The sequence below is a fragment of the Sparus aurata genome, chromosome 11 (assembly GCF_900880675.1).
Source record: "Sparus aurata chromosome 11, fSpaAur1.1, whole genome shotgun sequence".
Taxonomy (NCBI): Eukaryota; Metazoa; Chordata; class Actinopteri; order Spariformes; family Sparidae; genus Sparus; species Sparus aurata.
In genome coordinates this window covers 29,566,224-29,710,402 of record NC_044197.1, presented here as the reverse complement: position 1 = coordinate 29,710,402, position 144,179 = coordinate 29,566,224, and the positions used below count along the sequence as shown (strand labels likewise).

The window sequence follows — 144,179 nt, the reverse complement described above, 5'->3', positions numbered from 1 at the left end:
TTAACAGCAACAGCATGTCAACATGGCCGAGGCTGGGTGCTGCGAGCGACATATCGAGGATACTGCGGGTACATGTTGGAAACAGACTAATGGGAAGCGATTTGGGGTAGGCCCAAGATATAATTACCGTCCCCACCTCTCCTGTTCAATGAGGCCTGAGGCCTCGTGGGAGAGGCCTATTTCAGTCAGGTAATGGAGAGCCCATGCCCAGGAGCGGATGATCAAATTGTCTGCAGCAATCTGCTTTTTTGCTCTCCTGATTGTCCCTAAAGACATGAAGAGCTGACCCAGGGATTTTTTTTTCCTCCCATCTCTATTAGAGCCAAGCCAGCTTTAGAGGCAAAGCTCTCCCCAGTCACCACAGTTGTTGTACAGTGGCGGTGGTGTGTACCTGTGCTTTTGTGCATGGGAATGAATGCCAAACTTCACCATGATTTATGTGTTGTCACGGTAACAGGGGCATAATGAAGTTGTTCCTTCAAACACATGTTTGGGCTCTCGGGGGCCAAATGATGCTTGGCGAGGGAGGGGAGAACTCATATCACCAAGGAGAGACAGAGAAAGAGAGGGAGAGCGCAAATCCATATGTCATACAAAACATTCATATATTTGCTCTTTGGTTGAGCTCAAGAGAAGTTACCTTATTCACAGCTGACAGAACTCTCTTAGCCTTCATTGGTGTCAACATTAGTCACTATAGACAGCACTTACACGTCACAGAAACACAGGTGCATCCACTTAAGATAACAAGCAGTGAACCCTGCAGACATGCAGTTACATAGCAACCCACCATCATAATGCTTACATCTAAGGAGGGAGTAGAGGCAGGTGTAATGTAGAAAATGTGTAAGGGGTTTATGATTGACAAATACATAAAAGTGGTTCATAGTAAATAAAAACATTCATGACACCACTCTTTAACTCTTTGTCTCTGTCTGTCTCTGTCTGCCCCAGCATCAGGTATCAAGTGTCAAGGCTTTACTGTACAGGACCATCGGCGGTGGGCCCCATTCCACGCTCTCTTTGCTATGATTTATTCCAGACGTCAAAGATGCAGAGCTCCATCTTCCAGGAGAGTCAGCCTCAACAGCGCTCTCTTCTCCCTCCGTGTGGATAGTGTCTTTGGGTTTTGACTGTCCTCTAGGTTTTGTTGCCCCAGTCCTTTTCTTCTCAACACAACACTAAAAGCCTTAACAACGGACTAGATTGCCAGTGACTCCCAAAACGACATACAGCACCTCTCCCCAAACAGCATGACCTTTGCAGCGTACCAGCGACAGGCGTATCAGTCAGTCTACGGTTGCGGTGTCGTTAGGTTTAGTCAAGAAAACTACTTTGTCCACCGCAGCCTTCCTCACTCTTCATACTCACGTGACTTGCTGCTATGATGCAGAGATGGCGTATTTGGTTGAGGTCAAATTACTTCAACGCCTACACCACTTAGCATCTTATGAAGCTGTGGTATACACACTTTATTTTTTTATTAAGCAATCTACAAGTTGTAAAGCTAGAGTTAGACTAGTTTATATATTTGCCCGTAACGACGAGTAAGCAGACGAGTGTCTGGATTTTGATACATTGACGTTTAATGTCCCTGACTATTTCCGTGGTCTCATTTAGCCACTTGTTAGCAACTGCCTTTTTTAAGACGAAAAAAAAAATGCCGTAGAAGAAAACATGGACATCTCTTTACCTTGTGTTAACCACAGACCTTGTCTCAGGCATTTAACCAAAACTCCATTAAAAAAAAAAAAATCTACTGACTTCGAGACAAGGGAACCGGAAGTGCAAAAATGCTAACTCATGTGTAGGTTAGCTATTACCATGGCAACTAGAGGTCCCCACCTAACAGTAAATGTAAATGTGTGTCACAATAAGCTACATGCACAGATGACCCACAGTGTACATGGTCGTTTCTCTGATGAGGCCAGGATGTATTGTATGTCTTGCTGGAGGGTCTTAAGCTAAAGGGTTGCCATATACTGACCGAGAAACATAAAAATAAAATTGCCTTGACAGTAAAAGTTACTTCATGGTTCTCAAACCTCCAGTTGCTTTTATCTTCAAAACTCGTTCAGATGAAAGGACTGTGACAACCTTTGGGGGGAAAATGATATAAGAATGCACGATAGGCATCAGCCGTGCAGCCTGTCAATTAAAAAGTAAACATGTACTGTAGAGATGAACTTTGGCACTGCCAATATGCTACAAGTAACCTCTGTTTATATGACCCTCTGTTCTGAGAAACATCATCGGCTTTCAAACTCCAGTCGCAGTGTGTAACACAGGCTTTCTGTTATGATGTGTGGTCTCCGTGCCCAAGGCGAGATAACCCCCTGATGACATCATCAAGGTCTATTTTCTCAGACTTCAGCTCTCTCCAGGGCCACAGAGGATATTACACTACTGTGTCCAAGCTGTGAGCTGAATGCATCTCTCCACTCCTGCTTCCATCTTATTGTGGACAAACAGCATGCTTTTGCGACAGCAATCAAGGTTTGTAGGAAACGTAATCTTTATTTGAGAAATACACGCTGCTACTTGTAGTCATTTTATCCTTCAGGGTGTACAAAGATCAAGAATAACTGACAGCACAATATATCTGTTACATACTGATTAGGAGGAGAGAATGAGAACAACGATGACTCTTCTGCCCTCCCACAGGGCTGCCTGTTTTAAAGTACTTTACAAGGAAAAAACATAACAAAACAAGATAGAGCCATGTAGATAAATCCATGCCACACAACCATCACATTGTTGGCTATAATTAAACTCTACCATCCCCTGCGGATGGTGAAAGAGACTTCAGTCAGTGAAAACATGTCACGAGCTCCCGGAGGGTTGTTTGTATTGTCAGTGATAGTTTATCAATATCCTGGATCTTAATCTTTCTTCCACTGGCACCGTGGTCCCCGGGTCTTTCTCCATCGACCTTTAACCAACTGGCACTACAACATGACTGAATGACTTCTGGAGCGGGGAGAGCTTGTCTCTGAAGTCCCCGTGGAAATTAACCCCGACGCCAATGTTGTGCTTTCTATATCCGCTTTAATGGCTTTTTAATGAAACCGTAAAAAGGGGGCCCTTTAAATTTAGCAATTACCCGTAAAAACGTTAACATTCAGACGATGAATCATCAAGCATTTTTTGGCATTGTGGTCTCGTAAGATGCCTCTCAGAGACATGAGGTCACCGCTGATTTAAGGCTATACATTACACGTCATAATATAATGTAAAATGAGGATGATTCAGAGTCTTTTATTTGGTGGAAAAACTCCATTAAAGGTTTATCAAATCGGGCGAATCTCAAACAACAGCCATTTGTGCCCCCAGAATATATAATGGCAGCCATTTTGGAGAAGAGCAGCCCTTTGGAGATATTTTATCAAAATCATAAACTCTTTCCCTCGGGGCGAGCTCTCACTTCTTCATGGGGCCCTGACACCAGAGGTTAGCGAGAGGTGAGTGTCTCTCTATCTTCAGCAGATAGAAGAATGGGACTCCCGCGTGTCCCCGCTGGCCCTGAAGGCTATCAGGTTCAGGCATCTATACCTTGAAAATGCTCCCTGTCCAGTGTCCCTTTTCATTCATCATCGACCTTATAATGTCTGGAAGAAATATGCTGCTCTAAGTATCATCTTTCATGGGTGTCACAGGTTGAGTCCCCCATTTGTTCTGAAGCCATATAGTTCCTGTAATTCTTTTTCGAGGGAGCCCCAGCAGGTCCTGGAGTCCGGCACTTAAGGCTGTTTAAACAAAAAGACAACGGGGCATTGGCAGTTTGGGAAATAGAGTCAAATCATCACCTCATCAGGGTGGTTTAGCAAGAGGGCTGTTAATGAATCACATTCAGGTACCTAGTAAAAAATAATGGAATTGCATTAAAAACGTACGTTTTAATCATTGATATCATGGGGTTTTATTCATTTCGTCAAAGAGGAACATTTTCTTCATTTATTAAATTTCTTTTGGCACCGAGACCTTTTCTGATTATTGTCCAAACCCATCTAACAGTTTCATTATCCCCAGAATAAATAAGATGTTGTGCTACAAAATTTAAAACCAACCTGGCCTTGAGAAGATGTGTTAATGGAAAAAAAATGTGCAATTTATGTCAGAAAAGTGATAGAAATAGCGATGAATAAGGAATAAAAGATGTTGATTTATTCAGTTTTGAATGAATTACCTTCAGCTCTGCCTCTGCAGTTCTTACAGCCATTATAAGATTTTTTATTGCTTTGATCACCAGAGATTGATGGTCTTGATTTATACCACCACCCAAAAATTCCTTTCCATAGACAGTGACCCAGATTTGACCTTACACTTTAACGTAATCCAATTTAGACTTTGGACTGTATACTTGCCTAAAAAAATGTATCTATTCATGCACTGCTATGGGAATGTGGCAACAACGCTGTTCTCCCTGGTGAACCACTCCAAATGCTTTCACCACACACTACAAACACTGACAAACCAGAAAGGTGAAGAAAACGCTCTGCCTACATGACAGACTGGTTAACAACTTTTCTGTGCAGGATCAATACTTGGCGTCCTCGCTCTTACAACCAGCTTGGCAAAGTGAATGTGTGAATCCATCATTGAAAAAGCACCAGCACAAGGAAAAAAAAATATTTCTTTGGCCAAAACTGCGCTTCCTATGAAAGCAGCAGTACAAAGAGAATTCCCGGTCACTGATTTTCTCCCGCACAAAATGAACAGATTCTCAAACTACATCATTTGATATCTATCCAAGACACCAAGTCAGAATAAAGCGCACCACATGCTATATCTGAAAATAGTCTAAAACAGTGTCTTATCACATCTACTTTGATTGAACTCTGCTAGTGACTTCAAATCTTTAATAAGGATAAGCCCCAAGTTCCATGACCTAACTCAAGCAAGCAAGCAAAACATGCAAGGTTTAAAAAAGAAAGACATTTTATTTCCAAAGATCACCTTTCTGACAATAACAAGATACTATGTTTAGCAGTTTTAGTTGGAAAGCACACCACGCTAAATGAAATATTGATAACTAGACTTTGCCAAAAAAGCCAAACAGAACACAAGGTAATACCAGTAAAGACAGCCTTCGAAGGCCAGCTGCCTTCATTTCACTCCAGCTCTGCCGAAACGAAAACCTGCAAATGGAATAAAGACAGAGGCACACGTGACTATAACACAGCAACACACACCCCAAGGAGGAAACTCCACAGCAGGAGGAAGAACTTGAATTTCTTTAGCATTGTTCAAAACATCCTCATGCATAAACGACAGAACAAATGGTGAGGCTGGCTCTGAAGGTAGCACAAGCCGTCTTCTATCAGAAGGTCGTTCTTTTGACACTGAACTCCAAATTGCTCCTGATGGCTGTTCCATCGGTCTGTCATTGGCTACGAAATATTGTGGGACGCTTTGGATGAGAAGCACTTCATGCTCCCAATGAGAAGATCACGACCTGCATGCCATCAGTGTATGAATGGTGTGAAAGTGACAAATGTCTAAGTATTTTGAATAGTTGATAGACTTTTGCTGTCACATGTTTAAAGTTGTGAAATGTTTGGTTAGGTTCAGGCACAACATATACTTGGTTAGGTTTAGAAGAAGATCATGGTTTGGGTTAAAATACATGAACTATGTTTGTAAATGTATAAGATATGTTACTTGGTTTTTGAAAAAAAAAAAATGTTGCGAACAAGAGAGCGTTCTTTCATAGTACTTAGGTTTCTTCATGTACATGTATTTGTTTCCTAAACCACATCCTCTCCTTACAAAGAATGTGTGATACCTGATGTCCTCCTTTGCTCCACTCGTAATAGCTACAGCCACTAGGGGTCACCACCTAACAATAAACGCAACTATAGGCTGTACTTAGCTGCTTACACAAATAACCTATATTGCCGTTTTTCTGGTGAGGACAGTCTGGCCTGGTCAGATATGTACGTCATCAACCAACATGAAGATGATACGGTGTTTTCACAAACTAATAACTATGCAAATCAGGTAATGTAGAAATCATATTACTTTATGATTTTGCCCCGGACAATTATATTCGTCCAATCAGAAAAGAGTTATCGTGTCTCACCACAAGAGAGTGAATTAAATCACAGTTCTGTGATCCTGGAGATCAACAAGTTCATCCTTGTCTGCTCATAAACTGTCCAGAATGCACATCTATAGACACACCATCTGAGATTCAGTGGCTGTCTGAGCAGTGATTAATCCATGAACTGGCTAATCATCTGGAAGACGGAGCCTGTGAAGTCTCCTGGTGATACATACATCATTTTAAGAAGTTGTGCTGTTAGCTTCATCACCTCCAGATGCCGTGTCTCGAGTAATGAGTGTTATGTTATGTTGGGAGAAGTTGACTGATGTGATAATTAGCTCAGAAGCTTCAAACTGCAGCCTCGGTTGATACATCAAAGTGTCATCCAGCCGACTGGCCAAAAGTTCTCCAAGAATAGGACCAAATATCACCTCAGATGTGTCAGATAATAAATTAGCAGCCTCCCTCCTCCCATAAATCTGTTGACATGACAACGGTGTCACAGGGTTGCTCATCTCCCTAATTTGTCTCTCTGTAGTGCATTAGTATTTAAATCTTCTTTTTAATAATCATTTGTCAGACAGATACAATCTTATTAAAGAAAAACAATCATTCTCACTGTTATAAAGCTGTGCAGCTGGCATCATCAAATACAGTTTCTACCTGCCATATCATGAGTGAATGATACTTCAGAGTTCAGTTTCTCAACTTGAGAAGGAAAGCTCCTTTCTCCTAGCATTTTCAATCCGTTAGGTATATCAAGGGTCCTTCAGCATTCTCAACTATGTCTTTTTTAATGTGTATCTCTATGTGTTCCAGTTGATATCTTCTGCTCCTTTTTTTAAATCCCTTTAAAACAGAAGTATGTTCATTGTCGAAATTCTTAGAGGCAGGGTAAAGAGATAGTTAGAGGTGTCGAGACATACTGGAGGCAAGGATACACGTGAAATAATGAATCTTCTTTTGTTCTTTTCATGCTGACGTGTATAAATCTAGACAGTTTCTTTTCTACATGCTGTATTAAGTGAGGCTGACTGCTTGAGAGACATAACACGAAGTGCAGGAAAAATAATTAGAAATGCATTTGATTTTCCAAATGCAGGCCTGGGAAAAAAAACAAACAGACATTTAATTTGTTTTTAAACCACTTGTAATGGTAATTTTCAACTATAACTGCGATATGGCATTAAGAACACATGAGGGTTTTTCTCCCATCTTTATGTTGTTTATGCAACTGTGGAGCTTATGTGTTCTCAAACATATCACATTGGAAATTATCAAGGGTATTTAGAGCCTTGGCTGGGTTTTGAATAGTTGCTGATGTTTGCCTGTAAAGCCTGTTGAGACAGTGTATTTGATGTCGCCCTATTCAAATAATCCTAACATGACTTAACTTGACTTTTATTTCCTATATATACAATCACCCTGATGTCCCTTGTCTATGAAATGTGCCAAACAAATTAAGGTTGACATGATGCAATTTCAAGACTCTGTTGTGGACTTGCCTTTCTGTAATCTTTGAAAATTGCATCAGCAAAGCATCCGAAGTACTGTTTGTAACTTAATTATACCAAAGAGGCACAGTGGTACTGTCACCTCACAGCGAGAAGGTCTTGGATTTTATTCCCTCCCTTAGAGACATTTACATGCTGGACCCTTCTTCTTCCACAGTAGGTTACAAAAAAACATGCAAGTGGATTGGAAAATCTAAAATGCCCAGAGGTGTGAATTGAATTAAGCCCAGTGATGACATAGAAACCCATACAGTGTGTTACCTTCCCCTGCCTTCCATAAAATGTACTATATAATTCACCCTCTATGACCCTGGAGTGGAAGGGGGTCATAAAGTAATGATTTACTGAAAAGAGTAAGATCTGATGAAAGTGTGATAATGCTACAATAGGTTTACCGTCACTGTGATAAGATTAACTTTTGCTCTCTCAACCGGGCCAGATTATTGTGCATGGGATAGTGGTCAACTTTTGTGGAGGCCTTAATGCCACAGTTTTCCTGTTTGTTAATTGGTTTGTGGTAATGTAATTATGTAAAAAGCTGTTTGGAAATATCAACTTGTATAACCCCGAAGCTGGTCTTAAAGGCATATATGCAGGAACTTTTTGGCTGTTGTGTAGAAACATGCCATTCAAAGGTGGAGAAAGGTGATTGCTGAGTCTTCCAAGGTCTTCAAATACCGATGCTTTAGGATGGCGAGGAACCAAAATGCTGGAGTGTTGAGGACGAGTTCAGGGGTCTCGCATCCGGAAGAAATACGCTGCTCTGTACTCTGGTGGTACGGCAGGGAATACCTCTGTATCTTTTGACCAGATGGCCACAGCGTTGTTTTTCTTTAGTGGCCGTTGGGCTCACTTCTATAACTGATGCTCTGAAAATGGATACCGTTGATGTCCTGGGTGGTGTTAATCACCAACATGAGAGCCTCCTCTCCTGAGTCATGCACAAATCATGCCAGTTTGTGATTAATCCAGTGAGAATCATTTCCATTGCTGCTCATTAAAAGCAACACAATCTCACTCCCAGCTCATCAGATTCAGCAGCCTGGTCAGCGGCCTTAAGCTTCAAACTATAATATCAACCATTCTAGCGTCAGTTTTGCATATGAAAGACTCCATTACTCAAGTTAGCAAAACCAAACAATGTCCAGTTAGACTTTCAAAGTAAAGTTTGATGACAGACAGTTCACATTATATGACTATTGGACTTTTATTAATATTGTCAAAGGGTTATGTTGGGTTTGGTTTAGGCACCAAAATTACCTGGTTAGGCGCTGGAAAAGATCCTACTTTAGGTTAAACTATTGACGTCCAGTCAGTAAGTGATGTCACTTACATCCCTTTTTTCTATATAGAACCCAGTGAATCTTTCTTTATGTCTATGCATTGCATAGAACACCAAGCTGGTTGAAGTTGACACGGGAATTGAGCCTTCATAAGTCAATTTAAAATGTAGAACCTCGTCTGCATTGATATTTGTCTACCTTGGAATGGGACTCAAAAATCAGATCTCTTTCATTAGCATTGGTGATGCCCAGAAACATCCAAAATGCAACAATATGCTAAGAAAAATAAGAAAATTCAAGCAAAGGGCAGATATCTGCAGATACAGACACCACTACCCACTTCTAGTGGTTCATGAATTATGACTCAGATGATATACATAATTTCTCAAGGAAAATCCTGAATGCTATACCTTTAAGGTGACATCTGCATTATTACAGTGTTGAGGGCTCATCTTATAGAGGGACAAGCTGTCATTTCAGTTTATATTGTGGCTACATGCTACGACCCAAATACATTTGCGTTAAATTTAATTACCAGAAAGTAATTTACAACCAGCAATCCTGGGGGCAGTAATATTCCAATGTAAGAGTGCTGGTTGGTCTCTAGAGCTTCAGGCAAACTATAATGAAGCTGCCATGTGTAGTCTGCTGTGTCTGTTGTACTTGATGACTACCCGAAGGTGCTATGGTATACACACAATGCACAGAAATTGGAAGGAATAAGATTCAATAGGGGCTCGCGGCTTTTTCCACCCCGGACCACATACATTTACAAACACACTCATATTCAAGTCTAGAGGGCCATTTGCAATATTCATTATATAAAACTGGAGTAAACATGAGGGAAGTCAGACAGGCGTAGTAAGAACATACCATTGAGGACCTTCTTACTATTGCTGCTAACTAAGATGCTGACCGTGGCTATCACAAAGCTGTCAATAAAGTAAAGTGATTCAGTCTCAATTTTCCTGGCTTGTAATATTAGTTCTAACAAGTCTGAACGTAAAACTGTCCAAACATTAGTCATCAACTTTTACTTTGATATGGGGAATTGACACTGCAGTTATGGAGCAACAAAATCCTTCATTTTGTGTTGTTTTGTTTTTTTGGTGGATGGTCTAATATTCACTCTCTTTTTGCTCTGTTTCTGGTCTTTATCAACCCCTGAGGGAAATATGTCACTCCTTATAGCTGCTAAATGTTCCACTACCGGGTAGTGTACGGTGGCTTTTAAGAGCTTTCTAGCTGAAAACAGCCGCCTGCTGTGTCTGACAACAACACTATGGGAGCATTGAGACTGAACCATAACAGTGGAGCTGTGGGAAAGATTGCTAAACAATGAGTGGAACCTCACTGTAAAGCTTCCGTGAAGGCGAGGGGAGCGGCAGATTTGGGTCACAGGCCAACTCCCTGTGCGTCAACACACCCGGAGACATCTCTCAGATTGTCACACTGTTTTTCATTGTAATTGTATACATTACATTTAAATCTATTTGCCTGTATGCCTTTATTCTGTTTTCAATGTTTACGCTGATGTGGAACTAAGTGTCTGGAATTGTTACATTGGATTGATATCGAATTATTTGCAAATGTAAATGAGAGGTAACAGCAAGCTTATTTAGGCTAGCTTACATTTTTATGATACATCCAAAGCCAAAGGGCAAGTGCCAGGCTTTGAAGGTAATGTTAGATGCTGGCCATACTATGTTATCACAACATCATGCGATCCACTGGGGCCCAAAATGACTTTTTCCCATAAACTTACATTGTTTAAAACAGCAACTGGATTACAATAAATTCTTTTGAGCTTCACAACCCCAGAAACAACTCAATTCACTATCGTAATGTGATCTCTTATTATTTGGAAATTAGAGAAGTGCTGCATAACTAGAATTTCCCGCTTCGGGACTAAAAAAAAAAAAAAAAATAAATCAGATTATCCCTATTCAAATCAGCCAGGTCAGCTAATATCATTAGCTTGAATATTGTTATATTGTCATTGTTTTTACCTACAGCTAACCTTTGGATGGTTATGAAAAGATTAGGTCACCAAAAAATGATCTCTTAAGTGATGCAGGGGCTCCAAATGCTTTTGGCATTTCATTGGGTAATGTGCCAGGCAAGGCGTTCCGCTGGGTTGAGTTGACTGTCAAACTCATTTATTCAGAAGATGTCTGAAAAAATTCTTAATTTATTCAGTTGTCCACATTTCCATATCAGGATGACATTACTATAGTCTACTCCCTGATGGATTAGTACTATATGCATCAATTCGAAATACTGCTTGTATGCTAAATGGTCCATTTGGCCATGGTGTAATGCCTTTTTCAAAACTGGTCTGGGGGGGGGGGATGCTTAAATTACAGGTCAATACAGCAAGACATATTGTCACTGATGGAGTGCATGATTTGTAGGGGACAATGTGTTTACTTCTGCCTTGTTTATATTTAGAAAAGCAAAATTATTATGTGTTGACATACTGTGATGAACAGCCACTTAAAGAACGTCAGTTGCTGGTTAGATATCTTTGGCACAGAAACCTTGTGCAAACTTACCATACTTAGAAAAATATCAATCACACTGTCGAGAAAGTCCTTTCTGCTGTTGCAAGCCTCTGTTGAGTCGGGTGTCTGTCACAAAACAAAGGCAAAGGCAGGATACAGGATGCAGTATTTTTCATTTTTTTCATTATGATTTTTTTTTTTAAATCTAATTATTAAATCATCTTAATATTTATTGGAAAACATCCACAACGTGTTAAATGTTGCATGGGAGCATGATTGTCTGCAATCCAGCTGCATCATGTCAATAGTCGAAGGCACCTCCGGCTAGAATGACTAATGACTTCCTTCATTATCTTTGCATGCTAAAACTCTGAGGCTTCCCAACAGATCAATGACCACAAGTACCTTTAAATGTCAAGACATTATGAATTTAAATCAAATAACCGTTCTAATCTATATACAATATCCATTATTTAATGATGACATTTATATTCAAATGTGTATCATCCAATACATTGCATCGATATGATGTAAACTATTATGCATTCAGGATTGATTTGATGACACATTTGATACTGCATGCAATAATGATGCTCTGGGTTTCCCAAATCATCAAAAACTGATGCTGTGGAATGTGGGACAGGTCGATCACCATTCCAAAGTGTACGTTTTTGACAAGTTGGGAATGAGACTCAAAAATCTGCTTTTCTCACAAATAGCACCTTTAAATGCAGATGATGGGTGAAAGCTCCATCTCTAAATCTCGACATGACTAAATCTGTGTAACCTACATCCAGTTACCTTATATAACACCTAACTTTATGGTGGAAATGCAATGATTTTACAAGGAATTCACAGCACCTTTATAATGAAATCAAAATGTCAGGGCTTTTAACCTCCCGCCATACTGGAAACCACATCGCGCAACTCCACAGCACTGCTGAAACACACACAGGTATATTAAATCACAGACCAGCCAAAATAACAGTCCAAATGAAACAGAAGTGTCAATATTACATTATTTAATTGACACCCTGCAGCCAATCACGGTTGAGTATTCACCCAGACCAGGGCCAAACTGAACCTAAGGGTTAGGGTTAGCCCTATCTTCTATTTGACAGAACATTGTTTTTTATATAGACAATGACGTGTTAAAGCGAAACTCTCGCCAAAAAGCAACCGAGGCTTTATTTGGGATTGAATATGAGTCAAACCTTCGTGTGAAAGCATAATTACGACGAAAGAGGCACTTTTAAGATTTACCGTAGTTACGGTTTTGGGCACGTCAATTTTGAACGGGAGTGCATGGGGAAAGACATGCTAGCATCAAAATCGCTATTTTTAGAACACTAAGAAGGCTCGACACAACATGAAACTTTGCTCGTAGCATCACCAGGGTCTCTACTCATGAACAAGAGCATTGAGAACATTGTTTGTGTACACAGAGTTTATGAAAAAGAAGGTTTTTGAACTACTCACGTTAGCTGCTGCACCTCCTGCGCGTTGCCGTCATGGCAGGCAAAAAGTGTCGATCCCTGAGTGCGACCTGACAGGCACGCTTGAGGCGCGGTTCACCATTACTCTCCTGCCTGTCAGGTCGCACTCGGGGATCAACACTTTTTGTCTGGCATGACGGCAACGCGCAGGAGTCCAGCAGCTAACGTGAGTAGTTCAAAAACCTTCTTTTTCATAAACTCTGTGTACACAAACAATGTTCTCAATGCTCTTGTTCATGAGTAGAGACCTTAGTGATGCTACGAGCAGAGTTTCATGTTGTGTCGAGCCTTTTTAGTGTTCTAAAAATTTTGATGCTAGCATGTCTTGCCCCATGCACTCCTGTTCAAAATTAACGTGCCCAAAACCGAAACTACGGTAAATCTTAAAAGTGCCTCTTTCGTCGTAATTATGCTTTCACACGAAGGTTTGACTCATATTCAATCCCAAATAAAGCCTCGGTTGCTTTTTGGCGAGAGTTTCGCTTTAAAGAAAGACAAAGTATAGGTGTAATGAATAACATTAATGAAGGATCCATTCAAATTTACTTGTAATCCATGCAAGTGAGCAAGCAGTCAGTAGCTATATATACCCTGAAACTGGACCACTCAAGTGCAATAAGTCACACTTGTGCTATTCTTGTCACAAATTGTCAAAATGTCTGCCATGGAAAAGGTGCACACACAGAAAACTGATAAAATGCCTCTTACAAAAAGTGATATCTTGAGAATCGCCTCTCAGCTTGCGCATAAGTAAGATGGCAATTAGCAAATTCAAGTAGACACCCTTAGTTTATTTGAAATACTTGTGAGTGATACTTTAGAAAAACACTCAACCCTGATAATGGTCTTGAGAAAGCCCACAGAGTATCATTAGCACTGATTTGCATCAAGAGTGCTCAAACACAAGAGGAAACATGCTGCAAATTAGTTTCATGCTTCAGATTTCACCATGAACGCATCCAGTGGGCTCGAAGATGAGCCTGCTCAAACACTCGAGTGGAGACGGGAACGCAGAATGAATGTCTGCACTCACTCATTAATTCCCAGGCTTTTTCTTTAATACACAGCACAAGACAGGCGCAAACACATTCCAGCACTTCACCTATGTCAGCATTTTTCTTTTGTTCCTAATGCGTTCAGCCATTCTCTTAAAAAAAAATGTTTTAGAGTAAGGCTGGCTTTTGCTTACCTCTAGCTCACATGCTGACAGGGTTTTTGCATGTGTATCCTCTGGAGGCAGATCTCTCTAGCTGGGAGGTGTTTTACAGGCTTTACAAGAGAACAGCTCTACCCTCCAGGGACTCTCGAACAGACACAAATCACTTTGACATGTCTTTCTTCTTCTCTTTTTCATACAGGATGCAGACGTTTGGCGGAATGGCCAGCGCTGCGCATAACATCCTAGATTGCCACATAATGTAATGACATTGAGAATAAATAGTCACAGGTAAACATTATGCCGTCAGTCAAAATAAGATCAAATGTACAGATTTGACCGTGACAGCGAATTCATAGTGAGTTTCAATTAATTTGATATAGCCTGCACATTAAACGCTGCAATTGTATAGTTTTGGAATCCCTTGGGTCCGCATTAGTTCAGTTTTTGTGTCGCCGGAGACTTCCAATTCCAATACAGCAAATCCGGCACAAAATGCTTCTTGATCACATCAGTGCAGGCAGAGCAGTAAAATGGAATCCTTTTCATGGTTTGAACCAACAAGCGGGAGATTAATGGAAAGAGACCAAGCTGTGAGGAGAGCCGAACACACAGCTGAGTGCTTTTATGTGCTAAAGGGTTGCTTAGTCCAATGGCGTTTTTCATATTACCCCTCTCTTCCTGACTGAGTTTTAACTTAAAGGGTTACTGAACTGTCAGAACAAACCTTTCAGGAAATATTACATTTGCAATAATTCAGGTCCACTCGTAGGCAGAGAACACACCCAAGTAGGTGAAGAGATTGACGGAAAACACTGTCTCCATCTGGTGTTTGAGCCAGCTGTTTGGCTGTTACCATACAAGCCTGAGATAAGAAACACATCTGTGATGTTTCAGAAATAATTGGAAATCATGTTCATCACAAAAGATAATAATAAACTTTATTTCTACAGCAGCTTCCCAAACTGGAGCTACAAAGTGCTTCATACAACACCATCCAGTGAAAGCAGCAAATCATTAAGAAAAATAAGACCAAATCAACCACAAAGCATCACAGCTGAACGTAGTCAAAACGGGGACTTTAATAATCGTTCAAACATGGAGAGACAAAGTCAAACATAGAGGAACCATATTACAGTATTTCATGACATTATAAAAATATAATTCAAATAGCACTCTGCTCAAGTGTGTTTTTAAAACCGCTTTCAACCAGGCTCTGACTCATCTGACTAATCTGATGTTGAGGGTGGGTTTGTTCCACTGCGTTAGAGCTAAAACAATAAAGGCTTTGTTTTGAGCTTGGATCGTGGAACTTTTGACAGCATAAAATCTTAAATGGCAAACGTTTCCTTCTTCATGGGTAGACTCTAAACAGAAGAAAGTCGTGTTCTTCATGATTCATATAGTCCCCCAAAACCTAAGAGTACATGATTTGTGTGATAAGTTCTTTAAGAGCATGTGGTTGCATTTTTATGCCAAGACCTGAATTGGAAAATAAAGACAATCCTTTTTTAAATTTTTTATTTATATATGAATGCTAAGCATTACAGTGTCGGTTCACCCAAATCACAAAAAACGAAACAAACAAAAAACACTATTCCTCCGGCACCTGGTGTATGCAGATGGGAGCCAGAGCTATCAGAGATCCAAAATATTCAAACAGCTAAAGAAACATAGGTGACCAATTTTGCTGTAAGCCCTATTTATGAAGGGTTAGAGCTGGTGAAAGAAGTCAGATTAATTTGCATTTATGCCACTGTAGCAAAAGATTAGCAGGAAATCCGTGTCGATGACACAAAGATTTTGACTTTAAAGAGTAAATCTGGTGATTCAAAATATATTTCTTATTGTCAGCAAATCCCATAAGAAGATCAAAACTAACAATGACATGATCCTGCTAACAAATATTGTCTGTCTAGCCAAAGCCTCTGTGCATAACAGAGCCTTGTTGTCCAAAAACTATTAAAAACACACCAGTGATCCACAGTGTAGCACTGGGGTACATGTTGCTTCAAACACACACACTGTAGTGTTTCGGAGTTAATCCTACATGATATCATCCCTTGTCGGAAACAGTCAGTGGAGCACCGAATATGGATTTATGACACTGATGACAAGGGCACCAACCTTTGTTAAAAGGTCCAATGTGCACGTGGGATAAGACGTTAGTGGACTTTTTTATGTCTGCAGAGTGCAGGCTTCAGAGTGCCACAGACAAGGTGAAAAAAGGGAAATGTATTGAGTATCATAAAAATGCAACACAGTATCAGGAACCTTGTCTTAAACTGGTCCACCGTGTCATTGTCACATTTTGCCCACACCACCTGTGAACACATGGTCTCATGCTGCAGTCACGTGCTCCACGGGTGGTCCCACTTGTTTGGAAGTCACGCCTCTGTCTTCAGCGTGCTCATGCTGCGTCAAGTCGGAAAGAAGGAGCAACGTGGCTGATGTCTTGCACTTGAATGCTCAGAGCATTTAAACAACACATTGTCTGCTGTTTCCGGAGTTTGAGTGACAAGGAAGAGTGAAGGAAAGGGATCATGAGAGCCAGGAAAATATTTCACAAATATGCATGTTGCCATCAACCCGACATTTACTTTTTCTGCCATGTTTCAGTGACATATGATGTAAACTCAGCAACTTGCGTACCAATATTTTCTTTGACATTTAGAGGTGACGGGGCATCCACGTCAATTATCATCTATAGTTTTTTTATTTCCAGTTATCATCATACCCTTTTCTAGTTAGCAATAATTAATAGAAATTAACTGAATAGTTACACTCTCCAAATAAGAAGGCATCACAGCTACCCATTAAGGTTAGGAAAAGATCATAATTTGGCTTAAAAACCTGGGGACTGGGTCTCAAACCCTGGTTGCCTGGTTGGACATGAACGAACCACCAGACCAGCCCTGACCTCTTCCCAACATGAACCTTTTGGCTTTTTATACTATGCTCATCCTTTGCTCCTGTCATTACAGTACCCCTGTTGGCACTTTGACACACGCATGGACTTTTCGCGCCGAGCTGAGGCAAACTGTCTGGGAATATGATCACCACCACCTATCCTTAAAAACGCTTTAGATGGAACAGTTGGACAAACTAGGAGACAGTGGAAATGACTGTCACTTCAGTCTGGTTTTGATTAAACTTACTCTTTGGGATCATTTAACAGCTACTGAATTCAGTGATTGTGGAAGTTAAGCAGGCGGGTGAACTAGCTAATCAAGCTACTTTGGCTTCAGGCATGCGTGTTGACTTTTAACCGTGAAGGTCATCTATGCTAATATGCAACTTTCAGGACTAATATAGTAACACCACTACACTGCATTCAATCCTTAATTGGTATTCATATTTGTGTAGCTGCAAAGAATACTCAGTGTTTTCCCACTTCTGAAGTTCAAGTGGTTACAAGGTTTAGGCCTCTGAAGAATGTTTTATGGACCCATGAGAACTCCAAGGCTCTTTGGTTGGCCTATTGTTTTTTTACTTTATTTTATTTCCCTGGACTGCAGTAGATAAGTGATCTGTGAAAGCATCTTGACTAATTTACTCTGAGCGGAGCGTGTGGTCAGAGGTGAACATTACACAGACAAATGCACCATTGCTCTTTTATTCTGCTTGATCTTTCACAACTTCCGCCCTGGTTGCTGATTATGCAAAGTTGAACCAATGTATGAGGCCGTCTGTGCAGCAAAGCTGATATGAGTTCAGCAGTTTTGAAGGGAGGGATACTACACAGCAAACCTGGCGAGTATAAACACATCACTATCTAATATGTTTGAACAATGAAGATATCATTTTTTACTTTGATGTCGCTGTTGACATTCTCTGCCTCTGCTCCCTGATAGACTTGAATTACCATCTAACTGCTTTCTACCATTTGCATACTGTATGAGCTCCATTTTGAATGACTTGCCTTCGTGTCAGAAACTAAAATGCTATTGCCTTCAGATCAGTTTCATCAGCCGTGAAGTGGATGACCCTGATGAAGTATGATGCTTCATCAACTAGAAAAGCAAAATGAATTACGTTTCTTCAATTTAGGCCCTTTCCAGGATTTTTTCATCAGAAGATGCACAACAACACAGCAAATAAGCGCAGACATGCTGTCAGAGCTTTCATTTTCTTGTCATCTCCGATCCCCTGCAGGGAGCTCAGGAGGATCCGCGGCAATAAATGACTTTTTTTGTCATTTGGACGAGGGCGCTGATGAATTTATGTTGCTCATAGAGTTGACAAATGTGTCTCCACGTGCCTTAGTTGCTTCAGCCTATTAGTTGTGATATGAGAAAATAAAGTGTAATACCACAGTGAAGGCAAAGCCCAGCATTGTATGTCACAGCAGTTTAAATTGGCTGCAGTGTGGGCAGTTGTTTAGAGAGTGTTGTCTTGGATGGTTACTGTTTGATTCAGGTAGAGGTTGCCGTCATGAACGGTGCACACATCGCTGTGATTTACTTTACTCAAGTATCTCCATCTTGTGCCAACTAACTTAAATGTCCAGGGGAATCATTTGGCAGAATTCAAATACAATATGTATAGTTATGTTTCCATTTGTGTATGAAACCAAAAATATTACATATTATTGCTTTTGTTACCTTAGAATGAGCCTTGATCTACAGAAGGAGTGAGTCCTCTTCCACAGAGTCTGCCCTGTTGCACTGCTGTTTTTTTTTGTTTTTTTTTTTGTTTTTTTTCCATGAGTCCAGAATATATTAGAACATGTTTTCAGTATCAAACACTCTCCCCATATAGGCTGAAAATATGTCTGTGATGAAGGCTGTTGCTGCAGTCAGGATTCACTGCAGTTACAATAGATGTCATCGGTGACCCAGTTTCACAATGAATAGTATCAATATGTCTATTTAAACTTCTGAAAGCGCTCCTCCACTGCCTGTCTGTATACTATCCAAACATTCATGTTTCTGCCAAAATACAACTAAATACACAGCGTCTATTTGTCGAAGTCTGATGTTTATCTTTGTCGCACACTATACATCGGTTGCAAGAGGCAACTGTCACCTCACGGTATCTTGAAATCCCGCTCCGTGATGGTGATGGGAGTTGTGGCTTTTTGAAGAGAGACATCCCGCCAATGTCATTTCATTTCGCATGTGTGGCCCAGCTTTAGCAGCACTGAATTATTGAGATAACCAACTCTACCAACGGGTGACACGATATCCATCTGCTTGGTCAGTGAATTGGCTTTATCCACTGTATGAAATGTTGTATTTCAATAAAGTTGCCCTGCCTTGAAAGCAATTCATGTAACACTTACATTTCTCACTGTTTACATGAAGGACATTGGTTTTAAGGCAGGTGGTGAACTTTGGGCACAATCGTTAAAAAAGTATGACTCAGTGCCCTTCAATTGTACCAATGAGCTATTGAAAACAATCTGATTGGTCATGAATGTGACATTGTTCCTGTGCAGGGTGTGTTATGTGTGGGTTTCTTCAAGGTTAGATTAATCATCCTGTCAGTGCTCTTGACCAAGACTCTTGCTTAGAACTGGATTTGGCTGTTAAATACTATCTTAATACTTAGCATGTGTTACATTGCTAGTTATGGAGTCATGTTATGTGGGGTCAAGGTGAAGTCTGAGCAATGAGTCTTGAGTCTTTTGGGGAAGATGGCAAGTTTTTCTGCTGTCCTGATATTGGTCGGGAGTTCATTTCACCACTGAGGCGTCAGAACAGAGAAGAGTCCCGATTTCGCTCAGCGAGCTTTGTTTGCTCTCAGCGATGGCATTACCAGCCGGCCAGCTGATGTAGTAGAGTGAAGTGATATTGCTGGGGCGTGTGGTCTGACTTCAGTTGCCAAGCTTTTGTTTGCCTGCTGCCTGAAGCTGGGCAAGTAGCATACAGTGGGTTTACCGGGGAAAACAGCTGCCTACTTTTAATGTTCCAGCTAACTGAGGGAAAAAGAAAATCACGTTATTATTCTCTAGTGTTTTGTCACTAAAAGTGACCTCTTTCACATTTCATGAAACACAATTTGATCCACAGCACTTGTGAAAGTACTGATTCATGCAGCTTTAAGCACATTCTGAATGCAGTGTTTTAACATGCAATGAACAATTTTTTACGTTGTACTTCGACTTCTATGAAATATCTTATGGCTGCTTTCACCACTGACTACTCTGTGTGAAAACCTGCTATTAAACCTGATACTATGACTGAATGTATCCTGTGAAAATAACTAAATGTGATGTTTTGAACTCAAAAACTGGTAACAGCACTTCAGCTCTTTTAAAGCTGCCATACTCTTGACAGAAAAGTAAAAAAGCTATAATGTATTTTTTTTTCCCTTTCTTCACTCCCATTTATCAAGACACCTCCTCATCTGTCTCCCAAATAATGGTCCTCTCAGTTTGTTCTCTGTCTGAAATGAGAAATTGACTTATTGTTGGCAAACACTTTCTCAGAAAGCAATTAAGTTTTTTTTCTTTTTTTCTTTTTTTTCTCCAAGCTTACCCTCCTATTTCCTACTCAGCTTTAAACACATAAAACCCTTGCTTTAAAGGGAGACGATAGAGCACACTGGTGTTCGAAGTGGTCTCCTCTGCCCCAGTTAAATGTAACAGATCTATTACTCCAGCTAATAAATAAAAGAAATAATCAGACAAGGACTCATATAGATTCCATAATTAATGCAAGTAGGAGAACTGGAAACTAGAAAATTAAAGAACACATTCACATAACATTCCACAGATGTTCAAATGGCATGTTTAAGTTTTCTGTGTGTTAATAAGACCCCATAGGACCAATTCTGCGGTGAGAGAGCCTCTTGATCAGCTCATGTACGGTAAATCATAATGAAAATGGTAAACACTGTTTATAGCCTGCATTTGACAGCCATTAAATATGTCTTGCACTTTGTTTATCTGTCCTCTGTTTCTTTACCTAGTCTACTTAATTCCTAGAAGGGAACACATGGTTGGAAGCATGAAAAAGTACAGATATTCAATTAATATTACTTAAGTCAAATTTGAGGTACTTTATTTCACTTCTCTCCTACATACCTTTGTAAACTAAAGAAGCATAGTATATAACTAGATTGTTTCAATATTTGCTGGATATATATATATATATATGTGTGTGTATATATATATATATATATATATATATATATATATATATATTTATCACTATATATAATATATATATATATATATATATATATATATATATATATATATATATATATATATTTATATATATTTATATATATTTCAAGACTGTTATAGATCAACCTGACCTACAGTACATTAAGTGCTTAAAGATATAATATGCAACATTTTGCAATTAAAATGCCTAAAAACGACTAGATCTTTGTAAAAGATGTGTACCTATGTTACCCCAAATGTTTCCAATCACGCTCAAACCAGGAGAAATCTGTCATTTTACCCAAGGTTTCAAAGGCACGTTTCATTTGGTCGCCTGTTGCTATGACTTCATGGGGAAAGATCGAATGATAAATCAGATAGTGAAAATGGAAAGTCCACTACGTGACTAAACATGTCTGCTCATGTGCCATGTGTCACGTAGCATGAAAATGTTTTGAGGTTGTGCTCCTTGCTGCCTGATGAAGTCGTACAGTATATTCACTATTCAGATATTTCTGGTTCTCTACCAACTCCTGAGGGAAATATCCATGGAAAACTGAGCAGGGAGTGTAATACATAGCCTGGGAAGGGACAAAAAAAAGAAAAAAAAAAAGAAATGGAAGGTGGATAATGAAAAAAGGAAAATGTAGATGAACTTTTGTGAGATCTCGCAAATCATTTTCATTTAGGACGATGTCACGGGCTCAGTTAGGTTTAGGAATGAGTTGGCTTGTGAATTTACAGTTTCAGTAAGGCATAGAGGCTGTATTAATTGTAGCATGTGTGTAGATTCTCTTGTGGTTGGTTTGTACAACAAACACCCAGCGGTGTTCTTTTTTCAACCTTTTTTTTACTCTCTACGTCTCTTCCTGGGCCCCTCCGTGATAGAGGCTTTTTAGTGCTTTTTAGCTGAGAACAGCTTCCTGCTGTGACTGAAAATCACTGCTTGCAAGTGGTGAGTGAATTACAGGAATGTTGCAGGCCTTAAAACCAAATATTGAGCTGAAGCACGACAGCTATCTGTAGAGCTGAGGGGAAATGGGAAGTTATCCGAGTCATTGCTAATATAAAAATATAGAGGCGCAGTTTTAAGTGAAATATACATGTAATATGAATAAGACATTAATGGTAGAAGCCTGCAGTATGTGCAATTTGAACAAAATCAAAGCAAATTAACAGCACAGGAAAAGGTCCTAATTGGAAGAAAGTAAGCAAGGTGAGAGTGAGGATCTGACTGGAATATCTGTGACATACATTTAAGGTAGAAATGCATTCAAATGTCATCTTTATATTCCTGAGGCAGAGGTACCGAAGCACTGTACAGAACTGTGGCTCTGCATGAATGTGTTTAGAAATAGTGAGCATGTTTTATTCATACAGTATACCACATTTTCTCAATGTGATGCTGGAGAAAAAAGTACATACTGCAGACTAAATAAATTCATACCCTCAAGCCTGATGATGATGTCAGTAATGTTAATTTACTGGCATATGATTTTGACTGAGGCAAGATGTTGAATTTTTTAAATTAATCTAAATTGATGTTTACCTCAGCGGTTGGCCATCACCCAGAAGCATCTGTCTCGGAATGGACACAGAATTACCATCCCTATCTCTGTATCTGCTGTTGGTTTTGCTGAATGTTTTACAAGACGTGTAAATACTAGCTATGTTCACTGGCAATGTTTTTTTGTTTTTTTTCTGTATGCAGGAAGTTCCTATACTGCCAAAAAAGCTGTGCTGGGGAGGTCAGAGTCCGGTTTGCTTATAAAGACCTGGACATGACATGGAAGACAATGGTTTGCATCCTGCATTCAACATGTTGATGGCTGTACACCACCAAAACACCATTATTTTGGTTTAATAAGTTATCATACCTAAAGTAGCAAAACTAATTCTAAAACAACCGAGAACCCTATCAGCCAGACTTCTGCTTTTGGTCATGGTTTAAAGAAAACAATGTTGACGGTCTGTAAGACATAATACTATAATATAGGGCTGTCAAATGATTAATTTTTTTAGTCGCGATTAATCGGATTTTGTCCATAGTTAACTCGCGATTAATCGCAAATTAATCGCAATTTTTTTGGCACATTTGTTTTCTGTTCCATATGTACCTTAATGTATTTTTTTCATGTTCTTAATACTTTTAACAACATAAGAAAGGGAAAATATGCTTGCTTTATGAAAATGTTTATTCAACACTTCAAATCATGCAGGAAAATAAAAGGCTCAAAAAATATCCCCTTACCCTAAATGGGATCAAAACATGGTGATGTCTGCTTTTGGCGACGGGGGCGGTGGGCTCTCTGCATCTGCCGTGTGTTTGGCTTGCAAATGATATTTGAGACTCGACGTACTTCAATGATAACTCATTTCATGTCGACAGCACGTGCAGATAACTTTTGTCCTATTGACGGAACCATCTGGCAGTGAAGTGAATTTGCTGTTCATAAGGCCTTTCTCCATGTCCTTTCACTTTCACTTTTCAGTCCACCGTGTTTTTCCCGAACGCCAACCCTGCTTCTTCTTCTTCTGATTCCCTTTCGTATTCTTCTGCCACCCTCTGGATCAAAACTACAGGTGCCATCGACGGCTGTAAATCAAACAATGCGCGTTTCTTTGTTTTTTAAATACCGAGCGTTAATCGCGCATTAAAAAAATTGACGGCATTAAGAGGATGTGCATTAACACGTTATTAACGCGTTAACTTTGACAGCCCTACTATAATGCAACCATTAGCATCTGGGGTCAAATAACGATGCTTTCTTTCTTCCTTCCTACAGTGTCCAGACAATGTGTGAATTAAGTCAATGAAAAGTTTCCAGTCTGTGCAAAGAGATGCACATTTGCTCAGGTTTGACATGAGGTAAAACAGCAATTTGAAAATGGTTGAACTTGAGTGAAAATTGCTCACTGATTCCAGAGCTTTATGTGTCCAGCCTAGACTCATTGCCAGGGCTTCAAATACAGCTGATTTGTCAAGTCCTTTGTCTCTCACACAGATGCAGAAAGCCCGTTCCTGTCTGTAAGAGATGAACCTGGTTTTACTCTAACTCCAATATAAACCCATTCTTAGCAATGCTAAACCAGAGCAAATGTTCCAGCCAGGCCCCTGATCTCTGTGGCTTAAAAATAAAAATAAAAAATCAAATATAATTGCCTAATGATGAAAATAGCCCCAGAGGTATTTTATGTGGTTGCATATCGAACGGCCAGCAGCCACAAATGCAACATTGTCACCAGCGCAAATTGCGCAGAAGCTGACCTGGCTTTCCTTGTGGCATATGTCTATAAATTGGCATAGTCAGAATAATTGTTGCAAATTCTACATTAGTGTTATTCTTTCCTCCTCTATGCATCACTGATATTACCAGAGCCCGTCTAGCCTACTGTAGTACCATTGCAGCGTTTATAATAGTTAGTTATTATGGATATATGGAGGTTATTTGGAAAAAAAAAGTCGCAGCCAGAGCAAGAAGATGTGGAGAGTGAGACATCATCTCCCCCAACCCCTAAGGAGGAGCAGGGATAGCTTGCTTGCACAGATTCAGCAGTCCCGCCGTGAATTCAACCTCTATATAGTCACCTTGACACCAGGTAGGCGCATGTGTTAATTATTAAAATTTTAATTTCTAATTTTGCCCGCTGTGGTAAATCAAATCTGATTGGGTTTCCTTTCCTTCTCAAACTACGCTGAAATTGCATCTCTGACAGCCCAATTTTATAAATTTTCCAGGGGGAGAAATCCTCGTATCTCCGTTAAAAAAAGACTCTTCCTGCCGGCAGTGACGCTGGTAACGTGTTACTCTAATCTGACCACTTTTTTCAGTAACTCATTAATATTTCCAAACCAGTAATTCGATTAAAGTTACTTATTCAAGTCACTGTGCGTTACTGTTATTTTTGTCATTTTCCTTAATAAAAATGTGTATTTTTGCTTTCTTCTTGCTTTTTGGGTCAAGTCACGTTTTCAGCAAGGGAGGGAGGAGAGAGATGCGTGTTTTCTAGCTGGAAATACGGTCATTATTTTGAGTTCGTGTCAGCTAAAGATGAGAATATTAAGGTTCGTTGTACACTCCGTGCTGGCTGTACTTTTTAAAGGATTAATGAGTAATCAGATTACTTTTTCAAGGTAACTGAGGCTAAAGCCCCAGATGTTTGTGTTTTTCGCTCCTAGTGACGCCCCTGGTTCCAGCTGATGTAGCATGCAGAGCGCCAAAATCATTTCTTTCTAAACATGACCAAAGTGCCATATTACGTTTACCACGCCTATTTCTGGGATGTTCTGGGCGAATTTAATCCCACGCTGTGGAGCCTTCCTGCTTTCTATAGCTCCCTCTGTAAAAGTTGACCAGAATCTTGCTCCTGAATTTAGCCTTCATATGCTTCTGTAGGAAGTAGAGCCTTTTCTGTGCTTTTTTTGATGATGTGCAATGGCCAGAATAGGTTCTTGGTAATAATTTCAAGGAACCTATAACCGTTCACCTGCTCCACCCCGGCTCCACTGATGTAGACATTGTGCAAATTAGTTGTTAATGAACAGATTTTTAGCGAACGGGGTCATTGACGCATGACAATTATTCTGAGTCGAGAGCAGACAATGTCAGGAACTTATTTTATATTTGAACTCTCCCCCCTTTCCCCTCTCTTTCTGTCTCTTCCTTCATCACAGTCTAGCTTCTCTGTAATGCTGCTGGCAGTAATGTGGACTGTCAATGAAAAATATAAAATTGTTGGAGGCCATTATTACAAGTCATTAGTTAAAGGTGGGTGGACTGTGCAGTCTCATGAAATCATCTGTGCTGCTCTTCAAGTCATTCTCCTTGCCGGGGAATGGGTCACCGCTGCACAATGAGTGATTGCCTCTCAAGACAACTGTGCTCTCATATGAATTAGTATGAATAGGCAAGAGAGTTACTACTTGGACTGTAGCAGTGGGAAGAAGTGGAAAAAGCTGTGAAATGGGTCACTTAGAGAGAACAATATTATACTCAATTTTGATATGGTGCAATAAGAAAAATGCATTAAAGTGGCTCTTACTCTCAAGTTAAAATGAAGGTGCTCTTTAAACTGCTTAATAGAAAAGATCATTCATAACAAAATGGTACTGTACTACGGATTTTTTGACTGGGCAGATTAATTTTAAAATATGTTAGATAATTCAATGTCTCCCAATCACAGTTCAGTACCAGCAGACATCAGACATTGTGGTCGCTCCTAGCTAGCTAACGTTGCTCCTCCTCACTGACTGGAAGTAAATTACTGTTGTGCATGGATCCAGTTGTTGTCTGTGTTGTCGGAGCACAGCAGGACAACATTGGTGGTTTTTAAAGTTTTTTATTTATTTATTTTTTAGTCATCGGATTTTTGGATTTTAAGTTTTTAAAGAAAAGCCCGGTGAGCCGCCATGTCAACACTGGACGTTGCCGACTCACCTGGAGAGATGGAACAAACGCTGAACAAGGCATTCAAAAAGATTGCTGACCTTCTCGTGGACATTGAACGGATGTCGAACGAGCTGCAGAAGAAGGATTCCCTGCTGACCACCCTCAGGTCCCGTTTCCCGGCGTTGACCAGCTGGCTGGAGACTTCACAGGCCGGTGAGTTAGCACCACTGAACACCACCTCTGCACTCGGGCACACAGTTCTCTGGGAGCCGTCCTCCTCCGGTCGGCGGCCCGCTTGCTCCACTCCAAATAGGGGGACCCCCTGGACCGAAGTGGTCGTCCGCGGGCGGACGAGGGCTCCGAGCGGGATTCATGGCGGGGCTACTTCTACCCCGAGCCTACAGCTCTCCAACAAGTACATGGCTCTGTCCGTGAGTGAGAAGCCGGCGGCTCGGGACCCGCACCAGGAAACACCACCTGTTCCTGTGGCCACAGACACCATGCCCCCGTTAATGGACACCACAGCCTTTCCTCCACTCACGGCTAGCTGTCCCCCAGCAGGTGGATGTCCATCACGGGGCGGTCCGCCTCCGCCGTCCCGCTCCTTATCCCAGCGCAAGCGGCTCGTCAGGGACGCGGTGCGCTGGCACTCCTCCCGTTCTCCCCACCAGGCGAGGGATCACACCCGGGGCCCTGGTGTGGGTGGCGGGGTGGTTGAGCCGGCTTACTCCCCTGAAGCCCGAGAGGACGCTCCCACAACCCTGGTCATCGGGGACTCAATTGTGAGGCAAGTCCGCATGAAGGGGGCGTTCACCATGTCGTTTCCCGGAGCCACCGTTTCGGACATAACGGGGAAAATACCCGACATCCTGAGCTCGCATCCGCAGACAAAAAGGATTATCATCCACGCAGGTGCAAATGACATCGCCAAGCAACAGTCCGAACTTTTAAAGCGAGACTTCTCCCACCTTTTTAACATCGTCTCACAGTCCCAGGTGGCTGTTTTTATCTCCGGCCCCACCCCCACCTGCGGCAGAGGGATAGGCAGCTTCAGCAGGCTGCTCAGCCTCAACACCTGGCTCTCCTCTGCCTGCAACTCACACCACGTTGGCTTCGTTAATAACTTTGATGTCTTCTGGGAGAGGCGACATCTTTTTGGGCCAGACGGGCTTCACCTGAACAGGGCAGGTACCCGCATGCTGTCAGCCAACCTGACACACGGTGTACAGCATGCTAACGTTCCCAAACTCACACCAGCTGCTCTGCACAACACTGATTGATGTCCCCCAGGTCCTTGCTCCTATTCATTCAGTTCCACCTCTGATCACCGTATCCACAACACCGGACTTGGACCTCATAGTCTCACCAACATTTCACCCATCCCCGTAATCATTACACTCCATCAGCACATCAGACACCGCCATACCCATTCTGTGAACGTTAATAACCTCAGACCACTCCCAGAACAATCCCCAGTCAACAAGCCACCTGTCACCATCAACATGGCACTTTTTAATGTTCGCTCTCTTTTAAATAGAACTTTTTTAATGAATGATGTGATTTTAGATAATAAGTTAGACTGTCTTCTTTTAACTGAGACATGGCTTGGCACTGACACACCCGCTGTTCTCACTGAGGCTTCCCCGCCAAATTTTAATTTTTTATTTTCAACTAGAGAGGGTAGACGAGGGGGTGGGACGGCATCCATTACCCACGACTCCCCAACCTCAAATGGAGTGTTTTTTAACAGTTACATGTCATTTGAGCACCATGCCTTTACTTTTAGCAGCCCTCCGATTCTCTGCATCAACGTATATAGACCACCCCATCACTCTACTTCTTTTATCAGTGAATTTTCTGACCTGTTATCAATTATCCATACCTCTTATAGCAGGATTTTAATAACTGGTGATTTTAATATACACATTGATGTTACCTCGGACCCGTTATCCAGAGAGTTTTTAAATCTTTTGAATTGTCTTGATTTTAAGCAGCACGTCACGCAGCCGACTCACAACAGAGGACACACCCTGGACCTGGTCATAACCCATGGCCTGTCCATCGGTGTGTCCTCTGTTGCCGACCTGGCTGTGTCTGACCACTACTGTGTATTTTTTAACATCACCAGTTTTAACCAAGGGGAGGCCCCGGTGAGAACAGTGAGGAGGCGCTATATAACTTCTGAAGTGGCTGCAAATTTCATGGGGATTTTACAGAGCACTCCTGCTGAAATTTTACCTGCACCTTGTAATTTTATCGTTGATAATTTTAACAGTATACTGAAGTCAACTCTTGACTCAGTAGCTCCACTTTTAACAAAAACAATAAAAAGAAAACCTACACCCCCGTGGAGAAAAAACAATGAAATCAATGAACTGAAAAGAAAATGCAGGAGTGCAGAGAGAAGATGGAGGAAAAATAAACTGACAGTTCATTACGAGATTTTACGTCAACAACTCAAAAGCTACAATAACGCAGTCAGAAAGGCACAAATTTCCCATTTCTCACAACTCATCACCAACCATAAAAATAACCCCCGACTCCTCTTCTCCACTTTTAATATTTTAACGGCTTCTAACTCTAATAAAGTTTTTAAGACACCCACAGACGATCTTTGCGAGAACTTTGCAGACCACTTCAGAACCAAAATCAAGGACATCAGATCCTGCCTCTTATCCCATCAAGTTTTATCTGTTAACGCATCTGAACTGTTGTCCTTGCCTGAGGAAACACTGGAGAGTTTTGCCCTGGTTGATGCAAGGACACTTGATCGAGTATTCTCCCAAGTAAACCCAACAACCTGCCCTTTAGACCCAATTCCCACATCACTCTTAAAATCATTTTATGGATTCTTTGAGGAACAGTTTTTAAACATCATGAACTGCTCTCTTCAGACGGGTGTCTTTCCCACCGCCTTCAAAATGGCAGTGGTGAAGCCCCTTCTTAAGAAGAGCAACTCAGACCCCAACGTTTTTGACAACTACCGACCTGTATCCAACTTACCGTTTTTAAGTAAAATTTTAGAAAAACTGGTTTTTAACCAAGTTAATGACTTTTTGAACAGAAATAACATCTTAGAGAAACATCAGTCTGGTTTTAGGAGAAACCACAGTACCGAGACAGCACTTGTAAAGATTTTAAATGACATCAGATGGAATTTAGATAACAAAAAGCTCACAGTGTTGGTTCTACTGGATCTAAGCGCTGCTTTTGATACAGTAGACCATCACATTTTATTAAACAGACTCAGCCATCTGGTCGGCCTCTCTGGTACTGTCCTCAACTGGTTTTGTTCCTATCTCACAGATCGATGCTTTTATGTAAGTATGGATACATGCTCCTCAGGAACCCATGAAATTGGATGTGGGGTTCCCCAAGGGTCAATTTTAGGTCCACTTCTTTTTAATCTTTACATGCTTCCTCTTGGGGATGTCATCAGGAGACACGGCATCAGCTTCCATAGTTACGCTGATGACACACAACTGTACACTGCCGTGTCTCCTGATGAAACAGATCAAATTGATGCCCTTCTTAACTGCATTGTAGACATCAAGTCATGGATGGCAGTGAATTTCCTACAGCTCAACCAGGACAAAACTGAGGTTTTAGTTATAGGTCCTGAAGGCCAGAGAGAGAAACTTTCTCCAAAACTACAACACTTTAAACCAACACAATCAGTAAAAAATCTGGGTGTGATTTTTGATTCTGAGCTGAATTTTATTCCACATATCAGAAATATGACAAAAATAGGTTTTTATCATCTTAAGAACATAGCCAGAGTCCGCCCGTTTCTCTCCCAGGCCAGTACGGAGGTGCTAATGCATGCTTTTATTTCCTGTCGCTTAGATTATTGTAATGCCCTGCTCTCTGGTCTTCCCAAAAAGAGTACTCTAAATCTCCAATTATTACAAAACTCAGCCGCACGAGTGCTGACAAGGACCAGAGGGCGGGAGCACATTACACCAGTTTTAGAGTCACTGCATTGGCTCCCCGTGCGCTTCAGGATCGATTTTAAGGTTCTTTTACTGGTTTTTAAATGTCTTAACGGCATTGCGCCCTCCTACTTATTTGACCTGCTTTTACCATATCAACCCTCGCGGACCCTGAGGTCCTCCGGCTCTGGCCTTTTATCCCTACCAAAACCAAGAACTAAAACCCATGGTGAGGCGGCATTTAGCCACTATGGCCCCCGCTTGTGGAACAGCCTGCCGGAGAACCTCAGGTCTGCAGAGACTGTTGATATTTTTAAGGGAAGGTTAAAGACACACCTTTTTAATCAGGCTTTTAACTAATATTTTAAATTCTTATTCCATTCTTACGTGGTTCTATCGTATTTTATGTTGTTGTTCCTATCTTGTTTTTTGTTTTTTTGTTTTTTTGTTTTTTTTTAACTATTTTCATCTTAAATAATTTTTTATTTTTTTAATTTTCATTATTTATCTTCGATTCTATTTTATTTTATTTATTATTATCTTATGCATTTTATCCTTTTAACTGTTCACTTCATTAAATTATCTTTTGTCAGGGTTTTTATCCTATCTTATGTTTTTAGTTTTTAAGGGTTAACTCCAGAGTTTCCTCAGGGGGGTCCTCCACACTGGGAGCTGTGTCTGGGATGCTGCTGGGGGTGCTGTCCCTGGGTCCCTTTGGCCCAGCCAGTCGTTGTCTGTCAGGGTCAGAGGGCCTGGGCACTGGTGCCCCCCGTGGCACAGCCTGTGACTCCTCCCAGTGTGGACGGCCCCAAAGGTGGCGTTTCCTCAATCCTCAGTGCCTTGCCATGTCTCCCTATTTCCTGTAGTAAGAGTGTGTGTGTGTGTGTGTGTGTGTGTGTGTGTGTGTGTGTGTGTGTATGTGTGTGTACGTATGTGTGCATGTATATAGTACGGAGGGTGGGAGGGAGGGGCTTTCTTTATTATTGTTTTATGTTTCCTGTGTAAAGCACTTTGTGCTACATACTCATGTATGAAAAGTGCTTTATAAATAAAGTTGATTGATTGATTGAGTTGATTGAACAAAACTTGGGTGAACTGATTTGTAACTCGTATCTCATTATGGCAGTGGTAACTTTGTTGGTCCCACTTTTTTTCTCAAATTTAAAACCATTTTTTTCCTAAAATGGTGATGTTGTCAGTTTTGAGAAAGGTAGAAAACTGATGTACTCCAAACAGCATCCATGTCCAGAAGCATGCTGCATGAGCAGAATTGGTCATTGATGTGATGGAGCATCCCTTTCATCCCGTTTAACCCCCTCCCTCCAGCGATGTGAAGCACATCGGGGAATTAATTGTTTCCTTCCTGTTCACTCTTGCAACACTGATAATGATGTTCAAGGACAAAACAAGTGCTTTTTCAACCTGAAGTCCATTTACTTAAAATGCCCCGCGCTTCTACGATGCGCTCATCTCCTCTGATATATGGGACATGGGTATGGAAGATTTTAAATGCCTGACTGATAACACATCAAAAACAAAGACATTTAAATGTACTGCCATTTGATTTTAATGTTTGAATTTGTCATAATGAAATGAAAAATGTTTTAAATCGAGTCACATACCTGAAATAAAGACTGTGTTTTAGGAGAAACACACTTCATCAACGCCAAAATGGAAAACATTAACTGTCCAATCAGAGCTTTGGTGCGTTGCTGCGCTGTGAGTGTACATCTGGTTACATTTTTAAGTGATTTGTTGCTTTTTGAGATGAAGCTGTAGGGGGCTGTACAAACAGACACTCCTCTCAGAAGAATTCTCAGTGGGCCTAAGTGTTGACAGTTAATTAGCGGATAGCTAGGAACCGTTAGCTTGTCCCCTTCTAGTTAACCAGCTATTTACTGTAAACTAATGATGTCCATGTAAGGTTCACAGCTAGAAGCTGGACAAACAATGAGCTTGTCAGGTCTAAATGGCTTCCTTTCTTTGACCTTCATTGTGTCATTTGCATTCACATTGCAGTTAGAAAACTTGACCTGAGATTTGGGAAACAGAGTCTATCATATACTTTTGTGTTTGAAAAGCTAAACTACTGAATAAAGTGCTCTTCTTATCCAATTAAATAAGGCATTTAAGAATGGGGAGGCAATTCAGGTTTGTAAACTCAATGAAAGTTAACATTTTATGACACATTTTATTTTCAGCCTGTTGTAACATTAGTTAAATGGCATTGCACTAATTAGAGTCATTTCTGATTTGTTGGACCATGGCGATATCGCTAAAAATAGGTGTACCAGGGAACAATTCATGCGGATTGCTAAACAAGCCAAAAGTTTAGCTGGATAAGCTGCCACGTGTAGGTACAAACAAATGTGGGCATGCTCATAATGATGCTAATAATGCCACAGCTATGGTACGTAAGTGACATCAAAGGTAAACCAAAAAAATCTGTAGGTCTTTATGATTCGGTAAATGTTTACCACTGACAACATAGTTTAATCATTTAAGTATTCTCTTCATTTCCTCTTCCAAGTCAGTTTGACAAGACAATGATGCACTTATCATAATGGATAGAGTGAGTCACCCAAGTTGCATAAACAGAACCACACTGTTAAGTCAGACTTATACAGTCTGTCCTCATCAGAAAACCAACCATATAGGTTGACTTTGATAACAGCTTATTACAACCCATATTTAAGTAGGATAAAGTCAGTCTGGGATAGACAGTTGGGTGAAACATGAATATGACTTTTACCCAGAAGACCGAAGGACTGAAAGCAAAAGGCACGTTATTTTAACTGACTAAGGTATTTTAGTCACGTCAGGCACACAACATAACATATTATAGGTGGTACATTTGTCTCTGAAGTAACAGTTTTAGCCAAACCTCAAGGTTTTCCTGAAAGTACTTTTATTGGCTAAGCTAAGTTACGAGTATGTGTTGGACTTCTGATTATTTTGGCTGTGATGATACACAACTAACTTTAGAGGTGTTTACTTCCATCTTGCAGCAATGCTGACACATCAGAACAAAAACTTCTTCTAGCTCAACCTCCTTTACAGTTGACGTTACGTTGTCATGTCTTGAAATGCTATTTCTCATAGCAACCTGTGAGGTCCATTGTCCACAAGGCAATCAGCTTGAGGTTCACAGGTCTGATAACCACTGAAAGAGTGGCACCTAAACTCTATTAACCCTGCTCTGTATGCTGTCCTTGTTGTGTGTCAGCAGGTAGAGATATGCTGCTGATGAACGTCTGGAAAAAACTTGAAATCAGGTGAGTTTAATGCACGTGGACTGTGACCCTGACAGGGGAGATAATAGAAGTGCTTTGTTTGATTGCATTGTCCTTGTCAGTTGTATTCAGTCACGCTTAAGGATCTCAAGGTCACATGATTGGAGATTGTATGAAATCATGAGTCCTGAGGGTCAATTAGACCATTAAACTTTGTTGAGGCTGCAATACATGAGGAGAGGAAAGCAGCTTTCGCCCGTTTTATTCACAGGGTGATAAAAACACAGATGAGACATTAACAATTTAACGACTTAATAAATGGCTGGAATGGTAGGAAAAACAAAGAAGTGGCTGCTTTGAGGTTCATTAAGTACAATGACAAACAGGTGTGTTTTTAGCTTTGATTTAGAAATAATTCACTGAAACAAGTCTTATATCCGTTGTACATTGGGTGCAAATTTGTGCAGCATTGAAGCTAAAAGCAAATTCCCCATATTGTGATTTAATTTTGGGAACAACAAGTAAGAAGTGATGGCTGGTCATAACCCCAAAATGTAATCATTTATTGAATTATATATTTTTTACATTGTTTCATTTGTGGTTGATAATTAAGTAGCTGCAATCCATTTTCTGATAAACAGCAGGGTTGTTAGAACTTGCGATGTGCTCAACCTTTTCAGGGGGAGGTCAGACAATAACTGGCGGCCAACAATGGCCCAAGAGCTGTGGGATGTTCAGACCCAATAATGTATTTCTCATCTCATCTTGTTTTGAAAGACAAGCAGTCTGACAACAGCAATGACATGCTGAATACTTCGGTTGCCAGGATCGCTGATATTCCTACTCCGGGAAGTCTTTCTCTGGCCCCTCTTGCCTGATCTCCTTTGCATCTCATACACACGATGGAAGCCCCAACCCCATATTGGATTCAATGTGTGCTCATACCAGCAGTGAAGGTTACAAGGCTCAGTCCCCATAGCAGTAATATACCATTTATCAGAGCTATAGTTACCATGGACACAGTGCATTCTCTTTCATTTAGTCTATTTGAAGAGGAGACAAAGTGTCATAAATACATGGTAAAAAAGAACCTATGTGTTGATTATATATATGATACATAGAGCCCCTAGCTGGGATTGTAATAAGATTTTTCAACCAACACTCAAAAACGGTATAAATCCATCTCCGTAGCATAGACAATATTTGTGCCTTTGCTTTCTGCTGAGGCAATCAATGTTGGTAGTGGACATCAATTGTGACATTCATCATCGTCCAATATGGATGTAAGTAGGAGGGATACTGGGCCTGAAAGGCCACAAGCACAAGCTTATTCGGTCGGGGTTCAATATGTAGTCTGACAAGCCATTGCTGTACAATGATGATATAATCTGACGTGGTGACCACATGGAAAGACATGAATGTTATGCAGTCGAACGTAGTACTTGCCGCAACAGCGTCAGCTGATAATGTTGTCAATTCTTGGCACAGCGTGTGTGTGTGTCATCGTGGCAGAAGGTGTTCCTGGAGACACCTTTTCTAGCGTGAACTAACATAGAAGCAATTTTGAGTCATTTGCCAGGTGTTTATATCTCTGTCTGCCTGCCTGCCTGCCTGCCTGCCTGCGGACTGACAACCATGTATACATCATGCAGTCATGACACTTTGCAGGTGTGCAGCTGAGACCAAAATCGAGGGCAAGTTCGTAGCTGGATGTAGTCTCAGTATAAATCACTACATTATTACATGGGTATTAATCGGTCAGAACGTGAAGATGTTGCAGCTGGTGTGATCCCATTGCAAGATGTTCTCTACTTATTTAATCTTTATTGATTTTTTTAAAGCTCCTGTTGCTAAGATGTAGTACTGGCGCTTTGGGTTTCCCAACTCGTCAAATACTGATGCTTTGGGATTGTATGTTGCGCCAGCCGTGATTCAAAAGCATCAGCGTTTGACGAGTTGGAAATGAGACTCAAAGTCAACAACCTTACTAATGGGAGTTTTAACAGGGATAATACATATAGGCATAGTTACACTGAGATCAAATGCAACCAATATAATATAGAACTTCTAGCCGAGGCTTATTTGCATTCCTTGTCTCTGGTTAGGTTTTAAGGGATAAAGCACATGATACATAATTCTTTGTTAGGTCTTCAGGGATTCTCTGAATGATCCGCAGCTGTGAAAACTTTTAAAAGAACACCGGAGAAAGCAAAAAGTAGCGCTGATCAAAACATTCTGAGTCCATGAACAAGCTGGGTACCACAGTTAGCACGGAGAGACCATTTTGCATGCATGTGTTGTTGTCACTTGTAATGTAAGCCTGTCTCCCCGCAAATTAAGACAAATCATAAATATTCAGTGTCAACTTGTCTCAACAAATGCTAAACAAAAACACTTAAAGTCACCACAGCAGGATGTAAATCCTTCCTTCTTAAAGTATTCATTTAAAGACTCATAAATTCAGCATTTAGTCAGACGAAAGCATCCAGCCAGCGGATCACGCTGTGCGGTGAGGTGGGGGCGGGGGGCTGAAGGCTGCACGCCGACAGCTTGTCATTCTTTCTTTCTTTCCTAATTGTGGTTTACTGACTGATATGTATAATAGGCATCGCCTTTTCTGTCTTACTTTTGTTTTTCAAGGAGGGGAAGCAGTACCATGGATGTAGCTCTGTAAATCAACTGACGCCAGTGAAAAGCTGTTCAAAGACTCACGGGAACGAAGAGAATGTAATATCTAGGTAACCTCAAGTTACAAACTCCATGAAAAAATGCTTTAACTAAAAGATACCATTATATTCTTAACTTCGCAATCAAACAGACGAAGGTGCTCATACTCGTGTTGTTTAATATGTCAGTGTGGTAATGTAAGCAGGATTTTATTATAATTAACAAGCAACAAGGAGGTTTTAAATAGTGGATGGGGTATGGGGATTGGAGTTCTCACATCTTCCAGGGTGCCCCTCCGGCAAAACCGAAAACAAGAAGGCTGCACAGGCAAAAAAAAAAACAAAACAGTGTATGATCATCGCTTTTTAAGAAACTGATCGTTTTGATGATTAGTCAGGCAGATTTAGAGGATCTGTGAATACGCCTGAGAGGGAGCGAAGCACTGCAGTGACAGATGGCTGCCTGCCTTTTGCCGCCAGGCAACGTTTTAAATTGTTTACAATGAAAAGTGCTAAAGGTTGATTTGATATGAGTAGGAATTCAGGCTTCAATGAGGTTTATTTGAACCCTGTTTTCACATGTGATGCAGGAACAGAGGAGAGAGCGGGATTTGGCCGTAGGCCTGATTTCCTTCTGTCATCATCTCTGGTGTCTGAACTCCGCTTCTGTGCAACCTCCACCTTGTGCCTCACCTCAGGGCCTCAGCAACAACACAGGCGAAAGTATAAATATAAATAATTGCAGCCTTTAGCACATCTGTCGTAAAACCCTTTGGGATTGAATCAGTGCAAGTCTGATTGAAATAAGTTGATTTCCAAAGGCGCACACTCGAGGTAGCATTTTTTCCTTTTCCTCACGGAGTATGAAGGTGAAGGGGGGAAATATTCTTCAAACGCTGTTGCTGAATGTGTCAGTATTTGAGAGTCAGCACAGCAGTAGTCTCTCGGAGTGGGAAATAATTGGCTGCGCTGTGCAAAGGCATACACGTCAGTCTTCCTCTGTGCAGCCATGGATGTGATAATGCCGATGAATTGTGCATCTTTTAACACTGGCACTGTTTAGATTCCCCCTTAATGGAAATCCACAGTCAAAGGGTCACTTTTTCTACTTTTTCACACTGCGGCTCTTGAACTCTTCCCTTTAATCAATGCCTGCCATTGTTGTGTGTGTGTGTGTGTGCCTCCTGATGGTTGCTCACTGTGGTGATTTGCACTTCTGCTATTAACATTTCTATTATGATAATTAGCCCTGGTTTAATGCCTCTGAGAGGACTTCAAAGGACAATGCCAGAAGTGCAGCTGAAATGGGAAATGACAGGTTGCAGTATTTTTGATCCCAGTTGGTGAATCGCCCTTTTTCAGACTTTTCCTCACTCGCTTCCTCTGAAGTCGTTTCACGCCTCCATGCTGTTTCTTACTTTAGGGGAGATAAAAATTCTTTTAATACAAGCAGAACAGGAAATGCATGAGTTTGAGAGTAATGTGTAGGTTCTGTATAACTTCTCATTTTGCTTTAATAGAGACAAAAGACAGATGTGCTGTACAGCCAACATTATTTTTCCAAAATCTAACTTTTTTCTCTTCACAGTGGTTTGAAATATGAGTTGAACCAGCCTCCCTCTTCCTGGCAAATTGTCAGTGAACACTATCCTTAATATCCACCTACACATTAATAACACAAATTACAATAACCAGGGGTACTGAACCATAATGAAGATATGGCCCCATAGGCTTCAATGAGAGCAGAATTTATTATTTTTCAACATAGGTCCCATCGCTCCTCAGTGACACTTTCTGCACCTAAAAGTGCCCGGTGGCTTTCCACAGCTTGTCAGATTGTCATATATGGAAAGTACCCGAAGCAGCAGCAGGACAGGAAGGCACTAATAAGGTGACAAAATACAGAGCCAAGCATTTTCTAGGGGGAAAACGCTGCCACCGTGATTTCATATAGAAAAGAAAATTAATGTGCCGCACTACTCCAATCCTGAATCTTATCTGTCCCCTCAGAATTTTTCAATAGTTATTGCCACCAAAACTGTTGGATTTCTCCAGGCTTTTAAGTCGGGGGGGGGGTGAAAAAGCGGTGTGATGTATGCTCTATTTGCAGCTAATGCATAATGATTGAGAAAAATGCTGGCACAGTGACATTCATCTTTTCTTGACCAGTGGGTTTTTGCATTAATTCATTTCAGGAAAATTGATGGGAGAATTAGGATGCTCAGCTTCACAGAGAACTAAGTAGTCACTGCTGATAAAGAATATTTGTTGAGGCACACGGTCATTGTGACTGTAATTGAAACTCATACGCTCGGTTTAAAACATACAAACAAACCATAACAAACGTCTATAAGCAGCTTCAAAGTCTAAATACTCCCAGCCAATGTTAAAGCTGAAGTTATAAATGGAAATTTTTAATTGCTGCATCTTGATAGCTGATGTCAATTAAGAAGCCCGGAGGGACTCGATTGTTTTGAAAAGTGTTCATCGGAACAAAACTGACGCATGCGGGCCAACGGATAGAAGTTGCACATCTTTTTTTTTTTCCCCCCTCTCTCTTGTCGTGTGCCGCTCCATTGTGCTAATGAACCTGTTTTCTCTCCTAGCTCCTCATCCACAGGAGAATCAGTTCTAAAACTGCACCCTCTCATCGGCGCTTCACGGACTTCAACCCGCAGCTGTCAGCTTGATTCACAACAGTCACCTGCGTGGCTGAGAAAACCGAAAAGCTGCACATAGGTGTATGTTTCAGAGGAACCCCGATAACAAACGTGCTATACATAGTGAGGCTTAAGGGAAAACTTCTCTAAAGGCTATCTGAAACACCTGCACAGCCTATTGCACCATCCATTAGATATAAGCAAGTCTCAGATGGCCTATTCTCAATTGGACGAGATCATTAGTTTTGCTTGAGCCCCTATCACTACATAGACTTAACTCTCCTCTCACAAGGGACTTCCACCTGCAGTCCTGTGCATTGTTTCTCCCCCTGTGCCTCCTCCGCTTTTCACATTTCCTCTCCCTGTGATGCCATGATCATCCTTTACTTCACAGCTGCGGTCTCTCTCTTCATCTCCATCCTGCATCCTGTCTTCTTTTCAGGAACTCTTATCTTTTAAGTTTCCTCATCCTAAGTTATGTTTTCCCATATTTTCATGCTCGGTTCGCTAACAACTTTCCGTTCCTGCTTCCTCTCCTCCTCTCAGTCCGCATTCACTCTGCCCATTTGTTCTCCTCTCTATCATCTCTGCCTCCCCCTTCTCTCTGCTCCTTTTCAAACGCATCTACTATTTTCTCCTGTCCTCTCCGCCTTGCTAAACAGAGCCCCACATTATCCCCCTCCTGCTTCTATCAGGGGTAGCTGGGCTGTCAGCCCCAAGCCTTAGTTAATCACTCAGGCAGCCAGGCAGTCGGGCAGCTCGCTGCTAGCTCCCTGGACACTAATAGCAAGACAAGCAGAGAGCGTGAGCAGGGAAGGGGGGCGGGGTGGACTCATTAGGAATACAGGTATTTAAGGAAATGGTCCATTTGAAATCAAAAGATAATTTGTCTCCTGCCCGAGTATAGGCTTCTTGTGACACAGGCTCAAGTTACATTGGGTTACCTACAATTGTGAAGTGGTTCGGTTGTGCTGCTGGCTAATACCAGGCCGAGCTGTTGACGTTATCAATTTGAGGCTTGATAAATACTTCTTGTGTTCGGATGGCATATTTTATCCCCAAAAGAGAGGCTGGCTTTGCTACCCGAAGGTGTTTTTTATGCTGACTCCATGTTGCTGCCATGCCGATGGGGCCGGACTCGATAAAGCTGAAATATGACCTCCATTTGCACAATGACATTACTTCAAATAAAAAAATAAATAAAACAAGGTTGCTGTCAGGCCGCTGAGGTGATCAATGCTTTTCAACAAATCCCTCATTGCCCATTTTATGTTTGCATGACAAAATCAATACTAGTGCGAATAAAAAATTCATACCTAACAGGCAAATGAAACTAAGTGGTAAATTAACAAACTTTCCGTCAGATAGGACACGGTCGATACACAGCTTCTTGTCTTACTTTTGTATGGAACCATTCTTTATTTTTCGAAGGCTGGACAAACCATCACTTGAAGTGAGTTATATTGAAAGGTGTTAGACTATGTACCTTTCTGAGAGGAGAAATAACACAATTTCCACTTACAAATGAAAAGTTGAATACACAGCCAGTAAAAAAACAGCTTTGTTCTAGTCAATATACTCAGGGGTTTGACACTACAGTGCAACTCTGGCCATGTTCAGACCGACAGTAGCCTCATTTGCAGAATTTGAATGAGGCCTGTCCATAGTCTGAGTTGGGGTGATACCACAGAGGCCACTGAAAAAAAAAAACTTTGAACCTGGCTCAACTTTTGTCGAGCTGTGGCGTGATTTGTATAGAGCCAAGGCACTGAATAAGCTGGTCAAATATTCTGCTTATAAAAGACAGAAAGATAAAAAAAAATTGCTGCCATGATTTTGAATCAGCCTTCTAATCCATGGATGTTATTTTATGTCTCACAAATTCCTCACAGCCACACTCATGCTTTGTTTTAACACAGGGCTGTTTTAAAAGGCCCATCTTGTCTGGTTAAATCAGTAGCTTATGGTGATCATTAGTTAGTTACACAACAGTTGCAGCTGCTGCACCAAAGCTGGGTGCCTTGGCGCAGCAGCACTTCCGCAACACACCGCGTTTCTCAAACCATAAGAGCTGCTCAGTTGCTAAAACCCATGCGGGGCGGCTCTTAGGCTGCGACATCTCATTTGAATATCTACCCTACCAACTTTCGATGGTACTTTTCTGTGCCTACAATGGTGACCACAGGTAACGGGAAACAGGGTTTGATTCCAGAGAGGGAACCTGAAATGGCTACCACGTCCAAGGAAGGCAGCAGGCGCACAAATTACCCACTCTCGACTCAGGAAGGTAGTGACAAAAAATAACAACACTGGACTCTTTCGAGGCCCTGTAACTGGTATGAGTCAAGCAGCCGTTAAAGAAAAGCTACAAATGGCTACTCTGAAATGCTGGTCTACCACTCTGACTCAGAGCGATTGATACAGTTGATAGGGTAGTACAGTCAGTACAGTTGTTAGGGTGCAAGACCCACCAACTTCTACCATGAGTGTCTCGTCCACTGCCCACTGTGTTACCTGGTAAATAAGCTGAGGAGGTTGCCCCTGCCCCTCATGGCTGGAAGAGATAAGGACGGGGTATGCCTGTGACCACTGCCCCTTCTCCACAACAGGGGGCTTGTCCAATCACAAATGGACCAAACATGCTGATAGTTACACCAAGGATGATCAAAATGGAAGTGAGGCAAACAGAGACTGAAATGGGAAGCAGCTGAGATCGCCTCCCTTAAAGGCTAAAATTGCAACAGCTTACACCATAAGTCCTCTTGAATGCAGTGGCGCACCTCCAAAGATTCTCCTGTAGGCAGTTATGGGAGAAGTGTAACTCGACTATCACAGACATGGTGGATGAGTCCCCCGCCAACACACTCCTCCTCACCAGCAGAGATATTCTGATGTAGTCATTTTGGTGTAGTATCCAGAGTCGAATTTGGCCCAAGAATACCTTTTCCCATTCATCATCGCTGCAACAAGAAGTCGTAAAATGTATAAAATACAACTTTAGAGAATTACAAACACTCCAAGATGACTTTGCATTATCTTAATTTGAGTCATTAGCAAGCAAGCACCTGATTATATAGCACATTTCTAGAACAGATGTCATAAAGTCAAGAAAAAACATAAAACAGACAATATAGGAGACACGGATAAAGTTGGGTTCAATAGAAATAAAAAAAAACCTAAGCCATAACAGTATATTATTTTTTTGTGCAGTTCATGCATGCTGGGAGTGAGCCAGGGGAGGATACTTATTTTCATGCTCTATGGGGCCAAAAGCATTGACGCCTGAAGAACTTTTTCAGCAATCTGGCCTAGTGAGCAACTGTCATTGGAATGAATGTGGTGTCATCTTGGAGCATAATGCCTTTATACATTCATGTTGAGGTCCCTTTCCATGCTCTGTCAGTCAGGTGACCAAATGCTGACGTCTTTAAAAGCAGCAGACCCAAGAGTCTTGGGAGACAGAGAGGAGAGAAAAGTGTGGCCTCAATTTTGTCATTGCCACTTGTGGCCATTGTGGGCGCTGTTCGGTTACTTAGTCTAGCTTTAAGGGTATATACAGGTGCAGACATACTGAATAAAACCACAAACTATTCTAAAAAAATAAAAAAAGTCTGACTTGTTATGTTGTTATGCAACACAGATGTTCCTGCTCTTATGTCCACCAGATGCACTCAGAAAAACGGTCCATTATCAATAAACATGAAGGAAGAACACATGCCACACAAAAAGAAATGGAAATGCAGTGGGCGCAGAGGAGGTGGACCTGTCACCATGTTGACATCCCTGCTATTAGAGGAACATTCTCAGGTGCGGTGGCTGGCAGTCTCCAGTGTTTACCGGGGAGCATCATTAGCCCGGCGTCTCACAGCCTTAAAATGTCATATATCCACAGTAATGAACTCGGAGAGCGCGCGCTATTCCCAAACTTCCCTGCTGCAGCGCCCACATTAATCCAAAAGCTCAAACTCTGCAACTCGAGTCCCTCTACTCATTAACAGTGGCAGATATCAAGATAGGAATAATGAGGAAGTGCCCGCAAGTCAGGACATATATTAAAGAAGTAGAGGGGGGGGGGGATAGAGAGAGAGAGAGAGAGAGAGAGAGAGAGAGAGAGAGAGAGAAGGGAGGAATAAATCCTGTCATAAATGAGAAAATACCCCTGAGAAATGGTCTGGGCTTGTATGACAAACAGCATGCATTCATATTGTTTGGAGACGGTGACAGCCTGTTCTTCTACTGCCAGAAACATAATCAGAACAATGTACAAATCATGTGTAGTCCAACAAAAAAGTTTGATAAATACTGCCTTCATGCAGAACAAGTGTTTGTTAAGCATGTTCAGAACCTTCAGCTGTGGCGGCTGCATGGTTTTATTTACTCGGGTACTATAGCCTACTTAAAGGAGAACTTCGGCCGTTTTTTAACCCATATCCCTGTCGATCGAGGTTACCGAGTGCTGTCACTAGCAAAAATAACGAGAACATTTGGCACAACATTTACTGAGTTTCAGAACGGCAGCTAAAGCAAACCTTTGGGGAGCAGACATAACCAAAAGTGAAACTTAAAGCGAAACTCTCGCCAAAAAGCAACCGAGGCTTTATTTGGGATTGAATATGAGTCAAACCTTAGTGTGAAAGCATAATTACGACGAAAGAGGCACTTTTAAGATTTACCGTAGTTTCGGTTTTGGGCACGTTAATTTTGAACGGGAGTGCATGGGGCAAGACATGCTAGCATCAAAATCGCTATTTTTAGAACACTAAAAAGGCTCGACACAACATGAAACTTTGCTCGTAGCATCACTAGGGTCTCTACTCATGAACAAGAGCATTGAGAACATTGTTTGTGTACACAGAGTTTATGAAAAAGAAGGTTTTTGAATTACTCACGTTAGCTGCTGCACCTCCTGTGCGTTGCCGTCATGGCAAGCAAAAAGTGTCGATCCCCGAGTGCGACCTGACAGGCACGCTTGAGGCGCGGTTCACCATTACTCTCCTGCCTGTCAGGTCGCACTCGGGGATCAACACTTTTTGTCTGGCATGACGGCAATGCGCAGGAGGTGCAGCAGCTAACGTGAGTTGTTCAAAAACCTTCTTTTTCATAAACTCTGTGTACACAAACAATGTTCTCAATGCTCTTGTTCATGAGTAGAGACCTTAGTGATGCTACGAGCAAAGTTTCATGTTGTGTCGCGCCTTCTTAGTGTTCTAAAAATAGCGATTTTGATGCTAGCATGTCTTTCCCCATGCACTCCCGTTCAAAATTAACATGCCCAAAACCGAAACTACGGTAAATCTTAAAAGTGCCTCTTTCGTCGTAATTATGCTTTCACACGAAGGTTTGACTCATATTCAATCCCAAATAAAGCCTCGGTTGCTTTTTGGCGAGAGTTTTCGCTTTAAGGATGTCTGCCCCCATAGGTTCCCTCTAGCTGCCATCCTGATATCTGGTCAATATTGTGCAAAAAATTCACGTTGTTTTTCCTACTGACAGCACTCGGCAACATCGATCAACAGGGATATGAGTTAAAAACTGCAGAAGTTCTCCTTTAAAAAAATTTCTAGGGTATAGTTTTTAGGGGTATTGTAGTAATAAAACAACCATTGTAAATAGATAGTGGTCAGTTTGAAATAACCATAGTTTGTAAATAGTAACTAATGATAACTGATATAAAACTGTTATAAAGATAAAAGTAAGTAATGAAGGGTAATAAACTGTGAAACATACTACTGGCCACCAGCTGATTGAAATGTGCATCTACTGATTAAAGCAACTGTAGTGTGATGATGTGTGTGAACCAAAGTGTGAACCAAATGTACAACACTTTTATTGTTCTTTTAAAAATGCAGTGCCAAGAGGGATCAGATATGATGGGATATATCAAGAAGGGGACTTGGTTATCAAAAAGCCTGAAGGACAGAGTTTCTAAGAGCTAATGATGTAGCTAGAGGAAAAGCACCTGTTTTTTAAGCAAGGCGAAGAACAACTGGTGTACGTGCAGCTATGCACGGAGTCGAAGATACTGAAGTCACGCACGCCAAGCTGCGTGCACGTGCTGAAGGAGGAACGGGGATTTTCCACAGAAAAATACCAGTAGCAGCAGAAATGAAGAAGAGTAGGGATTGGTTTAGGCCATGAAGCCTGGGAAGACACTCCCAGTTTTTGGGTTTAAAAAGAGGATGCTCGATGCTTTTAACCTCGGGTCAGTTAATTTTTTCACAGATTTTGTGTGTGTCTGATCTCTTGCTTTGTGTGCCGGCAAATAAAGTTCTACTGCACTCAGCCTTGAAGACTCCTGGTGACTTTTTTGATCTTTGAAATCTGTTCGACCAACCAAGAAAAGTGAAGTAGATTCACGGCAGTATCTATCAGAAGAAATGGACCAAGATTTATACAAATAAATATTTATGAAAACAATTGTTTTCGTCATTGTATCTACGCTTGAGTTAAGAACTGCTGTGTGGGAGTGCCGTTGAGCTCAGTTGGTAGAGCGCGCGTCCAATGTGCTGAGGCTCTGCAGCAGACCCGGGTTCGACTCCCGGCCTGGGTCCCTTTGCTGTGTGTCATTCCCCCTCTCTCTCCCCCTGTTTCCTGTCATATCTTCAGCTGTACTATAATAATAAAGCCATAAAAGGTCAAAAAAATACTTAAAAAGAAAAAGAACTGCTGTGTATTCATTACCTTCAAATAAGCTTCTTCTATCTATACACCCCAGCCCAGTCACCTGAAGCAAAACGCTGGCATTGTACATTCAGGAAACAATGGATGTGTTCAGATGTTCTATGTTATATCTATCATAACAACATGTGTCCTATCATGTTTACATTACATGAGCTGGATTTTCATGTCACATCATGGGGAAAGTGTCGGTCTGACAGCGAGTTGAGAACGCTGTCTTGCGAAAGACGAAGGTCAAGACTTCGATATTAAGATCGGATATTAAGATCGGATATTAAAATCGGATATTAAGATCGGATATCGGCCCCGATATTGACAAAACAGCTAGATCGGGGATCGGAAAAATGAACAGATCCACGGGCCGATCCAGTTTTTTTTTCTCCGTCGCAGCACATCCTACATTATTTGTCAGTGTGTCGCATGCTGGACGAGCACTAGTTGTTGTTTGACCAACTCTTTATTAGTTTATTCTCAGGTTCAGCTGCTATGTTTTATTTTGTATTCCTGTTTGCAGGACGTTGCACTTACTCACGTCACATTTCTCCACTGATTAGCTAGTAGCCCCGCCATCAGCTGTTAGCCTAGCAACGCTAACTTTCAAACCGACGTACTCAATACTCTGTGGGCTGTCCATCATTGCTCTGTTGGTCGTCCCTCCACCACAACCTCAGGGTCATTCACCGCCGGGCTGCTTTGTCTCCTCCTCTGCTGCTGCGGTCTCCCCGGCTCGCAGCGATGTTGGATGGTTGCTACTTCGCCGTTGCTGGCGGGGTCTTCAAGTACAGGAGCACCTGGACCTCTGCTGTCACTTCACCCCAGGCTTCATTGCTTGGATTGGATCTCTTGGTCTCCTGCGTCGCCCCCGCTGTGTGCACGGAGCCTCCAGACGCTAGTTTGTGCACGGACGGTGCTACTGACTTCGGTGCTAGTGTTGCCTCCATACTGACTGACAGGCGCTCCATTCATTCTTTGTTTTGTTTGTTCCACTTTGTTAAGTGTCTTTGGGTACCCTGACAGGCGCTATGTAAATTAAATGTATTATTATTATTATTATTATTATTATTATTATTATTATTAATGTTACACATGTTTACACTGTTTGGTATATGTTTGATTATTTTGTCTTAGTTAGGAAAGTAATGTTTATTTAGGAAAGTCTGGTGCCTTTAGCCTCTTCCACATGGTATAAGGTGGACGGTATATAGTTTATTATTAATTCAACAATGGTATCAGATCGGTATCGGGTATCGACAGATACACAAAGTCCAGGCATCGGTATCGGTATCGGGACTGAAAAAGTCGGATCGGTGCATCCCTAGTCAAGACAACATTTCAACATTTGTTGACATGAAACTACCAGATACTTTTTAAGTGACACTAGGACATTTTCCAACCGTGTTAGAACCAGGTAAGTCAAAAGATCTAGATTCCAAGCCCTGATCAAGTGGTTTTGAGAGCGTAAGCACAGTGATGTCACAACATAAAACTGAAGCTAAAGAAATGTGCAGTTTCAACATATCTGTGGTTAGAAAATAACACACTTTTCCTGTCTGTGATGAATGTGTTGTATAGACAGGAGCAAGATGTGAGAGGGGCAAGAGAGAATGTCATGTTGCTTGAGGTGTCAGAGAGCCACAGGTGGGAACACATCCCTTGCATCGGAAGATACAGAAATGTAGATAAGATGACACTTGCTGTCCCATCTGTTGCATCGAAGAGTCACTGACCTGGGAAGGACAGGATACACCCAAACATCAAAGAGTCATTGTTATGTAAAGAACATGTTTTATGACTGTTGTAAATGAAGGTAACCTCCTCTCTGATTCTGTACTTAAGTGGGTAACATTTTAGAGTTCGAGAGAGAACGCTTTTGACTTCTCTCCACGCTGCGTGTTATTAAAGAGATCTGATTCATATGCTGAAGTCTGAAGTTCTTCAGAGACTTAGCAACTCTCTCTCTCACAAACAAGAATTTCCACCACAGTTTGTAGAAAAGTACTGTTAGGTCTAAATGTCAATATTACTGGACACAAATTTAGTCCTAAAACACAGCGATGTAAGAGATCAGACAAAGGCAGTGTACTGTTAGCTGTAGCTAAGTGTGATCTAGAAGCGGAGCAGGCAGTGATCAGTAGTTGAGCCAGGCAGGCAGTGGCTGATGAGGTGGTAAGCAGAAACCTTCAGCAGACCAGAGATAAACAAGGCATGGAGCAGAGCAGGCGGGCTAGGAGGACCGGAGATGATGAACATGAGGTACGGGTAAACACAGAATCTGTCGGCAACACCAAAGAGTAAGTAGGCGGCTGCAAAGTAACATTGAGTACACAGAACAATCTGGCAAAGAGTGGAGTGCAGGACCGGGGTTTATATGCTGCAGGCTGTTGAGTGCGGTTGAGCAGCAGGTGTGTAGGTGAGCTGACCGCCACACCTCCGGGCTGAGAAACACACACACACACACACACACACACATGCACAAACACACACACTAACAGGAACAGGAACAGAGACAGTGGACAAACAAGAAACCTGCATGGAGGGGGAAATATAGGCATGAGGGAGAGAACCTGCCTAACAATAACACAGTACATTGCCATCCTTTAATCTGGCGATTGGGTTCTGCATCACCGAGGTGCTACAGCAGCAGATCCAAAAGCTGGCTCACCAACATTTTATGTTTATAGTGTTTTCAGTAGCTGTCGTAAAGGAAGGTGGCTTCAATTCAGAGGCAAGTATTGTACTTTTTACTTAACTCCATTTATGTGATAACTTTAATAAGTCACTGTGCATATTTTTTTTACAAGTTCAAAATGAATCGACACATTACTTATTATTATTAAAAGTTAAGAGAAGCCTTTATTGATCCTAAAGTAGAAACAAGCTTGGTAGCTAATTATCAAAATATATGCCACTTTAACCATATTATATATCTATCTATCCATCTATCCATCTATCTATCTATCTCTATCTCTCTCTCTCTCTATATATATATATATATATATATATATATATATATAATATAAATACACATATATACATATATACATCCACACACAGAGCATTTTGGGGGTGAAAAACAAATTTGCTAACCAGCATAGCTTTCACCAAATGATTTTGTTGTATTTTTTTCTTCCCTGGGTAAAAATCTGCTTGCTTAATGAGAATCACTGACCATCCACTTCCCCTCCAAGTGTATGCGAGGGCAATTAACAACTTCACATCATGAATTAGCCAGCTGGCTAACGCTGGCACATTTGCAGAAATGTTGATTAATGTGTGTTGTCCTTATAAATAAATGAAATGAATAATTTCCTCAGGATTTCCAAGTGTCATCGGCTGCTCAAACCGATTCCTATTACAAATCCATCCATCCATCAACGGCTGAGATCAATATGAAATCTTGCTAAAGCATTGCTGTGCAGGTATTGACTGGATATTATTTTCTATTTCAGAGCATCATTGTTTTGCAACTCATTACACTTCTCCACTGTCAGGATAATGTGTCATGGTGCTCAACTGGAAAAAACTGGTGTCCATCTGTGGCTCAAAGATTTATCACGAGTCTGCCTCGCTCAAGAAATTAAAACAGTCACATTTTAGACTTTTAAATTCCATTTTGACCAAGCAAAATTGTAAATGTATTAAAGTTCACCCACATCAATACAGCAGAGTTTAATGTCCTTCTTCCCTCTGGCTAAGGAATGAAACTCATCGAAGCTCCGGGCTTTTTTAACTTTCGAAGTTCAGGAAATCTAATAAATAGAAAGACTGCCAGTGCCCCATAGGAAGTTATTACTGGCATGCCTTCAGAAATTACTGTAGTTACAACAGTGCTCTGACATTTTTTCAATGCTCCACATCGAAACTTGCGTCAAACTCTCATGCCGATGCCATGCTGTTCTACTTGTTTACAGGAAGTTTCAGTTAGCTATGACTCAGCAGGACTTCTGACACATTCTGAATGAGCCCCATTCAGGTCTTAAATTCACTGCATGAGTGGGCTCAGGTGTGCTGCCAGTCTGTGTATGGGAGCTGATATATTTGCCAGTAATTTGTTTTTTATTGCATGACTACATACCTGAAACTAGATTGGTACTTTGGGGATTGTTTTTGATTGGCTGCCCCACCACTGTCTGTGTTCATGACCGTTGGGTAAAAAGAGGGCATGGCAATGAGAATGACATACTGTGAATAACTTCAAAACAAATTCACAGACTTGCAAAACATTATCTGGAAAGTTTGGCCATGAGCCAATGGGCAGCTGATTAACTATTCATTACAGTTTTCCAAAAGGCATCATATTCTCACAACCCACTCATGAAGGATATGGCAGCTTGGAGGCCTTAAGCAAAAAACTACAATTCTCTACCTACCTCTCTAGCATCAGTTTTGGGCGTGAAGGGCTGAAGTTGGCAGTAATACATATACAACATCCAGTTTGACTTTCCAAATTGCTGAAAAAATATTACAGTTTTTGGTCTGTTAACATTGTGAAATGGTTACAGTTAGGTTAGGTTTAGGCACAAAAACTACAAGGTTAAGTTTAGGGAAAAGATCATGCTTTGGGTTAAAATAACTATATTCAGTTATTTCATTTACATTAATTAACTTACGCATAATTACTTATTATGGCTATTTTTTACAATCTACTTTATAACATGTTCCCATTGGTGGAAAAAGGCACCACACTAACCAATCACAAAATTCTATAGCAAAACACGTGATTTGGTTGTGAGGAGCAGGCGGAAGTTGTGGGAGGAACAGCGGCAAAGATTGACAGCGGCAATGACGGTGGCAGAGAGCGATAGAGATCGATAGTTTTGAGAGTTGAGAGATTTGTGACATTTAGCGTGTTTGGAGTGTATAGTTAGTGTGTTCTATAGTGTTTAGTGTAGTGTGTTTAGTGTGTAGTGGAGTCGTTTTTTTGTTTTGTGAGTCAAAACAATGAGGGGACTACTGAATGTGAAGCAGGCAGGAAGCAGCTGAGGAGCCCTGAGCCTGAGGCATTGCCTGCATTTAAATGTATATAGTTACATATAACTTTGTAAATTTCAAAAACCTATGCACAATTGTTGCAGACAACAATTTGTATTTGTATTCTAAGTAATAAAATTGGTTCGTTAAACATATTTGTGGTTTTCACAGTAAAAAATCTAACTTTTTCCTACTCGGATTTTTATATTTTTTTGTGATTTAGATCCATTGTGTTAATACAGTATGTCAAAATGAAAAAATCACTGTACAGTCACACATGTGAGGTTGTGCTGAAAATAATGACACCAAACAAGGCAAGGTAAATAGTTTTTAAGGTGAAATATAATGGTAAAATCAAAAGTAGTCAAAAATGGCGAATTATACCCCAGACTCCTAAGGGTTAACTTCTGGTCACACAAGGATGCAAACTGCAGTATCCAGGGGAGATATTCCTGTGTATGACCCATCCAACCACCCAAAATGCCTAGAAGGGTGCATTGAGTGACATGACACTAGAGGGGTAACTACAGGGTAAACCTTACCAGGCTGACCAGGCTGCCATGTTTGATGTATTAGTGGTGAGGACAGGCAACAAAAGCGGGTATGTCAGGAATGGCTGTTGGAGTTGCCTATAACAAAAAGGTGTGTAACTGTCTTTGTTAAAAGACACACACACATGGACATGTTTGTCACATCCCTTTTAATAAGTCTTATACCACTTGTTATAGACTCTTGTGGGAGGCATCATTGAACCCAGCAGGGTGCATTTTTCATTGCTCCATTTGTTGGTTCATCAGTTCATGGGTCCACAAAGCTCCGTCTGCCCTACTGTGACCACACTTTTTTATGTAGAAATTTGCGAAGGAGGTGAGTGGTTTTAAGGTTGTGTGCACAAACCCAGGGATGCCTACGCATCTCTAATTGCAGCTTTTGCGAAAAATGTGCTCGTTGTGTAAGAAATAGTTGGGTCGGCTCTTTGTGAAGACCTTTGATGATCTGAAAACTGAAAAGCTTAGGTGCAAGATATTTGATCATAAAGTGAGTTGGATGTATAACAGTGAAATCTGAGTAAAATCTTAAAAGTTACAATTTGTAATTTAGTTTAATACATTCAAAAATGACCTTAAATCATCAAGACTTTCCTTTGATTTTGCATTACATCATAGACATTATATCTTGTGTTGCAGGATTATTTATTGAAGTTAGCATTCTAACCAACTAGCCACTAGCCATAACGTACCCCAAGAGGTGATAGTCCAATAGTAAACAACACCAACACACCCCTGGAGCTCCAAGAGCCAGGCACAGTCAGCTGATACAACAGCTAGTTGCACTTACTAGCTAACAGCACTTAGCAGCAGTACGTGGTTACTTGGCGGATATGCTGCCCCCTATTTGTTGGGACTATAAATTCCTACATATTGCACCTTTAATCTTCTTCACAAAAATAAAAGGTGATGATATCATCTTTGCCTTCCTCAACTTACCTCTTTCTTAAGGCTGGTTGAGATGAATATTATCCTGTGGCTTTCTATTGAGCAGATTTGGTAAAAACATGTCACGTCATCTACAGAGAACATGGGAAGAAGTCTGGCGTGTCTGCACACAAAGCCTGTTTGGGTTTCGGTTCGTGTCGAATTGATTGTGAATGACAGAAACTATTTATGCAGACCATTTTTACATCCAATCTGGACTTCAATCAGCTTATCTCCCAGCCGCTCCTCACTCTGACAAGTTGTTCCTCTTATCTGCTCAACACTCATTCTCCTGTGTCTCATGTGGCTGGAGCTCCAGGACAGCACTCATCACTTAGCTTGGTTTGATCACAGTGTTGGATCATTGTGATTTGCAGGAGAAATGCATACCCAAAAGTGGCTTCAGGTAAAAGTAAAACAAACTGCACAGAGTTATTTGCTTTCGAGACATACTCAAATTGCTGATATACACCGATATTAACCACAGCCCTCATTTGTTGCCCTGACACTGTGTGAGTCTGTGAACGTGAGCAGAGTGCACTTGGCATGTTATTTTACCTGGAGCAATGAGCAGCTTTTTGGAAAGTCACAATGTCTGTGCTCCCTCTTACTCCAAGATTGCTGCATCCCACGAGCAGATGCCCCACAATGCAATTGCGAGTCAGGCAGCGTCCACCACATTACTCACTCCATTAACTGCAGTCAGACTGAAAGAAACATAGAATTTTCGTCATGCTTTATACAAAAATACAAGTGTTTAGTCACAATGATGGACAATGGTGGTGGAGGATAGAGTGTGGAGGCAGAGAGGAATCAGGAAATAGGAAATAAGGGTCTGGAGAGAGGAATAAATACTGATTAGGTCTCATCGGGAGCAGAAATTGCCTCTGTGACATTTCCATGTTCTGGTTTGTGCAGATGGTTTTATATTTAGATGTTACTCTTTTTAAATGCCAGAACATCAGCTACTGTATGTCACTCTGATTTGCCATAGTTAGACTGAGAAAATTGCAAGATTTAAAGAGATAAATAACACAAAGTAAACAAGTAAGGCTTGTTGATTTGTTCTTTCTTTCTTCGGGAAGAGATTATTTTACTGCACAAAAATGAAGCAAAACGACAAGCAAATGCTTTCTGCATAATAGGAGTGCTTGAACTTAATTGCCTATGATGGCCGATTAATTTTTCACCAAAAGAATCCAACATTTAACACATTCGCCTTTTCATCTACCGATTGTGAATGAGAGTGAATGAATAGAAATATTTTTCTTCTAGCATTTTAAAAAAGTTGCATTATTTACTGTGAAGCTAGTGATTAGATCAAAACTTTCAGTTTTTAAAGACCCAAACCTCAGAACACGATGCAGCCTTTCACTACAGCCTAGAACTGCAACCTATAGCGTCACAGAGTCAAGCTATACTGGGGCATCAGCCTTGATTGCTCTCTGGCCTGGAGTGGGGCTGCAGACCCACATGCAGGGCGGCAGTGGGCAGGTGCAGGAAAAGGCCCTGATAATTGGCTGGCAAGTGCGTCCAGGCCTCCGGTGGGGCTGGGCTGTGACTCCTGAGGAAGACACACAAAATGAGCTACTGCATAAAAAATTGAGGTTGGCAACCTCCATGCACGTCTGGGCGATTTTTCAAATGAGCATTTCTCGGCCCCAGAGGAAACCATGGCGCTCCTGCTATCATAAGCAATTGGAATAGAAATGGACACAAAATACTTTTTCACTGGCATGCATAAGTATATTGGGCAAGAGGGCAAACTGTGATGTTCAAAGGGTGGCGGATGAGAGAGCAGGAACAAAAAGAGACATGTGTTTTATTTTCTAAAGAAATGAGGTTAGCATATTTTTGTTACTGTAGTTTTTTTTCTGTTAAGCCTCTCATTTCCTTTTCCTGTTCTATGAGGAATGAAGAGAGATCAGAGGATGGGCTTTGAGTCCTAATAAGAACTATGAGGACTGAGTGGTGCATCCTGCTGCCACTGACAGAGCTTTGAAAGCCCAGAGCAGAAATAGCTCAATTTTCACATCAGAGCTTCCAAACCTCTTTTAAAAGTTTTGATGAATGTTACTTTAGACAAGTGTGTTATCAGCTTTCTTTAATCCAAAGCAGCTATAATGATGCAAGGGTCTGCATTGTTTTTCAGTTGCATACACTGCTTATTACTTAAAGATGCAGTGAAATGGCACAGCAAGGTTTTTATTCTCCAACTTGCCAAATATGACAAATATAAGAGAGACAAAATGTGAGTGTAATTTCAGCCGGGATTTGATTAAATTCTTCCAAAATTTGATTCGCTCAAATGTGGGTGTCAAAGCGAGCGGCATCTCTGGAGAACGACACTTTCACCCACACCTGGCTCAGTACATAAGGGGGTGGAAACAAAGAGAGAGGTAATTACAAGAAACTTCTAGACGGAAACTGCAGTAATTGCAAATGAATTAAAGTCTTTGACAAAAGTTTTTTTTTTTTTTTGTTATCTGATAAATCTAAACAAATAGTTCCAACCCATGACAATGCTCCATTTAATGATGTGTGGATCAAAACAGAAATAGAGATTTTTCAGATCCCCAACGTTTCCGTTCTAGCATCGAGTCTTATATAAAAAGATCGAAATCTAAAAGCACAAAAGAAATCATCAAGAGGGACACAGTTAAAAAGTAACAATGCTATAACCAGGAACTACTCTCAATAATGCCTGGATGACAGGAACTACCTGTCAGAATGATCAGGTTTTGCAGAAGCAGTTTGAAGAAGAGAAGAAGAAAGAGACAGACCCAAATCACTAAGTTCTTCAGCACTCGCTGTTGCTGAGGGGGGGGAAATGATTTTCCTCTGTCTGGGCTTCAGATTATGTGTGGACGTTTAAATAAAGGCATTTCCCTGTATTATTAAAAATACAAACGTACATTTCATTAAGCTTTTGTACAAAGTATCATATTGGTATGAGTGACACTAGCCTGAATTTGATATTGTATTTCATCGGAAAGGAAATCACTTTCTAGCTTCACTCATGACTTGGCTATTGGCTACTGGGCAGAGTGAGCTGGATGAACCACATCTCATACAATGGTGAATAATGTAGGCCCTCATGTATGATTCATCAAAGGTATTTAACTAAAAGAGAAAGGAGAGGAATCATGTCAATGGTCCACTGAAATGCTTGTGTTGGACATGATTGCTTCCTTGCTTTAGCTCTGTTTTGGTCTCCACCAAAGAGTAGGGAAAAATCTCGCTCTCACAGGCTAAATGTTTCGGACCCAACAGCCAACAGTTAGCTCAAAGACATAATAAAGCTATCATGTGGCTGAACACACGGCCGATTTTAGTTCATTGTTTACCTTCCATTTTTAGTCCAAGGATGCAAGGACACCGAGGTCATGTCCTCGGTATTTTTTCTCACTGGAAAAAAAAAAGAAGGTGATAACTGCCGACAAATAACTTTATTTTGTACGGAAACCACCTGCTCCTCTGTCTGATCATCACCATGGGTTACAGAGTGAATTATCCTGTCGTAAATATACCATCTTTGGTCATTGCACTGGTTTGTGGGTAAAAAAAAAAAACAAAAAAAAAAAACTCTTGTTACACCATTCCTGTTCGGCTCCCAGACCATGGTGAAGAAGCGCAGGTGAGATGTTTCCTCCAGGGCCGAAGTTTATTATTACCTTCGGGGTGAACCCTTTCACTACATGTCGTTGGTCGGTAAATAATGCCAGGGAGCTTTGCTGTCTTTTGAGGTGCCGTCACGTTTATTCACAGCTAACTGCAGCATATGTACATTTTATTCCTGTCGTTACTACTGCTACTTCTTTCTCTCTCATTCATTCACTGTCTGCCGTACACATGCTCCCTCACTCTCGCTCACCCACTCACACCTCACGCACACCTCACGCACTGCCCTATTCATGAAAGAGCTACGCCACTCTCACGACACTGTTAAAAGAACTTCTGGACAAGCTGTACTTCAGCAGTAAGGATTTGTAGTCCGAAGTATTCTCTACTTCCTAAGACAGACATCGCAAAATTGGTAACTGGAATAAACTGGCCAGGTTGCTTGTATTTTAATAAACCATACGATTTCAAACTTCAGATTTCAACACAGTGTCTGTTGATGTAAATACAAAGCAGGCCAACAACGAAGCACCAATTATTACATGTAACGATACTTTTAATTTAACTGCAACTTCACGCCAGGTAGTGCCATCCAAGTTAGTGATCAACCATCACAAATGATAACATAACTAGCTAATGTTAACTGCCTACAAATGGTCGTTTCAGAGGTAGTGATGCTGCTGTCTTGACAAGAGCCCATCTTTGGGTGGCCATTGAAAGCAGAGGGAAGATAAATCATGTTGACTGATGTTAGCTAGCTAATTTATAAACCATGCTTGCTCATTTTCTGCAGTTATGCTGTTCTTTGACTGCTAGTGCTGCTGCTGCTACTACTTCAGTGATTTCTGTACTAGATGTTTTAATAGCCTATACTAATTATAGGCTATTAAACATAATTTTAAACATAGTTTTAAACATACTCGTCAAGACTTCGGCAAGCAAACAGAGTTTCTTCTGGAACTCTAAAACTATTTTTGATAATGTTAATCCTAACAGAGGCCAGGCCAGTAATACAATGTTACCCAGCACTGTTAAAGTTACTTTATCAACTCAGCTGAGTTGTTGTGTGTTGACTTTCTTTAGCACAACAAACCCTGCTCCCCTTTGGGAAGAAGATAGTAAGGCAAGAAGAGGACGAGAGGGGGAGAAAGGGAAAGAAAGGTGAATGAGAAGACCAGGTACTGCCCCAGGATAGGATTATCAATGTCCCAAACACACTGATGTTAAACAAACAATACTGTCCTCTGATCTAATTCAGTCATAATCATAATTATTCAATCTTAATGTAACTTAACTTAACATATCTAGTAGTATCTAATAGTGAAATTGTATGACGTACATTTAGCTTGTGTTCATGTACTGTTTGTGTTTGAGTTTGCATTATTTGGTATTTGAGTTATTTAAGTGTGTCTTAAAGTTGATATTAAGGAGGTGTATATTATTTTACTTAATTCCTTCTTGGCAGGAGAGACAAGTGGAATCTTGTCTTGCATTATGCCCTGTTACATCTAGGCTAGATAATCTTTGAAACTTTGCTTATGTTAGGACATTTATGTTCATTGGAATCAGTGTACTGTCAATAATCAACAATCATACAATTTCAGTTAGTCTACATGCATGGCGACTGACTGCCTGCCCCCATCTACTGGCTCTGACTGCCTTCATATCTCCACATCTGTACTGTATTCTGCTGTCCCTGCCCTCTCGAAGGTTGGTCAACACACACTCACACAGTGTCAGTTACAAATACACATTTCCTTATGGACCCGCCCGCTGAAACTTTGCTTATGTTCGGACCTCCGCAATTATGACCTCAGTATTTCTAAAATCCTGGTTACGGCCCTTTACATTTTTGACTGTCTAGTCAAGCCTAGCCTAGTTGCTAACTTTGTCTGCTGTCCGTGCTGGGCACTTGCATTCAAGCACGGTTTTATCATGTTACCTAAACACTGGAAATAAGGTTGCTGAGAGGAGAGCTTGCTGGCCAATACCTAAATCTTTTAGCTTAAAGCTCTGTACAGCTGAAAACTCTCAGCGGGTCGATTACTGCGAGCGACGCCTTTCACCTCAGTGAAGCTTTGAAGGCAACCAGCAGGACATGGTAAACACAGCTGTAACTGGGTCCACGGCTAGATTAAGGGTAATCTTTCTACTCCATTATCTCAAGTATCTTATTCACTTCGGGGCTAAATGGTAATCTGATGATTTGAGGGGAAAAAAAAAATAAGCCTGCCTCAGATCCAGTTTGCGTGTCACGCCTGAGCAGAACTTGGCAGAGATGATTGAGGGACACATTTGCATTTGGCCGACCAAATCACTATTTTTATAGACCCCTCTCGCTATTACATATTCTCAGTGTTAATGTTACTTTCAGATGGAATTAGTTCTTTATGTGCTCCGATGCTTGTAGTCCATTAATTTAGTTTTATTGCCGCTAAATTAGATTCACTTACCCCCTCTGGCAAGGAAGGAGAATGTGCATAAAAATAACTTACACCGCAAACATTTGTTCTCAAAATATTCAGCTCAAGTACGCTGCAGGTAGGCCACATGAATGTTAAATAACCTTCAAAACTCCTTCATGTTTCAGACGTTTATCATGATATGAACTGAATTACTCTCTCGGCTTGTCATTTGAGTTCTTCTAAAAGTCACAGGCTGCCTCCGCCAAGTGGGGACATGTCTCACCACCTACTTTACGTTTCTGAGGGAACGTTTTCTCTGAGGATCTGGCATTGAGCTGATGATAATACTGTCACCTTCAGCCCACCACATTCTCTGCAGACGGTGCTCTTTCACTTTCATCCTTTAACGTTATATTTTAGTGCCACTATTATGGCGTTATGAGTTTGCATGAGTGTTTTCTTTCCGCTGGAGAAAGGGCTGTGACTCTCGGGGTCACTTTGGGAATTGTGTCTGATTGCAGCTTGTGTGGTGAACTATGAAGTACATTTTCAAAGAGCCGTACAGATTGCTCTGTGGGGAACTGCGGCTAGGACTAAACTGAAGAGAAACAACACAACGCAGAACAATGAAAGCACAGGAGCACATATGATTGTGGATATATTTAAGGTCTCAAATCACAGAACATCGGGGGGAGGGGGGGGCTGCTGCTACTCGAGAGTTGTATGTCAAACATCCTCTGACGTGAAAAGAAAAAGATGGTTTAATTCTTTTCATTTCTGATACAATTAACTGATAATGTCAATTACTGTTGTAAGCGATGAGTATTTGGACCCAGAAGTAGAACAAACACTACCTCTAATAATGTCTGGCATTACACTGATAAAGTAAAAAACAGGATTTATTTTAAAGATGAATCAGGATGAGTGGGTTGCAGTGATGAGTGAAAGACGAGATTTGGACTTGGAGCACAGGAGACATTCAGTTAGTGTCACGATGAGAGCAGGGAAGCTGGACCCAATTGCATGAGACCGCAGGCAGAAATGTCAATCGTTGAGGTTTATTATGGACCAGCAGCTGGGACAGGCAAATACAGGCAGGATCAGGGAAACATAACAACAGGATGTCATGTTCGACAGGTGACTCAACCGCGACGGAACAAAAGACTGGACTTAAATACAAACTAAACTAACGAGGGGATGAGGTGCAGGTAGAGGGAGGCGGAGAAACACAGCTGAGGGGTAATGCAAGGGAGTAGGTTTGATTTTGAGATTGGTGGGGACACAAAAGTGCTCCAAGGCAGCACTCCTGAAAGTTGACCTTTTTTTTACATTAGCGATCATAATTTCACGTCATGCAGATGTTATAGATTAAAGCAACTAATGAAAGACAAGGAGACAACTTCGAAGAGTTTTAAAGCCACATGGGTGAAGCATTGCTATTCAGATCGTCATCACACTAACATTTGTCACAGTGCTGAATCTCATGACTAACATATCCATCATAAATCTTAACCTCACCTGTGAATTTCCAGCCTCTCTTTCAGCTTCTCCTCCTCTATCTCCTCCAGCTTCTCCTCCTCTATCTCCTCCAGCCTCTCTTCCTCTACCTTCTCTGACCTCTCCTCCACCTCCTCCAGCCTCTCTTCCTTCATCTGCTCCAGCCTCTCCTTCTCTACCTCCTCCTGCCTCTCTTCCTCTACCTTCTCTGGCCTCTCCTCCATCTCCTCCAGCCTCTCTTCCTTCATCTGCTCCAGCCTCTCCTTCTCTACCTCCTCCTGCCTCTCTTCCTCTACCTTCTCTGGCCTCTCCTCCTCCATCTCCTTCAGCCTCTCTGCTGTCTGTCACCTTACAAAAATATGTTGATGCATGACATATGAACAGATACATTAGGGATACAATGATCATAGAGCTTGATGGTACAGTTATTGCCTGAGCAAAAAGGCTTTTACTAAATATTAATATGAACTAATATTAATTAATTATATTTTATAATTATAAAATCACATGATCATCTAGAATGTGAGGTTTTATTGAATTTCCACCACAAAGTTTCTTCATTTGTGTTTTTAAACCGTTGCTCACTTCTACACAAATACATGAAAATAAGAATTAAAAATCACTTTAAAAAAAGTGTATCTCTTTGGCATTAAATATTCTCATTTATTCAATATCTGTTTTGTTGAGCCTCTACCTATACACCCTTGAAGTAACTTACACTTTGACTCCTTAAGAAGTCTCTTATATCCAGTTTTCTTTTCTTTGACATTCTTCAAATCCTATACATCACACACGCGCACACACACGTACACGCACGCAAACAGACACAAACACAAATGACACCACTGATATTAAAATCCGTCTAGCTGACGTGATCCAGGAAGAACAAATGCCGAACATGTTGACAACTTACACTCGCAGTTGCAGATAACATGCACTGCCTCTCGTCCAGTCCAACTAGCAGGTTGCATGTAGCTTTTACAAGCAGAAGGAGTGACAGCGGGGACAGCCAATCACATGTAAGTTATCGAGAAACCGACAGCCGATCAGGGAGCGATATTTAGGTTAGAGGCGGGACTTCTAGCAGAGACCGACATTTAACCCTTTGTGTGCCATAATCGAATGGTAAAAACACCAGGAACAGGAACAGAGAAGGGGCTGGAAAAAAAAACACTGGGAAGATGGAAGGCTTATGAAGGGGATGCAGTGCAGGTGCACACACAGTGAAACTAAATTGATAGGAGTATGACAGGAGACCGCTAATGCCGTGACCGATTCAGTAAATACCTATGTTGTGATGAGCGGCTCTGTTCGTGCCGTTCAATCTGTTGTTGCAGTTTTTAAACGCTCAGTGTGGAGTTATCTTGCATACAAACACAACTTTTGACTTCTCTAAATCCAGCATTATATCCATTTTCACAGCCTGTATTATGCCTCTTCTTTCCTAGCATTTAGTTGCAGGTCTTGGCACAGCCGCCTGACGACCAGTGATTTAGTGTCAAACTAATGGCAGGAAGCTGTAATAGGTAAATAAAAGAGAAACCTACTCCAGTCATCTTGTCCTCCAACTTTTCAAAATTCAGGACAAAAGATACATTTAAATTATTTTTGTTGAAGATTTCTGTGTTTGCGCTCGCGAATTGAATGAAACTGATGAATTCTAAAGATGAAGGCCTTCAAACATAATGCAGGCCTTGACAACAACCTGAACCACATTTTCTCTTTTGCTTACAATGAAATGCCCATTAATTTGTATGAAAAGTTTCAGATTTCTGTTTCCATCTGAAGGCTGAGATCAATGTGTCAAGCTGTGAGCAGATGAAGGTGGAGCCACATACCAGAAACAGCAGGCAGGCAAAAGGTTTATTCAAAACAGACCTCAGGGACAGGATAAGTGAACAGCAGGATCAGGCAAACACAACAGACGACTCGACAAACTCAATTGAACTAATGACTACACAAACTGAACTAATGAAGGGATGTGGCACAGGTGGACAGAGGCGGAGAAACACGGGCGAGGGGAACGAGTGGAGGAACCAAGGGTGCAGGGAAGGAGACGGAAGAACACCGGGAACACGGCTGGGCTGACAGAGGTGACTTGATGCAGGTGTGGAGGGAACTGGGGGAGGAGCACAGGATGGAAACAGCACACAGAGGAAACAGAGCACGAGACACCACACACACAAAAAGGAACATGTTAAACACAAAACTGAGGGCACGTTGGCACGAGGCAGATAAAAACGCCACGCCATTCAGTCACGTCCCAAATATCACACGGCTGAGCATCTGATGATCGGTATGTCATAAATGTTAGGGATCACCAAAGCAGCAAAAAGTCAAAGAAAATCTTAACATTGTAAATTCTTTGTGGCAAGATATAAAGTGGGAAAAAGATCATTTTCCTTGATAAAAGATGACTGCAGACTCTCTAATGAGAATTCCTTTGCTTTGGTTACCACGGACACTGAGCTTAATGCCCCATTAACCAACAGTATGTCCCGAACTGGTCATGACATTTTTATTTTTCTCTGCTTGTGTAGGGTGGATTATGAGGTTGCCTTAGCATGAAGAAATTCAAGCTTTCCTCACCGTTTCCACTTGGACCTGTGGTTTGATAAAAACATCCCACTTTTGTCGTGAATCCATACAACAATGTCGGCTTCACTGTGTCTCATGCAAAGAGCAAAACATTCCAAACTGACGTCACTTCTGATTGCTGTAACGCATGGAGAATTTCAAACCAAATCACTAAGCAGAATAATTATAACAAAAGCAGAGCGACAGACACTGTGGTGCATGATGGGGCTTACACTTTTTTCCAGTCGATGTTGAAGGGGAAATTCCCTGCTGGTAGGGTGCAATTGCAATATTAGTATGCTGCAGCGGTTTTAGCTCTGATATGAGAAAAGAAATGAACAAAACATTAATGCTTTAGAGCTATAACCAGCAAAACTGTATGGTTTCCAAGCAACTGCCAACATTGCAGTTTGTCAGTGCTATAGCTAACACACCACAGTGTTCATTCTAAAATGAACTAATTAGTCATGCATGGTTCCATTTTATATAGTCTCTTGGTCAGGGTTAACATCAGATAATTGAGACTTTATTGTCCCTGTGGGACAATTTGTCTTGGACACAACAATGTTTTCAGAATAAAGGCACCACAGTTCAATATAGACAAATACATAATACATTATTCAATCAGTTGCACAAAAGATGCATCCATTACTCTGTACAACTCTGTGTTTTGAAATGTATATGTTGAGATATTGGGACATTTACTTGGAAAATACTGTGAAATACCAAGTCAGTTCAATTAACATGCATTGTTGGGTTTATATCTGATCTTTATGCTGATTTTTCATTCAACCTTTGTTCCCATCACCCACCTGGTCGAGGCAGACGACTGCCCAACATTGAGTCCGGTCCTGCTCCAGGGATTGTGCTGTCGAAAGGCAGTTTTTTCTCGCTGCTGTCACCAAGTGCTTCACGGGGGAAATGCTGGGTCTCTGTACATAAATTAATCAAGGATTTGGTTTAGACCTGATCAATTTGGAAAGTGTCATGAGATGACTGTAGTTATGACTTGCTGATATTCAAATAAATATCCTATAGAGTGCTGATGTCTTGCCCCACCAGTCGGGCTCATGGGACCGTATTTTAAGTAGTTCATGGGGAGAGACAGATATATTGTTGATCCCGTTTGAATTGTGCCATTTAAATGCAATGTCAAGAATAGTCAGTGTTGCCACAGTTACCTTGAAAAAAGTAATCTGATTACTGATAAAAAAGTATCTTAGTTACTTTACTGATTACTTGTTTTTAAAAGTAAATAAGTTAGATTACAAGTTACTTTATTAGTTACATTCAGCAGCTGTCGACAACACCCCCGCCGCCTCAACATTAAAATGACAACCGGTTTTGCCAATACTCCTACTTATTGGAAGTACAATTTAAACAGTAACAACAAGCACGGCATTGCTAGAAGTAGGATCTTGTTTATAATGGCACCAAACAAGGGTGAGTCAAATGTGTTTAAAGCCCCTGTACAGACTTTTCATTTAGTGTTGATTTTGTTCTTGATTTTGATTTTGTGTTGATTGAGTTCTCTCTAAGTAATTGAATCATGCCTTGACCTGGACAAATGAGAATTACACAGACATACATCTAAGTTCAGTAAGCCTACAACCAAAAGTTTAGATAACTCGGTAGTAGAACTGTTTAGTTTAGTTGTCAACTTACCTTAGTAATATTTTATTGTCAGTGCAATAACCCCTCCTCCTTGAACCGGCACCTTATCGTGGTGGAGGGGTTTGAGCACCCGAATGATTCTAGGAGCTATGTTGTCCGGGGCTTAATGCCCCTGGTAGGGTCTCCCAAGGCAAACAGGTCCTAGGTGACGGGTCAGACTAAGATCGGTTCACTCGCCCCTGATGAATAAAACAAGACCAAGGACGTGCACGTCGCCCGGATCGGCGTCACCGGGGCCCCACCCTGGAGCCAGGCCTGGGGTTGGGGCTCGCAGGCGAGCGCCTGGTGGCCGGGTCTCTGCCCACGGGACCCGGCCGGGGCGCAGCCCGAACGAGCAACGTGGGCCCGCCCTCCCGTGGGCTCACCACTCGCGGGAGGGTTCAGACGGGGCCGGTGCAGAGGGATATGGGTGGCGGTCGTGGGCGGGGGCCCCGGCGGCCCAATCCCCGGATGGTGACTCTAGCCATGGGGACATGGAATGTCACCTCACTGGGGGGGAAAGAGCCTGAGCTGGTGCGGGAGGTTGAGCGGTACCGGCTAGAAATAGTCGGGCTCACCTCCACGCACAGCCTGGGCTCTGGAACCCAACTCCTTGAGAGAGGCTGGACTCTCTTCTACTCTGGAGTTGCCCGCGGCGAGAGGCGGCGAGCTGGTGTGGGCTTGCTTATAGCCCCCCAGCTCAGCCGCCATGTGTTGGAGTTCTCCCCGGTGAACGAGAGGGTCGTTTCCCTGCGCCTTCGGGTCGGGGATAGGGCTCTCACCGTTGTCTCGGCTTATGGGCCGAACAGCGGTGCAGAGTACCCGGCCTTCTTGGAGTCCCTGGGAGGGGTACTGGAGAGTGCTCCAACCGGGGACTCCGTCGTTCTCCTGGGGGACTTCAACGCCCACGTGGTCGATGACAGTGTTACCTGGAGGGGTGTGATTGGGAGGAACGGCCTCCCCGATCTGAACCCGAGTGGTGCTTTGTTACTGGACTTCTGTGCTAGTCACAGTTTGTCCATAACGAACACCATGTTCAAGCATAAGGGTGTCCATATGTGCACGTGGCACCAGGACACCCTAGGCCGGAGATCAATGATCGACTTTGTGGTCGTGTCATCTGACCTCCGGCCGTATGTCTTGGACACTCGGGTGAAGAGAGGGGCTGAGCTGTCAACTGATCACCACCTGGTGGTGAGTTGGATCCGCTGGCGGGGGAGGAAGCTGGACAGACCTGGCAGACCCAAACGTATTGTGAGGGTCTGCTGGGAACGTCTGGCAGAACCCTCTGCCAGGGAGATCTTTAACTCCCACCTCCGGGAGAGCTTTGACCAGATCCCGAGGGAGGCTGGGGACATTGAGTCCGAATGGACCATGTTCTCCACCTCCATTGTTGACGCGGCTGTCCGGAGCTGTGGCCGTAAGGTCTCCGGTGCCTGTCGCGGCGGCAATCCCCGAACCCGGTGGTGGACCCCGGAAGTAAGGGTTGCTGTCAAGCTGAAGAAGGAGTCCTACCGGGCCTGGCTGGCCCGGTAGGACTCCTGAGGCAGCTGACGGGTACCGGCAGGCCAAGCGTGCGGCAGCACGGGCAGTCTCGGAAGCAAAAACTCGGGTCTGGGAAGAGTTCGGGGAGGCCATGGAGGAGGACTACCGGTCGGCCTCGAAGAAATTCTGGCAAACCATCCGGCGCCTCAGGAGGGGGAAGCAGTCCTCCACCAACACTGTTTACAGTGGAGGTGGGGAGCTGTTGACCTCGACTGGGGACATCGTCGGGCGGTGGAAGGAATACTTCGAGGATCTCCTCAATCCCGCTGACACGCCTTCCATAGAGGAAGCAGAGGCTGGGGACTCAGAGGTTGACCCATCCATCACCCAAGCCGAAGTCACTGAGGTAGTCCGTAAGCTCCTCAGTGGCAAAGCACCGGGGGTGGATGAGATCCGCCCTGAGTACCTCAAGTCTCTGGATGTTGTGGGGCTGTCTTGGCTGACACGTCTCTGCAGCATCGCGTGGCAGTCGGGGACAGTGCCTCTGGACTGGCAGACCGGGGTGGTGGTCCCCCTATTTAAAAAGGGGGACCGGAGGGTGTGTTCCAACTATCGGGGGATCACACTCCTCAGCCTCCCCGGGAAAGTCCATTCTAGGGTACTGGAGAGGAGAATTCGGCCGATAGTCGAACCTCGGATCCAGGAGGAACAATGCGGTTTCCGTCCTGGCCGTGGAACACTGGACCAGCTCTATACCCTCCGCAGGGTGCTCGAGGGTTCATGGGAGTTTGCCCAACCAGTCCACATGTGTTTTGTGGACTTGGAGAAGGCATTCGACCGTGTCCCTCGTGGCATACTGTGGGGGGTGCTCCGGGAGTACGGGGTCGGGGGCCCTCTGTTAAGGGCCGTACGGTCCCTGTACTGCCGGAGCAGGAGCTTGGTTCGCATTGCTGGCAGTAAGTCAGACCTGTTCCCAGTATATGTTGGACTCCGGCAGGGCTGCCCTTTGTCACCGGTTCTGTTCATTACTTTTATGGACAGAATTTCTAGGCGCAGCCACGGGCCGGAGGGGATCTGGTTCGGGAGCCAATGGATCTCATCTCTGCTTTTCGCGGATGATGTGGTCTTGTTGGCTCCTTCGAGCCGGGACCTCCAGCATGTCCTGGGGCGGTTTGCAGCCGAGTGCGAAGCGGCTGGGATGAGAATCAGCACCTCCAAATCCGAGGCCATGGTTCTCGACCGGAAAAAGGTGGCCTGCTCCCTCCAGGTGGGAGGAGAGTTCCTGCCTCAAGTGGAGGAGTTTAAGTATCTTGGGGTCTTGTTCACGAGTGAGGGAAGGATGGAGCGTGAGATTGACAGACGGATCGGTGCAGCGGCCGCAGTAATGCGGTCTTTGTATCGGTCCGTCGTGGTGAAGAGAGAGCTGAGCCGAAATGAGTTTCCTCCGCAGGGTGGCAGGGCGCTCCCTTAGAGATAGGGTGAAGAGCTCTGTCACCCGGGAGGAGCTCAGAGTAGAGCCGCTGCTCCTCCACATCGAGAGGAGCCAGCTGAGGTGGCTCGGGCATCTGTTTCGGATGCCCCCGGGACGCCTCCCTCGGGAGGTGTTCCTGGCATGTCCCTCCGGGAGGAGACCCCGAGGAAGACCCAGGACACGCTGGTGTGACTATGTCGCCCAGCTGGCCTGGGAACGCCTTGGGGTCCTCCCGGAAGAGCTGGAGGCAGTATCCGGGGAGAGGGAGGTCTGGGTGTCCCTGCTCAGGCAGCTGCCCCCGCGACCCGGCCCCGGATAAGCGGATGAAAATGGATGGATGGATGGAGTGCAATAACCCAGCATTGGAAAAAACCGCAGTAGCATTGCCAACATAATATCTTACGTTGTAAGCTAACTGTATTACCGTGATGTCTGTGACATAGGCTAAACATGCAAAGACTGCACTATTGTCACTGTGTGTAATGCTGCTGTTGCACTGCAATTTCCCAGCTATAAATATTACCCACGGTCAGGCCCTTATTAACCCCATTTGGTGCCCCTGGGCACTATACCTCAAATGCCCCCCCCCCCCCCCCCCCCCCCCCCCAACGCCCGCCAATGTAATAATGTCTGCAAAACGTAACAAATCACAAATGTAGCAAAAATAACTATTACTAACTATAACTATAATAATAACTATCATTAACTATTATGTTTGTGGGGAGGTGAACATCTGCATTGTAATAACTTCCCACAAATGTAATAATACAATGAATTGTTGTACAATTGTTTTTTTGCCTATAAACCTACTAATACTACTGACTGTGGGTGCAAAATCCAGCTGCTGACTCTCCACTCCACTATCACACAACGGATCATATCTCTCTCTCTATCTCTCTCTCTCTCTCTCTCTCTCACACTCAATATTTTTTGTGGCATATAAATATCTAGTTTAAACAGATTTATTTATTTGCATAAGCAAAATGCTTCTTGTTAATGAGGATCATTTCTCTCACACACCACTGTCCACATGCTGCGCATCACTACCTGCGTGAATGTGTTACATCCAAATGAGTCAGAAGCAGCAGCCCGTTCCTAGACGTGGTCTTACATGAAGAAAATTAATTTTGGGCTGTTTTGGGTTTATATGTGTTTCAGAATTAATCTCAGCTTTAATATATAGACCCTAGTCAACATCCAAATGATAACACCTGTAACACCTGTTATTTAACAGAGCTGAATCGAGTTTATTGACAGAGGAGACAGATTGTGGTTGACAGAGGGAGGTAGAAAGCTTGAAAAAAAATAATTTCCCAGAGGAAAACATCACCTGACATTTAAATTTAAATTCCCATTGGCAATACAAATCTGAAGAAATCTGGATGTATTGTTAATTTGTAAATACAACACTTATCAGTCTATAGGCAAGAATCGAAAGGTTTATTAATTAAATTTTATTCAAATTCGCTTTATTGGCATGAATGCCACAACAACAATATTGCAAAAGCACCAAGAACCACGAAAAGACTACCCAGCACTCCAACGGCCAAGATTCAAATTTATATGTGCAATAACTTTGTTGAATGAAAAAATGCAATACTGCTGTTACATGACTTTTCCTGAAGGTGTCTGTATTTTAATTTAAAACAGTTTTTTATATGAATTACACAAAAGAAAAATGTTTTACCTATTTCGGCCATAAGCGGTCATATTGACCGCACATCATTTCGCAGGGTTTCCTATTTTCATTGTCTCTCTTCTCTACCTTTGTTAGTGGTCTCCAGCTGTGTTTCTTTGTGAATTTACTTGTAAATGAATTATTATATAGTTGTATTATTTAGCCTGGTTGAAACCATGGGCAAACAAAAACCCCTCCGTGAAACAGAAGGCAAGCTGTTCAACACTGAAGTGTGGTGATGCGACTCTGACTGTGTAGCAGGGAAATCAGAGGAAGAATGTCTACATCCTGAGCACCTGCACAGGTGTGGGCACCTTTAGTGGGGCGAAGGCAAAACCAGAGTCCGTGATGTACTACAACAACACCAAGTACGGTGTGGACGTCCCAGACCAGATGGCGAGGACACTCCGTCAAAGGCGGTACGGCCGGTGACAGTCTTCTATAACATCCTCGACCGGGCTGGGATCAATGCCCACATCTTCAAGGAACACCAGCAGCAGGAGAGCCCAGAAGAAAGTCCTGCAGCAGCTGGCAGAGGAGCTGAGGGCAGAATACATGGAGAGGAAAGTGGCCGTGGCAGTTGGCACAAGGTGGGCAGCAGCGGAACCAACCACCGCAGCAGCAGCAGGCACGGAGACAGAGGCAGTGCCGGTCCGAAAGAGCTGCAAACGGAACAAAACGCCAGACACTTGACACGCCACAAGCCCGTGTGCCGTAACTGTGCAGTAGCACTGAGGGCTCTCCCCCGCTGGTAGTACCGTCTCCACAGTTAGCTTCAGCTTCGTCAGCACTGCACCTGCTGCTAGTGACCGCAGTTCTTCCTCCTCATGTTCTCGCTGCTTTGTGGACCAGCTCAACTCTGACCGATTGGGGGTGGGTGGGGGGATGGGGTCATGTAATCTTGATTTATTGTATATTGTTGTTATTTTTATGAAATTGATATTCATAAACGAGTAATGTATGGTCTTTCAACAATTTCCAGTGAATAATATAAACATTTACGTAAAAGATTTTTAAAGCTTTTATCATGAGGTGCCCCCCCACTGGCTGTCAATGGTTGGTGCCCAGCAAAGTCACAGTGATTGTGATGGATGTTTTGTTCTAAGTAAGAAACTGAATCATTTATAATGACAGAGGATATTACCAACGCATCGTTGCAGGTCGGCTGGGCTGATACACACAGCTGAAATGGATGCGTGATCTAAGACGTTTCTTTGTCGTTTTTACGAGTGTAGTATCAAGAGCTAATCTAGTGGTAACGTTAGCCAGCTTTGTTGTAACAGTATAAATTCATGTATTGCTGTAAACTACGTCCCGCAATACATTTCATAAATGAAATAAAATTTACATACCATGTCCAGGAGGAATCGGGCAAATTCTGGATCCGACTTGAATCCCTTCAAGCCCCGCAACTCTCTCCATCTCTCGAAGGAATCGCCAATGTTTATCCGTGTTTAGCCCTAGCCCGATCGGATTCCCTCTCGGCCTTTCGTTGGTCTTCGGTTCAAATTATTTTTCTTTTCATTGTCTCATTATCAGCCATGACAAAAGTTTTAGCTCGGTTAGCACTGGCTAGCGTAGCAACAAAACAGATACGCTGAGTGTCGTCAGTTCCGGTCTGACTGCCGTAAATCGTTTCGTCAGTGGTCCGACCCGACCAATGCCTTTCAGAGGTATAGAATTAGACTACTTAGAAAAAGCGTATCTTCACACTGATGGGCTCATTTGCTGTTGTAGGTAACAGAGACACATCAGCAGAAACCAGAGACTTTTGCATATCCAGTTAAAAACTCCGTACAGGGGCTTTAAGTGCAGCGCATCTCTCTCATCCCTCCATTGTTCATTGTGTAGCTGCGTGGTGTTACACCTGAGTGTGCTCATGCAGAAAAATGTGACTTGTCGCATAGAGGACATCCCTCCCCGAGACGCAAAGAAGAAAGCAAAAATATATATTCTTACTAAGGAAAATGACAAAAATAATAGTAATGCATAGTGACTTGAATAAGTAACTTTAATCTGATAACTGGTTTGGAAATATTAACGCATTAGATTACTCGTTACTAAAAAAAAGTGGTCAGATTAGAGTTACTGGCATCACTGAGAATAGTAGAGTGCAATTTAAAATGATAATATAAATAAACCTGAGAATTTAAATAACTTTATAGGAAAGCCCTTTGAGGAGAGAGGAGACTTCTGTATGTCTGTGAAGTATTTTGGGTACATTTCCATCTAAAGAACATCTACACTGATCCAGTTGTGTCATCAGAGGGAGGAGCATTTCGAATGGGCTCCTTCCCATCAAAAAGTCCCGAGTTTTGTGATTTTGCAGCACTTGTACTTTTAATTAATGACAAATCAGCAGTGTTGGGAATAACAGCGTTACAATAAACTGCGTTAATAACGACATTACTTTTTTCAGTAACGGGTAATCTAATCAATTACTATTTCAATCGTTACAACAGCATTACCGTTACCGTTACCGACTACTAAGTGTGGCACGTTACAAACTGAAGCTGATCATTGAAGCTGTTGTCATCCGACTCGGCTCTCAGCCACCGGAGCTGCAAAGCTGTTTTATTTTGCTTGGCGAGGGAGGAGGGAGGGGCGGGATAACCGCATAAGCGATGGTGATTGGCTCTCTAAGGTAGAGTGAGAGTTTGTAAGCCAATCAGAGGCAGTGTTCAGTTTACACAAAAACCACACACGCACACAGCAGCCTTGCACACACAAACTAGCAGAGGTGAGCTGCAGCAAGGGCGAGTCCGGAGGGAAAGTTGGCGTTTTCAAAGTGGAAGTACAGACACTAATCTCCTTTGTCTACGTCCGTTGTAAGCAACTCTAATCTGATGAATCATCTCTCAGCAGCACACGCTTCTACAAAACTAGTGGCCAAAAACACCGTTGTTGACACTGTTGATGATGACAGCAGGCCAGGTGTGGCTAACGTGAGCTCAGCTAACAAAGAAGGACACGGAGCTGTCCGAGCAGCTACAGATGGATTTTTCTGCTCCAGCTTCCCAAAAACTTGACACAGACTGAACTGAATGCAATGGTAGGCAGGTATGTTGTTGAGAACATGCTCCTATTATCAACGGCTGACTCAGACTCCTTCAGAGCACTAACTGGCAAAAATATCGGGGAGAACAGGTGCCGGTCCGCCATGCAGAGGACATTTTCTAAATACATGGATGCCGAGTACGCTAAAATGAATGCCGAGCTCAAAAGGGGGAACAATAAAAAGTAACGCAATAGTTACGTTTCCTGGTAACTAGTTACTTTTATAGTGGAGTAATTCTGTTACTAACTCTGTTACTTTTTGGAAAAAGTAACTAGTAACTATAACTGATTACTTTTTTAAAGTAATGTGCCCAACACTGCAAATCAATCTCAAGTCTCAAGGTTGGTGTTGACAGAAGTTGCAGCTCTGACACAAAAACACTTGGTTAGGGTTGGGAAAAGATCAAGTTGGGGCATAACAGTCATATTTTGTTCGGCACAAATACAGCTGGAGCTGTTCCGATTTCACAGTGATAAAAGAGAAATAAACTTCAACAAAGCATGATTAAAACCATAAAATGAAAAAGATGGTAAGTAAAAAGTAAACATATGATGGTCGTCAATTTAAAAGATACATTTCTAAGTCAAGAACATTTGCAGTTTGTCATAAAGTTAACTACCATGTAGTTTTGTGTTACACCACTCAGTGAACTACACCTTCTCACTCAACATGTCACCAACACCAAGTATTAACACAGATGAAATTCAAAATATATCTGCTCATATCGACAACTGCAGTTATGTGAAAGGATCGACCATCAGTCCTGTGAGCCAGCTAACACATCTACAATGTTTCACCTACGAGATGAAGAGACAATGCCACTAACACGACTGTTGGCTGTGTAGTCTTTTAATCATGCATTTTCACAGTTGTATTTTGTATTTCAAATGTATTATTTATATTTATTGGATTTTATGACGACCTACGACTTTCTCAAGTTGAAAAAAATATCTTTTGAATTGTCAAGCATATGTGTAATTCATGGCACAATTCAAACGGGATCAAAACATTATTTGCCTCTCCTCATTCAGTTACCATACAGACTTCTTTCTGAAATAAGGTCCCTGAGGAAAACTGGAAGGGATGTGATTTTTGCTGGGTCCCACTGTCTTATTTCCGTGAGTCCTATGTTCCCAGGATCCTGTTTTTCCTGGGTCTTATGTTTCCCGGACCCTGGAAAAAACCCATATTCCTATTGTCTTATGTTTCTTGCTTCAATATTCTGTTCACACACATTAACCATCCTATTGTGTTCTGTTCAAAACCCCAATCATAACCCTGTGAACGTGTGAACTGGGGGACATAGGACCTGTGGCCCGTAGGAATCATTCCTTTCAGGCCAGCTAATGCAATCTCTAAAAACCTGTGGCGAGACAAATCTTTCAAATTCTGCTTGTAATTCCGACTTGATCCGTCTTTTCATTCCGCATTTCCAGCCGAAAGGAGCGATTTGCATTTTTCTGACATTCCTGGCAGAAAGCATCATTGCTGTCTAAACGTGTGATGGGGAATACTCCCGGCAATTTGAGTCTCTGAACCTGCGTTTCCACATCGACTGCTTTCATCATAAGAAATGGTTCAACATCAAGAGGTGTGAGAGAAAGGCTGCGTGTGGAGCAGTCAGGGCTGCCTGCTATACGTGTATTGCACAGGGCTCTTGGGGGATCTGGAGTGAGATGCTTTTATTTCACAGGAGTAAGACATAAACCCCCGCAAATTACACCAGACTACAAACCAGTGGGAGAACCAACCGAGATAACGGGCTTTGATGCCGTGTCTCCCCCACTGCCTCCAGCAGCCATCCATCAGCACAAATCCAAGGGCCAGAAATTCTCTTCCTGTTGCCGGATGGAGAATTGTATGCAAGACTACATATCTTAAAAATCAGCCAAAGATGATCAGTTGTAGCACAAACTGCTAGACATGCTGTATATGAAATCCTCTATAAGTTCCTATCACATCAAAAAAGGGAATGGATATCCCAATAATTTTATTTTATTTTTTTTGTGGGAGGGGGGTTCCTGACTTCTACAATTCTATCCGAGGAAAACTACTGCAAAGTTTTACTCAAGAAATCTTGTTTTTCTGTGAAATGTGCTTTCAGAAAAGTATGCTAAAAAGTGTCATTTTAGAGATGAAAGCGAGTGGAAAAGCTCTTAATAGTATTCACCAGCTGCTGAATTTTGCATTTCTATTCCAACATGAAATTAGCTCGAATGCAGCCGTCTGAACTGATGCATTTGCACCTCCTCCCTCGCATTTTAATATATTTTTCCGACATGTTTCTCAGAATTGTTTTGTAATGACTTGGTTTATATAATTAAATAAATATATTATATTTGTTAAATATGTAGCATCTTAAACAACAGGTTTTTGGATATGCAAAACTCATTGGCTGGATTAGCGATAAACCCATCCAATGTGTCAAACCTTTAGAAAAACATGAAAAATGTAAATTATCTAGAAATAACATTCATGTATTATCAAATACATCCGGAGGCGATCCTATTTATGCTATCGCCAAAAATGAAGCAGATAAAAGCAACAAAATAATAAGTCCTGTCTATACTGTACTTAGTCTGAAAGTGTTGCACAGTTGCTCTATTTTGTGTTTGTAGAAGTGGGAATATGAGATCGTGGAAAAGTATTTTGGCACACTGAGTTCTGACACTGAGGTCGGCAAAATCTATGACTCTTTAAACTTTGACCTGATTTATCTTCAACAAAGAGCCACATTCGTAACATTACGGTCACATGAACTGTCGCTATTTCTTTCCATTACAGTTATTTCCATCAGTGACTTAATAAAAGGCTAATTTGTAATCGTCCATTGTTAGTTTCGTATTCTCTCGGACAGACAGTTTCCGTCCTTGGCCGAGGATGTGTTGTGACGCCGCAGACTCCTCCACCACTGTTCACTCTTAAGTGGACTGAATGTCTCTGTAGTCTCTTCCAACATATCCAGCAGAATGAGGCGTATTCTTTCCAGCTGTTCAAGTCATGTCACTTTAAGGAGTCTCCTTCAAAATTCATTATGCAGATCTCCCAGTTCATCCATTATGTAGGGATATTTTAACCACGTGTTTTTGAACCATGACTGGTAAAAAATAAGTTGTCATTTCAATGCATCTGAAACATATACATATCATCCCGGTAAAAATATATATCTGATTAAATATTAAGAGACATGAGTTGTGATATGAGCCAATAACAAAGAAGAAACGGAGAACATTGGGACACCCCTATTAATTCTTGAACAATTCGTCATTTGTTTTGCAGAGTACTGCTTCATTTTCTTCATTCTTGTTCTGCACAGAAGGCGTATTTGGTTGGATGGTGGGTGGACAGACATCCTGAACACTTGAGTTCAAATCCTGATTCTCGCTCAAACCGCACAGTATTCATATCAAAGTCTGCACTTAGTAACATTTCCCTCAACTCGCATACATTTCTAATTAATAAATAACTGAAACTACTTATTCACTTCTGTATCTTCCATCGATACTTAGAGAGTGTGGGCAGCCGCGTTTCATACTTGTTGACGACAAAGGCAAGTCAACTACTGTCGGCTTTTTTTCACAGCAGACGTTATGACATGTCATAGCAGAAAAGGCACAGGTTTAATTATAATAATTATAATAACAAAAGCTCAGTTCTATTCAAGTGCCAGAGACGCGAGTGACAGTGAGCCTGCATAATACCAGGAGAGTGATAGGAAGAGCTTCTAAACGGCCTGTACTTTTGAGGAGCTGCTCCAGGTAACCTTTTTCGGCCAGCTTTGATTGACTGAAAAATCCGGACTTGTCAAATCTTCGACATCCGAGTGAAGCTTACTCGCTTATCAACGGACAAAGAAGACAAAGAGCTTTTCCACGCCAGCGTGCCATGTTAGAGCCGGTAAAACACAGGTAATAATTATAATTAGTATATAAGTATTCATACGTATTAAAAGTATTATTATATTAGTATTATAAATAAGTGTTTTGGATGTTCACCAAAATGTAATGGACTCTTTAACTTTTTAACGTCTGCTGAGGAAAGAACAGCATCGCATGAAAAACAGAAGTACACCATCTATAGACCACACATAAAAATGTATTTTATTTAGTGTATTAACAAATTGTATTATACATTTTATAGACAGTGTTTTTTGTAACTTTTGTTTCACAAACAACAGCATTTATAAAAATAAAAGCACATGTAACATATATTGTGATCGTGGTGTCATGTTTTCTCGGCAAATCTGAACTCATACAGCATCTATTTGTTCACCGTTTGTTGAGCTTTTGTCATTTCTTACAAAAATGTGTAATAGAGTTTAAAAACAGGGAAGAGTCTACTGTCGTATGGAGAGCTAAAAACAATGAGGTGCCCATTATGTATGTCCCTGGTTCAAAGGGGAGGACTAGATGATACACATGATAGTAAAGAATCCATTTATGTTCATTTTTGCGCCCACCAAAAAAAAAAAAAAAGTGATGAGAAAGGTACAAACAAAACCACATGCTGGTGTTGAAATGTTTATATTTGTGAGATGATTACATTGCTCGGGTAATACTTCATCAGCAAAAGCTTTTTGTTCATGTATGTATGAGTGACTTTGATCTGTGCAACCTACAGACGTCAGCACGTTGGCAACATGTCGGCGGTGGCAGAGTTCTAAATTGATCTTATTAACTGTCAAAGTCATTATTGTCATCAGGAGAGGAAACAAAGCTATGAGGCAAGTCTGGTGAAATCCTCCCTAATTCTACAATGTTGTACAAATTTATACGAAAAGCTGACATGAGAATCCCAAATGCACTCTTGAGATCCATGACGGCGATGAAAATGTCCCCCAAATGTCCCTTGCGCGGCTCCAGAATTGCTCTTAACCATCATCAGGCCTGTGTGATAACTGCTCCGCCATCTGTGCACCTGGCCGCCTGCCCACTTATTAGCTACATAATTTGGTTGTTTCGTATTCCATCGAGTTGGGCTGCTTGGCACTGAAAGTCTGCAGCGCTGCCTGGATCCTGGCAACGTCTGTGGTGGACAGTTTGAGCCGGTGCCGCAGCAGACAGGAGAAGAGGTCCAGAGGCTGCGCTCCTGGCGGGGAAAGCCTGTTGACCCGATCCCGGATCTCCAGCAGCTGCAGCAGGGCCGAGTCCTGCGATCCCTGAGTATATGGGTAGTCTAGCTGTAAAATCAGGTCCTGGATCGCTTCCGGGTCGAAGTGCATACTATAGCCGTATACCTGGATGCTGTTGATCTTCATGTAGCCTAGGTTCCGTCCCGGTTCCAGGTACTCCATGGGTTCATAATATACAGTTCCATTTCCATTACTTGAGGGCCCTCTGATGCGGCTCCTTAGGTAAAAGTGGACTGTCTCAAAAAATGTTTTCCACTTGTTTCCCAAAGTCAAAGTCCAGTTATAACAGTCATAGGGAAGGTCTAATTTAGTCCTCTCCCAGTCTGGGTAAATGTTCTGGTCTATGGGCATGATCCAACTCTCCGAGTGGCTCCCCCCGAACGGATTGATGTAGACAGACAGCATGGGGTCCAGAGTGCTGTTCTTGGTAAGGCAGATCTGTAGAGACATCCCCAGGAGCATGTGGACATGATTTGACTTGTATTTGTTACTCTTCAGCGTCAGCAGCATCCTCTTCCTCCATGACGGGTCGAACCAGTTATTCAGCCTGACGTCGTTGCTGACGAAGATCCCGTGGATGCTGATGCGGTTGTCACGTTTCTGCAGAAGGTAGCGCAACTCCATGTCCTGCAGGTCCGTCTCGAAGCCAATGTAGTGGTCAGTGGAGTCGGGCACCTCGTTGCGGCACACGCCCTGACTCAGCATGTAACCCTGGTTGCAGGTGGCGCAGCGCGAGCGGTTCTCGTAAGAGCAGGAGGCGCAGGAGGTGCCCTCGCCCACCGTGCAAGGGATCACGCCCTGGCAGGGTGGGTGCTCGTAGGGGCAGGAGCAGCTCCTGGTCTCCTCCAGGTAGGAGCCGATGTGGTTGTTCTCGCTGCAGTACATGATGGAGAGGATGTAGTTAAGCCAGTAGCTGAAAGGCCTGAAACAGAGACAGAACAGGACGTAAGATCCATGTAGTTATAAATAAATCTCATAAATTTTATTAGAAATAGGATTACAATCTTGACCACACAGAAGCTACTTCTTTATCTGAAAATTAAGAGATATAGTCTGATAGATAAAATACATATGACTAAATATTGAAGGTAAAGACCCAATAAAAACATAAATTATACATCTTTTCAAGGTTTTTATCCTGTGCCCTTTGTGTTGTTTTTTTTAGTTATCTGTATATTGGTCTTGTAGGAATATAATAATATACAGAATATTGATTGAGTATTGATATTAAAATCCCCCTCTTTTCTCTTCCTGTAGAACTAGAACACATTTTTTTGATGACACATCCTGCACTCAAATCTACCAAATGTGATTCAGGGTGGCCAACGAAATCCTGCAATGTGTTTTTAATGTCAGTGGCAAGAAAGAAAAACGAGGCAGAGGTCTAATATTTCCCTCATCCGCTTCCTGATCGAACAATGGGGAGCGAGGGCGGCGTGGCTAAAGGTCAGCCCTTCTCCGCGGCTCTGCACCGCTTCACATTCTCCAGAGAGTCGCGCCTGCCAAGCAGGGCCCACGTCTGAGTGCTCCATTCAAAACCCTCAACATTTTCATCAGCTCCGTCTAGGAATTAAAACCCAGTCCACATTTTGGTTTCACAAATGTGTTTTGCTCTAAAAAAAAGTTACCCTTGACAAGATAAAAGTGTAAAGTCAGTACATTTATAACTAAGGAGTTTCTCTTTTAGTTTGAACACTGAAAGGCGAGATCATCTGCTCCATCAGGTGTTTGACAAAGGTACAGTAAGCTAACAGCAAACAACTTTAATCAGATTCTGATAATTGTTACAACACAGTCTCAACCAGTTTAAACCAGTGAGAAAAGCAGAGACATTTCTCAAGTTTAATAACCCTCCACTCCAAATTTGGTAAACTATAGTGTTTCATGTAAAAACCCGTCCTGGTGAAGAACATCTGTCATCTGGGCCTTTAGAAACAATATTTAACATCATAAATGTCACAGCGGAATATTTCACATGAAAAGGGCTTTTTCATGCATGATTCAGTCCCGTGTAGAGAAATGATTTAGAGCCAGTGACTATGACTATATAAATAACAATTACTGGATGTTTTATTTATTCTAAGACAAAAGCTCTAATGGTAAATCAAGATTCCTGAGATATTTTGTGAAAGAGAAACAGATGGACCGCATGACAGGAATATAATGTCATAAATCAGTCTTTGACTTCCTTTGTTTCACATCTGTCACACTTCTGAATTCACTTTTGTTCTTGAGCAGAGTTTGCAGTTTTGTTATTGTGCTTGCGTGCAGCTGCTAAATTAATTTAGTGGAAACAATGGTGCATGTATAAGTAATTTACATTCAAAGCATATTTTTTGAAAGAACGAACGGCATTTGTCCAAACAGTTGTTCGGCTAAATAATAGCTGGGCTGCTACCGTGTGTGCGGCACAGGGAATTTAAACTTCATGATGAATATTAGATCAAAGCTATTAAAAGTCTGCCAGGTTTCTTTCCATAACTTCACGAACCAGGTTTGGAGCAAATATACGAGGCATATTTCAACATTTCAAAACAAGTGTCTGCCTCAGTGCATTATCTGGAGGACCATTTCCCATTTCTACACTGGGATAAATTCTAAGGCAGTGTTTTTCGCTGACTTTCTCTTACCGAATGTTTGATGAGACACGTTGATGAATGTTGAATGCATGTGATTGTGCACAGCACCGTCGCCAAAGGAGACCAGATGAAAGTCATTTGTAATAAATCTAACTGAACTGGAGAAGCTGAAACTTTAACTGAGAAAGACTGACTGTGCATTTGAAACGCTCTGATTTGAAAACTGCTGCATATTCAGCGCAGGAGAGGTTCTGCATTTTTCAGAAAGTAATCTGATAGAACCATGTTTGATCTATTACAATGCATTCAAAAAGCAATTTTTGTTTGATTATAAATTGAAAAGAGACACGTTTTTAGACTGTAATCGGGGCTCTTGGCAATGATCATCACAAGAGTGGCATAGAGAGGACAAAGTTAGTGTGATGATAATGTTAAAATTGCAAAAAGTGCACAGGTCACTTTTTTCAAGGCAGTTGCTCATTGTTTGGTGAATATATTGCAATGGAATAGGGTGAGTAAAACAACAATTTATTTATTTATATATAAGCGTGAAACTAAGTTGATTACTCACATGAATCATTTTTTTGTATAACAAGTTTAAAGTTGTTCTTATGTTTGAATATGCAGACATTATCTGATTAAATATTTGCACATTTAAATTGCAGAACAGAAGGTTTAACATAGGCTAAAGCCAGGTTCAAAATGAATAGTTTCATTTTGTTGAAATATTAGAGTCAAAGGTTAATCTGTTTTTTACCACTCCATAAATCTGAAAATGCTGTTAACACAGATTAACAACATCTATTTCTATCATGTTTTAGAAATAAAATTGTATGTAAATCACACTGTGAATATATGAACAGGATCAACTGTGGATTGTAATTGCTGCTTGGTATTGTATGGTTTTTCTGTATGGACTGTCTTGTCTGATGTGTACGATACTGTGAAAAGGAATTTCCCTTTAGGAAGTCTGAGTCTAAGGAAGGAATACGAACACACTCTCCTTTAAAAACCCCCAGAATACAGATCGGAAATAAAACTGTGCAGTTTGGTCAATGGAAGTGCTACTGAAATGGAGATTTCTGGCTGAGATGCCAAGAAAAAAAAAAGAAAAAAAGGAGAAGTGACCTTTTAAAAAGATATGAATTGCAAGATTTAATGCAAAAATGGTGATGAGGGTAAAAGTTTCAACTAGATATAACCATGAAACTTCCACTTACATTAAAGCAACAGTATTTAACTTTTTACCTTGAAATAACAATTTGTGCTTTAAAATCATGTTGATGGCACAGTGTCTTGTCATAGGGTAAATGGTGTCTCCCCCCTATGCACTTCAACATACAAGTTTCCAACACATAACACTGGAATGACGTCATTAGTTTTATTTGTAGCACCCACATTACGTATCAATTGTTATGCACCTCGGATTTGCATTTGCAACAAATGGTGTTGCGCTCGGAAGCCGTGGGGGGCACTAAATTGCACAAAATGTCAATTTCTACATTATGTTGCTTTATGACATCTATATTTTGCATATGAGTATGAGGCAATCTAACTTGAATGAGCTAACTCACATTAATGTCCAGAACAGAGACATGAACTGAAATAATCACCTGGACATTTTCTTTGCACAGAAGAAGAAAGCAAAATAGACCAAAATCTTAGAAACAAAATCACTTTGCGCTGCCTTTGTTGAGCAGTGAAAGTAGAAATACTGAGGTAAATAAGTATATAAAACATGCACAAGGCAAAGTACACTCTAAATGGGAACAAAAAAAGAGTCTAGTACTTTAACAGATTGTTTTTTTCTTTGCAATAAGTGCATCTGAAGGCTACAGAACATTTTAGCTGCAGTGTTTGTCCACTTCAAGTCAGCTTAAATCTGAGAGCTTGAAAACAGCGAGTCACTCTAATTCAATCTCCCAACATTACAGCGAGCGCACAATAGTTGAGAAAAAGACATTTTCTAGCACCATTAAATTTAAAATCTGGTCGCAGTTTGTCAAAACACAGTCGATGTAACGCGTTAACGGTTTGAGCAGCACAAACTCTCCTCCGAAACTCATCAGAGTCACTTGTGCATATCTCACCTCCAGAGAGGAGGCTGTGCACAGCGAGACAGAGGAAGCTGTCCCGCCTTCACGAAGCGCATTGTATCAGCAGGACATGTAAACTGTCATGGAGACGCAGTGTGCAGCACGGGCCGAAGAGAAGCTGGGTGTTCACTCTGCAATCTGTTCATTGTCTGTCAGCTCATTTCACACACATCAGTGCCACACACAAACTTTCTCCTTCCGCCACAGATTCAATTTTCACTAGTGAGCTTACCGTCTCACTCCACTGAAGACGCGGTACATTTTTTCCATTACAAGCGATATATATTTACTCTGCGAACCACAAAAAAAAAAAAAAAAAATCACTGCTGTTCTGACACCTTGTGCTCTCAGATGGCGTGGCTCAAAAACCGAGGAAAATATTCTGTCCTCATCTTCAAAGGCTGGACTAGAAAGTTACAATAGAAACTGCAAAATGGATTCGCAACGTTAAGTCACAAAAGCATATTTTTCCCGTGTAACTGACAAAGACCGTGATCAAAGACGGCCAGCGTGTGAATAATGGCTGCAAACCCAAATGCACATTTCTTCTACAGAGAAGGCAAAAAAAAAAGTTCTCCATGAACTAGGTCGCTACACACGATGAAATATGGAAATACACTCTTGAATACAGTAAATCAATGTATTTTTTTGTGTGTAAAGCGAGAAGAAAAAATATTGCAGCTAGTTAAAGTTGGTCAAAAATGTATTTTGTGGCAGATTTCTAGAAATATAATAATGATATCCCGCAGTTAAATGACTTTGATATAGAGTCAAATGCAATATTTCAATCGAGGCAGGGAAGGCGTCTCTTATTCTAAGTGCTTTCCTTTCAACCCTGTTAATATGAAGTGACAGACTCTTCTTAGATCCTTCAAGAGCAACAGGTTATATCACAGCAGGATCCCAATGATCCAGTTTAAGTATTTACTTTCATCAGTCCCACTATATCTCATTAATGCATTTACTGCCCTCCCTGAGTTTGCTCCACATACTGAAGCATTGGAAAAATATTACATATTAAATCCGGTGCATGTGCGGACGTGACTTGTTTTCAGTTCATCTCCACATACCCGACGAACCACTTATCATTTCACCGTCTGATTCTTTTTGTGTTCTGCTGTTGTACTTGGTGAGCGCTCAGAAACAAAGAGGGAGGTTCACTGAGCCGGTTGCAAATTGCAGTCAGGGCTGAACATCCGTTGCGTCAATGCAGTTTCTTTATTTAGCTTTGTTTTAACAAAGACGACAGATGTAAATGCGGCCAGCCTCCAGTTCACCTGCTTGCATAGACTGCTGCTAAGTAGTGTCTGAGGCTAGACTATTGTGTCGGAAGAGACGCCGCGTGCTTCGTTCTTCAAAAGGTAGGCCATATGTATGTGTAGCTTTTCCCAGGTGAAAGAGGGGGCCAACTTTTTAACTGATGGTTCGTATGATATCCTTGGCAATGAGCTAAACAAACAAAAAAGTGCATTTCCGCTTGTTTGGAGGACATAGTTCTACTGTGCTGACACTCCTGCCGATCTACCGAGCTGCTTCTCGCCTAGTACCAGCATTGCTCCTTCAAATTAAAAGCACCAGCCGTACCTAAGATATCAGACCCTGTGACACACCCTTAAGAAAAATGGTGGGTAAACAGCCTGATGTGAACTCAACAAAGAGATCAGTGATTGACTTATGAGTAGTCAATGTGTGTAGGTGGTTAACCTGCTAAAAGTCCTTTGACTAGATTCTTGTTCTGTAGCGAGTCTGTGACTGTCTTCGTAACTATGACCCATTCAGCTAACTACGTATTATTGCATTATTATTCTACATGTGCAGTAATCATTGTGAGCCACAGTGGATCGTTTAAGTGACATTTCAAGGCAGGAGACACTGACATACCCTCCATGTCAGAAACCACCAGAGAAACAAACAAACAAACACATATGTGTGCCATATATCTCTTTTGCTCTTCCTCTATTATTAATACTATTATTATTACTATATTATCAATATTTTCATTATTAACATGAATATGACTGTGCTAACTATTACTATTATTATGCTCACCTTGTTGATTGTGTTTATTAATATTATTAATATGACTGAATATTATGATTATGATTGTTATTACTGACAATGCTATCATTGCTATTATTACCATGTCATATATATCATATCTCTTCATTTTTTTCTTCAGTTTTATTATTATTATTGCTATTATTGCTATTATTATTATTATTATTATTATTATTATAATAATAATAATAATAATAATTATATATATATATATATATATATATATATATATATATATATATATATATATATATATATATATATATATATATATATATATATATTCTAACAATAATCATGACAATGACATTTGTATGATAAATTAAAGAGAAAGGGCGGGGTCGGACTGGATTGGTTGAAGGTGGAGGTGGGCGGGGGCTTCCTGTCTGGTTCTCTTGGGGCAGGGCAGTACCTCGGTGGGGGCGGGTGGGGCTGGGTAGTTGGGTCCTACCTCACATCCCCTCTCTTTCAAAACAAATAATCAAACAAAACAAACAAACAACCCACTCCTCAGCGGGCAGACTTCCTCCCAAGGGTCTGGAAGTTGCCCAGACCAGGAATTGGCAAAGGAGTTTAGATTTGTAACGGGCCAGCAGCTACCTTTGGGTTCAGCAGCGGCCCAAGGTACAATCTAAACAAATACATAAATAAATAAATAAAAAGAACAACAACAACAAATAAGACGATACAAAAAAAGGGGGGCGGGGGGGCCTTTTCACTACCGCCTCGCCTGTCTCCCGCTGGGGCTACCAACTGGGCTACTTGGGACCAGCTAGGGGGCAACTTCGCTTGCCTTCCTGATATCCCGGTCCAACTTCACCCCTCACTGCAATATATTATCATCGATGTAATATAATTTGTTTATTATTATCCCAACAATTAATCTTATGATAGTCATTGTCATGATATATTGCTTGCATTAGGTTATGTTCACATATGTTATGTTCACATATATATTATGTCATTATCCTGTATTACAGCATGATATATTACATTACAGATTTGCCCTGTATTACATTATCATACTTCACATTATCTCTTCAGACTATATTAGGTTAAATCATACTGCATTTCTTATTATAATATCTCATATTACACTATACTGTCTTATCTTATCTCAAATTATCTAATTACAATATATAAGGTTGAATTATATGACACTGTACTATGTAAATATATCTCATATCATGTTGCATACTATTACTACTTATTTAACTTATTATTATTTTTTTTTTCCTTCAATTTTACTTTCCTCCTCCTTCTCTATTCTTATTTATACTTTATTTACTTATTTATTTTTTTGGTATCATCTATCTATGCCATATTACATATGTTTATATTACCATACTATCTCAGCCACTTGCACGCATGCACACTCACTCACACACAGACACGCACACACACACCTATATTACCTCTATACATATCATAATAACCTTATGTTGTTTTCTGTTGTTATCTGTACTGTATGTCCACTATCTGTATTTGTTGATCCTTGTGGTGTGATGTACTTGTCCCCCTTGTCGCCTTGTCTTTCACCTAATTTCACCAATAAAAAATAAATACATAAAAAAAAGGAAACCACCAGAGAATTGGAGGATGGTGAGGCTGACATGCATAACATGTGCCGCGGCCTGTTTATACGTGGCACTACAGGCTGCCCTACGTGTTCTTGCAGGCCCAGTTAAATATGCAACAGAATTCTATACAGTATGTGTAGTATAGTGTTCCTTGGCCTGGAAAAATGTTGAAGACCCCTGGACAAGCTTACCTGTGTAAACAGACAATATCACAGCCTACTTAGTGAGTATTTCTGGCTCTTTCACCCATATTGCACCAGGCTGGATCTGCAGTGAGCCATTAAGACTCAGTAGGAGGGCCGGGGGAGACGTGCAGGAAAAACATAACGGTAAAGTTGCGTGATAGATAACAGGGTGTTATATTGCCGATCTTTTGTCTTGAGTCTTAGCAAACTGCATCTTTCTCTCTCTCTCTCTCAGGATGTAGACTCTCTTGTGCGTCTGATAAAAACCTCACAGCAGATTTTTACTATTCCTTTTCCTCAATGTTGAATTTCAGATGCGGTGTCCTCTGTAGCGTTGGTCAGTCTACGGTGATAAATCTAGTGTAACAGTTAGTTGTATTACCATTCCCTCCTCCTATATTTTGCGCCTCTAAACAAGAAAACCCTTAAAATACATATTGCATGAGACCAAACTCGCATTTTTCATCAGTGCCGCTTTTCTTCCATACCGTTGGCGGATAAAAATCTCAGTGTAGTCTATTAGTGAAGAAGGAGAATTCTAATTTGGCATTTTAGCACCTTTAAAAGGGCTGTAAATCCTTTAATATCCCATCAAAGTGTGGAGCAACTCTGTAGCTACTGTGCTGTGTGCTGAAACTTCAGCATCTGCTTGTTGAACAGGCAGAGAAGAGAACTTTCTTTAACAGTTCTGGAGTTAACGGTACCTCTCCTGCATGTATGTATGGGGTGATGTATTTTTTGGGTGACTGGTAAAATTCCAGTATAAAGAATAACGGGCTGTTTGAACGAACAGGGATTATGCTCCCTTATTTAACAGGAAGTGAAGGTGGGCGAGTGGAGACTGTAGCTGCAGCAAAAAAAAAAAAAAAAAAAAAGAATCACATTGGAGAAGATGAATATTTGGTTTCTCACCTGAAACAGCTCCTAAAATAAACCTGGCCGTGTCAGCTGTACTGACTTAATCACATTTCTTTTTCATAAGCTCAGAGTCTGCACACTTTATGACTGATTTTTTTATTTTTTTATTTTATTTTTTTGAAAAACACAAAAATAGACGATGTTGATGATCTGCTGAGGAGACGAGGAAAAGTTTTTTGGTTGTTTTTCTCTATGATGTCATCACGGGCTAGTTAGCCAACAGGAGTATCTCACAAACTTAGTGTATTCTTAAAAAAAAAAAAAAAAAAAAACACTGCAAAGTTTAATTTCACAGGAGGATAGCTCTGATTCCCTGGATGTAAGGAGACCTCGGCTGGGAGTGCAGCCAAGTCATCAGGTGTGACACTATAGCTCACTTCAGAAGGACCTCGGTTGAATATCAAAGCGCTAATGTATTGCGTGCATTATTAGCATAATGCCTAGTTGGGGGGATAACAAAGCGCTGCGCACACAGTGGGCTGAAGAAAATAAATGAGCGCTGCCGTTCACGGCTTGCTTGAAAGGACTTGTGATGTGGCTGCAGGCTTAGGAATTTCTGTTCATTTTCACTCACACACACACACACACACACTCTGTTCATTTTCACACACACACACACACACACACACACACACACACTTCCACACCCGTAGCAACAGAAAGGTCAGCAAGAATACTTATCAGCCTCTCACCTCTCCCTCAGCATAATGATTTTGGGCTGAGTTCGACACCTCTTGCTGAGGGTGAAGAGCTTGTTGACGATGCGTCGCGCTTTGCTCAGGAGCTGCTGGGTGTTGAGCTCCAGCTGTTTGTAGCGCTGGTGAACGGTCGGCTCCATTTTCCAGAAGTACTGAATGGCAGACGTGTTCAGGGCGTAGAACGTGGGAAGCCTCCGGACGAAGTTCTGAAACTCATCTGAAAGTCAGAGAGAGAGACAATATGAGCGATGAGACACTTTTTTTTTTTTTTCCTCCAACACAGGCCAAACTAACTCTCAATTTACTCAGGCCAAATGAGAGAATCACTTTGCTGGGGCCACATGGGCTCAGGAGCCGCAGGGCAAACTGGAAGTGATATTGTTTGACACATATGCTAATGCCGAGGAGCAGAGCAGGGTATGAGTATTGGGAGTTTTTTTTTTTTTTTTTTTTTTTCCCCCAGTAATGAACAGCCAACAGATTTTCCAGGGCTAAAACTCCGGGTCTGTCTGTAAGGAAACGGTACTGACAGTGAGCACAGAGGATAATGTCCTCAGAGCTGCTGTCTGCCTGTCTGTCTGTCTGTGTCACACACAATGCACAGCAAACAGAATAATTTTCTAAAGTGTTCAATAACAATACCACCAGCATTGTTATCATGATTGGTTGTATGGAAAACCAATGCAAGTGCAACACTGATGATAAAATGTCGCCTGGATTTGTAATTAGTTAACGCTATCTTGATAATAAAGCATCTGATTAGAAAACCAATTGTGTCAATGGCCTCCCTGGTGATTATGCGAGGTGTATTACAAAAATTAATACTTTGATTAAACAGCTTGTAATGAAATATATTAAAAGGGGTATTTGGGGGTAGCTTTCCCTTGGCCTACATTTTTTTAAATGAGAGACGTTCTCCTGAGGAGAGAGGCTACATGCTGCAGCTTCCATCAGTCAAGATATTGCCTTTTTACACATTCATTTGTATAACATTTTAAATGGACTTTCACAAATAACTCTCTTGTTAGTATTTATTTGCCTGACACACAAATTCCTATAAATGGAAAGACCAAAACCAATTTTGCGTCCCTCCTGTAGCCTGCCTGTGGCAATCATTTTTTTTAAGACAGGCTCATTAATGGGACTGTTGCCGAGGGGGTGGCATCGGGCCGCTTTTTTTTTTTTCTTTTTTGGTCCCGATACACCGCACGTCACCCAGTTGCTGTCTGATATAACTATCTTTACCTTATCCTAATGCAACCTGGGATATTAATAGATCCAATCTCATACACCCCCTGCCCTAAGCACTTAGCCCTAACCCTCTGCTTTGCGTGCTCATGCCAAGGGGAAGGAGTCTCCCAATACCTGTAGACATAGAGGGCAAAGAATTGGGGCTGCATGGTGTTACAAACGAGGCAGACTTGAAAACAAGGGTTATGAGAACATTGTTGTTCCACTGATACTACTTTTCTTCATAACAAGCATAACACAGTCGCTACTAGTTTGATGTTTCAGTAGCTATCTAGCTTGTTATTGCTTTTTTGGGCACATTTTGACGTAAATGAAGCAGTTTTCTTTTATATTTGTTGACTTGAAGTTGTGAACGAATTGTTAGAATCCACGCCTTTCCATCCGCGTCAGATAAGTGGTAAATGGCACTGTTTCAATACGAGGGTTAAAACAGTTACGCAAACGAGTTCATCACAGCTGAAGACGGCATTGTATAAACGTCTAGTCACATCCCTTGACTCTGACTGTCACATCTGTCTCTTCTTTTTTTCCTGTCTTTGGCACAATTGAAACATCAACACCCCCCCCCCCCCCCCGAAAAACAAAAATTGAAACAGAATGTTACAAACAAACTCTGGCTGTTGGTAACATGGTGTTTTTTAAAAGTGCCTCATCAGGATGGTAGCTAATGAAAATAAACAGTTATATCTTTTTTAGCTGTGTTTAATGTGCAGTATGTAACTTTTGTAAATTGTCTTGGTTTATCTAAATGTTAGGGGAAGATATCATTATAACAGTAACTAAACCCGTTCATAGTGCGGAGTATCCTGTGGAAAATGGGAACTGAAAGTCGCTGCTGAACACCACTATTATTTCATCACCAACAACAACGATACCTCATCCCTGGAAACCAACTCTCTACCCACCATTATTATCTTGTCATCCGCTGAACCCAGGAGGGTAACAGCGCTTCAAAAATAGCAGACACTGTCAGATTTGGAGGAGCACCAGTAAAGACACTTTCTGGGCATGAAAATAACATTTTCAGGGGGCGAGATGATGCGCGTCAGGAGATTTTTTTCACTTGCTATATGAGAGTGATGCGATTAATACGTTATGTGTCTTATTAGTTGGGTTAATTTTGAGCAAATAGTATTTTCTTTTACGGAAAATGCTGAATATTGAAATACATTATGACCAAATCCCCATAGTGTACCCTCTCGTCAAGGGGTCTTTGCCTATTTCACTGTACTAATATGTCCATTATTCTATTATTTGTCTCACTGAAAACATAATCAGGCATTAGCCTTAAGCAGTAAAGAAAGTTACTATATCCAGCAATGGAGTGGAAGGTTTCCTAATTAAAGAATTTCACACTCGGTGGAAGGTCAGTGCAGGTCATGTCGGCCATCAGCTGACTGTGGAAACCTCATTTAACACTCCGTCATGATTATTAATCCCTCTGCTCTGCTGCTGGTATTAGTTGTTCTCCATTAGATCAAAAATACAAGTGGATCCCCAGGGGTTTCAAGGGAACCGTATTTTTTCTTTACTTAATACAGGACTGCAACTGCGGCTCCCAGGGCACCTTGCTGCTTAAGTTATTGCCAACTGAGTGCTAATCAAGTTGCCCTTAGTGCAGAAGCATGTAGCCAGTAATAACACCAGCAAGGTGCACAAAGAACAGCTTAAGGCAAGGCTTTGAAATGACTGAAACTCACGGTTTCAGTCATGATGGAGGACACAGAAACAGAGCTATGTTGGAACATTTAGTGTAATACACGACACACTGAGGGCGCAGCTATGAGATAAATGTCAAGGTGGTCACTAGACAGTGTTCCATCAATGACATCACCTTGCAAAAAGCTTGTCTGAAAGCACGCGCAATCGTTTTTTGGTTAAAATAGGAAGGAAGGGAGGTATTAAATTACATGTTACATCACAGGCTGGTAACAGGTCACAGTAACTGTGGTTTGTGTCTGGGAGTGACAGACTTCATTTGACTGAATCACTGCTGACCCAGTCACATTACTGTAAATGCTGCCCTTTCATTTCCAGCACTGTGAGATTGGCACAGTGCAAATTTTGTACACAGACAGGCTCAACAAAAGGTAGCTGTTTGAATGCTAAAGAAAAAGGTTGAGGCGTTCTGACAACGTGCACTGTGAGATGACAAATCTGTCAGCCAGTAGAGATTTTTCAGTGCCATTTCTGCTGAGCAATGCCTTTAATATCTCCTGCTGTATTAGTCCATTGTGGAACATGTTACCGATCAATAGGCAGGCCTGCCTCTATGGTGGCAGAATTGGATTAACTGGATTTTTTTCATCAATTTGATGAACATTATTTGTAAAACATTTAATTGTGCAGATTGTCCAACAAATATTGTAGCTATAAACAGTTCCTGAGAGAAATCTGAAGAACACCACTATATCTAATGATATTGAAAAATGAAAATAGAATACCTTCATCTACATGGTACGCCGTTTCACTGGCAATATGTGTCACTGCATCAGCTGCAACTTAGTCATGTCAACTAGTAAAGGTGTAATTTGCAATATTTATTACGTATATTTCTCAAATGGCTTCAGTAAGCCTAAGAGCTAAGTGGCCTTATTCGCTGACTGAAGTCTCCCTGAAAGATCAAGGATTTATTTTTTGACCAAACAAGAAGTGGGCATGGAAAGACAAACCAATGTTAATGTTGAGTTTGAAAATACGTTTTTTTTACAATGAGTTATAAGTAGGTAGAAGAGAGAATCTTAAAATCCGATGGTGTATTGGTGAATTTTTCTTTCTGGTGGGGAAAATAGATGTAAAAATGTTTCCTTCTTTTGACATGATGTGAGTTTATTTAGTTCATTAATTAGAGTAAGAAGCGAACTTGCACCTAGCATACATCATTCTGCTGAAAGATAACACCAAAAAAACATCAGCTATTTCTGTGAAATAGTACATATATGTCTTTTTAAACTAAAGGTCTTGCACATTGGGATAAAAGGATTAAAGTGCTTTATGTTAACGTCTTGTTGACCGAATTGTATTTACACATATAGGCCATGACTGGATGTAACATTAAGACACCAAATTCATCGCATTTGTGTCATCAGGCATGGCATGCAATGATCCACTCCTGTTGTTTCTCTTATAATCCTTCAAGATGCTGCTTTGCTGCCACATGGATTGGATTGTCCCTTGTCTTCTGTGCCCATGGGCTCCTCAAGCAGTTGGGTCTAATTTGCTGTCGGTATGGAAAAAAAAAGACAACACTGACCTGACTCCTCAAAGTCTTGGTTTGCCATTTTCCAGGAATCTCGGATTTTCAGCAAACTGGCTTCCATAGCCCTCAGATCCACCTCGGGGCAATTACACTGCGGGTAGTCCACGGCGCACTGGCACCAGCAGTCATTGTCCCTGCACACAAACTGGCCCTCCTCATTACAGCCGATGTAGCTGAGAGCTGCCTGCACAAACCTGGCCCTCAGGTACTCTGGCAGTATGGCCTGAAGACCTACAGCGAGGACAAAAACAAGACAAAAACACAAGCATGTCACACGGATGTATGAAGAGGGAGCAGTAAGTACTTTAGTTATTGCAGAAAATGTGTTTATGGCAGTTGTTTGTCAGATCTGTAACTGAAAGGCAGAAATCATTTCCTCTGTTTGTTTGTTTTTTTTTTTGACACAGTGACATATGCTTGGCGTCACATGCAATATGCTAAGATTCACTTAAAGTTTTATTTTTACTGCACAGTTCTGCTACTTTTGTTCTGAATCATTACTGTCTGGGATTCACTTCAGAACTCTGCAAGCATGCGCGGCAAAAAAATAAAAGGAAAAAAGAAGAAGAGTGATTGAAGCTAAATTCGTTCTGACACTCTCGTGCTGCAGTTATAAGCTTGCCAGAGAACAGATACTGTGACAATTCCATCAGAAAATTGGGGGAGTTCAATTATGGATGGCCAACCTTGCAAATGAATCTTGTTTTCGGGGCTCTGAACCAAAACGGAGCTGACAGAATCGAGGTTGTCATAGTTACTGCATCCGAGAGGGCCCGTCCTTGTTTCGGTCACCTAAAGGGAGAAAAACAGGCATGTTATGATAATCCATACTACGAAAGAAACCCACTAATGGCATTAAATATACACACAGATTGAAAGATGAGAAAGAGGAATGAAAGAGGGGAACAGGGTGCACATGACTAAATGTCACCCAGTATGACATTAAAAACACCCTTTGCCTTTGCTATCTGCACCACTGAGAAACACAATATACATTAGGCATTATTTAGGACACTGCATTGTGTAAATCAGAACAGGACAATGACTTTGTGAGCTATGGGCCTGACATTGAGTTGTGATAATGTCCCCTGGAATAAAGCATAATGAGTTGGTTCCAGTGTCATCTGTCAAATGTATCTCTACATTGCATTTACCCATTACAGTGCCCACCGGCACCCGTAACATGCTAAAACCCATTGTGATGCTAGTGTAAGCACGTCCTATTCAATTATACACACACCTGAGGATTTATGTAATTGCTTGGTGCAAAGGTTTACATGGAGTATGTAATATTGTTACAGGACTGCACAGGCTCAAACGTGACGAGAGGCTTGGCAACAAAACAATCGCTGTCAAGAGTGGGTTCACCCTTTGGGGCTTGAAGGGCTCAGATTTAGCGCTGCACTCCTACGACTTGTCAAACTCACAAGGGACCGTATGAAAGCGAATAAAGCAGAACTACATTTACTGCCTTTTTAAAATGTATTCCAGCATATATTCTAAACCTGATAGTGAACCCATTCAGTCCAATGAGAACTGTTCACCTGGTGCACACACCGAAACTGTTCGTAGCTTCGCTTCTTTTTACATTGTGATGACATCATAGACTTTTTTAAATGCCTAGAACGCTAAGTTCAAAGTGTCCTGTCATCAGTTTTACAGGCATCTTTTTCACACTGGTGCTTTATAGGGAAAATGCTAGTATCAAGTATCCTTAGTAGACCCTAGTATCAAGATCTACAATATATTCATATTTCCCAAACTTTATTTTTCCTTTGTTAATGCTTACACTATATTACCCACAATGCAACTCTAACTGCCCAGAATTTGGGTGAGTAATACAACCTTTGTCAGGGCCAAATTGTGTAATTATGTCACCTGCTGCACTGGGGCCCGAAATACTTTTTTTTTTTTTTTTTTTGAGTGTCACACGCCCGCGAAATGACTCGCTTCTCTGTCACTTTTTCGCGCATGTAGATATTTGGTAATCTTGTTGCACCTGTGTCACAGTTCTAGCAGAACTACACACAACTATGGGATTCTCAATGTCAGTAGGTGTAATTACTTCAGCTATGATTGTTTAATGTTTTCACATGCAGTTCACACGAGCGCTGTGGCAATTTTCTGATGATGTTTTTCAATGATGTTTCTGCTCGCCAGTTGTAAAGCCTCCAAGAGAGAACTGAAGGCTGAAGGATATGAAATCACTGCAGCCCGAGAAACGAAAACACATTTGGTTAGCATGAGTTTCTCTTGTCCCAGGAGAACCCTTCTACAATCTAGGAAACGGTTCAGTGACATGAAATGAGGCGCCAAACAAGTTGGCAGAATTTGTTCGTATGGCGCGGAGAGGGGGTCATCGTCCAGGCAGTCTACAGAGGATATAACCATCCTATTTATTCACATGCCATGCGTCAACATGGCATTTTTGAATATCTGACAATCTGTCGCACAAACGCTATGCCTACATAATTAGCAATGAAAACATTCCCCTGTTCAAACATTTATCTCCGAGGCACGCCAGACAGCTTAAATTGACAAAAAGTACTGGAAGGAAAATGTGCATGTGAGTGGTCTGTGATGAGTGGGCGTGTTGGAAGCAGCAGCTGGAGGCAGAGAGGGCACATGGTTTTACACACCTATTCTGAGTCAGGTTAATTGACTCAGAAAAGGTTAAAGTGTGTAGGAGTAGGAGAAGAGGAAAATCACATGGATTTACGCACATACAGGGAACTCTGTCCAGCCTCCTCCCTGCTCATATTTGAGAAGTGAGAGTTTATTTGATGAAAAAGTGTGTGCATGCAGAGGGCCTGTCGACTGTTACGCGACTGCTTGTGTTTGCAAGGATTGTCAAAAAAAGCTGTTCTGTGCCTGAATAAACAGTCGGGGCGGTAAACATCACCGTGTCCTGGTGTCTCTGCTGGAGAGCGAAGTGAAATAACTTTGGAATACGCTTAATAAATTCATGAATAACAGCTTCTGTTATTTGTACTCTGAGCTTTCACCTGGTCTGTGACCGAAGTCCAAATTGCCAAAGCAATAGTAAAAGCCATTTTTCAAGGGGAAGTGGAATTTGAGCACCCAGTCACCGATGCTCACGTAACATCGCTGAATGACAGCAAACCTAACAGAGTGTGGGCAACTAGATACTGTTCCTTTTATTGCTCGCTTGTATTTACTTATGAAGTAGAATGATCCTGTCTCCTTAATAAAAGGAGTGATTATCTGGGAACCGTGAAGCTTTTTGTAGCGGATCAGACAGATAACTGATCCACAGCTCCACTCAGGCTGTTTATTTCGGTTTACTAGTTGGGCAATCTGTTAAAACTCACTGCTAATTCTCTGCTGGATTAAGTCCAACAAATCTTCCACATTCACATTAATTCTAAATGTAAAGGATGTAATGCAATATAAAGGTTGACTGAATACAACAACACAAAGACAGCAACTATTTCTACAGAGACTGCTTCAATTTCCGGCAACCATTACTCCGTACTCTGCCGTCTACACTCATCAGACTGATGTATAACTGTGAGCAAGCACATGAAGCAGGCAAGACCATACTGGTCATACTCTTGAACATTAAATAAGATGAATATGCAGCCAAACTCAAGCTGCGCAGTCCTTTAAAACATAGTCATTACTGATAAAAAGGCAGGAAAGTTTCCCATCATGTTCATTTGAAGGACCCCGGCGTTTTAAAGCACGGACTAGTGGTCTGGGTTCGCACATGGGCTCCCTGTCGTGCCAAATCCCCTGATTGCTCTCACAGCACCATTCAATGCCATAGCTGGAGAGTAAAACATTTCAAGGGCTTGTTTCTCACTGGGCTGTGTTCAATACTTGTATGTGCAGTGGTTTTCACGCAGGCTTTGCCCACTCACAATAGACACTGAGTGCACCTAAAATCACACGACTTCATATAATGACATGAAAACATTTGGTGGAGAGACTCTCTTGAAGAAAACACTTTTTTTTTTTTTTTTTTCTTCCTGCCGCTGGTTTTATGATTCTTTGTTTGATTAGAAACTGAAAGCAGCAAATGTCAGCTCACATCCAAGGCAAGAGTGCCAAAAAGTAACCCTGGTGGCTGGATGGAAAACCTGCAGAAGAAAATGGAACCAACAGCAGGATCACGATCAGGGAAACTGAACTGAACAAAACACTGGACTTAAAGACAAACTAAACTAGCGAACGGGTGGGTTGCAGGTGCATAGAGGCGGAGAAACACATTTGAGGGTTACGGGTAGAAAAAACACTAGAAACAGCACTGGGATAATGGAGGAGATGCATCACAGGTGCAGAGGGAAACCACATTGGGAAGGAGCACAGGAAAACATGAGGGAAACAGAGCAAAAGCCACCGCATAAACCCAGATAACACATAAAATGTAAGTGAAATGACAGAACCACGGCAGAGGTTGCAAGTAGTTTTTGTCCCGAACTTGTGCCTTGCTGACAAAGCTGCCATATTTGACGAGCTTGAGAGCGAGAACGTGTTGGAAACGCAGCTAAATTAACCTTGCTTTCATTTTTACAGACTGCCACAGTGTTGAAAACAAACCGCATGAGCATAATGAAAATAAACTCTTTAAGCTGTGTATAAACCTGGTAGCGAGAAACAAAAGTCGAGTCAAAACAGAAATGCCTTCTGTAACTGGCATGTAAAAAAATCAAGAACGATGCTACATTATCCAAGGCTCCAAGACACAACACCAGAGATGCACTGATGATACACAGACACACAAAACAACTCCTCTCCTTTGAACTCACGGTTAGATCGTTCACAATCTCAGCTCAATCATCCTTGACAAAAGTCTGATTTAGAGCATGCGTATATCCAGACTCCACGGGCAGCAAAGATAAACTGCCAACCTGAAGGGAAATCCATCTCCTGGCTGTCACTCGCGAATTATTGCAAAACACCATGACGGTGTCTTCTTTTAATATTTTCCCAAAGGTCCAATAAAAGTAACAACGTCTCCTTGCCAGATTAATGACAGCAACTCCAGCCAGGAGGTAAACGGAGACTTTTTGCCGCTGTGGGCAGAAAAGTTGTTTTTCTTTTGACATCTACTTTTGACAACTACAAGGTCAATAAGGAAACTAAATAGAGAGTGACGTGACGATGAAAAGAAGCTGGGAGCTCTTTACACCCAGCGTCTCCTTCAGTCTCCGGCTAATTAATAATTATCTGAGCTACTGTTTTCCAATTTACATTGACTCAAATAAAGTCCTTTGAATGAGATATCATCACATTAGACAGGACAGTCGGGAGGTACAGAGAGTGTGGGAGAGAGTAGCCGACTATTCCATTCTTCTTTTTTATTATTGATGCGTTAACACAATTAATTAAAATCCGAACAGGCTCCGTAGGGACTCGCAGATTAATTTCCAACACGGACAGATGTCCAACTTAAAGGGGAAAATTGACCAAATGCAAATCTAAAGATGGCTTTTCTATGCATAGCAATGAGACCATCTGCAAAAAGAACCCAGTGGAGCAGAGCTCTGTGCACTGTCAGCCTTCTCTATTAGAAATCGACCCCAAAAAGAAAAATAAATCCTTTTTGTGTATTTCACTACATCTGAGACCTCACGGGGCGATGTTTGCTAAAAGCGAGAACATAGTAGTGATTCCAAAAATGTGATATGCAAATGACATGGATCGGTTGGAGGGGGAATTATTAATGTGCCATAATTGAGTACAAGATAATTTGCGCTGACTGTGTTGGAATAACGAACAGCTGCATTAAATGGAACATTTAATTGCACTTTAAGGCTTTCCTAGAATAAGCAGTTTGTGATACTTACACATGCTGTGGACGTGACTTGTTTATCTTAGCAACATGAATTTCAGCGTGCCCCGCAGGCCTGCCTTTTTTGATGTCTTTGTTGCCTTCTAAATGCTCCATTAGAATTTATTAATCCTCCATCTTGCTTGCGTGGAGTCGTGAAAATGTCTTTAACATATCTTCAGGGCTTACTGATCTGTTTAAAATGAATATCTCTATAGCAACAAGAATGCACTTCTTATTGCAATGTGACAAATCACAATCATAGGGAATCTATATTGATGTTTGGTGATATGTACTGTATCAAACTGTTGTGCATTACACTGGACAAACAGCAGTGTTGTGGGCTGTATTGCAAGAGTTTCGGTGCAGAATTCTGATCCTACAAAAGCTAATGCATGGTTCAGTTTCTGTTTCTTTTTTCTGTTTTCTTTCCTTTTTCAAGTCGTTTTCTGCGGTGCTGCATATGTCTGTCTTCTGCCACTCACTTGCACAGAATCCTTGAACCAGCAACCCTGTAAGCTGGTAGGTAATACAAGGTTTAATCACAGTGAGAATGTTCATAAACAGCCATATTTGCATGGGACTAATATTACCTTCTCTGCTGTATTACAATGCCGATTCCAAAAAAGTTGAGATGCTTGTAGTTGTGCTCGCTTAACACATTGCAGGCATCAAATTTGTATTGAGTATCAAAAAGATGTGTATCAGTAATAGCATCACATTAAACATTAGTTGTAAAGGCTTTCAGATTTTTTTCAAAACAATCTAATCAATTCCATCCTTTGTTTTTTAATCAGGGTTTAATTGTGGAGGTCTTCTGTGATTTTAAATCCAGTGCCAAAAACAATTCCACTGCAAATTTCATACCATTCTTCAGCCAACACAGACGTCATGTCAAAGTATTTGTGTTATGTTAACAAAAAAAAAGGACCCAAATGCATGAATCTCAGCTGGCAAGTGACAAAAAGTGAGCTTTATTAAAAAAAAAATAAAAAAAAAAAGATGTTTAAAACAAACCAAACGTAAGCAATGAAAGGGCAGGCAACTAAAAGCAAGAATCCTAAAAACATCAGAACAAACCAGGATGACACGTAGAACACGAGTAGCAAATGAAGGTGAAACACGAGGTGCAAGAACTTGACGGGAAAAAGACAAAGACAGGAAGTGAAAAGCAAAGCATGACACAAGGAGGGTGGACTTTCAAAATAAACCAGGACATTACTTAAACAAATCCCCAAACCATGACAATAAGTACCTTGCATCTCTAATTTGGGGACAGACTTTGTAAAAAATATCTGTTTTCAGTTGAGAGCTGTGTATATACTGACATCTAAAAGTATTGACGGAGGAAGTTAGGAGCAACAAAAGGTTTTCAACTTCAAGTACAACCACAAAGCTCTTTTGCCTGATCTAAATGGGCTGCAAACATGTATCTGTGCTTGTAACACATGTGGGAGGTAGGCAAAACAACTCCAAACTATATTATTAATGTGGCTGTGGAGGAACAGATGCTTTGCTTCAAAAATGTTGATCTTACACGGAGAGCCTTGGCTTCATATTCTGTAGATAATGTCAGTAAATTTGAGTAAAATACAGACTTTGCATATTCTGTCTGAATGTGCTACATGCAATTCAGATGAGGGGGGTAACATTTATACATCACATGAGGTCCCTTGGTAATATGAGTCCCATGCGAATTGGGCTTAGGCCTATAAAAAATTGCACCACATCAAGGAAAAGGGAGAGCAAGTTAACTGAGCAAGTCAATTATAGATGGGTGCCAAATTATTATGAAGTTTCTCAGTTAGGTGTTTGATCATCGTGAGCTGTTATATCAGCTCCAGTGCTCCTGGGAGGGATACATTCACTGCTCTATTAGAGTTCCAGCGATTTTCTCTCATTTAGTGTTTTGATGATGAAAGCACTATCTAACACATGCATGACTTTGGTCTCACACAGTGGCTCACCCAAGTTGACATCTGGGTGACTGTGAATGCCATGGAATATATGATTCACATCAGTCACTGAGCTCTCGTGCTCTGTGTGGAAGCATCCGAATGTGTTAGGTGTCTCCACTCCTTTTTTCGGGTTTCTCCTCTAATTGTCACTAGCCTGTATATTCAAGCACCAAGCATTCCCAAGTGAGCCCTGAGGGCATCCTTTTTAGCTCTGCATCATACTCTGTCTGTGAAAATGCAGCTCTGACTGCTGCCAGAGACATCGTTCAGGGAAACATTGCTGCTCAGAAAGTTGACACAGTTCCACTCCCAGCGACACAGCACACAAGTGCGGTGGTTCAGGAAGTGTTGTTTCGACTTTGCGAGCCAGAGCCAGTGAATCTGGCATTGTAGCCGGATTGAACGCTGCACAGCTGCTAGTTTTACCCAGGTTTGTACAAGGGAGGGGGAGAGATTGTTGGGCACAGTGTTCCCACTAGATTATAGGTTATGCACGCACGCACACACACACACACACACACACAAACACACACCCCTTAGTTTCTTTCAAGTTCAAGTATGTTGTATTTGCAAAGGGAATGTGAAATTGTGGTGTTGTTGCAAAAGATGACAGAGATGACAGAGCAAATCAAGAAAAAAGGATGTTGAAAAACAGGAACTTACATAAAATAAATGTTCATCAATGAAGCAGATATGTAAAATGAGTCATAAAAAGGATGAACTAAGGCTAAGCAGAAAGTACCCGCTATGCATGATTTCACTCAGAAGCTTTAAATGAATATTCAGAGCTAATAAATTGAATTAAAAGAACACGATAAAATGAAATTACAGATACAATACCTGTATTATCTTAATCAGATTATGGCCTGTCTTGCACACTATTTAGATTGATTATAGCCGCTGTGTTATTGGTGTGAGGCCTCCGCAGGGCAGCGCAGCACTTAGCCTGTTAACATGGTCCACTGATAGAGACAGCTCTGGGGCACATCCATTATTTAAAAAATGTAAGGCTTTAATATCATTGTAAAACCAGTTAGGTGAGAGCATTTTACTGATGAAGATTCATCACCGCTGTGAATCCCTCATATGAATAATTCCACAAAAACAGCATAAAATGTCACTTAGTGGGGCTTGTGTTGTCACATTGAGCAACAATAGACTTTAAATGGCTGCACTCTCTGCTTTCAGGAGAGAAACTACGAGACTGCATTAATGTTTCATGAAAATCATCTCTCATTTCGAAATTGCCTCATTCGCTGCACCTTCAAGAATTGTCACTCGCTTAATCACCACGCCGTAGAAGATGTGAAAATCCACATTTGCATCTGGGATACGTTTATGCCTGTTTATTCAGTCTTTGAGGATTTCAATGCACATTTTAAGACCACTTTGTTGCACTGGCTTACACTCTAATGTCAACCAGCGAGGGATAAGCTTATAAACTACGAGCAAGAAAAAGGGGAGAAGGAGGAAAATAGCATCAGAATGAGATTATTGCATGCCCTCAAAAAGAAAGAAAAGTGGCTTTGAGCCACAGGGGAGCGGAGGGGAACCTTTGGTAGGGAAAGTGGCATATAATACTGTATGTGGTGTTATGTTCACTGAGTCACAGAGTCCCTTTTGAAAGAAACTAAGCTATTTCCTTTTACAGAAAGTCACTTGAAAGGGGGCCAAGAGAGAAGATTAAAGAGAAATAGCTGGATAAAGTGAAATTCTTAAAGATCTTGACATTGGACCTCAGATGTGAGTCTATAGCCAGGAGCCATCTTTCGTGAAGTTTAAAGCTTTAAGGTTATCTGACTGCGTGTCCACCGATCATTACTGGCTCATATTCCAAGCTAGCAGTGTACTCTTGGCCACATAGGGGTAGGATTTGGGACATATTGCATACACAGTTGAACTTGAGTGATGTCATCCACGCTGTAGTAGGGCACGTGGCCGTGTGCTGGATGACCCAGCTCCGGTCACGTTCGGCATGATGTATGAGGCCCGCATCAGGAAATGAAAGACTCAAGCACTAGTAATTGGCCATACTGCAGTTGTGGTGTACTGTGTTGTTGGACTTGGGCGGTGGTGCTGACCTTGAGCTATATTTCTTGGCTCAGACTTGGCTAAGACTTTGCCAGACTCAGTCCAGAGTTCTATCCACGCTCCTATTAGTCCAAACTAAAGCTGTACTTCATGGCCAAGACTCTGCCTGCTGAGTTGATGTTGGTCCCTGTGTGGACCTGTACAGTCTTGCCAGCTGGGTTTGATCAGTGGTTTCTATAAAGGATGATCCGGGTTGCCGATCAGATGATGCACCGCTAAAATGCCATCGCTTCAGACTAAATGTATCTCGTTGTTCTCCTGCCGGGGGTGATAGAATCATGTTTGGGACAAACAGATGGTTGCTTGGTAAATGGGAAACTGAATGGAGCTCTAACTACAATGAAGTGCTTCTTCAGATGCTGTTGTTATTGTTAATACCACTGTCTGGCTACTTAGCACAAGCACTATGAAACATCTGAAGACCATCTATCCTCTCAGTCACAGCTTGCTAACAAGACCTCACAACTGTGCTGCGCTGGTTAAACCAAGAGGTCACTGCAACATATGTATTGAAGCAGGAGAGTAAGTTAGCTGTTAGCAGTTCATAGCCAGTGAGCAGCAAAGCTCTGCAGTGTGTTTGTCTAGGGGAGCTAATAGCTTAACAACTGTCATAGGTTTGGATCAAACCTACTTCTTGAAATTAAGAAAAAAATACATATATCTGTTTATCTACTCAACATTTTAATGGTGCGATTATTACGTCACTCATTACGCAAAACTCCAGTTAATAATAATCGATGGTCAGTGATCGGCATCGGCTGATAATCCTTCCAGCAATCAGCACACCCTGAATTTATATACACCACGCAATGATCTATCGAATGCCTCTTCCCCTGTAAGGAAACCTATAGATCTTGTAAAGGTTAAATGGGTGGAGAACATTGTGAAAAGACAAAAAGAAGAACATTTATGTTCCTTTTGAATAATGAAGATCTGCCCCCTATGAATTATTCATCCGTGCTCGTGATAACAAAGTGCTTTGTTTTTTATTTGGTTTTGTTTTGTTTATCCTGCCATCAAACCTGCCCCCAAACTCAGGCAGCCGTGTCCCCTGCAAACCATTCCTCAGCAGCCATTATCTGATTTCTCTAGCTCAAATCTTACTTGTGTTCTCTCCCACTCCGACAAATGAAGCGTAACGCCGCATGACTGACTGAACACTCAAGGCTCCGCGCAGCAAATTGGGTCAAACATTCCTTATCACTTCTCCTCCCTGTCAATGATATTCTCCTCCCAACTTTAGTTTAATGAATCTTCAATACAGAGGAGCCTGGGCTCCAAATCAAAGCTAAGCACACTGATTGATGCAGCATTTCCTGTGTACCTGCTGCACCTTGATCCTGGGCTAAAACGGCCTGCTAAATAAGGCTGGTCTGTCTCGTCCTCGTCTTGTCTGCGCTGTCGCAATATGACACCTAAACTTATACCACGAAATGTTTGACAAATGACAGACACTCTCAAAGGAAATTACTGAAATGGAAGGGCTGATTCATCACACTATGTAACAGCAAAGCCATTTTTTTCCACACTCCTATCATATTTTTCCCGTCTTTGATTATTTTACAGTGCTGCTGTGCTCAGTCCTCCAGTCCTCCAGGCCAGGCGTTTCTACCATTTAAAATATGTTATCTCTTGAAACCAGGGGAGCAGTGCTCTTCTTAGAGGCAGCCTTGTTTTGGCATTCGTCTTCATTGGGGTGAGGTAAAAAAAAAAAACAACCCATGTTCAGAATTAAAGGCTGCTGACGCTGTGAATATTTTACATCAGTCACCTGAAAATGCCTCACAAACAAATGTACCCCGGAGGGCTCCTTCTCTATTCATCTCAATCAGAGGGGTTTTTAGCAGCACTTTGGTTCAGTGGTGGCTGCCAAATCAGCTCAACGTCCACTTGCCAATTCACTTTAGAGAATGTACAGTTTTATCTCTGATGGACTGTATAGTGGGGCATCGCTAAGGACAAGTCAATGAAAAATGGGCTGCGGCACAGAAAAAGGCAAGCAATTTAGTTTTTTAGCTGCAGCTACACAGTCAGAATGGAGGAAATAGACCATGATGTTTCTGCTTTTCTAGCGGAGTTCTCTTGCCAAATGCTTAATGCTTGTTTCCACTCTGATATAAGATGTGACACCGCCCTTCACAACAGACTGATAACTCGAAACAATCTAGGCATGTGCATTTTAAGAAGACTGACAGTTTGTATCACAGTGTATTATACCTCATGCATGGTGAAAGAGCATTCCTGTGGGTCAAATATGAGTATGACTGTATGTCAATGAAGAGTCTTCATTTAATTCTGCTTCTTTGCTCAAATCCCGAATGTAAACTTGAGAAATTGACAATCCGATCATAGAAGGGCGCTTTAAAACACGTGTTTGAACATTTTTCTCGTTTTTTTCACATTTTATTTACAGCCTGAAAATCAAAGCGACCCCGTAAACAATCTTACCAAATGTAGCTGTAAAAGAGGTCATTTGGTCAGCTTGGTCAGCAACACGTGGCCAAGTAAGATCAACATTTTGTAAGCTTAGCATGAAATCAGAGGGTTTATTTTTATTTTTTCAATCAGTTTATTTGGCAAATGGCAAAAATACCAGACTCGTTGGCTCCAGCTTTTCCCAGTGTGAGAGCATTTTTTGTCTTCTGTTTATATATTACTGCTACATGCTTTGTTGGTCACAGAAAACAAGCTATTGGAATGCATCAGCCTCAGCTCTGTCAAATTGTGGATGCTTTCACAGTTTGCTGACATTCGGTGGACCAAATGCTGATAAATGCGAGTCTTCTGGTTGAAAACTGGGTGATAACTAGTCTAAACGTGCAAGATGTCTTTTCGCGGTCTTTTTCGACTGGCTGAAATGCAGTTACGACATCAATGTGTGACAAAACACAAACTTGTGCACTCATTTTTGAATGTTTGTTCAGTTGAAGTTTGAAAGAGAGACAATATTTAGTAGTATGAAGTCATTTCTCCAAAGTCATATTGCAGCAGGTAGGCGGTAGGTGGACGATACACGGACATGATTTCAACACATTTAAAATGTAACTTATATGGAACTCTGTAGGCCACGAGCTGCCACGGAGAAGCTTCTCAGACACTGTGATGGGAACAGTTCTATAGATTAATGTAAAATAAGACATTGTGCTTACTGGTTTACAGCACATGTACAAGTACGTAGGCGTTATAGCTTGGACCTTTCCAAAGATGGACTTTTGGGGTGAGATGCACAGGTTGAAGAAATAAATATGCGGCTGGATGCCACCAAACTACAACGGAGCGTTTATGGCTCAGAAGGTAGAGTGGTCATCCACCAGTCAGAAGGTTGGTGGTTAGGATTCTTGACCCCTGCAGTGAAATGATATTCAAAATAGTTCAAAATAATGTCTCAAGTGCAGGATTTGCACTACAGACATTTTTCATAATAAAAGTAATTTTGTAATCCGATGGAGACACCGCATTGGGATTTCCCAGCGAAATATAGTCAGAATGTGAACATTTCAATCAACGTCTTCAAAAAAACTTTCATTTGAGAGCCAGTTTTCAACATATTTTCACCGGCAACCATTTCATTTCCAGAAAGGGGGGGTTTGATGTTTTGGTTTTTCACACTACAAGACGTTATAATTCTACAAGGAATTGAAACCGGTTCCTTAAAGTAATTTCCTTAAGCTATTGTAATTCTGTGACCTTCCTCAAGTCACATGATGACACCGAGCCTGATTGCTGAGGAAGTGATGTTCTGAATGTAAAGACAGAACTCTCATGTTTGAAAGGTATTTCATCATCATTGCGGCCTCATTATGTTCTCTGTCAGATTCTATATCATGTCATGTCATCTAACCTCCGCTCTACATGTTGTGAATGCAGTTCAAAAAATACCTAAATATATTCATACTTCAGGAAACATCAGCATGCTTTAGTGCTCCTTTTAAAGCAGCAATTTTTACCAGGCGCATCAGTAAAACGACAACAAGCAAATGTGTCGCACCACAGCTTTAAACACAGCTGAATTCATAAAAAGGCTCTCTCTTCTCCGTATCGGATGTGTCTGGGTGTGGTACATCCAGGAACAGAACCACCGCTGCAGAGGCAGGTGGAACCACAGCAGACACACGAGTCAAACAGACTGAGGAAGCTGACATCGCCTCAGATGAGGGTTTTTGCAGGTTGCTGATATTACCCACACTGCATAACTTCATTCTGTTGGTTTTTTTTTACGAGCGTGTAAACACGTTAAAGCCACGCGAGGAAACAGATTCCTCTGCAAGCACGGGGAATTCAGTGTGCGGTGCGAAGGGCAAACTCGGCCGATTCAATTCATTTTTCCTGATAAGAACTGACAGAGTGATGAATGAACACCCCCCGAAGGTATTACGGAGTAAAAGATGCAAGGTGATATTTACATCATAAGCATATCTTGATATGCATAGCACACTGCTCCATATATGAGCCTGTGAATACACACATGAGAGGACAAGGAGGGATGGGGATGTAAACACTGCCGCTGGCTTCATCTCCTCTCTTGCTCGAGCTCTCATTCACTCACTTAGCGTGCATGTGTACACCTTTTCACCGATCAAAGCAAAGCAGCATATAAAAAGAAGAAATGTATATTTTTAATCAATCACGTACATAGAGACAGTAAGTTTTTTGCATATAAATTATGTTTCTTTTTCAAAAAGGAATATTTAAATTTCATAAAGTCTTAGCAACGCGAACAAAGTGCGTGACATGGCAACCCGGGGTGCCGCAAGATAGGCCAAGGGCAATGCAAGATTTATTTCCATTTTTTTTTTTTTTTTTTTCTTTCTTTACTGCATATTTCCTGTTTTGTATAAATAATGCTTCATCACATGAATAAAACTTCAAGTATCAAAATGCAACAGTAACATTAAAATAACATGAATGCTGTTAATTAATGCAGTTATGCTGCAGCTAAGACTGGTGACGACAGCTCACTCAACGTTACCCAACGTCATAGTGAAAAAACACACTTTGAAGGAAGGATTTGTCACGGTAAAAAGAGCACAGTGAAACGCCAACATATCTCAGTCCTCAACATTGAGGCTATGTTAAAGAGACCAAAACAGCTAAAAACAGTGGAAGCTACTTGGCTTGTGAACTAGCTGCAACGCACCAGAATGGAGATAAGAGAAGCTTTAAAACGACATGTATATGTTTACATTCAACTGACAAAGCCTTCCATCCTCCACGTGAATTATGACTCATATCTGTGGAAAACAAAGGGAAGTAGTCTGCAGAGGGCGGAGGTCTTGGTGCATGGATTGGTCAACAGAACATTCAACTTAAACTTGGGGGACCACTGTTTGTCCCTGACAGTCTATGCTGGTTTCTTTAGACCATGATGGCAGTCACTCCATAATATTATAAAGTGATAATTATTGCAGCAACGATGACGAAGACCCCCTAAAACTGTTATTAGTTTTTGTGCCTGAACTTTACTAAGCCTTAATTAAGTGTCAGATAAGGAGACAGTTTTGAAACAGTGATCTTTAATGGTTTTGAAACACACCGACATAAGTGGCCATCCTGTAGACCTTGAAGAGAAAGAAAGCACTTATATGTGTCATTCCAGAGGGCATTAACACGTGACGAGAAGTTTTATTTGGCCACAATTACGTGACACTACCCTCTGCAGCTGACAGGAGCACTTTAGGCCAGAAGTCACTAACAAACAGATTTGCCTCTATTTTGATTATTTTTTAATATGAAGGTACAACTGGCAGCAAGTCGGCTTAACGTGGCATAAAGACTGGAAACAAAGGTGGAAAGGAGATCCTTAATTTAAAAAGGTTTCTGAGGACATATTTTCCCCAACAGATTTGATGATGAGCGGAACATTGAGAAAATAAAAGTAATAGAGAGGTTTCCTCAACAAAGGCATTCTCTCTGGATAATTTTCTCTTAAGGCACCATCAAAGCATTTATTTGGAGAAGTATAACAATTGAAATTACCAGAGTTAACCTATGAAATAGCTGCCACTGGGTTCTTGGCAACAACATTAGGTGAGGTCTTATAGTGCATTCACTATGATGGGTTCATTTATTAAAAATGGAAAAGGTAGCTTAAGTTTATCAGTCTACACAGAGGGTCCGGCCTGTAAATGTGGTTCTAATTTCGTCAGCCAAGGACTGGAGTTCCTTTATGTCTTTTAAAATATTCTGCAGCATAATGATATTCTGCAATTGAAGTTGGCCAGAGTATCCCACCGAGGGCCCATTGATGGGTCGTAAGCTGTGTACAGTAATTGGTAGTAAGTGGTAAGTACTTGGCAAGTACTGACCACTGTAGTGTGTCTTAATTTGTTCCAATACTTGCACTATTAATATCTACATACAAACAGCCGTTGCACAGCAAGAATTTTGTATTTACTGTACAAAACCTTTTTGTACCTACTGTACTGCACGGAAAAAACACAATTGGATGGATGTTTGTGTGTTGTCCAAGGGGCTTCAATAGCATCTCTCCGAACAATAAACAAAGTTTCAAAACAACAAACTAACTTTGCGGATGTCATCGCATTCAGTAAGACACGGTAAGTTTGAAATAAGAGCCAATATTTCATGGTAATGATCCCAGAAAACCCTGTTATCATTGTATTGTTTTGATATACACTCTTGTTATGTAGGTCACTAAATGTTTGTAATGTTTGCAAGGCAAAAAAAAAAAAAAAAGGGTACATGCCGAATTAATTTGGAGACTAATTCCACGGAGACAGCAGAAAAAAAAAAAAAACATGAACCCTGATTGGCTGGCAATAGCAGCTCTACTCATTAAAATGTGCTAAACCTGCTGATTGCAGGGTTTCCATTCAAACGCTCCATACTGGCCATGATTTCATTAATTTTTTAACGGGGGAGCTAATCAAGACCATTTGCCATGTTTTCAAAATACGATAATTACCTCTACCCACTGAAACAAAATCTAATTTGAACCGTGTCTTCACGAAATTGCTGCAATAATACATGAAGAAAAAAAAAACAATAGCCGCAAATTGAACCTGTCTATCTGCTTGTTTTTTTGTTTTTTTTCATTGCTATTGTGTTTGACAAAAACCCAGAGAGCAAGCGAGCATTTACCTTGATGGCAGTGGAGGCGATCTGGATGTGGTGCAGCTTGTGCAGGGTGCTCTCTCTGTCGATGAAGTAGGAGGCGGCCAGCTGGTGCAGAGCTTCCAGAGTCACAGCTGTGCCATTGGATTCAGTCACTTCAGACGTCCGACTCAACTTCCGCTTGTCCACAAAGATCATTAATGACTCTTCCCCTGTGAAGGCACACACGCAGACGAGCGCACAAAATTTGCTAATGACTCATCCTCCGTGAACACACACTCACATTATGGGTAAAATATTGATCCACGAACACATTTAATGTGTGTACAGTCACCTTAAAAATGAAAACAATTCTGAAGGTGGAGAGCTAATGATAGAAACGTAACTGCCTCTGCTAATTTTACACCGTGGTGTCAAACGTGGTGATAAGACTGCAGCTACACTGTAATTGACAAATTGAGATGCTCTATGGAGCCAGTCTTTCAATACAAACAGGGCCGAAGCGTTCAGAGGATGGCGTATTGACTAGTGGAGAGGCTGAAAGATCGATGGAAAAATCTTTCCTAACTGTGTTGGGTTTTTATGGGGAATGCGGTCTTAATTTGGAGAGAAATTACAGTAGAACTAACAGTATGAAACAGTCCCGCTGGGTGTGGATAAAGGTTAACACATCTCTACAGCAGTGTGAGAAAAGAAAAAAACAAAAAAAAAACATCAGCTGTAACAACTCACTTTGTCTATTTGCAAGTATTGACTATCTGTTAACAAGAACAGAAAAAAAGCCTGATTACGTTTATGAGTTATAAGAATAGCGCAGTATAGACACTATTCTCCATGAAAGATAAAGCTTGAAATACGGAAACTGTTGGAAACGCTGCAGATTATCCTTTAAATCTGCTCAGATGAATACAACACTGTTCCTTAACACTAGCCAAAGGTAATACCAAGGCTGGTTTAGGCCATGCTTCAGCTGTGATGCCTTTTTCTTTTTGTGCGAGATTGTCTCCCCCAATCGTTTCTAAATACTGTTAGAGTTCATTGAGACTGTTGGAGTTTATGCACAAGAGATATGAGATGAGAAGAGGCAGCAGAGGAGCTGGGAGGAGATTGTGCAGCAGATAGCCACGGGAGCTTTGCTGCGCATTACAGCACCCTGGCTAACTTACATCTATTGTTATGGAAACACGGGATCCACTGACATCTTTGTCTAACAACTCCAAACACAGATCTTACATGTCGAATCAGAGAATATGAGCTAGAAGAACCAAAAACAGCCCCTCAGTCACAGCTGAGACAATATTTATTCGTCGTGTGAGCAGGAGAAGCTACGGTACGGAGTTTCAGATGTGCTTAATTGCAGGATGAAGTGGACCTCTATGTGGCAACTGATGGTCAACAGCAAACTTGGGACACTGTTGTTGGAATTATACAACAGTCTTTTTCAACCAAAGTAGATCTAGGAACATGAGCCACAGGAACTACATTCAGAATATAAAATCAAATTCCCTTGATCCCATTTCTGTTTGGGATTCCACCCAACACATGATCACTCCCAACTTCTCAAGAATGGCAGCTTGATCAGTGGCCCTCAGCTTCAAATTATGATGCTCTACCTCCTCCTCTAGAGTCATTGTTGTATTCAAAAGGGCTCTGTGGTCAAGCTAACACCAACACGTAATATGCATGTTTAGCATGCACCTACTGTAGACTGTCTGAATACAGCTGACAAATGGGTCACACATCACGATGTATTTTGATTGTTGGAAAACTAATTAAAAAAAAAAAAAAATGCTTTCAGTTAAAATGATTTACAATAATGCTTCTGACACATTGGGAGTGAGAATGGTCTGTCCTACCATATCTGAAGAAAAAAATACATATAAATAAGGTAGTAATCAGACTGATTATGGACAGCATCAGCTTTAAAATGCAGATTCATCTTGCAGTTATTTGTAATTTATTGCTGCATGACGTGACTTGTGTATATATTTGGGAAGCGAGACGTTGAGAGGTCTTCAAAGTAGTAAAGATCTAGTCAGCATTCGAAAAAAAACAAACAAACACAAATACAGCATAGTTACATTTTCTTTGACTCACTACTAAATCTAGACTGTAGTTCCTCAAGATGAAAACCTGATAAAACTTCATGAGGTTGTAAAAAGGTACCTGGTAGATTTCCTGTAGTGGAAAAAGGCCACGTGTTCATCCTGGCTGTGAACGACGAGGATGCCCAAAGGCTCACCTCTTCATTGTGTTAATGTGCATTAATAAAATCAGAGTAAACCCCTGCCAATCTACTTTATTTACCTCCCAGTGTGGCAGAAAGCAGGAAGTGGGTTCCGTATTTTCTGATAATGTTGTCAGTGATGGCGCCGAGACTGGGCCTCCTGCCCAGCTGCCTAATGGTCTGGAGGAACTCGGGGTCCAGCGGCAAGGAAAAGCCATTGTTCTCTTGTCTCTCCAGGGCCAAGCTGTTCACCTTCCAGCGGCCAAACTCCCTGCAATGTCACACAAACAGAAACTCAATGGAGGCAAAGGACAAACAACATATGAATGCTGCATGCAGGCACATCTGTTTTATGCACAAGTCGGACGAAAGCTACATGTGAACTCATACACTGTAAGTGATCAATCATTGTCAGAAGTGACAGCGATCTGAAAGCTGATATGGGACACTTCTATTGGAAACACAATTCAAAGACTAAATCCACTAAGTTGGACTGAACACTTGTTTTGAGTTCTTGAAAAGAAAGAAAAGGGAGCCCTTTGTTGTGATTTTAAAGTGGACAGGACACAGCTTGCCCCACATGAGGAGGCTCATACCCAGATCTGTTCCTTGCCAGGCATAAAATATGATGTCAGCACGACCTCTAAGTGAATCTCATGTGCCACCCTTTAAAAGATGAATGGTCTCCTGCTGTTTCTACCTCCGGCTCGGAGAATTGCTTTGCACCATGGTGAAAAACATTGTGTTTTTCCACCGATTTTAAATAATAGCGCAATCATTTCTCATCTCAAGTCACTTTTTGAGGCACTGGACGGGCTATAATCATGGATGGAGTCTTGCCGCTTTCAGGGCCTCTCTTGGAGGGAACGGGCTTCATCTAAAGTCGTTTGATATTCAGTCTGGCCTCGGAGCATGCCAGCTGCCTTTATCTACCAAGTGCAGACTGAGTGCTGCTGCTTGATGAATAGATTAAGGCTTTTCAAATACAGCTGATATAAAAACATGGTTCATAGGAGGGGATAAATTGAAGACCTTTCGATCACTGTTGGATAGGTGAAAGACTTGTCTAATGGGAAAAAGAACACAGATACAATTTGACATGCATTTGATATTGTATGCAGTGTTAAGCTGCAAAAAGTGAGATTTACATGTAAAAATGTATCGTGTTTTGTCAAAGGATGGCTGCAACACAACATTTTGATCTCCATATTTTACATTAATACTACATCTCCCATCCTTGTTCAGATGAAGTGCTGGGAAGTCTTTTTATACAACGTTACCAAAAATAAAGGTGAAAATGAGAAAACATTTCTTCAGCTGAACTTCTTCACCACCTCCATCCCCACCTGCTATGAAGATAAGGACATCTAATGCACTTTACAAATGAGTAGAGAGTGCAGAGTTTTCAGTTCAGTCCTTTTTTGACCACATACACACAAAAAAGTGCTGGACTTTTCTTTTGAAAATCACACACAATGGAATAATTTGTGAAGCTGCCTCTACAGCTGAATGCTTAAAAGGCTGCTTGTTGCAGAAAACAGCGGCATGCTGCTGGAGCACTGACCACTATTTGCAATGTCTCCCTTCTATCATTTCATGGCGCCTGTCTACTTTCTACACAAAATGCCCCAAAAAACACTGAAAAAAATAAATACGACGGAAAAGATTTTTTTTGCTTTTTTGGCCAAATACAGTAGCCACTAATTTTGCAGCCAGTGTGTGGAAAGACCGACAGCCCACTGTGTCAAAGCGTCTGAGAATTTTCCAAGATTTTCAAAGAGAAATGTAATATGGGCGATATGGGGGTGACCGTGGTTCATGAGGTAGAACGGGTATGGCCTATGTTAAGAAGGTCGGTGGTTTGATCCCCGCCCCTGCTAACTGTGCCATTGTCGTTGTGTCCTTGGGCAAGACACTTCACCCACCTTGCCTCGTGTGAATGTGTATGACTGCTGTATGTTTGAGGTGGTGGTCGGACGGGCAGTTGGCGCTGAATGGCAGCTGTGGCTACTATCTTAGTTTCCCACCACCAGTAGGACTGTGTGTGAATGAATGGGAACTGGAACCCTGTGAGGCGCCATACAAATCCAATCCATTATTATTTTTATTATTATAATTATTATTATTATTATAATAAACAAGAAGCTTGGTGAGTTGGGTACCTTCAGTGAGCGTGCGTGCTAGACAGTAAGAGAGAGAGCGTATGATGGGAGTCATGCTGTGATGGCAGCATGCAGTGTACATGTGCAGTTTACACTGCTCTTGGGGGAATAAATGCTTCAACTTCTCAAGAACCAGGCCAATTTCCAGAGTCTTGCTTATGACAACTTCGACCCATATTTTACTCCATGGTTGTTACCAAACTAGCTACGCGGTTAAAACTGCATGGATGCATTATTGGACAAAACCAGACACAAGCCTCCGAAAAAGAAGGCTACTGTAACGCTATTGTCATGCTAACTTAAGGATCACATGCTGAAACTAATGTCACTATACTCAATATACTAGAGTTTCTGTCAACCCAGTATCTCCTCTCCAACTAGCTCTGTTTTGGTCTCCACCAAGTCCTTCTGTCTTCACCAGCTAGCAACTAACTTTGACTGTCTTTCCAGCGCTTGGCAGGTAGCGTACAGTTTTGCTAGAAAACCACTTCCTTCTGCTGCTGGAAACAGGACTGATGAGAGCACTGAGACTGAACCGTGCAGTAAATATGTGTTAAAAAACTATGAAATGGCTAAATGAAGCTATAAAGCTCTATCTTCTTGCAACGTGTTGCAGTTTTACGTCAGTGCAAGTTAATGGAAGGCAGGTATTCCAATTCCTAATTCGGTTAGCTTGTCTCAACTGTGTGAGTCTTGACTGATTTTAACTGTGTTTCAATAGCACAGGACTGCAAAAAGAGATACTATAGCTGTCTTCAGTGTTTTTTTTATAGCATTGATAACCTCTGCGTACCTCAAATGCCAACTTATGTGGTTTCTGGGAAATAAAAATCTGTCAAACTTTGAATTATGCAAAGTTTTCTCCGAACACAGCTGGGAACATTCTTTGTGAGGGAGCAAATGGGAACCTTGGGTATTCTGATGTGTGTTTCTCTCTCGAACAGTGCATACAACCCGCAAACACCCAGTGGACGCACACCGGCTCCCTCATGCATAGACACATGCATTCACACACCCCGCAGCTGCAAACATCTCAACAAAGCTGCCCTTGCTGCAACAATTTTGCTATCGCCTAGAATATCGCAGAGCCCCCATGGGTGCGGGCCTGCTGCCAATCAATTTCCCACCAATAACAATGACCCCCAGAGAAAAATACAAAACAGAAAACAGCTCATTAAGACCCGTTTCATGTCAGTGTTTCTCTATAACGAGCGGCCATTAGTGTTTCTCTCCGTCCACCGGGGCCGGCTGAAGAAAGGAGCAGTGCGGAGAGAAGGAGGGAGAGCTTAACTGTGATCGACACAGGGCCTCGCTATGCTGCCCGCTGATGGACATTTATAAATGGCGCCACAGCTAGGCTGGAGATTACAGCGCACACACACACACACACACACACACACACACACACACACACACACACATGCACAGATATGATGTCGAACACACTAGTTCAACCTCATCTTTTACACGTACACACACAAAAAAGATCTCAGGTTTCATGGAAGACTGCAGGTTTATTTTACCCCTTACTGTTTTCAGTGAGAAGCTGAGTGACTGCAATAGCCTATCAAAGACACACACTCGCACAAACAGGCAGCGGGTTTATTTCACCTGCAGCTCTGTGCAGCAGGGCGCTCGCTGCACATCTACCTGTCAGCCCCCCCTCTGAGCGATCTGGAGCGCTGTGCACCAGGACGTGAGCAGCTGCAGGGGGTACGGGGGACGAGATCAGACCAGGGGAGTCATACCTTGCTACCTGTCCATCAAAGCCCAGGTGTCTGAGATCGATCACAGTGTACAGGCAGCCTGAGGGGTGCCGCTTGGTGCCCAACATAACAAATCAGGGGATCAACCCGGCGAATAACCTGCTGATGCAGTTGAAACACGCTGCCGAGCATAGCGATGCAGATTGTGTTCAGTATAGTATGTGACTGAGAAGACTAGTGTGTCTGCTACTGCTGGGGCATGTTAATGGAGGCATTATTATAAGGAAATTAAATGTTTCCAAAAGGGCAAGCAATATGCAAACCTCAAACTGCTTTTCAGCTCAAAGGACCACTTTGTAAGTTAGTTCAAACTTTTTACATTGCTACCTAAAACAAAATGGCTACTATTTTCATTTGTTTACATTTTTTTTCATTTCAGTCACCTTTTAATTCACAGACATCAATTACGTAGCAATGCGAAGAAATTGCTAGGAAATAACGACAAATGACAAGTTGCAGTTGTAGAACTAGTTACTGGAAAAATACTGGGTAGTTACGAAAGCTGAATAAAGAGGTTTGGTCAGTCAGTTCATGGGAATTAAGCTAACATATTGCGCAGTAAAGACTTTCTTTTAGCAAGGTAAAACCAAGTCGTCTGACCTTACATTAAAGCTGTCACCATACTGTAGTTGCCTTTCCGCTGCCAGCGTGCGTTGTCTTTTCGCGACATATGGGTAGTTTCAGCACAAATACGGGCATGCTACTGAGCAGTCTCACTGTAGATCTGTAATTACTTTCCCACGGTCTGAGTGGCCTGTCTGGTAACCCATCCGGATGAAATATGTCACTATCATACAAGTACATTTCTAAATATGAAATGACGACAAGGTAGGTACCGTAACACGTTGTTACCTTTCCACTGCCTGTACAGTGTAACATGAACTCTTTGAGACGACACAGTAAAGAACGACATAGTGACATTCACAGTGTACAGATTCCCCTTGAAATGGAAACACAGACACATTGAAAGGTTAACTGAAGTGAAGGTACTGGGTTATGTCATGGAAACTGGCTGCTGCGTTTATTCTGGGTGACAGGAATTTTGACTTGCTGGCCCTTAAAATATGGCGCCCTTCAGCTTTGGTAATGCATGCCAACACCCTCTTTCCTTTAGGTTGAGAAATACAAATACTAAATACTTTTGTCTTTATTTTTCTATTTTCTTCAATCAATTTCAAGCATCAAGTAAAACTGTATCATGTGTGACACTGTATCACATGGACAATTACAGTGGCACTGGCCCAGATACACTATTGTTTAGATCAGCCTCTGTGTCATTATTCTTTGTGAAAAATACCTCAGGGAGTGTCTATATAAAGTCTGCCGCAGGGTGAAATCCTGACCCTCTACTTAATAGAAAAAAAAAAAAAAAGATAAGTTCTGACTGCTTCATAATTCTGTTTAATGACTGGAAACCACACGGGGAGGGGACAGACTATGTCTTTCAAACTTTGGGAAATTAATCGAGCTAAATGAGGTTGTGCTAATGCATGATCAATTTGAAATCCTTTCAGAGGGATTTGCATATTAATTCCATTATTTGCTCTTATTAGCCTGAACAACTGTGTGGCCGATTCATGAGCCGTATACACAAGGTCACATGTGACCAGCAACATGCGGGGAGATTCTGTAATTGATGCAGAACCCAAACCTCCGCTACCAGATGTGAAATTGGGTGACACTTTGCCAGCACCTTAGATGAAACTGTACAATGTCAAAATGTGCGGTATAGCTTGAGCAAATGCACACAACACTTTAAAACAGCAAACAGGAGGCAGATTCATTAAAATACAAATACACATCATTTATGTTTGAGCTCACTTCATGTATGCGAGTTAATTAGTTTAGCATGGCTAAACCGAACAGCTCTATAATTCCTCTGTTGCCGGTGTCTCAATCATGATAATTATAATGTGGTGAGCTACAATGCATTCTCATTTCAGCTCATCATGAGAACATTTGAATGTCACATCAAAAAACAAGAGTGGAAAAAAAAAAAAAACAGAGGAAGTCAAAATGACTCGACTCGTCTTCGCAGGTGTTCTGAGTATTTGCATTTATAGACAGTTCCCGACAGCGAGATGATTACTGCTGAAGACACGGTTTTCTTCCAACTCGCATCTCCGCGCCACTTTACTCAGATACTGTGTAATGAGTTTACAGCAGTTAGGTCCACATCAGTGGTCTTCATATCAGAACTCTGGACTCAAACTGTGATTTACTGCACAGTATTTACACACTGGAAGAACTGTTGGACGCAGTGGAGGCAATTTTTCTTGCATTATATTGTAATTAGTGCACATTTTGAGCCATATCGGTGGTATAACGGGGCGGAGGTTAATTAAATGACTTACTTTATTTAATGGATTCACTCAGGAAGGTCTAATTTCACATCTGACTTCATGCAGTATTGAGCCTTTATCTAAATAACATATTTGTTTTTTGTTTTTTTTGCACACGAGATTCTATATCATATTAGGTGCCCTAAAAACTCATTTTGTTGGAGACTTTGTTTACATACTTATATAACTCAATTTGTGTTGCCAGTAAAGTTTCACCAGGAATCTAATAGATTACGTTCACTTGCAACATTTTTTTCCGGGGAAGAAAGTGCTAAGAGCTGTACAAAGTGCTCCAAGTACCCAACCATGACTGTGGTTGATTAAAAAGTTTGATAATGCTTTAGATCAGAGGTCACCAATTGGCGAACCGTTGTCCGGGTCTAGACCCAGATGCCATCCTATCCGGACACATTATCACACACATTATCACATTTTAATGAAGTGTTTTCTATATTAAGTGGCACCACTCATCCAGCCTTTACAGTACTGGTTTAGCGGCCCACGGAAAGCCACAGACCAATTGCATGTGCTGCAAATCATCTAACATGATGCAACGTAGCAACTCAAGTGAGTGGAAATATACATGCAGACATCCGTTTCACATGTGGTGCTCTAAAAAGAGCTTTTAATCACGAATGGACTCTAACATGATGATTCTTCCCACAGGCAGCTTAAAACCAGTACGTCTCATACGTTCTGACACCGTGGTGACTATTAAAAGCAGCAATGTGAAGTGCCACTGTGAGACGAAGCATAAGTCTTTTAGCAAACATACACGCTCAAATCTGAATTAAGGGCACCAAAAATAAAGGCAGCTGTCTCCACTGTGAACATTATTTAAAGAAAATATGGCTCCAGGCTCACATTGAGCACCTACACAGGTGTATGAGGACGGCCCTGAAAACATTAGAGCCCAGATTTAAAATCCTGGCAGGAGAAGCTGAAGCTCACGTCGCTCACTGTTCAGTTGTTAGGAGGTGTTGAGATTGTTTTCATATAGCTGGTTGAGAATGTTCAGATGTGAACGGAGTTGACAAAAAGGAAAACAGGGAAAGTTTCTAAAATTAAGCACTTTAGAGGTAAGTTTTTCAAAATCTCTCTGTTATGTAGCCTATTTTATTTTGAAATGCAACCCTTATTTTATTTGCAATGAGAAAATAACATGTATTTATTATTTAAGTACATATTTACAGTCCCTCTAGTGCAATGTAAAAACTGACAACATTGCAGAAAAAAAAAAAAAAAAAGATTTGTCCTTATTTTAATTTGACAGTCAGTTGTTGATCACATACAGATGGTGACACAACTACTAGTCTGCTTCAATATAGGCTACTGTATATGGCACTGAATGCAAGTCAGACATTATGAGTTTCCGGACCTTTACATGGGGACTTTTCTCTAACTGGACTTCTTTGAATTCTTAATTTAATTCCCCTGCTTCCGATGATATGATTTGATATGTATTGCAAGAATGGAAACAGCCCAGTCACCAGCTTGAAATGTTTTCTGTAAACTACTGATACGTTCACATTTGTGCATGTCCTGTGCTATGTAATATATTGGGGTATTTAGTCACATAGTCGTTTCATCTACACATTACAAGCTGGTGACCTAATTTTGGTATCCAAAAGATAAAAGAGAGATAAGATTTTTTTTTAGATAAAAAAAAGATAAAAGAGGGATAAAAGAAAAAAATAAAACAACAAAAATATATTGAAAGAAATGGTACACTTCCAACATGTAGGTGGTCTCCAATATTTTTTTCTGCCATTTGGGTTGGGTAAAACAAATGAAATATGTTCTAAGTGTTTTGTTGTTAAAATCAAATCGGGGTTATTATGTTTACTTTAAAACATATTTCCTGGTCAAAATGACATGTCATTTCTAGGAGACACGATTGACCTGAAAAATCTATAAATGGCGATGACAACACTAGTCTTTCAATTTCTTATATTTTGACCCTAAAAGTACAGATGTTTACAATGAAAGCTGTGGAGGGCTGTAATTATTATAACAAAGAAAGGATTCAGGTGAATTAATATGATAATTTGTCTCTAATGGTTCAGTAATTTCTCTTAGTCTTAATTTTTCTAAAGAAGAAGAAAACCCTATCACAAGCTACCGAGAGATGCACCTTAAGATGATAGACAAACACTTTCTAATCATCAGAGAGGACTGAGCGAGAACACATTGTTGTGTTTTGTAGCTGGGTTACCCCAGATACCAAAATAACCCGCTGTGCAAAACAGTTGGTTGATGCAGACTCAAAGTTATTTCAAGGACCTCCCCAAAGAGAATTGTGCAAAATGGGAGAAAAGTCCTTCATGCTTCACACAGTAAGATAAACCAAATTACATTTATTTGGAAGACCTTGCAAGCAATCTGAAACCACTCGGCTGTTTTCGATGTTGCAGATTTATTTCCTTTCCTGTTTTTTTTTGTTTTTTTTCTTCTGTTGGTTTAATCTGATGTGACATTCATCCTTCTCAAAACGCACAGTCTATTAGCGACAGGGAAATTATTTCAGAAGAGTTAAAAATTACACACAAAGAGGCTTTTCATTTGAGCGAACATCAAAAGAGATTGTACACGTGCCGCTTGAAAAAAGCCTTTTCCTGAAAGGCACCTTCATAGTGGCACTAATCAACTGATGATCCAGACTTAACAAAAGGGGACTAGAGGACTCAAATGAGAGCGAGAGTAAGATGGAGGGAGAAAAAAGAAAAATGGAGAGACCAGCGTCTTTCAGTTATTCACAACTGGCGGAGACAAATGGAACGAAAGCGAGATCAAGACGGAGGAACCGAGTGTAATGATGTAGTTAATAGCTGCTGGTTGCGAACGCTTCAGGAATTTGCCACCAACAGTTTTTCCAACATCAAACAAACATAAGACCGTTAATTTGTGAAAATCCTATTAAACCTGCTGAGAGGTCCTATAAACAAGACAACACACTGTTTCCTGCTCATTTTGCTTTGCATGCCTTTGAACTGTATACTTTAATAACACTTAGTTGCATCAAGCACCTGATTACCACCTAAGATTGACACCGTTGCCACAAACAGTAATACTGCTACACAGGATTAGACAGAATTGCACTGGGGAGGCAAAATGGTGCAGAAGATGAAAGCAGCTCAGTCCCACCTTTAGGGGCTGAAGAGGATTCCACCTTATTGGACATCTCATCCAGTATACTGATACTGCAACTACATTGATTTATCCACCCTCTTCCCCCACGATACATTGTGCAAAGTATGGATGCAACATCTGGCATGTCTTGTCAGGGAAATTAAACCGGCATTTTCCATGAAAACCATCAAGTACGTTTGTTCGAACCTTACATCACGCTAGAATTGTCTTAGACTTAGACTCAGACAACCTTATTAATCCTTTTGGGAGGTTCCCTCAGGGAAATTAAAGCTCCATGTCACACACAGCACTGCTACACACATACAGGATGATGTGATGTGATGATATGATGTGTAACACAACCAGTAATACCATACTACCAACACTACTGTTATTGCTTAGCCCATTTAATGTGTTACTGATAGTTATTATGATACTTTGATACACTAGAAGTGAAAGTATTCCCCATAATCGTTTCCCCCGTAACATCCCCCGTAACTTACCATACAGTGTGTATGGAGAACATGTTGCGTCATAGGTCAGGGGTTCTCAAAGTTTTGATGACTGAGTACCAGTTTAGGGAGCCAGCTTATTGTCACAGGATCTGTAGTTAGTCTAATAACGGCATTTGACATTAAATTCATTAAACGCTGAATAAAGCTGTTAAGTCAGATAGCTGTGTCCGCTCCCTGAGGTCCGACAAAGTAAGAGTCGATCCATTTTTGCATGCAGTTTAATGCAGTAGCTGTGTATTGCATTAAATGTTGGCTGTGATCGTTCAAATCTAATAAATGCATTTCATGTCAAGTGTAATACACTTACAGAAACTCTGTTTGGGGCTGGGCAATATGGAAAAATAATCAAATAATGCAATAGTCCAAATACCTCAGTACTGTGGTGGTGACTATTGATGCTAATATCAACAGAATAAGATTTTTGAATAAAAAAGAGAGTAAAGAGAGAAGAGTTTGGTCACTGTACTGTCACACAGCCTATAAAACCAAGAAAAGACTAAAGTTGCGACATCATGGTATTGTTGCTATAACGATATGTTGCCTGCATGGATAAACTTTTAAATGTTAAGGTTCTTAAATAATACTGAACAGATGGACCAAAGAGAACTAAAGTCAGAGAAAACAAAACTAAAGTCGCTCATCGTTGCTCATTATTCAGGACTTTTCCTTCGCTGCCTGGCAACAAGTCTCCCAGCTCCCCGCCAGGAAATAGTCCACATATCCCCTAATAAAATATTGGGAGATATGAAAAAAGAGCTAATATAACACATTTTTAGTGAGCTGTAGTGGTGCTTAGAGAGGAAATATTTTTTTTTACATTTGGACAGAGTAATGCTAGCTATTTCCCCCTGCTTCCAATCTTTATTCTAAGTGAGGCTAATTATTCGCAGGCTGAGGCTAGATATTTAGAGAAGACAGGCAACACAATGAAAACTATAGTCAGACACTTAATAAGTGTGGGACCCACAGTAATGCTGGGCATATGTATGGACAGTGTACACCCCCATCCTGATTTATTTATTATTTGTTTTATTTTGTCTATTCATACACTGACATATTGTAATTTGCAAATGCACTATAATATTTTAGTAGGTAAATTGGTGATTATAATAAGTAATTCAATCAGGCACTTTGGGCAGCAGGGGTCCTTTGTATGTGACTCAGGTAGGTGTGTACGTTGTACATTCCACGTTATTAGCCTGCATGCCATGTAGCCACGTTGTGCTGATGTGCCTGTCTTTCTGCATTTCCAGCCTAGAAGACCAATACATGGATTTATTTCAACTTATGCATGCCTGGAGGTTCCTTTGTGTGTCCAAGTGTGCTACATAAGCCCTGTCCCCCGGCCTGACTACCTCTACTAGGTCAGACTTAGATTAAAAACACTACTTGGCGCTTCGGCCAAAAGAACAACAACAAAGAAAAGACAACCAACTGCTGTCATGTTCTGGTGAGGCCAGTCTCTGATAATGAAATGAAGCTAAACTAAAGAAGAACAGACCCTGTGTTTTTTGAAATAATCAGCCATGCTGTTGCAGTAGCTCAGGCAGAGCTCTGAAGTAGCACTTGAATCAGCTGATCGGCATCCGCTGATTCATTCATGCTTTACCATCACTGGAAACTGTACACAGTGGCCTTTTTGGCCTTTATGACCTGACCTGACTCCTTCCCACTCATTACTCTGCTGAAACACTCACACTCAGGCTTTTTGCTGTTAGATGCTGTGCTTTTGATATTACTGACATAAAATGTTATGGTTCTGTTTGTGTGCGTGTGTGTGCGTGTGTGTGTGTGTGTGCGTCATCGTTGCTCAGATACTTTGAGACGTCGCTCAAAGAGCACAAATTGGTACGGCGTAACTTTTTGCTACAAATGGTCACTTCCTGTAAATCACTCTGACTGAGCTGTTTACTTGCTTCTATTCCCCAACCCAACGCATTTTTTTTATTTCTTGACACCCTTTATAGAACAAAGTGGCTATCTCTTACTTTTATCTAGTGCCTTTCAGCAAAGCTTTAACATTTACATTCCTTTTTTGGAAGGAAGAGGCAGACAACAACATGCAATTTTGCCACCTTACTTTGCCTACCAAGGTCATTCAGACTCAGGGCAATTTTGTGAAACTGTGAAATACTGCTCAGCGTGAAAGAAAGCAGCTAAAATGTTGTAGGAGGGCGAGTTTTGTTAAAAAAGCAATTGCGTTATTGATTTGCAGCTCCCGTGAATATCACTACACCTCTGATAACAGAAAGCAAGGGCGAATCAAAGAGAGAGCATGATTTGCAGGGGGGTGAGCTGACATGAAGACTACTGATCCCTTTTGTACTGCAATTTGTCATAACACTGTTGACAAGAGACTGCTCCGCACACAAAACAAGGAAAGCCCGGAATCATATTGTGTATATAATGAGCCGTGCACATACTGTTAATACACGCTGTGCATACACACTCAACCTCGAATACACACACAAACAAAAGGAACAGAAGACAGAAAGAGCCACCAGTGCCGCTAAATCCTGCTCCTCATGACACAGTCGCTCACAGTTACGGCGCTCCATTTTTTATTGCACACTCAATTGTTTAACACCTTTTTTTTTTCCCTTATAAGAACATTTTGCAGTGTCATCATCGGTGTACAACGCAGGCCCCGTTACCTGAAGGGTGAACCAGGTTGTCATCAGCTGAACCAAACCGTTAAAAGGTCAGCACAACGCTCGGATAAAAAGTTGGCAGTAACTGTTTTTCTGCAAACCACAAGTGAACAATTTTACAAGGTGTTTCACATAATATTACATTCACATTACATGCATATGAACTGAAAACCATGCCAGGAGATGGAAGGGGTTTGTCGTCTCCTTGCAGCTGGGGGCATCCACAAAACCACTGGATATCTTTACAGGATATATCGGGACATTTTTTAGCTGTGCTGGTGGAAACAAAAAAAAAGAAATGCTTTGTCTAAATGTCAACACATTTGAAGCATTTTTTAAGGAGAACTTGGGACACCCAGTGTGTAATGGTCTGGTGAGGTTTAAGACCAATGTACAATTAAATCATGGACGTGAAGAAACGTAAAGTCGCCACATGAACACATATAATTAATTTGTTTATTATACAGGAAGTGCATGTTCACGACAATAATGGAACATGCCTGAACCAGAATTATGTTTAGCAAGATGTAATCTAACGTACAATACAGGTTTGATGATAGCCTACTTCTAACATTTGCTTTCGTTTTCTCTTCAGATAAGTGGGGGAAAAAAACAAACTGCATTCATGAATCTTGCAGTTACATGTAATCATAACACAGCGTCTCCATCTTTATGACTTCACGAAGACGGTAAAAGCCCAACAAAGGCCATTTCTGGTGATACTGCTTCCTGTGCTTTGAGAAAATTTCCTACAAATGACTACTTATGACAGACTTAAATTTGGGCAAACAGAGTGAATTCTGACCATTAGGTATACAAGTAGCAGGGATGTTTTCTTACTTTCAGGCCCCTTCTCCATTGTGAGATGATACTGATACACATTTTTTATACTCAAACCTTTCGCCCAATTATAAACTGACCTTTACAGGACAAAAAAATAACCACAGAAACTGGTATGCAGGCCTTGCCCAATGATCCGCACATAACATAGTCAAACACTCATGTAGGGTCTTTCTTTCATGAAAGCTGCTTCCATGAACCTCTGGCCCTGATAACTCCCCCATCTCACACTTGTCAGAAGCCATAAGCTCCGCGCTGGATGAAGTCCTCGTCACTGCCATCGCTGCTGGTGATCAAGAGGAGGAGGCTGCTCTGCTTCTGTCCTGGAGACACATTCACCCTCTGTCGGGAGTCTCCAGCAGCAACCCTCTCATTGAACAGGCGGCCCAGGCATTCATGCATGAGAGAAAACTGCAGTTCGATGAAAACTGTATCTTGGTCTGCACTTCTACTCTCTCTGGGTCTGTTCTGCCTCGTGTTTCCAGATAAATCTCGACCCTAATAATTTCCAGACACAAATATATTGATTATAAACAAACGAGACCATTGCAGTGAGGATTCACAGCCTCTACCTGCGGCCGCATTGTGTGCAACAAGGTCAGATTTGTTTTGGCTGCCAGGAAAGTGGAGAAGCAGAGAGGAAGTGCCGGAATATCTTCCGGATTTAAAGAAACAGCACCAACAGTAAATGAAGCGTGAAATGAGCCCACTGTATCCGATGGTCTAAATGTTTATTGTAATTATACTGAGGCAGAAAAGTCAAATAGTTTTATTTATTTCATTTGCCTTTTCTTTCGTGCCCAGACATCCCACTGTCCTCAGATCGCTCCGGTTGTTTCTGATTGCATGAGGATGAGCATCTCACAGTCCTGCCATGTAACAGACCTCTCAGAAAGGACTTGTTGGTGTCTTGGTGATACATCCATGTTACACTGAAGCCGTAGACCAACAGCTAATGTTCCATTCAATCTCAACATGAACCATTAAAGCAATCTTCCCAAATATTCCTCCAAACGAAACAACATAATAGGTCGTCTGTCACTGCCTTCCAAAGTGTTTTATTGATCTGATATCCCTCACCGCAGGATAAATTGTTTGTCGGTGCCTTCCAAAACCATTACAGAATGATTAATATTAAAGTTTGCTCTGTTTTGGCACCAACACTACTCAAGTTAAGATTATGAAAAAATCACAGTGGTGGTTTAGAGAAATCCAAATTGATCTGTAGAACGCTGTTAAAGTTTCACGCTTTGTTAACCCAACTGTCAACCCTGAGCTCTTTGGTGAGAGGCTTTGTGGTGCTGTAGCAACTAAGAGATAACTGTCAGTATTCACATAGATGTTTTAGGGTTAAGTAAAAAGCCGGCCAAGGCATTGGAACAAATGACCAATTACTTTTTGGGGGTGTTTCATCCCAGCAACTAAATTCCCTTAATAAGACCAGACTGTAACCATGAATATTTAAATGGAACCAATTCATCTGAAATACATGTCAATTGCAAAGTGTAATGGCTGCAGAATAAAGTAACATCATCTGCATATAGGTATATGGTGGCCTTTTTCTGTTGAGTTTGCATGTTCTCCACGCAACAGACCATTGGAAGTAGTTTGCCTTGTGATCAAAAAGAGGGCGCTCCAAAACTTCACTATCAGCTTGACCTAATGCACGCCCTATTGACCCTTGACCTATCAATTCAGCTAGTAATATTATGTTGTTTGCTACGAAAATGGAGGACACTAGCGAGCAAAGCCGTCCTGAGTGGACAATCACGACACCAAAACATCTGAGAAGTAGTGTATGGAAGTATTTTGTACAAAGCAGCTGTCTTACTCTACAACGACAACAAATCTGCGGACTCACCTAGCTTACAACCTCGTAAGCTAACGTTAGCAGGTGAGCGTATAACCTCATCTGATGGATTTATTCGAATACATTCAAATAAATTGCGTGTCATTTCAAATTCGTTCGAACTTGATTTTTTGAAAAAGTGACAGCCCTAACACCTACTGTATTTTCTAAAGCAGGGTTTACTACAGCAACAGAGTTCCAGACTGTTACTGATTTTTGGGGCCGATGCTAACGCAGATATTAGGGACTAATAGAATTTCAACATTGGTATGTCAGTAATATCCTAATATGCATATCATATAAATAATATAAACAGACACATTGTTTAGCACTTCATTTTCAAATGACATCAGTGCAGTCAAACAGTACCCACTGGGACTTACTGGGAATTAGTTATTAATTACTCCAGAAAATGATGCATTATGTTCATTAAAAGAAAGTTAAGTCAATCAGATCACACATACATTGACACCAATATATCTGTGACAGGCTGCTAATTTCAGGTGACTTATATATTGGTAGGGCTCCGTGTAGTATTGTGTTTCACTGCAGTGCATCATGATATTATCCCTCGTCTCCTCTCTCATCGCTTCATGAACACAATGCAGCTGTTTGCCATCTATTCCATCGATTCCACCCCATTTTATAATCTCTTTCAAATGTGCTGCCCCGTCTAAAGCGTTCAAAACACAACGGAGGAACCATAAAGACGAGGCAGATAATACACAATAGGCTCTCACTCCTCCATTTCTAAATGACACGATTACAGCACAGGTATTGTAGCGCCGTGCCTCCGCATTCCATTGGCTTTACAAACATGTTTTGCATATGATTGAAACACTAATCGCTTCATAATTACAAGCGACAACTCCTTACATCAAATGAAGTCAATGTAAAAGCCCGTGGGCGGACGGGAGAGAAGAGAGGAGAAAGCACGGGAGATGAGGCGTGTCATAAAACTTATGGCCCATGAAGAAGAAGAAAGGAGGAGCTGACATTTTGACTAATATGCTTCTGTGGATACGGCTCGGCTACACACAAGAAATCATGGAGCAAGAGCTTCTCACATTCGTCGAATTGATTTCACAACTCCACAAGCCTCTAAATTATTAAACATGTGTTTGTTCATTTTGTAGTATACACCGGCAGCGACTGCACACAAATATCCAGCGTGAATTCATGCTATGCGTGTGAACAACAGGATCAAATCAAAGAAATGTTGATAATTGATTTGATTATGTCGTTATGTTCACATGTAACCAGGTGTATGTGTGAGAAAAGTAAAGATGCAACAAGCTGGCTGCTGTTAAAAGCCATGTTAATGAGATTTGTGACCCTCGCCTGGAGATGAGAGGGAATTATATAATGAATTGGTGTTTTAAAATTGTCATTATTCCAGACTAACAGGCGCATTGTATTTTAACTGCAATCACATTGGAAGTAATATTGTTAAGGGCCAATATGCCTGATTTCACTGCTTTTGAATCCACCGAATCCATTAATTTGTCGCTCCCACTTCTGCGTTTGATCGGACCTTGAGACGAGGAAACCTCTTTCAGTCAGAGGATTTGCAGTTTGAGAGTCACATTTACATTACAGCACACTGGTGTGACGGGGAGCTTTAATTCCCCCGGCTTTTTAATGTCCTTCTCATGCGGTCTAGACAGACGGTGAAACGCTGTTAGTCTAAAAATTATAAACTTTATAACTTCTCCTCTGAATAATATCCCATTTAATTTTTTATATTTCTGGATTCATTATAATCAAATGGCTACAAGCTGTTCTGGTGCACTGAGCGGCCAGCAGGGGGGGGTAAAGCTCCGGTTCCTTTCTGTACTCAAACTCCTCCGGTCCTCCCCCACATCTCCCGACTCCCTCTCCCCTGCCCCCTGACGGGAAAGGCCAACCGAGCTCTGGAGAATATTTATGAGCGAGGGAGAGCAATTGGTTTGAGATCATTTGACGAGGGAGGGAGAGAAAAGAAGCGGGGGGGGGGCGGCGAGGAGGAGGGAGGGAAAAGGGAGAAAATGTGAGATGCAGGTGGAGATAGAGGCAAAGACAGAGGTTGGATTTTAATGTATTTATTGAAACTTCTTTTAGCCGGCTGGTTAATTAAAAGTGATTACTAATCCCCCGTCTTCCTCTCCGTGGATGGGTGTACGTGAACTTGCAGCGTGTGCCACACTGCTTTCCCACAGTTAACAAAGACCAAATATCTATGTCCAAACAGATGACATTGTATCTGCTCCTCTGTATCGGTTTGGCACTTAGAATTTCAACACATAGTGGTGACGATTCGAGAGGCAATAACGAGCCTTTTACCAAGCCATAAAGGAGCACATTGTGTCTGCAAGAAGCAGAACAGTGTCGTTGATCAATACCAACGACTCAAAGATTACTTTGCCTGGCTTTCAAAATTCATGAGACTCTTTTGGAAGGGGAGGAAAAAAAACAAAAAAAAACAAAAACTGTGCAGCCCATTGCATTCTGAAGGCACTTCTGATCTCTTCAGTTCTCCACTAACTGGCATCCTCGACTGCTCAGCGATGGATGACAGTGCTCCGAGTGCAAGATATTTAAAGCCTAAAAAGGCTTGTTTTTCAAGACGGGGAAAGCGAATGACAATGCAGGGACATTATTCCATTTTTTAACAGGCTGAAATTCGACTTTCTCTCTTGAGTTTTTGTCGGATTTTTGGCTCTAATTAGTCCGCTTACTCCTATTCTTCAGAGTAAAACGGAAAAGGCCACCAGAGCTCAAGGGGAAAGCGGGGTTATGGACTTGTCAAGTTTGCATTTCTGGTTATTTGCTGACAGAGGTCAATAGAAGTCATGCTGTAGGTTACAGAATGCTAAAAAAAAAAAAAGGTTCAACGCCACAGTTTTAGTGATGACGAGCCAAACAATGTCCGTGCAAGTTTTGGTAAAACTGCCAATCTTGTGTATGCAAATGACTGTGAGATTTCCATGCCAAGGTTGGAAACAAAAAGGAAGACAGGGCGGTATAGAGACATCCCGAGCGGCAGAGAGAAGAGGCCGGCAGAGAGGCAGCGAGGGAGGGAAGTGATGGATGTGGGGAAGCCAACAGCGCTACATTCCCTATCTTTGCCTGGCATTGTCACCCCTGTCAGCTGCTAAATGCCAGTGTCAGTCAAAGCTCTGTTCAGCTGGCACCAGCCCCTCGACTGCGGGGCTGTGGACGACTCTGACAGCATCGCTCTCATCAGCGAGTATCAAAACACTTACCTGGCTCCACACACAATACAGTACAGACACTCAAGCATGCACGCGCGATCGCGGCCAAGCCGACGGTATCCTGTAGGGAGGCTTACTGTTGTTGGTGACGGCTGAAAACAGGAGGTCAACCCTTCATAGAAAGAGTGAACGATGGGAAATACGTTTTGACAAGGTTTCATAAAATCACACACTTCTTAACCTCGAGAGAACCGCGACGCCTTGAACTTACCACGGCAACTTGTGAAGTTAACACATATAAGATCATATTTCCACTAGGCGAGACACAACCACACACACACACACGACACAATGCCAGCCCTACAGTTATACAATGTGTTTGGGTCCCACTGCCTAGAACAGATACCGAACCACCGCCTACAGGAATGTAATTGGTATGAGTGTGAGCGTTGAGTTTAAATGTTGTCCTCAAGACAATAAAACACAGGGGGAAATACCAGCGCAAACACGCACACACACACACACACACACACACACACACACATCTGCAGACACACCAATTGGGAAAAGCCTGCAAGGTGCACTTGAGTTTTACAGCTGTCACACCATGGTCTGCCTGTGTAGACCAGATCTTTCATCTTTATAGGGCGGGTGAACTGTAAATCGCCAAGAAGCCGGAATTCTGAATTCTTCATTTTTCTGAAATAACACTACTAGGAAGCAGCACAAAAGCGCACATGTTGTGTACCATTTCATGCCACGTATCCGACTGACAACGAGCAGACACGTACGTAACATCCTGTGAGTTCAGACGTGGGAGTTCGTGTATGGAAACATTCGGTTTTCCCTGTAGTTCCACTCTCTCGTCTGCCAAAAAAAAAAAAAAAAAAGTGAAGGAAAATGTCCTCCTGTAGCAAGCTTCCAAACAATACCCTGCTGCTTCTAAGCACACACCCACTATACTTCAACACCGCACACTTCTGAAGCCATCCTGTCTTCCCACTGTCACACATCAACTGGCTCAGTCAGATATCTGTTACGTCCCGCTGCTTCGCTCAAACCCTCCTGTGGTATCTCCACTTTGAGTTTCCACTGATATGCAACATTCTGACGGTTTGTATCGTCCTCAAACCATATGTCTCCGCGGCCCACAGAAAGGGGGAATCAGGCAGTCACCACCAAAGAAGCTTGCGTCTATACAGAAAAGCATGCAGGGCTTTCATTTGTATGCGAAACTCTGCTAAGTAATCGTCTCAATGCTTCATCCCACAGTTTGCCACCTACTAAATCTGCATCTTTTATAGTCTAAAGAAAAGTACTGTGTGATCTCGCGCCTTTTTGTTTTCTAAAGATCCTGAAAAGCATCCCTCCTTTTCCCCCCCCCGAGCAAAGCCACACGAATAAAAAGGCTAAATTATGTCGGGCTTCATGTAATTGCACGATATATCTGCATTTGCTCCGGTTTGGTTTTACGTTTCACAAGCAGCCTCTCAGCTGTGCGCACCATGCAGACAATGATCACTGGCCCTCCTGTCCGCCGTCTCTCACCTGTATATCTTGTACTTGGTGGTGAATCCTTGTTGGTAGCGCTCCGTGAAATCAACAAACTCCTGTGAGTGGTGAAAAGGACCCTTGTCCGACAGGAGCCAGCCCAGGGGCCCAGTAGAGCCGCTGAAGCCAGCTCCGGCGGGGTCCGCCGCCCAGGCCCCTTCTGACACCCAGCTCTGGAGCAGGCTTAGTATTAACCACTTCCATAGAAACATGAGGGCCGTCAGTCTAATGGAGATGCACGGGCCACTCATGCTGCTTCCCCCGGCCCCGGTGACTCTTCATTCTCCCTGCACTCTGGATGAGTCCTGCTGGAGGGAGGAAGGAGAGGGAGAGCAGTTGAAGCAGAGTAATCACACAGAACAGTAAGGTGGAAATGTTGGTGTGGGGCACGAGGGGGATAAAAAATGACCTGAGAGATGCCTTTGTCAAGCACTGCTGGGTCAGAAATTATGGCAAAGGGCCACTCATCTTAGAGGTCAGAATATCTACAGTGCATTTCATGCAGATAACAAAGCAAAGCTTAAAAGATTGTATTTCAAATCGAATCTGATGTGAGGAAAGCTTTAAAAAGCATTAAAAATGCAGTTGTTCCGCTTGCTCTTTACCTTATTGTGCAAGTACTGTCGTCCGTGGCTGGTCGGAATTAGTCTCCGCAAAATCCCCTGATAGGACCGTGAAGTTGGGTTCGGCTCGGTGCGCAGACGGGGCGGCATCGGAGAGGGACTTTGGGGAGGGTAATCGCCACAAATGCAAACAGACGCACAATTAGGGGTAGCGCAACTTGAACGAAACAGAAGATGACATCCGACCTCCTCAGAGCGCACTCCTCTCCCCTTTCTCACAGAGGCATACTTCCAGCGGAGAGCCTCGGACGACGCGCAGCAAGATACTGTAGGTCCAATCCAACGGAACGAGCCGCAGCGGACCCGATGCTTCAAGAGCGCACAGGGTCAAACCATCCAGGTGGACGTATTATTTAAACACACCGGGATGAGAGAAAGTCGGTGAACGTGCGGGGACCGAGTGACCACCCGCATGTGAGAAGCCTCGATAAGTGCTGTCCTCTAACTCATTGCTGCTCTTTATTGGAGAGACGCGCTCGGGGGCGCACGCAGGGCGCACGGAGAGCTGCCGATGCTGCTGTCGGTGCCTGGACTTCCAGCGCACGGAATGTGTGAATGGCGTTCGCGGCTCTCTCTCCCTCCCCTGTACCACCACCGCCGCAATTTAATTTATTCCAGCAGCGAGCACACTCCCGGTTGGCTGAGACGTAACTGGAGGAAGTGAGAGTAGGAGGTGTTCAGAGAGAGGAGGGGGGGCAGGTTGGCTGAGGAATGGTCAGAGGATGCTGATGTGCTGGAGTCAGATGCTTCATTTTAGAAAAAAAAACAAAACACAGTGATGAAGATTAAAAGCGGATGGAGGGAAAGTTGACACAGTAAAAAAGAAGGATGAAAAGAAGGAGAATAAGTCGACCAACATTTGAACTTCTTTCTAAAGTGTGTAATTCTGCTTAAAGTCTCAGTTTCCTTCAAGAAAAAACTGCACATTATTATCCAGAAAATGTTCATCCTTGGTTCAAATGACATTTGGTAAAAGTTGAGTTCATCACAACGGAATTAGGTTTAATAAATCAACAGTCCAGGACTCAGCTACACGTGGAGTCAATCTACCATGTGTAGATTGCCATAATGGATATTATCTTAGTGCAAATGAATCCTCCCCAAAAAGTTTTAATTATTTGAATAATGACTTTAATGATGGTTGCGGTGGTGATGACGGCGATCATGAGTAGGAGGGGAGGGTGCAAGCCAGCCCCCCTGCAGTTATTCTCGTTATCTTCTGTGCCCTCGTCCTCCCTCTCCTTTCTTCCCGCAGAATAATCATCACTTCCACCATCAGCAAACTTAATTAGATCTGCTCTATCCCCGCTCTATCCGCGCGCCTGTGCGTCCGGACACCGAGCGTGGATCAGAGAGGCAGGGAGCAGGCGAACGGAGGGGAGGGATATGTGCTGCCTTTCAGCTTTTTCTGTAGACGTTCAAAGGGAGGTTTTACACAGGGATTGGATTAGAGAAATGAACACCATTGAGTCGTGAGATTCGCTGGTTCCCAAACTCAAAGAGGAACTCAAAGAGGAGCTGAAATCCTGTGGCATAGCGACTTGCAGATTCCGGAGTGAAAGAATGAGTTGATTTGTCACGGTTTCATCATGATGTCTTGGGATTGGGCGGCTCTGACCCTGCCTCGCAGCTATGACGGCCTGTGAAGGACGACTACCTAATAAGAACAGAACATTCTTTGGTCTATCGTCTTGTTTTTATTTTTTTGTTTTTGGATGGAGGTGTTTCTCCTTGCCATTTAAACTGCATCACTGACCATTTAAAGTTTGTTTGCAAGCGCAGGTCAAACTTTTTTTTTTTTTTGCTAAAGCTCTAAATAAAAGATTCTTGTAGTGGCGATTGTGTCACAGCTCATTACTCTCATGGATTCACATTTGCATTTTAGGCAGTTTTTAGAACAATGTTTTCAGGTTTTGAGAGCCGACGATCTCACACGAGCGGAACGGAAGCGAGTCCCCGCAGCTTAATTTCAGAGTTTCAAATAAATCATTCATCATTTTGTTTTTTGTTTGTGTGTACGGGGGCAGATGCGGTAACATGTGCATGTGCTTGTTTATGTCTTTTTTAGGAGAGGCGGTCAAGGCGATGCCACTGAGTGCCAGTTGATGGAACACGAGGATCTCCATGCCATACCAGATGAAAACCAACATCCTCACCATGAAAAAAAAAAATCAAAATCAAAGAGAATGTCACAGCAAAGGGCTCATTATAGCTCCAGAAAGGTGAAGGAAAATGTGTAGCCCACTCCGGCTGAGCAGTGACCTACAACGAGGAGTCATCCATTTGCTCTTTTGAGTCCGCAGTAACCCGAGATTGCAAAAGCGGAACCTTGGCAACTGCTATAAGGAAGACATCCTCCTGCGCAGGTTTTGAAATTTGAAAAACCCTGAAGAATTCGAAATTCGGTAGCCTTTCTACAATGCACAATATGAATAGTTTTCATTCATTCTTTCTGCCAGCTCCAGTCCATTTCACCCTCTCCTGTTTTGTCAAGGGGTTATTATTGGCTTCCTGTTTCTGTTCTGCAGCCTGAACTAGTGCAGGTTAAATGCACGCAAGCTTAAACCTGCAAAAGCCAACGCTTTGGCCACTTTGGCAGTGGAAACAATTTGGGAACGCCAATGACATATGTTGTTATAGTGAACATAGTCACAGCCCAGCATCTGTCTAGTGAATACAGTCCAGTATTGACTCTGGTCTCCACACTAACAACTCCTAAAGGAAAAGGCCGGCCCTTTTGTCGTTAAATTCACCTTCTGCTGTTTTGTGCCAAGCAGGTTGTACGGCGAGTTTTAGTTGACAACAGCTGCTGAAAAACGACGCTGTGAATGCACTGAGAGTGAATCAAAAATGTAGAGTCGTGGCCAGACAGCTAAACAATTAGCCGATACTATAAAATGTGGTGAAGTCAAGAGCTGCAGGTGTAGATGATCATTCTCTATCTGTTCATACGAATAGCCACTTTCCCCCAATTTCTGTTTTCAATTGACGTAACGCTGTTATTACAAAAAAAAATATAGCTCTAGCCGGCAAGAATAACCTTCAACATAAAAGACATCCGGCATAATCTCAAACATGCAATTTAACTGCATACGCTGCTCCAAGAGACTAAGGTGTCTCATGTGGTGACAAATACTGAAACACATTGTTAATCAACTTCCTGTCATCTGGACTGAGCTTTTTATTGTCTCTCAGTGTCTTTTGTCTGTTGCATATTTCTCTCAGAAAATGTAGCGCAGGTTTATGTACGATTTTGGCGCCATTTCTACAGAATAACATTTCTGCAAGCCATGGATATGTTCAAATTTGTCTGCGTCATACGCAGCATACAATACTTGACGTGATTCAGGAGCTAAAGGGGGCTGTGGTGGGGTCCCGCAGTTCAAGATTGAGTTCCACCATTTTTAAGCGTGGCAGCACGGTGTGGATTATTGGAAGGAGAGCTCGGGGCAGTTTCCAGCCGTGTTTGTGACGGCAAAACCAGACATTTTAAGTCAAAACACGGTCTTTTCCTAACCCTTACCAGGGGGTGTTTGTGCATGAACCTTAGCAAACCATATGCGCAGAATGATCAAAACATTACATTGAAAATTTAATCCAAAGCGACATGGTTGCAACATAAATAAATGAAAAGGTTCCACATATCAGTTGTTTGCAGAAATGTACATAGCCAACATTTAGCAGATTGCAGCTTTGAAGTACTCCAGTATTTCCATTTTAAAACACTTAACCTTCAACTTTACAGGAAAATGTTTGATTCATGTTTTACTCCACGAGGTGTATAGTTATTATTACTTTGTAAATTATAGTTTCATATACAAATATACCTTTGTAATCAACTGTATAGATTAAACCATCCAAAAAATGATTTGTAGACAGCAGACACTTGTTTTCACTGTGAACAGCTACATCACTTATTGATAATCTGCTGATAAGTATATAGAACTGTTACTTTGCAAGCAGATCTTCTTATTGTAATAGGTGGTTTTCAAACTGTGGTGTTACTACTTTTAGTTTGGATGTAAATGGATGTACATACTTCTTCCACCATCCATAACTTCACATACAATACACTGTTAGATGAATGTAGCCTTCACCACCTAACCTCAGCATCAAAGGCTCGCCTGTTACCCACCATTTTCTTTTTCTTTTTTTTTTCATTTCGGAGCTATGATATTTATCCCAGCATGCATTAGGGCAGCAAGCAAGAAAACACCCTGAACAGGTCATCGGCCCATCGCAGGGCCGACACAGATAAAGAGACTTAAACACTCACATTCACACATGCCAATAGTTCAGATTTTTCCATCTACCTAACTTGAATTTTCTCAAAAGAAGCATTCAAAGAAAGGGCACGCAGCTCCAAGCAGACAGAACAAAGACGTGGAGTCAGACTAGCTTTCTTCTTATTTAAAAGCAACGCCGCCCACCGCTGAGCCACCGTGCTGTCCAGCGATCATTATCCACAGCAAAATAATAACAACTTGCAAATGGTCTTGTGTCGACAAACAGCTGGCACACAGACCTCGGGCTGAGGTCTCTTCCCTGCGTGTGTGTAACCTGAGCAGCGGAGAGGACCGAGGCAGTTGCATTTACTCAGCACGGAGACAGATAGTCATTAGGGGAGGTAAACATTCACTTAAGCCTGAGCGTGCTCATTGATGCCACTCAAGGGTCTTTGTGAGGAGTGATCAGGGAAAAGAGTGACGCTGAGGTTTTAATTAGCCTGAAAACCTGAAAGCCTTTGTCAGAGGTTTGTCACAGCACTGTTGGCTTTACATGCTGTCTCCCCGTGAGGTGCCGGATGGGAAAAAATCATGCGTTTGCATGACATTTCGGGTGCGAGATGAAACACACGTCTCACTGCACTCCACGCGGATTGAGTTAATGCTAAAAAAAAAAAAAAAAATTCAACCTTCAAAGTTATCTCCGCCCCACGAGCTTTGATGGATACGACATCGCGTCGTCTCTGTTTGGATATGTAGCACTAAGTGGCACAGGATGCCATAAACTGTCACTGTAAATTACAAACTGCTACCAGTCAATTGTGAAAAGAGAATCATCCTCACCTAATGTTGTCTATAGTGCATATCTCCGCTGGGTCAGAGGCATACATAATGAGGTGATTAAAAGAGCCAATAGTCTGACAAGGCTTTAATCAGAACCCGCATTGCTTATTGCTCATTTGGGTCACCAAACACGCCATAAATCAACTTAAGAAAATGCTGACCCTCTTGTCTATTCCTCTGGCTGTATCATTATTACACTTTTCTCTCTCTCTCTCTCTCTCTCTCTCTCTCTCCTCTAGTTATACAAGCAGGATGTCGGGAGTATTGAAGTTTTTTTGTTGGCCGAGTACAATAAATACCCAGTTTCTAATTAACTGTCTGGCTAACCGTGAGGTCTTCTGTGAAGTCGCTCTCTGGCTGTTTGAGACACATCAGTGTATTGTGCACATAGAGGACAATCAATAGGAAAGCACCGCCGCAGAGCTGTTTCAGGGATTAACAATATGTTGTACAATGAATTCATGCCCTTTTTTTTAATTCTATTCTAGGACTTTTGACCTTTCACACTGTCATTTTAACTTTTTCCAACAGGTTAGCGCGTGGATATACTTTTACTTTACTGGTTCATTATTTCTAAGGGTCGGATATGGTGTGAAAATTCTATTTGTTAGGTTGTGAAGAGCAGCAACTACATATCAGCAGATTCCACCCTCACCTGCCATCGGCTCAGAGAGAAAACAGATGGTGGATGGCAGCCTGTAAATGAATGGTGCAGTCAGTGTGTAGGTATGTGTGAATGTGACAATGCTTTCACAATATACCTACAGGTTTATTATTATTATTTTTTTTTTTAAATATGCATATACGCATCTGTGTGCAATCCAATATGACCTCATTTCTTTCCTCAGTTTCATCATTCTGTCATTTAATTCAACATGTCTCACTGTGACTGTCTTACTCTTCAACACTGTTTCCTGAAAAGTACCCCATGTATTTTTGAGGAGATGTAATCGCCATCTGGAGTTTGTGCACTCCGTCAGTCATGTGTGCACTTCTATAGCTTGCTCTGTTGGTCCGTAGGACTGTTCACAAAAAAAAAAAAAAAAAAATCCCTGAACCTTTTTGGTGGTTTTCATCTTAGGATTGTGAGCGTGTGTGTTTGTGTTTACACCAGCTGGCTAAAAGGGGGCACGGCAGTGGGAGTGGCTTTAAATATGAAAAGCTTTGTTCCTGATTCAACCTGTTTCTGTTAGAAGATATCGTGTACAATACTATAGTGTGCTGGAGTGTGAACACAGTAATCATATCATACCGCTGCCTTTTTGTTCTGTATATATGAGCTTTTCTGTATTTGAGCCAGCTGGCCTCAGAACAACGACCAAATTGTTTGATAAATAAAGCAGCTCATAACGACTCATACTTGCGCTTGTCGTTAGCACTCACCTCTTGTGGCTATAGCAGTTATGACGGATGCAAAGGAGGAAGTGAGAAGATGCGGTATAAAGAGTGGCTGGACACTGGGTATAAGGACGATGATTGGTGACAAAGACAGGACTTTTATCCAGGTGACCGTTGCTCATGTCCAATATGAAACCAGAAGTCAGACGTGAGTTCATTTAATTTACAGTGAAGTAATGCCGCATACGTACTGTAACAGAAGTAACAGAGTGATTTGAAGCCAAACCATGAAAATTACCCAGTATTTGTTTTTCCTACACCTAACCAAACTGTGACTGTACGATGGAGATCCGTGTGTCGCTGTTGATGTTGATGTTGTTTTGGGAACGATTATATAAGTTGTTTTGGGAGACGCTGACAAACGACCTATTCAGTCTATTTAAGTAGGAGGATGTTGATGATGGTATATGATGTCTTAGCTTTGACATTATTATTTTTTTTTTTAAGATTTTTTCTGGCATAGCGGCTTTATTAAGCAGTAGACAGATAGGAAATATGGGAGAGAGAGGGGGATGTGACATGCAGCAAGGACCTCCGGCTGGAATCAAACCAGGGTTGGCTGCGTATGTGGCATGCGCTCTAACCACTCAACCACCTGCGCGCCGCAGCTTTGGCATTATTTGTGCCTCCACCCACAATAAACTGTATATTTGTGTATATATTACCTACCGCTCACTGTTTATACAGTTCATTAGCACTTTATACTCTATGTGCCATAGAAATGACAATTAAGTAAATTCTAATTTGATCTAATTTCCCATGTTTATTTTATCATTATCAATTATGTATAGTTAGCGTTTGGACAAACTGTATGCTCGCTTTACAATTTCCGCCGCCCACTCGTGCAAATAGGGTACATTTGAAGGGAGAGCGAGAGAGAAATAATAAAATGTGTCAGTCTGCCCACAGAGGGAGAAGCTCATACCTGTCCTTACAGCCTCCCCAGATGCTCAGCCTCCCCCTGCTGTTGCCTCTGTTATTGAATAGTTCTGACATTCAAATACTCAGTCAAGAAATGCACTGACAGCCGGTGCGAATGTGTGCACTCGCGCATGTGTGGCGGTGCGCGCGCGCGCGTGTGTATGATATGATAAGGAGGCCGTGTGAAATCATTCCCCGCTGTTAAGGCTGGTGGACTTGTCATCGGGGAGTTGGGTTCATTTGCAGGAGCAAAATTGTTATTTGCAAATGTGGCCACTCCAGTTGAAAAACCATTAACTTCAGAGATTGAAATATATACCGTGTTGCATAGTAAAGAGTAAACATTATTTCATTTTTATTGAGTGGGAAAACAGTGGGCTAACAAGCAGATGGCAAACCCCAGCATGTCTGGCTTCCAAGATGTTGTGCTTAAAGCAATTCAACTATATCCACGCTTTCTTGCCGGTGATCCTGGGCGTAGTCAGGCAGGTATTGACACAATCATCCAAATGGTTGAAATTATGCTGCTTCACTCACTGACAAGGAGCATAGCGAGGGTGTAAGGACCTGAAAATATAGACGTTTCTGGTGCTGCTCCCCTTGGAATATTATAGTGATTACTATTGGACAAAAACTCAGTAAGATATCAAAGAGCAGCACCGAACAGAATGAGTCACCCAGCACATATATTATATAGAACGTCATAGTGAGAGAAGATGTGCATCTGATGACTAATGCGGCACTGCAGGAATGTAGTAAAGTCTGACATGTATCCCTCAAAGAATCTTCATCCTTCCATGGACTGCAGCATTAGTTAGCAGCTGACTCATACGGCAGTCTTATGTAATCAGTTATTTGTTAAGTAATTCCCCTGTATGGAATTGTTCAGTTGAAATTTAAAGTGTGAAATGCAGCTACGCCTTTGACAACAAGTGCTCATTACGGAGCTCTGGATTATGCAATCTTCCCGTTAATGATTGCGGAGCATTTAAAAGTTCATTTAGCGTTCGTGTAATTATTGTCATGGGAATTGTCATTTAGATTATTAGCATTTAGAAAGCAGAAGTAAATATGAGAAAGCAAGACAAGATTACTCAAGTAAACCGCAGCCAGGCCTGAAAGATTCAAAATCATTTGTCGATGTCACGCTGGAGCAGAGAAGGTGGACCAAAATGCAGGCCAGGCGGGATGTGCAATGGATTAAATTCATTTGAAGATCAGGGCACCCACGGAACTGGTTTACACAAAGGACCATCAGGGAAACACAACAGATGACTCGACCAAGACTATACTAAAGACTGGACTTAAATACAAGCTAATCTAACCAGAGGATGAGTCGCAGGTGGAGTGAGGTGCAGACACACAGCTGAGGGTAATACGTGGAAAAAACACAAAGAACAGGGAAGGAGCTGAGAGGCTGGAAAACACTGGGAACAGGGCTGAGTTAACAAAGGAGATGCAGTGCAGGTGTGGAGGGAAAACAGACTGGGGAGGAGCGCAGAACCACAGGAGGGAAACAGAGCAAAGACACCACATAAAATACAAATACAATGAAACAGAAATGACAAGACCGTGACAATCAAGATAACGACTAACAATTCCAGTTTGCAGATACCTGTTTTTTTTTTGTTGTTTTTTTTTAACCTTTGTCTTTTAAACATCATATTGAGTGTCAAAAATGTCACCAATCGTCTACGAGTGAAACTTGGTTTCTATTGTAGAAGCAAATGCTATTTTTCTTTCAGTGCAAGGGAAAAAAAAAAAAAATTCTTGCACCATTTTTATCAGTAGTTACTCGTGGTTATATTTTATATTCATCGTCTTTGACAATGTTAGATTCAGTGTGTCATGCTGGCTTGTGATTTGTCTTTGATTCTGGTTTTTGCACATTTCACTGCAGAGGGCCGGTTGATTTTCTTCGTACAATGAAAATGGAAGATTGGTACAGACCATACTGCACAAATTGCCTTCTTTTTTGTGTTTTTTACTGACCGTTAAAACAATCAGTGCTATTTGTCATTCCTCAAACCTGCACTGTCTTTTTCCAGTTTCATCTCGATGTGCACTTCAGCGACATCTTAAACTTGATTATTTAGTATGGAAGACTATAAAAAGAGGGATTAAGGACTATCCGACCACTTTCGCCACATGTCCTCTGACTGAACACTGGTAAATGTATTGTCTGGATGTAATTTGCTGCTTGTTGGCTGCATCTTTTTATTGAAAAATGTGTGTTGTTCACTTAAAGTTTGTTGCTTTTTTTATGCAAGAGTTTTTATGTTGTTCTCTCAATTTTGGATATCAATGGAAATATAAAGGTTAAATACATAAAACGCTGATGGAACATATTTCTAATTCATGTTTACCTGATTCAATGCTGATTGAAGGTTGATTAACACGTTTATTAGTGGCATGATCCCTCTAATGTAGTGTATATACATAAATAAACAGCAAAGGACTGATACAAATTGTTACTTATCTCTCTGACTAATACAATAGCCCACTTTTTTAGCTTAGCAACCAGTTTTTTTTTGCAGCCATTTTTGTCCAGCCAGGCTGAATGTTGTTTAGGGTCTCATAAAACATGGTAAGAATGCTTATCTGACCAAGCAGATTGCTTTTCTGGCACTGCCCATTGTATAAACCTTGTTAGTGTTGTGTTTTCCTTTCTCTTCAGTTTTTACCTTTCCCAGAGTTATTCCCCCTTGATGCTGGTCGGCATTTGCAGGGGTCCAAGGACGATTCACTCTCTCCTGGGAAAGAAAAGCAAACCATTCACTAGTGGTAGAGAGACTTTTTTTTTCCAGAAAAAAGCCCACTGTTAGTAGGACATTGTCTGGGTTTATAGAGAACATAGGTCAGAGATAGAAAGTGCCCAGCCTCTGCCTGCGGCGGCTGGCTGCTGATAAATGACCTCAGCCGACAGCCTCCAGTCTTGTGCAGTGTCCAGCCGAAACACCCAAGAGCTCTGCCTCAATCCTGTCCACGCGGCGCACGTATTGTATACAACACTGTCTGGATTGCTATTGCTCACACATTCTGAGTGTAATTGTCATCAGAGTATGCAAATGGCTCAAATGGCTTAGTATGCTCTGTCTGTTTGGCACTTTCGTGACAGTCAACACTCCGCTGGACTATGGCTGCAGCTAACAATTTTTCATTTGACACTTTCTTCAGTTAATCAAAAAGTAGTTTTGTCCACAAAATGTAGAAAATAACAAAAAATGCTCATTACTATCCCCCAAGGTGCTTGTTTTTTCAGTCCAAAATCCAAATAGCTTTAAATGAAACAAATTGAAATAGTTAATGTTCACAGTTGAGCAACTGGAACCAAATTCATTTTGCTTGTTAAATGGATAAGTAATTATAAAAATTGGTGGCAAAATAAGTTCAGTTAATTAGCAAATTTGTTCAGCACAACTATTTACGTAGTCAAGTTATTAAAGCAACGCTGATATTAAAGTGAACAACTGATGTACTGACTACCTGTCAGGGGTGTTGACTCGAGTCACGTTACTTGGACTCGATTCACAAATTGATGACTTGAAGACACACAACTCGACTTGGGGCAACACATATGACTCATGACTTCATTCGGACTTGAGCATTTTTTCCTGAAAGTACTTGAGATTTCTGATATTTATAGGGCCGACAAAATATAAATAAACGTATTCAAAAAATGTACACATAACTCGCGCTTTTTGATGCTTCTTGACCAGCAGCTCTGGACGGAGGCTGATGACTGAACGCTGCTGAGCATAATCTTTGTGTAGGTGCATGTTCTGAGACCTAGCCTGACGTGCCGTTCCCCAGCAGATTGGCTCACTGGAAAGCATAGCATTTTCCGGCTTGTTGTCCAGAGCTTAGCGGTACTGAAGTTTCCCTGTTAAATACACTGAACTCTTCGGCTGTTGCGGCCCCTTCTGACCGCTCCTCTTAGATCATACTCCTCCTCCGGAGCCTCTCTTCACTGCCGGAGAGATTCTGAGCAAGAGAGCAGACAGTCTGAATGTCTGAAGGGTCGGCTGCCCCTCAACGAGCAGCTTGGTGGTAAACGCCGGCTTGCCAGAACCAAGTCATTCAACCTCGGTTTGTATGGAGCCACAGGCTTCCATGCAGACACTCCGCCTCTCCGCTGCCTCTCGTTCAGAGACTCAGATTTAAGTCAGTGCGTTTAAATGAGAAAGTACAGCCGGCAATCCACATTTTTAAGGAATCTACGTACTTCAAGCTTGAAATATCACCTTCTAAAGTTTAGAATGTCCATTTATTCATTGATAACCTTTTCTAACAAAATGGAAATGTTTTTGGGCTGCTCACGACACTTGTTGTATTGTGCAATTAATCATGACCAATTAAATACAAAGTTAATTAATCCAAATATATTTGAATTGTTTGACAACACTAGTTATTGAAAAAGTGTGCCACAAATCAATATATGTTGCTTACTGTCCTGAATCAACCAACGTTACCACTATTCATTCCCACCATTCCAACACTTTCCCCCACCTAGTTTGAAGCATCAGACAACATCCAATCAAATTTAAGCACAAACCATAAAGAGGTGGGTTATGTTACTGAGCATTTGGGCCATTGAATAGGCAACTGGCTGGACAGAGATGGAGAATTAAATGGTTTATGCTAGGGCTGTCAAAGTTAACGCGTTAATAACGCGTTACGCAACACCCTCTTAATGCCGTTAATTTTTTTAACGCGCGATTAATGCTCGGTAATAAAAAAAAAAGAAACGTGCATTGTTTGATTTACGGCCGTCGATGGCACCTGTAGTCTTGATCCAGAGGGTGGCAGAAGAATAAGAAAGGGAATCAGAAGAAGAAGTTTGGTGTTCGGGAAAAACACGCAGGACTGAAAAGCGAAAGTGAAAGGAAATGGAGAAAGGACTTAAAAACGGCAAATTCACTTTTAAAACACTGCCAGATGGTTCGGTCGATAGGACAAAAGTTATCTGCACGTGCTGTCGACATGAAATGAGTTACCATTGAAGTATGTCGAGTCTCAAATATCATTTGCAAGCCAAACACAAGGCAGATGCAGAGAGCCCACCGCGCCCCCCCCCTCGCCAAAAGCAGACATCAACATGTTTTGATCCCATTTAGGGTGAGGGGATATTTTTTGAGCCTTTTATTTTCCTGCATGATTTGAAGTGTTGAATAAACATTTGCATAAAGCAAGCATATTTGCCCTTTCTTATGTTGTTAAAAGTATTAAGAACATGAAAAAAAATACATTAGGGTACATTTAGATCAGAAAGAAATGTGAAAAAAAAAATGCGATTAATTTGCGATTAATCGCAATTAAAAAAAAATATCGTTTGACAGCCCTAGTTTATGCATTTGTTATGTTTATGCAACTGGATCTGAGAGCAAAGACTTGAGACTTACTTGTGACTCGCAAGACAATGACTTTGTCACACCTCAGCTCCATGTAATGTAAGAATCATAAGTTATCATGATGAACCCACAGAAAAACACAACCAACCATGGAGTTCAACCCTGCAAAGTGCTGTCTCACCCTCATTTCCATCTGCAGCAGATGAATAAGGTGCCTGGCAAAAATATGCAGGCGCAGAAAACTACCTGGTGAAGAAAGTGGAATTCAGCAGCATTCTCATGGCCAACATTCATCAGATGGCTATAAGCACTACTCCAAGTGAATGTTTAAGTTACTGCTGGGTGTGTGAATA

At 41.6% G+C, this 144,179-nt stretch overlaps 1 protein-coding gene across 2 annotated transcripts; it reads right to left on the bottom strand.

The window, feature by feature from the left end:
• Window positions 1-76,008: 76,008 nt before the first annotated feature.
• On the bottom strand, window positions 76,009-131,693 carry brinp3a.1 (bone morphogenetic protein/retinoic acid inducible neural-specific 3a, tandem duplicate 1). Of its 2 annotated transcripts, none has more exons than XM_030434369.1 (8): window positions 131,070-131,693; window positions 130,462-130,769; window positions 110,546-110,736; window positions 108,266-108,450; window positions 92,005-92,110; window positions 91,313-91,549; window positions 86,803-87,025; window positions 76,009-77,616 (listed from the first exon to the last, which is right to left on the bottom strand). In XM_030434369.1, exons 2-8 carry the CDS (start codon window positions 130,713-130,715, stop codon window positions 76,500-76,502), a joined length of 2,313 nt encoding a protein of 770 aa, XP_030290229.1. In that variant the 5' UTR covers window positions 130,716-130,769; window positions 131,070-131,693; the 3' UTR covers window positions 76,009-76,499. The 2 variants fall into 2 exon arrangements, with proteins under 2 accessions (XP_030290229.1, XP_030290228.1); XM_030434368.1 differs by having other exon boundaries at window positions 130,462-130,772; window positions 131,070-131,692.
• Between the last annotated feature and the right edge of the window lie 12,486 nt (window positions 131,694-144,179).

Coding starts and splice junctions, on each gene's coding strand:
- brinp3a.1 (XM_030434369.1), bottom strand. CDS start 130,715: ATGAGTGGCCCGTGCATCTCCATTAGACTGACGGCCCTCATGTTTCTA. Junction 108,451..110,545: donor GCTTTCTGCCACACTGGGAG/GTAAATAAAGTA, acceptor GTGCCTTCACAG/GGGAAGAGTCATTAATGATC. Junction 87,026..91,312: donor CCAAGACTTTGAGGAGTCAG/GTCAGTGTTGTC, acceptor TCTGACTTTCAG/ATGAGTTTCAGAACTTCGTC.